Source organism: Phocoena sinus, chromosome 11, assembly GCF_008692025.1.
Source record: "Phocoena sinus isolate mPhoSin1 chromosome 11, mPhoSin1.pri, whole genome shotgun sequence".
Taxonomy (NCBI): domain Eukaryota; kingdom Metazoa; phylum Chordata; class Mammalia; order Artiodactyla; family Phocoenidae; genus Phocoena; species Phocoena sinus.
The window spans coordinates 72371221-72504177 of record NC_045773.1 but is presented as its reverse complement, the minus strand read 5'-3'; the positions used below and the strand labels follow the sequence as shown (position 1 = coordinate 72504177).

At 52.0% G+C, this 132957-nt stretch overlaps 1 protein-coding gene across 1 annotated transcript; it reads right to left on the bottom strand.

Moving 5' to 3' along the window:
• Positions 1 to 67483: 67483 nt before the first annotated feature.
• VEGFA (vascular endothelial growth factor A) lies at positions 67484 to 131637 on the bottom strand. The gene is made up of 9 exons (XM_032648915.1): positions 131443 to 131637; positions 84893 to 86035; positions 81810 to 81858; positions 78423 to 78619; positions 77528 to 77604; positions 77130 to 77159; positions 75219 to 75272; positions 73944 to 74075; positions 67484 to 71783 (listed from the first exon to the last, which is right to left on the bottom strand). The coding sequence occupies exons 1-9, from the start codon at positions 131635 to 131637 to the stop codon at positions 71762 to 71764; spliced, it is 1899 nt and encodes a 632-aa protein (XP_032504806.1). The 3' UTR covers positions 67484 to 71761.
• Between the last annotated feature and the right edge of the window lie 1320 nt (positions 131638 to 132957).

Below are 132957 nucleotides of genomic sequence, written 5' to 3'. Positions count from 1 at the left end.
CCAGGTTCCTCCCAGCATCGGGGTCTATGACCGTCGCCTTCCACCTTCCATCCCAGGACTGCTCCAGGCAACCCAAGAGATGCAATACAAAGTTCCCCAGAAACACACGAAGACTAATTCATTTTATGTTTGGAGGGGAAGCCCCACAAATAAATGAAGGAGAACGTGTGAGTGATTCACAGAGAAGTGGCTTAAAAGATCCAAGTCTCAGCCTCATGACTGAGCCTCAAGTCCCCAGTCACGTGACTATGAGCAAACCTCTCCTCTCAGCCTCAGTTGCCACATTAGTGAAATGGGGATAACTGTACCTGCCCTGCAACCCTCACAGGACTCTTCCAAGCCTCAGGTGAATCAAGATGTGAAAGACACCTCTGAAAGCAGGCAAGAGGTGTGCAGAGGTTATTTGCATTTATTGCCTTAAATGATTATAGTTTCTCATTTATTATCATGATTTGGGCATTAGCCCAAAAGGCTTGGGAGCCATTTCTCTGACTGAGGAGTTCATGGGAAGCCCACACTCACTCGTGCTTAGAGAAGGTTTTTCATTGAGGTGACTGTGGGAAGTTGAGCTGCTTCAAACCGTGTCTCCTAGTCAATAAACACTGATTCAGAGACTGAATGGAGGAAGGAAGCAATGACCTCTGTGCACGGTTACTCCCGCATCCTGTGCTAGGGTGGGAACGTACGGGCAGGGCTCCTTTTCTGCCCCCTGGGTCAGCAAGTGAAAGTTCCTGAAATGAAAAGTTGAATTTGACTTTGATACAAGGTTCGTGGTGGGGAGGACAAGGCCCCAGAGACACAAACCTTTAAGGAATTCTGAACCCTTTCAGGAAACAATTCCAGCTCCAGGCAAAGAGGATGTCTGCTGAAGGGGGAGGGAGAACACCTCCCACCATTTTCTCCTGCTCTCTTCTTCCCCTCCCCCTTCCCTAGTCTAGCTCCCTGCCCCCAACACCCTCTGGTGCAGCCAGACCTGGCCTTGCGTTGGGGACAGTGGGGGGAGCCGTGGGAAAAACAATCAAACCTTGGTCAGCCGGATAATTAGCTGTTCCCCTGTGACCATGGCCTCCGTGTCCTCTCCCCCTGGCCATCACCCCCCCACCCTCGCCCTGGCAAGACAAGGGTTTCCAAACACCCGGGAGACATCACCTCATTAATGTTAATGGGAAGTCCGGACGTGAGCCTGGCCAGTCATAAATTGCTCTGTGTGAGAAAAGGTGAAAGAGTGTGTGTCTGTGTGTCCTGCACATGCGTGTGTGCACACAAGCCTGTGATGTGTGTGCAAGTGTGTATCACTTGTGTTGCGTATGTGTGTGTACAGCAAGTGTGCTTGGCACAGAAGAGAAAGTGCACGTGTGTGAACTGAACGTGTATCCTGCACATATATGAGGGTGCTTGCGTGGGCACTTGGAAATATCTCTGCAGAAACTTGTGCCTTTGTAATAAATGTGTGTACATTTATATCAAAGCACTGCATAATATTTAGGGGCCTGCATGTGCATAGATTGTGCACATGTGAACACATGCATGATTTACACACACATGTACTGTGAGTGTGCTCTGTCAGTATTTGTGCATCTCTATTGGTCTGAACTGTTTAAAGTAAAGTCTGGCCCGTACCAAGCACCCGTTAAATGTTGGTTATTTTTATCATTAATAGATCTAATTACACATGTCAGCAAGTGCATGCAGGGGTCCACTCTGTAAGTCTAGGTCTCCAGGTAAGTGTTTGAATGTCTACATCCAAGCGGATGCTGTGAATATATCTGTGAGTCTAAGGGTACGTGTGCACACATGTGGTGTCCGCGTCCGTGAGGATCTGGGTCCCCCTGTCCACGTGGACAGGGTGACGGGCACAATGACCGCGAAGAACAGCTGGGCAGCTGCTGCCTGGCCCCACACTGCGGTCCCACAGGGCTGCTTTGAGGAGGGGAGGCTGGACCCGGCATCCCCAGCCCCGCGCCGTGGCAGACACAGGTGCACAGCACGCAGATGCTCACAGACTGCCCAGGGCCACTGACCGGCCCAAGGGGTGAGCAAGAAACCTGGAGCCTCCCTTCCTCCTCTCCATTCTCCCTACAAATCCTCCAATCTCCAAGTGCTGTCAGCTCCCATCCTAAATCTCTCAATTTGCCCATTCTCCTCTCTGTCCCCTCTCTCGACAGCAGTAGCCTCTTGTCCCTCCAAATCCACTATTCACACAGCAGTGAAAGTGATCATTTAGAAATGCAAATCTCATCACCTAGCTCCCTCGCCTGCTTAAAACCCCTTAATGGACTTGAGGATATGGGGAGGGGGAAGAGTAAGCTGTGACAGAGTGAGAGAGTGGCATATATACACTACCAAATGTAAAATAGTTAGTGGGAAGCAGCCGCATACATAGCACAGGGAGATCAGCTCGGTGGTTTGTGACCACCTAGAGGGGTGGGATAGGGAGGTGGGAGGGAGGGAGACGCAAGAGGGAAGAGATATGGGAACTTATGTATATGTATAACTGATTCACTTCGTTATAAAGCAGAAACTAACACACCATTGTAAAGCAATTATACTCCAATAAAGATGTTTACCAAAAAAAAACCTTAATAGCTTCCCTTTGCTCTTCGGATGAGGTCTAAACTCCCCTGCACAGCCTCTGAGGCCCGGCCGGACCACCCCAGCCATGTCTCCACCCTCTCCCACCCCAGCCATGTCTCCCACCCTCTCCCGCGGCCCCAGCTCCTCCCACAGCACCTTCCCCTCCCAGGGCCCCTACACCTTCTGTTCCCTCAGCCTGGAATGCTCTGCTCCTTCAGGCTTCTTCTACCCCGTCAGGCCTTGCCTCTGGAAGCTTCCACTTACAGATCCCCCCAGTTTTATGCTTTCCTGTTGCCCTGTAATCTCTCTACTGCCCTCAACACCCAGGCGATTCCATAGTTGTGTTGCTGTGTCATCCTTGTCCCCCACTGTGCGCTGTGAGGTGTCCTGGTCACCAGGTGCTGCCCACAGGCTCAGGTCCTGTGTGGCCCGGGCACCTGCTGTGTCCCAGCTCTCAAGAAGCCAGCAGTCTCTTGGGAGAAGAGACACAGACACAGAGAAGACTGTTAAATTTGTACGTGCACCGAGAGCCATGAGGAGGGGCAAGAGGGATGCTGACAGTGCTGGGCCTTGAGAAATGAAGAGTGAGCCAGGACAGAGAATTCCAGAGGATCTGAACAGCAGACACAAGCAGCATGGTGTCTGCAGCTTGCTGTCCTTGCGGCATCAATTATAACACGGGAGGTAGTGAGAAGTAAAACTAGGAAGGCCTGTGGGGACCAGATTGTGGGACCTCAAACACGTTCTTATTTTTATTTAACAATTAGACACCCACCAGCCCAAGAATCCGAAGTCCCATCTGTGTTGGGGGCACTCCTGTTCATCAGGTACCACATGACTGAGAGGTGGCTTCCCTAATGCCTGCTACAACCAGCCCAAGGACCGCTGGGATGGCCAATGAGTCCACGGTCCCAAACTCCCACTTATCAGCGGGAAGGAGAGGTCCAGAGAGGAGCAGTGATTTCCCCTCAAACCTATAGCTCAACCAAATGTCCCAGTTCAGCCCAAATTGGACCACCCAGCCTGCTCAGAGCCTGTGCCCCAGGGGACAGGGGTCAGGGGTCAGGCAGCTCCTTCCCCAGGAAGGCTCCAGTCCCCTCTAAGTGGAGGGGACCAGCCCCTCACACAGGCCCCAGGCAGGAGCTCGGGCCAGGCAGCAGATGAGAAGGCCCAGGCGGGGACCAAGGGGGTGGGACCTCGGTGACAGGGCCAGGAGCTGTAATCCCCCCCGTTTCAGTCGCTGCTGCTAATTCAGGTCCCCAGGAGCTTGCTGAGTTTGCCCTGGACCCAGCCACTTCATCTTCTAATACCTCCCAGCAAAGCCCCTTTTTTCTCCTTCTCGCGTAAGGTGGTAGGAGCCGCTGCAGCCTCTTCCCCCTCAGCACCTCCCTCATCACTCAGCCCGGAGCCTCTGCCGGTGGCCGTGGCTGTACCTCCAGTCCCTCCCAGGGTCCCCAAGTCCTTTCCAGTAGAGGAGAGTTAAGGCAGCTAACTGCTAGTAAAGACACACCTCTGACTCTGTCTCCCCTGACTTTGGGGAAGCCTGACATTTTACCCCACTGGCCCTCGTGCAGGCGGGATCCCCAAACTGGGGCTTTTACTCATCTTGGGAATAGGAAGGGCTTGGCTGGCTCAGAGACACATCCAGCTGTGAGGCACACGTCCTCCGACCTTCCAGGGGCAGTCTGGCTGGGGTCCCCACTCCTTGTGAACAGACGGACTCTGTCCTCTGTGAGTCGTGCCCTTGCACAAAGGCTCACATCTAGAAGGGTCGCACACTTGGTTTAACGCTCTGCTGTCACCATCCTGAAATCCTTAATAATTCTGAGCAAGTGGTATGGCACCTTCATTTTGCAGTGAACCCCATGAATTAGGCAGCCAGTCCCTCCTGGAGTTTTGGAGGACGTCCAGGAGGCAGCCAGACCGGGATCCTGAGGAAACCTGGGTTCTGGTCCCGGCTCAGCCTGGATGATGTATGAGCCTGGGCAAGTCCTTGTCCTCCCTCTGGAACTCAGTTTCCCCAAGAGAACCTTGACTTGGAATACTAAGCTAGTTTATCTAGCTTGAATACCAAACACGCTGTCTGGAACTATCCAAAAAGCCAAGCTCAACAGGGGCCTAAATAAATCAGAGATCGTTGGAAGATAAGAGACAGGGAGGGGACAGAAAAGAAGAAGGGGTCTGTCAGCACCCGTCTGGACAGAGCCTGGTGCGAGGAGTGTGGGGGAAGCAGAGCTAGGTGCCTGTCTTGGGCCTCTGCGTCCCTTCCCGGGGGCTGGGAAGGTCAGGCAGGGAGAGGGGGTAGTCCGGTTGGCCATGGGCATGGAGGGAGGGCAGGCATGGTCCCGGTGCCCATGACCCTAGTGGGAGGCACCCCCTGTGGGCAGAGCCCTCTCTGAGCCAATGCTCTGATACCATCCTTGCCTTTGCTAGGTGGGAGGGCGGGCTCGTGCTTAGGGAACAACAAGGGGTCAGCTGCTCAGGTGATGCTGGCCAGGGCAGCTCCTCTCCCTTCCCAGGTCTAGTAGGACCCAGAGTCTTCCCCAGGATGGTTCCCCCAGACGCAAAGCATGGCGGGGCCGTGTCCAGCTTCCATTCTCCGACCCCTTCTCACTGACCATTATATTAGCCCATATGCCAGGGAAGAGGCCCGGGAGGAAACAGTTCCACTCCCTGGGAGCTGCAGGTTGCCCTCACTCAGGACCCTCGGGGCAGGGCCTGGCTTTATGCCTGCTGACACAGGGCTTCTGTGGGCCCCTGAGGTGTTGGCTGGCTTCCCCACTGGCTCCAGAGGTAGGGGCTGGGTATCTGCCCAGCATGGGGGCTTCCCGGGGCAGGGATGGATTTGCTCTCCTCCATTTCCCCTCAGTGGTTAGGACAGGGCCCTGCACGGTGAGCGTGGATGGGGTCCCACTGGGGCGCACGGCTCTCGGGGCTTACTCTCCAGACGTGGCACGTGAGCCTGCTCTTCCCGATTTTCGGGAAAGAAAGGCCAGGCCAGCCTGTGAGCTCCAGGAAACTAGGGCCCTGCCCATCTGGTTCCCTAGTAAATCCCACGCACCTGCCCCCTAGTAGGGGCCCGTTTATATTCATGAACCAAATGAATGAATGAATTCATTTTTCAATTTCATTGAATAAAAGAACGAATTAAATAACGAATGAAGCAGCACCTGGAAGCTTCCAAGGAGATGTGCCTTGCTCTTACACAGGCCCTGGCTAACCAAACAGAGTCCTTCTCTTCCCTGTGGTTTGCTCTTTGGATTTGGAGCTAAAACTGAATGAATGGAGAGGGGTGGGCATGGCCCTCGTCCAGGGTCTGGGGAGGCGCTGCCCAATCTCTCGGGGTCTCTAGGTCCCAGGAACTCAGACTCCCAGCACACCAGGATAGCAGGGACCCTGGATCATCATCACCAAACTCCTCAGGCTCAGCTGAAGCCACTAAGGCCCAGAGAAGGGAAGGCGCTTGCCCTAGGTCACACAGTGAGTTGGTGGGGAAATTAGTACTAGGACCTAGAAGCCCTGACTCCCAGCCCGGAGCTCCTTCCATCTCACCAGCAACCCAGCTGTGCCAGGCCTGGACACCATGAGTCTAGGCTCACCCCTGGTCAGGCAGGCTTGGCCTGCGACCTGAGCCCTGGCTGTCCCCAGAAGTGGCAGCCTGGCCACCTACTGGCCAGAATGCTTGGAATTGCCTGGGAAGCGGCAGGTTTACAGTTTGTTTGGAATCAGACAGCCTTGCACGACCACGAGGCCTGCAGGAAGCTGGGCAGACCCCTTTCTTTTCTACCGCTGCTCTGGAGCCAGAGGGCCAGCGGGCCACAGGGCACACAGGGCTGAGCCACCAGATCAGGAAAAACTCAGGGCCCCACTGTTTATGGTGGGGAAAGCTCCCCAGGCTCTGTTATCAGACCTCATGCAGGGAGGGACATCACAGACAGCTGCTCAGGCAGCAGTGGGAATGGTGGCCAGGACCCCAGGCTGGGAGACCAGGCTCTGCCCCCCACCCCAAATTACAGGCTTGGAATGAGCTCCAGTCACCCCCTCCCATGTGCTGCACTCCCTGACAGTTTCCAGTGTAGGTTCTGTCCCTCTCTCACCACCACTTGGCCATCAGTATCAGATGGCTCCCATTCTACAGACGTGGCAGCTGAGGCTCAGTGAAGGATCCAAACCCAAGTCACTCTGGCTTGGAAGTCTTCTCCCTTCCCCGCATTTTGCGGTTGAGTGTCTCGTGACACTGTCCAGTTCTCGTGGCAGCCTGCCTTCCCAGACCTCTCTGTCAAGAAAGACCCATGGGACCCACAACCATGGGAAAGATACATTAGGCGCTCATGTTAATGGACCGTGTCAAGTCAGCAGACCTAACCAGCTCATTCTCTTCTAGCTGAAACCTTCCATGGCTCCCCAGTACCCACAGGGTAAGGCCTTACCTCCCCATACTCTACTGTGATTTCACCCCTGCAGTCCTCTCCGGACTCAGCCCCATGCTCTCCCTGCTTCAAACCTCATGATCTAGTCCCTAGAAGGTGACTTCTAAACCAGCCCTGGCCATGCTGTTTCCAGCCTCCAGACTTACATTCAGGGAGGGTACTCTCTCTGCCTGAACACCCTCCAGCCCCCTCCTCCCTTCTCATAATTTGAGATTCAGATAAACCATTATCTCCTTGCCTTCCACATGAAGGCTGAATCAGGTCCCCCTCCTATGCCCCCCTAATCCTTTGGCATACTTACACCTCACTAGAGCGAAACGATCTGCCTCTGTGCCTGTCCACCTGTCTACACTGTGAACCAGGCCTCCACCTCTCAAACCCAGTGCCTAGCACCGTATGGGGTATCTGATGGGTATGCAATGAATGCTTATTGAATGAATGAATAAAATGGAGCGATGCCCTGGGGAGGTGAGCCCCAGAAGTTATGGGAGTGTCCAGAGGGCTGGGAAAGTCCCTCCCTGGAAACACTGGCCTGAAATCAACGAGGTGAAATTTAACTGGAATAAATGAAAAAACTTCCTGGCGGTGTCCAAGAAGGCTGTGACCAGGTGGCCTGCAGCCAGGCCAGGGGAATGGAAGGTCACCTCCTGCCCTCCCCACGGGAGGGTCTGCCATCCCAGTACCGGCCAGGGAGGGTGTGGCCTCCAGAAGCTCCGCGGACTCAGTCCAGCCCTCTCTCCCCTCTCGAGCAGCATAATACCTCCAGCTCTTGCTCCACAGGCAGGCCCAGAAGTCCATTCACTCTCAGAGGGAAGAATGGAAACTTTAAATAAAGAAAGGCTATGTAAGCTTCTAGAAACACGCCAATGGCAGTGAGCCAGGGAGCAGGGAGGCATCCCGTCCAGCCTTCCTGCCTTCCGCAAGGTCCTCAAAACGACTGAGCACTTCAGCACCAGATTCTTGACCAGGGAGCAGCTGGGGGAGAGAGAAATGCGCTGTCCGCAAAAGCATAATCAATATTGGGAACATAAAAACACACACCCTGTTGTTTCCATATACCAACTGTAGACAAGGTTCCTGGCCGGTGGAACGAGGCAGGGGACAGTGGGGCAAACCACGGGGCCACAATTTAAACAAAGTTGACCTGTGCTGCCTCAGTCGTGTTTTTCAGGACGATTGTTTATAGAAATTGGTAAGTTATTAATATTAATGGCTGTCATGCATTGTTCCCTTCCTTAGCACCGTACCAAGACAGCATTTTTTATATGCATTCTTTTACTTTGCCTCATTGAATGCATTAATTATACTTTGCTTTATACTTCTTTGCTAAAGGTAATCTTCTGTGTGTTTGTCTGAATTCTCCTACCTTGCCAAGCACATGAAAATGCTTTGGGATGGATAAACAGCTAAGTTTTATACAATTCTTGCAATAAGACCAGTACAAATTTAGCTTACTGGTGGTCAGAGATGAGGGAGAAACTCCCTGACTTGCTTGCAACGCCTTCTTCTCTTCTCTGAAAATGGTCACACACCCTTTTATCCCAGAAATCCTTGGCGCCCACTCTGCTCGCTGAACTCACCAGAAGGTGTTACAGGTGTTTTCCACAATCCTTATATTTTTTAAAAATATTTATTTGTTTATCTGGTTGCGCCAGGTCTTAGTTGCTGCGGGCGTGCTCCTTAGTTATGGGCGTGCTCCTTAGTTGCAGCTTGTGGGCTCCTCAGTTGCGGCACGCAGGATCCTTAGCTGTGGCATGCGAACTCTTAGTTGCAGCATGTGGGATCTAGCTCCCTGACCAGGGATCGAACCCGAGCCCCCTGCATTGGGAGTGCGGAGTCCTAACCACTGTGCCACCAGGGAAGAAGTCCATTCCACAATCCTGTTTTAATCCGATGAGCCTTTTGAGGACAGGTCCCAAAAGTATGATCTTAAAACCACCACACCATGCCATTCTAACTGAAAGAGTTCATGTTGCTGCCTTTTCCTTGTTTTTCTTGAAGATACTTGTTAGTATTCTGATCTTCTATTAAAAGTTTTATTAAAACTCTGGAAAAAAAAAACCAAAAACACCACAGCAGCTATTAAAAAAAAAAAAAAAGACCCACTGTAGCAGAATCGCCTGGGAACTTCACTGGAAGTACAGATCCCTGGGCAGCCCCCAGTATCTTCCTGCTCCAGAGTCCCTGGGGAGGGGCCCAGGAATCAGCCTTTTTTCATAAGCTTCCTGATTGACTCTTCTGTGCACTTACGTTTGAGAACCTCTGGCCTAAAGCATGGTAGGTATTCAGGAAATGTGTGCGGAATGAGCTACTAGTGAATGAGTTTCAAGAGGTACAGTGTAAACAGAAGCGCCATCCACGGAATCGCTTGGTATTCTTCCTGGCTGACCATGGCATTGGGCAATGTTGCCTCTGAGCCACTCACTGGACCTTGCCTGGACACCGTGCTCCATCCCCATGGGGCTTAGGTCGGTGTTCCTGGTGAAGGTTTCTCTGAGAGCGATGAGGTTCCTCCCTCTGTCCCTAGTACCTCCTGCTGGTGGGTACCCAGAGGGGATGGCCAAGGGATCAGTGAATCCCGCCCCTCCACACTGCAAACTCTATTCTCTGCTTTCTATGACCAACTGGGCCAGGGTCACCTTTTGTGGCCAAGTTGTAGGTTCAGCTCTAGTGCAAAACAAACGCTTGCCCTTTGGTGCCCATCGCCCCCTACTTCTGGGTATAGACCACTCTGTTTTTGAGTAAGCCATGTCTTTGATCCTGTGTACAGACTGACTCCTAATCCTAGGTGTAGACTGACCCTTCATCTTGGCTACAGCCTGACCCTTAATCCTAGCTAGCCAGAATCGAATCCCCCTACCCAGAAAACAGGCTGACTCCTAACCCTGGTCAGAGCCTGATCCTAAACCCTGATCTCCATCCCTGTAACTCTAACCACAGAGTGGCCCAACTCTACACAGATTCTCCATAACCCTGACCACAGACTGACCTGGGGCTGGTCTACGAGAGGGGGTGGGGGGAGCAGATGGGAAAGGGATGCGCTGTCAATGGAGGCCAGAAAGTCATGGCCAGAAAAAAAGGGACGGGGTCTGATCAGCCAGAGTTTTGACAGCTTGTATCTTCCCTGCCACAGCCTGGCGGGGCCTGAGGGCACTGGCACCTTGTGACCTTGGCCGGGCACCAGCCTCCCCTATTGCTGCCTGGCTGCCCCAGGGCCCCTGCCCAGCCCCACCGCATCCACCGCAGGGCCAGACGGGAAAGGGAAGATGACTGGCCCCGATGCAGGGCTCAGGAATGTGCAGGTATCATTAGTGGACAGAGGCCTGGCACGCGTTGGCCTGTCTGCTCCCACCCCCTCCACGGGGGCAGACCCCAGGGCACAAGTAGAGGGGGTGAGCCTGGAGTGTGGTGTGGGAAGGCCAAGTAGACTGTCCAGATGGGCAACTGGGTCTGACTTCTCCCTGCCTCACCTAGGTAGGGACCTCAGATGTCCCATGAATAGGGTGGGAGCAAAGGCTGTCAGGAGGCTGGTGTCTGGTCCACAAGACTCAGCTTACCCTTAAAGGTTTCCCACTTTCCAGCCAGATTTGAAGAAGATTCAGTCTTGGATCTAAAGGAACAGGGGTGAAGAAGACTCACCTGTGGTTCCGGTTTCAGTGGTCACCCCATCCCGGCCGTAGGAAACATTTGGGTGCAGGGGTGACACAGCCCTCCCCTCAGCATCGTAACCTCAGGTCTTAAGGAAATCCCCCAATCTGAAGGGAAAACAGAAACCCTGACTTCAGAAAGCTCCCCGTGTGAAGGAAGACACAGAGGCCCTACTTCAAGCCAAAATACAGCCCCCTCCCCCGCCAGTAGTGACGTTGTGTGTCCATGGTACTGCTGGCCAAGTCGGGGGGCGGGGGGGGGTGGGAAGACTAAAGGGGGTGAGACAGGTTTATCCAGGCAGCCTCCTTGGAGATGATCCCCACATCAAAAGGAAGACTAGCTCGCCCCTCACACACACACCCTCTGCTGGGCCCTGAGAGCACCCCAGCCCCAGGAATGTTCAGGGCCCAAACCATTTCCTTCTGTGCAACCCAGTGCCCAGCCGGCTGGAAGCCTTGCTGCTTCCCCCTGGGGAGTTTAGGAGGGATGGGGGGCAGAAACAAGCCTCCCAGGCATTCCTCCCGCATTCCTGGGGCCATGCCCTCCTTCCTCCCTGCCTCAGCCCAGCCATAAACTATTTCAGGCTTGCAAAATCTGGGCTGTAGCTCTCCTACTCACAGCCCCCAGCGAGGCTGAGGCCTGGACCCCTGCCAGGAAACCCGCAGCACCTACAGAGCCCAGATGGTTCTGGTCAAGTGGGATGGAGGAAACCGGGTATCCTCTTGGGCCACCTACCATAGGGGTAGGGGAACAGAGAGGGTGGGTTAGAGCCCCAGAACCACACTCCCCAGAGACTGTGTCCGGGGAAAAGGGAGAAGTGGTTAGAAGGACGATCCAGCATGTGTTTGGGGGTCCAACAGGGGCTGGGGGCATTCAGAGGGATGGTCTCATATAAGGCCCACCGCCCCTTCCCCCATCCCCAGGGTCAGGTCATCATTCCCATTTTATAGATGAGAAAACTGAGCCTTCAATCAAGTTTTTCTCTGGGTTTGTGTAATGTCTCCCCATCTGACCATATGCATTGCAGGAGCCTGGTCTTCTGTCTCTCCATGCTAGCCCCTACTCTCCAACCCACCCAGATGTCAATAAATGTCATTGTCCTTTCTCCTCCACCCCAACTCCCACATACCCCTGCCCTAGCTACCTCTGCAGCACCCCATTTGCCCTCCTTTCCCAGAACCCTCCTCCATGCTCCCTCCCCTCACCCCCTGTGGGTTGTTACTTCCTTTCCCCCTCCCTCTCTGGCCACGGGCTATCTGTGTTAACACCTCTGGTCCCCTCTGTGCCTTGGAGGCTGCTCTGGGACCTGACCTGCTTCTCAAGAAGAATTCTTTCCCCCAAGCCCCAGCTTTCCCCTCTCTCCCCAAGGGGACCTTCCAGAGTCCCAGCCAGCGTACCCAGGCAACATGCTCCCATCTTCAGGCATCTGGGGCCTGAAAAAAAGGGTCTGAGACCACCTGCTCCATGGGACAGAGACCGGGTCTGACACCTCTCCGTATCATCAGGGTCTAGAATAGAGAAGGCCCGCGAGAGAGGTAGCCAACAGATGAATAAATCAACAAACGAATGAATGAATGAATCCCACGATTCCACACTGAGCGACTACGTGTTCTAGATGCTGAAGATATGGCGATAAATAAAATGGGGGGGAAATTCTTGTCCCCAGGGAGCTTCATTCTAGCGGGGCAAGGGGACAGAGGACAAAGAGAATCCATATATAATGTCAGGTACTTCCAGAAGCAAAATAAAGCTGGAGGCACCGCGGGAGGGATCGGCTGGGTGTGTCTGAAGGGTGTTCACCAAAAGGGTGCTTTATGCATATTAAGTCAAAGGATGAATATGGAGGATGCTGGGTGAGGTTCTGACCCTACACTGCCACTAACCGTGGCAAGTCAGGCCTCCTCCCTGAGCCTCAGTTTCCTTCTGTGTAAAGTGAGGCAGTTGGACTGGAAGGCCACCAAGGACTGGCCTCGGCTTTGACCTTCCAGGACTCCAACACATTATGCCTCTGTGAATGCGATGGGAACATTACAGGCAGCTTAGAAGAGGTTCTGAAGGAGACCGTCCCCTGCCCCAGCTATTCCCCAGGCTCCAGTTCTTCTGTTGATGTCACAAAATCTGCATGTTGAAGAGTAGATTTGCATTCTAGGTCCCCAAGCTCCTGGGGTGGCATGTCGTGCAAATGTCAACAATTAGCACAAATAACTAGACTCATATTCAGGGAGTGGGGGCAGGATCACCTTGGGCTGCAAGGAAGGTAGAATTCGCTGGAGGCCTGGGAGCCAGCCCTGCTTCTTCTCGCCTCTTCTGGTGCCCTCATTCTCTAATCCCTAGTCAGACAGCCCCGGCTGGGCTGCCCTACAAATGCCCACAGGGACCTCCTCACAACTGACTCCTGACAGCTGGTCCAATCTTTCATCCAGGGTTGGGGGATAACCTCACGTAAGCCCCTAAGAGGAGCTGCGCAAACCTGAGACCAGCCCTGCCCCGCCCCATGAGCCTCCAGGGTTCGCAGCAGCCTGGGGGGTCCCGAGCACCTCCTCCTTCAGACACCACCCCCCATGCCAGGCCAATCCTAGAGGCTCCAACCTCTAAAGCCTCCCCAGACCAGTGAACACTGTGGCTTCCGCTCACGGTGGCTGCCTGGCCAGGATTTGCGAATCTCACACACGTACACACACGTGCTCTGACCCAGAGTCTTGTGCGTGCTCTCACACACAAGCCCACGCTGAAGTACATAGAGAGCTCCCGCTGGGACTGATGATTTGTGGACGGAAGAAAACTGACATTCGTGGGGAGCTTGACTTTTGCCCGTCACATTTAACCCTTCTCCCACTGGTGGAGTAATATTTGAGCATTCCTGTTTTACAGAAGAAGAGACAGAGGCTCCAAGTCACACCCTCCCCCAAGGGAACAGCAGATCCAGGAGTGAGCCCTGCTCTGTCCGATGCCTGCCCCTGTGAGCTCACTGCCCCACACAGGATCCCAAATGTGCACACATGGAGGGGCTGTTGCAGAAGGAGTCCAGAGCCTGAGGTGCTGAGCCTGGCTCTGCAGCTGCCTCTCCAAGGGGACCTGGGTGCAACTCTTCCCCTCCCAAGGCCTCAGTGTCCTCACCTGGGAAATGGGAATCAGAACACCTCTCTTTTCTCTGCATGGGATTAAACCAGATGGCCCTTAAAGGACCCTTCCGATTCCCACATCCAGGGTTTTCTGAGGCTAAGCTTGAGCCTCGGGCCACACAAGGCTGTGCGTGAACCTGGCAGGGCCTCCCCGGATGGCCTCTTGCCTTGCCTCCCCATTGGGGTGGTGGTTAGAGGAGGCCATGCCAGGCAGGGCCTTTTCTTCCCTTGGCTCCTGAGCACAAGCCCCTCTGGTGCTGACTTACAGTTTCGCCTGTTGCTGACATCAGCACCCATCTGTTTGTGGTGGGAAAAGAGGCCTCCTAGGGAAAGAGGTTTGCTAAATCTCAGCCAGGAAGGACCTCCCAGCTGGGCTCCTCTGGAACCAGGATTGCGTGACCAGAAAGCAATGCTTCCCTCAGGTGACCTGCCCCTTCCCCAGGCACCCGAAACCATGATCAAATTTTCATCCCCGGCTTTGGATCTTCCAGCTAGTTCCCTGAACTACTCAGCCCATCATCCCAACAACCATTCTTCCTCAGCCCAGCCCATCTCCTGCACCACTGTCCCCCACCAGTGCTGTTTCCTCTCTCTATCTGTCATCTCCAACCACCAAAAACCCATCAACCCTCCTCCATCTTCATCCTCACCCCTACCTCCAGCAGCGCTCCCCCACCCCAACCCAAAGGTCACTATCTAATCCATAATCGATCTCACCCCCTGTCTAAATTCTTTACTGAGCGATAAACTTTGGCCGGAATGATATCCAGAACAACTGCTCCAGGAGACAACAGCGTTCTGTCTGCTACTTGACTGGTGTCCCTTCCAGTGGGGTCTATTCATATGGCCATCTACAAATCCTCAGAAGATGTGGACACTTCCCTTACTTAATAACCAGCTGTCCCAGGGTGAGCTGAGGGGGACCCAGCTGGATGCAGCAGCATCTCTAATTCCTCTGAGCAAGCAGTAAGCAATGTACCTGGCTTGTTTAAACACAGATAGTCCAGGTGCCGAAGAACAATTAAAAGTGATCACAGTGGATCAGCCTCCCTGATCAGTCTTCCCTGTCTTAAGCTCAGATAAGCCTATAGAGGAATCTGTTTCCAAATCTATCATTTCTGACAGCAGATACGCTGGATTTCCCCTTGCAGAGCCAGCTGGGGTCGATGGAGCTCACACTCCAAGTAATAGCAGAAGAGTTGCCTGAGCCTTCATCCAGCCTGATGTGTCTGCCACTTAAGGGCTAGAAATTATTCCAGAGAATCTTAACTAACATTCAGTTGTGGTGTAGGAAAAAAAAACAAACAGACTCACTTCGGGGTTCAAAGTCTAAGTTGGAGTCAAAAAAAGACTTGCGTTGGAATCCTAAATCTGCCATTTAACTAATGTGCCTCTGTTTCCTCATCTGTAAAATGAGGATGAGAACATCCTCATATTCGCCTCATAGGACTAGTCTGAGGGTTGAGTGTGTTGAAGAACTCTTAAGGACCTTCTTTCAAGTTCAGCTTGACTGCAAGATTGAACAAGAGCTGAATCTGAGTAGCCATTCTAGAACACTGCCAGAAAAGCTGCACTGACTATCTTGTCTGACCCATGTAATTTTAAGAGTTCTTTTTACATGGGTCACTTCCAAAATCAAAATTAAGCCTATTACCGACAGTGCAGTTAAAACAGGACAGTGAGTTCCGATAATTTCTTTTATGAAACCACTTACTTATTTTTATACGCAGACACTCTCTCCAGCTTTGATCTGTTTTTATCTTTATGATACGTTGGAGACAAGACGTTGTATCTGCTCTTCCCTGTGTAAGTCTGGCCACGCCCTTTGGCCAAAGGCAGCTGGAGTGTGAACTTCTGTCACTGTCATGGTCACTAGGATCTGAATGTTTCTTGGGACTTGTGCAGAAAAGGAAGCAGACATCTCTCCCCCTGCCCTCCCCAACCTCCCACCAGGCAGGAAGAGGGTTCAAGCTGAGCCTGCAGAGGACAGACCAAAGCTTTAGGCCACACTTCTCAAAGAGTGATCCCGGGCCCGGCCCAGCAGCATAAGCCTCACTGAGGAACTTCATAGTTGTGCAAAATTCTCGGGCCCCGGCCCACGTGTGCTGAATCAAAAACTCTGATTTATGCACTTGAGGATGCATCACCCGGGTTTGAAAACCAGCACATTCGAGAACAGAAACCCTCAACCACAACATGCATGGACAGTAGGAAACGTTAAGGCACATCCAGGTCCGAGGAAGTCATTTTAGCGTGGAAAAGAAAGGAGCGAGGGCATGATGGGCGCAGGCCTGGGAGCCCAGCCCTTCAGCACTCCTGTCAGCATGCGGGGAGGGCAGCCTGGATCCAGAGAGACATCAGAAATCTTGGGAATTACGGGGCCGAGAGGGAAGTGGTAAAGGAGCAGCATGCCTGGTGGCCTCTCACTGGCTGGGGGTCCCAGCAGCTTCCCACAGTTGCCTCTGTTGGCAGGAAACTCCTCCTTCCCCAGGCTCACCCTGAACTCATTAGTGATGCTGGCATTTCCAGCTGTGGTTTGGCACCAAGGTCTGGCACCCTCCCAGACCCGGCCCAGGGCTGTTTCCCCGATAGGGACCTCAACCAGAGGACCTGAGTTCGGGGTGCTCAGGCCTTGACTGTATAAGGCCCCCTGGCCCACTGCACTGTCACAGTCCCCCCTCCTCCCTCCCTGTGTGCCTGGCACTGCACCCGGCCTTGGAGCTAGGGTGAAGGGACACAAAAGCCATGACTTCTGCCCTCAAAGAGCCCAACAAGTAGGCCACTGTTCCCCAAGTTGTAAACCGTGTACACATTGTGCTGAGCTCTTTGTAAACATGATAGGACTTAATGAGACCGTCACCCATGAAACAGATACGAACCCAGGGCAGCGAGCTATGAGCACCAGAACAGTGTGGTTGGCCACGTGTGCAGAGTCCAGAGAGGGGTGTGGCTGAGAACAGGGTAGTGGGGAAGGTTCCCCAAAGGGAGGAGACCCAGTGCTGATTTGGAGAAAAAGGATGTGGAGGAAACAAAATATTGTCTCTCTGTCTCTGACTCTCTCTGTCTCTGTCTCTACCTCTCTCTACCTTTTCTTCTTCCCATACATAGACCCCTCTATAAATAAGCAAGCTCTTTTTATGACAGACTGTGATCCTGTCATTAAAACCCTATTGGGACAATTAACTGGAGACTGGGTAAAGCGACTGTGGAGTAGCCATACACTGGAATACTACTCAGTGAGAAAAAGGAGCTACTGCTGTAGCCTGCCCTGTTGTACACGCTACAACACGGATGGATCTCAGAGGCGTGATGCTCCGTGAAAGAAGCTGGATAGAAAAAAATACACACTAACGAGATGATCCCATTTAATATGAAATTTCTGGAAAAAGTAAAACTACAGAAAGAGAAAACAGATCAGCAGTTGCCTGAGGTCGAGAGGCGGAGTAGGGACTGAAACAAACAGCACAGACAACTTTGCCGGGTGACAGAAGTTTTCTAAAACTGGATTGCGCTGATGGTTGCACAACCATGTAAATGTACTCAAATCACCGAATGTATGCTTCAAATGAGTCAATGTGGTGATAGAAGAGTTTCACCTTCTTAAAGGAACATGACAATTAAAGAAAGAAGATAGTTGATGGATGGTTAGACATGTGAAAAACACGACTGTTATAACATGTTGATTGTGTGATTAGCTCATGTGATTGTATTGCTATGGGTGCCCCCTGTATAATTTTTTCAGCTCTTCTGTATGTTTGAAAGTTTTCACTGTAAAATGTTGGGGGATCTTATAAAAGGATCTATGATTTAAAAAGGTCACTCTGACCACCAGAATGGTAACGTGAACACCACGGATGGTGGTGGTGGAGAGGATGTGGAGAAACTGAAACTCTGGCTCACTGCTGCCGGGAGCAGAAATTGATAGTCACTTTGGACAACAGGTAGTGTCTACCCTATGATAGTAATTCCTCTCCTAGGTATATGAGAGAAATGTGTACACTTGTACGCCACAAGCCACAGATAAGAACGTTTATAGCAGCTTTATTCACCATCGTCCTAAACTGGAAACAACACAGTAATTACCAGCGGAACAGATGAAAAGTTGTATATTTATATTATGGGACACCACGCAGCAACGGGAAGGAATGAACCACGCACACACAACATGGTGAATTCACATGTGATCACGGTGTTGAGCGAAAAAAGATCACACACAACCAAGTACATGTGATGTGATTCCACTTATATAACATTCCAAAGTCAGGCAATACTAACTGTCAGGAACAGAAGACGGAAGAGTGTCTGCCTTTGGATGGGGCAGCGACTGGGAGGGGCATCGAGCAAGGGTTGTGGGAAGCTGGCAGTGTTGTTTATTAGATGATTAATTGCATGTAAAACTCATAAGCTACGTGTAAAAAATGATCAAGCTAGGAACGGGATTTGTGTACTCTTTGGCATGAGTGTTTTAATTAGATAAAAATTAAGTTTATTAAACAGTTAAAAAAAAAAAAAGAAACCAATTTGACCTTCACTTAAGGAAGCTCTCACCTTGAACCTGACCCCTGAGGGGCTCCCAGAGACGTAGCCAGTTTGCTTCCGGCTACTCTGAGCAGCCTGGGATGGTCCCCACACCATGTCTAGCGGAGGCACAGACCTTGGCATTTGTTAGATCTGCAAGGTCATCGGAGGGGAAAGAGGCATCAGACGCTTTGATGCCAGGCTAGCCCAGGGAACCCACAAAGTCCTAGAAAGTTTGGCACTCCACCCTAAATCAGAGCGAATCATAAAGGAGCATTCCAGCCCGGGCTTGTGTGAGATCAGGGTACGTGCAAACTGTGGGTGAGAAGAACGTGAAGAATTGGGGAGAGACGTAGCAGGTCCACTCTCCCGCGCAAAGTCGCCATCCTCAAATAATGGTCTGCCTTTGCCAAAATCGTCTCAAAGGGCTTTAACAAAAATCTACTAACACGCACTCGGTCGGAGCTCCTTTTGTAAAAGGAATACTCACCCTTCAGATGTATTTGTGAGGTTTCAGTATTCAGATGACAGGTCTCTCAGTGCAAGATCTGCCTTTCTTTTTCTTTATAGCCAACTCCAATTTTCCGTGAAGGGAAAGGTGAGAGGTCGGTTTATAGGTTATCTATAACAGGAAATCTAATTCCAGGTAGAACAGTCAGGCTTCCCCATTATCACAGCTAACTTTGGACTGGCATTGTCCATATGCCTCCGTATGTGTGATAAAACGCTAAAAATGTGACTGGAAATCCCAAGTCCCTGACACAGGAGTGAAACAGTGACAACACGCACAATCTAAAATATTATCAGATTTCACCGACAGTTTTGCTGTGTTAACAGACCCAGAAAAAAACAACCATCAGCAATGTATGAACTCATTGTGAGCACCGTAATATCTAAGAACAATGTGGAGAACGAACGAACGCGCAGGGGCCTTGGCAGAGCGAAAGATTGGAGACTTTTGCTGGCCGATGACCTTTCTAGCCCTCATCGTGAGCTGGCTTCTCCCAGCAAATACCCTGATAGAGTTGCTGGGTATTGGGGGAGGGGCTCTAAGGCCAGGTGATCCGCTACAAGCACCATAACAGGCTTCTGTGCCCAAACAAGTTTGAGAAATGCTGTGTTCAAGCGAAACAAACTGTTGGCAAGGCTATGGGGTAACAGGCTCAAATACAGCTGGCAGCAATGCAACCAAGAGCATTCTTATGGAGGGCAACCTGGCAGTATCTTTTGAAATTAAAAATGCACATGGCCTTTGACCCAACAATTCTGCTCCCTTGGCATTTTTCCTACACTCCCACAAGTAGCAAATGACGTGTGGGCAAGGATATTTGTTTTGCAACATTGTTTATGATAATAAAAGCCTGGAAGCAGCCCCACTCTCTGGAAGGGGGTCTGGCACAATCATCTTGGAAGCAGTGGCTCACATTTATGGAGCGCTTACTGCACATCAGGCAGGATCCTAAGCCCTTTACAAGCATTATCTCGTTTAATCCACACAAAACGCTCAGGGGTAGACGCCCCTCTTCATCCTGGTCGACAAATGAGGAAACTGAGTCCCTAAGAGATTAAGTAACTGGCTTGACTTGAAACAACTGGTTTGTAGTAGAGCAGCAATCTACACGCGAACATTCTGCTTCCAAAGTCAATGCTCTTCACCTCTCCATCACACTTTCCAAATGAAAATTTGAATCACCTCTTCGATGGAATGCACTGGAGCCATAAAAAAAGCCCAAGACAGCCCTACGTGTGCTGATACCAAATGGTTTCCAGATACATTGTTAAATGAAAGAGGCAAAGTGCAGAGCAGTGTGGGGCAATGGGAGAAAAAGTTTATAAGTACATATATTTCAGACTATCTTTAGAAGGGTGTACAGGAAACTGGTAACTCGGGTGCCTCCAAGAAAGGGAACTAAGAAGTGGCTGGAGGAAAAGATGGAAGAGACTTAACATTTCTGTTTGAATTTGTTTTCAGCTTTTTATCTTATTTTGAAGTGATTTCAAAATTATGGAAAAGTTGCAAGAAGAATTGTCTATACCCTAGATTCATTCATTTTTACTGTGCTTGAATTTTTTTTTACCATGTCCATACAGTACCTCTTTGAAATAAAAATTAACAAGACAAAGTTAAAAAAGCATTTTCCACCACAGAAATTCTGGAGACTCTAAGATGCTGGGTGTTCAAATCTCTCAGAAGCGAGTCGACTGCATAAGCTTTTTTTAGGAAGTTGATCTTGAAACACTCTGCCCTCTGGAACAGATGCTTCCTCACCAATAAGGATGTGACTGAGCCTAGAGTTTTGGAGAAGGGGGCTAAGGACGCTTCCAGAACCATCAAGCTGAGGCCAGGAGCAGCTGAGCCTGACACAGACGGTGATGCAGGGCTGACACGGACCACAGGGCTGCTGCCCTCGGGAGGTTCTCTCCACGTGGTAAGGACCACAGCAGTCAGGGACAAAACAGAGGGGTGCCAGGTGTCCAGGCAATGCCAGCCAGCCCTCCCAGTCCTGCCTGGTCCCTTTTATTACCTGCTCAGGCCCTGGTGCCTGTGGACTCGATGCCTGAGATGGGCTGAGGGCCCCTACCCTGTAAGCCAGACACTGGGGGGAAAATCTCATGTCCAAACACATGGTCTAAATAGACAGAGAGCAGAGGGCAGGCTCCCTCTGCCACCTTCAAGGGCACTGCCTCCTCTGAGCACTTGCTACTTAATCTCAGAGCCTGTCACTTGCCCCCTTCCTGGCCCAGCCCCTGGGGCTCTGCTGCCCTATAATCGTCTGCCCTAATTTTTCTAGAGCTTTGCAAGGGTCATCAGTCTGTTTCATGTGTGCGTCATTCTCTCCTGCCCCCACTATCACCTGGGATTTTTGTGATAACAGGGCTGTGTCTCCTCAGACTGGGGCTCCCTGAGGGCAATTCTGCATCTCCCCCTTCAAACTGGGGCTCCTCAAGTTGGGGACCTTGGAGAGCAATAGATTGGGCCCTGTCCCTCTCCTCCCACTGTCCCTTTTGGTTCCAAGGCCGAGGCTCTTTGCAGGCACGCATTTCACACACCCCCAGTCTGGGTGCATGCACTCCCTGAGGCCCTTTGCCTGCCTGAAAGGGAGGCTGAAGGCCTGTAGCTGACACCAGCGGCCGGTGGTGGGGCCATTGCCTAACAGAGGCCCGGCCGCAGGTTTCCGATGATTCAGCACTATGGCCTGCACAGGACTTCTGTGGGGCTAGACCCAGGACAAGGCTTCTCAGAATCAAGAAGCAGGAGGCCCAAGGAGCCCAGCTCACCTGGGGACCCTACACTGTAGCCCAGACACACTGGGAAGGAGACACACTTCCTGGGCCCCTCCTGGCGGCCCCAGGCCTGGCCTCTCATAGCACCTGGGCCTGAGTGCCAATGCCTGGGCCTGGCTAGAGGTTCCAGGCCAGTGTTGGGCCAGGAGAGCCCACTGGTGGGGCTGTAGATCCCTCAAGCAAGGTTGTGGCCCTGGGGGAGAGGGGCCTGGTGGCCAGTGAAGGGGACCCAAGGGCCAGCCCAGGCCTGGGGGGGCTGGCTTGGCAGTTCTTTTTCAAACCACTAGATGTCACTTCCATTTCAAAGGAACCCACTGGTTGGCATTTTCCCCAGTCAGGTTCCCCCCCCCACCCCCCACCCCCCCATCCTTCTCCAAGTCTTAAAGACATAGGCCACAAAGGAAAACTCCACTTTCCCCTGTGGACCAAGACATTGGAAACCCAGCCAGGAGCTGCCTCCAAGCCTGAGTTGAAACTTCCAGGAGCTCCATCATACCCCACCCCACCCCTGCGAAGGGGTAGAACCCCCATCTCCCCGTCTCCCACCACCCTACAGCTTCTTATGGGGATGGTATTTTCCGAAACCAAAAATGAAACACATGGTCAAACTAATGTTGAATGTATTTAGGGGGACAATACTTAAAACAGGGGGAGGGCTTCCCTGGTGGTGCAGTGGTTGAGCGTCCGCCTGCCGATGCAGGGGACGCGGGTTCGTGCCCCGGTCCGGGAGGATCCCACATGCCGTGGAGTGGCTGGGCCCGTGAGCCATGGCCGCTAAGCCTGCGCGTCCGGAGCCTGTGCTCCGCAACGGGAGAGGCCACAGCAGTGAGGCCCACGAACCGCAAAAAAACAAAAAAAAACAGGGGGACACATACGCCCAAAGATCCTACGCGGGACCAAAAGGTTCCAGATTCAGCAGAGGCCATGTGGTCCAACCCCTGGCTTCAGACCAACGTCAGGAATTTCGGGGGGAGATCTGAAGGGAGTTTCCAGAGCTCTGCTCTTCTTAACCCACATCCCCAATACTCAGTCAACACCTCTAGGTTGACTGGTGCCAATATTACAATTTACAATATGATTTATTCCGCTTGAGTGCTCCAATAATCTCCATGAGATAAGTATAACTTAACCCCATTTTACAGATGAAGAAACAGAGGTGTGGAGAAGATCAAGTGAGAAAGTTCCTTGAGTCTCTTGCTGCTGTCACTTCATCTCCCTTAGCCAGGCCCTCACAGAGAGGGAGGCTGGAGCCAGCTGGTTGGTTCTATTTGCAGCTCAAGTGGCTGCTTAAAGACTTCCTCTTTTGAGCTCATTAATTAGTACTGTGGTTTCCAAACTTGGTTTGCCCATTAGAATCACCTGGGGAGCTTTTCAAACTCCTGCTGCCCAGGTCACCCCCCTACCAATTAACTCAGAATGTGGGCGGGCTGGAGTGAGAGCTGGATGTCTATGTTTTCCAAATGTCCAGGTGGTTCCAATAAGTCGTCAAGTTTGAGGACCACTGCTTCCATCACCCCACTCCCAGCCAACCACCAACCACTGAGGGTTTACTTATAAGCTTGTCCGGGGAGGCATGTAGGCTGTGTGCTATTATGTAGCTCATGTTTCATAATAGCATACTTAGAAACAAAGGCCTCACATGCTAGGTACACATGTATTGTTACTTTTCTACAGAGAAGTGAGGCAACTTGCCCGGTCACCCAGCACCTAAATTTGCAGAACCAGAACTAAAACCTAGTCTTGGGCGTTCTCAAACAAATGGTCTGGCCTCTGACAAGGTCAGCTTCTTCAAGAGCTGTTAGCTTAACACAAAGAAAACAGTTCCCAGTCAGTATCTGACCCCTCGCCCTGGCCACTGACTGACGGCCGTCATAACCACGACTGACCCTTAATCTCCACCACAAGCTCACTCCAACCTGACCACAGCTTGACCCCTAACCCTGACCATGACTGACCCCTAATTGAGATCCCCATTTTACAGATGAAGTAATGGGTGGAGAAGGTTGAGAAAGTTCTTCCTTGAATCCTACCTGAGGGCCCAGGCTGTCCCTAATGCTGGCCGCTGTCACACACACATTCGTCACTGGTCAGAATGTGGAGGGCTCGGGCAGCCCGGTCATGACACTGGTAAATAACTCTGTGTCGTATCATAATTACTAACAATAATAAAATAAACACGTGGGGCCTGTGTGCCAGCCAGGAGGTTGCTGGTTTCATATCCATGATCTCTTCAAAGGACCTCCTGTACTACTCTATTAACCATCAGATCAGGTGTAAAGCCTTCCCAAAAGCTAGAAAACCTCCGGCCAATCCTGTCACCTCTCACCTCCTCTCCTCCGTGTACCCAAGGCTCGCCCTTCCCCACTGTATGATCAAACACACACACACACACCTCATACACACACACACACACACACACCCCTCCTTGGTTGGAATGCCCTTGCTCCACCTCCCCAACACCCATGACCCAGGATACCCCCAAGACCTTGCCTCCGCAGGAAGTCTACGGGGCACCGAGGGTCCCACGTTCTTCCTGATACTGACCCCCTCCAGGACGTGTCACCAGGCCCAAGAGAGCGAACAGCCCCCCTGCTGAAGCATCTTCACCAGGTGCGGGAGGTCAGGGCCAGCATATCCTTGGGGGTGAAGGTCACATGGCAGAGGTCACTTGTCTACACAGGCACTCACATATGCACACATTCACTAAGTGTGTTTATGGAGTTCTGAGCAACTGTAAACGTGGCTCCCTCCGGCTGCCCCCAGGAGAGGGAAAACCATAAACACCTCCAGCTCTGGCCAGCTCCCCCAACAAGGCAGGTCACCTCCCAGGACTCGGGGACCTCATCATCACAGGGACTGGCTGTACTCATCTACCTTCTCTTTGGCGAACAACACCTAACCTCCTGTCCCCAACACAGGGGGAAGGCTCCGTCACAGGATCCTGCTTGTGCTTCTCCTGAGCCTTTGCCCAGCTGTACCTGCCCCTGGGAATGCCTCACCTCTCTTATTCCTTCCAAACTCACCACCCTGAAAGGCCCACATTAAGTCCCACCTCCTCTAAGACACTTCCACTGATCTCTGTCACATACAGGGTGTACCTTCTGGAAGAGGATTTAGAACCAAAAAAGCATCTGTGGAATAAGACCTACTATTTCACTGTTAGAAATTCATTCCTTTGGCTTGGATATTACTCTCTCCTCAGGAAGGGTCCTTGGGTATTTATGCAGATGTGCCCCACCAGAGGCAATCGGTACATAGGGGGCACTACACTGGAACATGCATTCTGGCTCTAACTCTGTCACTACCTGCTTGAGAGGATCATGGCCCTCTGAATGCACAGTGAGGAGGATGGGCCTGAAGATCTCTCGGGCCCCTCAGCTCCAGGAGACAGTGGTTTCTCCTTCCAATCAAGGCTTTTTATTGGGAAATCACACACTTGACCTTCCCACTTTGAAATGTCGCCATAACTTTAAAGGGGGAGAGAAATCCTACTGGGTCAGGCCTAAAGTGGGACAAAATTAAGTTAGCTATAAGGAAGACTGTGCATCACAAAGCTTAGGGAATGGTCAAAGCAAAACCACAGAATGTTTCAAAATGCAAGAAAGATGCCCCTCAAAGTCTGAATCTGAATTTACTAGAGGTTAGGGCCCTTTTATTATTTTATTTTATTTTTTTAAAAGGAGAGAGAGGGTGACCTCTCCTTGAGCAAGGGGGTGGGGGGCAGGCCTTGATAGAGTTTCCAGTGCCAAATGATAGAGTGCTGAATGGCCCAGGGCCTCACCCCCGCCTCCTCCATTGTCCCCCATTCTGCTTAATGAAGGCTCAAACCAGAACAGCCAATGAGGCTTGGAAAATCCGCCTGTTGTGAGAGAGGATTTTCCATAAATCTCCCTCATTCAGGCGGCGACAGCCCCGTGCCTACGGAGGGAGGGCTGCCTGGCTCCTGGGGACCCTGCTGAAGAACAGGTGCTTTCTGGCCAGCTCCTTGCTTCTCCGGGCCCCTTGGCTCCCTTGGGGGAGGGGGTTCGGGGGTAGGAAACCCACCCAGCTTCCCCAGAGCCATCTCCAAGGAAAATGACCTTGGGTCCCTTCCGGCCTACCAGGGCGAGGACATGGGCTCTGACTCACCAATGGCATGGCAGTATGGAGGGTCGCTTGGCATAAATTTGCTTGCCACCCGTTCAAGTCCCACCTTGTGAAACTTTATAGACCTGCGTTATGAAGTATGGTAGCCACTAGCCACATGTGGCTATTTAATTTTAAATGAATGAAAATTAGGTTTTACAAATCCAGTAACTCAGAATTTAGTTTAAGTGCATAGATTAAGTGCTCTGAAGCCACATGTGCCCATCTAGAACCTTTTCACCATCTATTCTATTGGACAGCTCTGCCTATAACCACTACTAGGCAGAGTAACCTTGCAGAGGTGAAGATGGACCCATTCAGGGCAAAATTCTGGCATCAACAACAGGAACAGAAATCTGGTACTGACAATGGAGAAGGCCTCAAGGACTCAGGGAGCCCCATCTGGGGGGCAGACAGCCCCTGTCCTCAGGGAGCTCTCAGCCCAAAGAGGGTTAACTAATTCCTTGGCCAGATCTTGTTTTCCCCAAGCAGGTGAGGAGGAAAGGGTCCAGCTGTCACTTAGCAGGCTCATTAGTGATGTCTTCTGGGGCCTTGCCCTCCCCATGGGTAATTATTAACAGGCCTCAGGTGTGAGAGAGCATGCAGCCCTGTCCCCCACCCGCCCATCCAGCTGACTGGGCCAGCTGGGCATCTTGGGGGGGCCCAGAGCTGAGAGTCCCACCTGGAGACAGCCCCATGCTGAGTAAATCGCCCCCCTGCCCCCCACTCTGAGCCAAGCCTTGCTTCATGTTGGGTAAGATGAACCTCCATCCAGGGACGGGGCACTGACCAGGAAAGCTGCCGACCACTTCCTGATTAAACAATAGACACTGTTCAGCAGAACTGTTCCACATTTGCTGAGATTTCTGTTTCTCCATTAGCTTAACAAGCATGGATGGAAAGATGACTAAGGTTATTAGTGACTGAGTGTAGCTGGGACAGAAGGGCCAGGAGAGGATGGGGTGGCAGGGGCTGGAGTGTGGCTGAAGAAGCTGTGAGTCAGACAGAAATTTTGAGTACACGGGGCCTGCGCCAGGCTTGGGAGCCTCAGGCCTGAGGGGAGGGCGCCCAGGATCAGAGATGGCAAGTGATAGCTTTAGCCTTGTTACCGTGGAAACAGCGTGAGAGAGGGTGCAAGCCCCTGGGTGGGTCAGTGGGCCTGGGAAGGAAGAGGCCTATCCTGCAGCCACAAACGGTGGCCCAGCCCAAGCCCGGCCCTCAAAGGACACATGTTCACACATATTGACAAGGGCCTGGGGATGCCACCAAGGAGCCCCACCTGGACCTCTTGCTGGTGGGTGGAAAGGGTGGCAGGAGGAGTGAGTTCTTAGAACCTTCTTCCTGTGGCAGATCCCAAGTAGGGCCCCCGGCCATTATCCATTTCAGTAGGTTTCTGATTCTTTCAATCATACACCTCTATCGATAAAAAATCTGTGACGTGTGCCCCAACAAATGTATATTTCTTTATAATTTACATGTACTCGCATACTAATAAATTAGGTACATGATTGAAAAATACACAAAAACTAGGCATTTTAAAAGGATGAAAGAAAAAATAAAGTCAGTTTCCAATTCCTTCCCAAACGTTGATGGATCAGTCCTGTTGCACCCTGTTTTGGAGACCACTGATCTACTTAAAGAGTGTGGGTGACACATTGCTAACTAAGCTCCTTAAACAAGCAAATCTTGTGTTTGCAAATTTGACATCAGCCATGCCCCCCAGGTGAATGTTAAGATTAGTTGCTATCTTGAAATTAGTTTGAACGTGAGTGAACCCTTGTGCGAGGGTAGAGATGGTGGCAGAGCCGGTGTTGACAGCTGACAACAGGCTGAGAGGTTCTCCCACACACACCCCGTCATCACTTTGCCTGTGTTCTTCCTTCTGTGTGGAAGGCCCTTCCACCTTTCTCCACCTTGACAATCACTCATCCTTCCAAACTCCAAATCTCTGCTCTCTTCCAGGATATCTTCCCTGAATCTCAGACTGGACAAGGGTCCCACCTCTAAGATCCCACAGACCAGTATGGATACCTCCATCCTGGTATTTACTACATTCCCTCTGCTCTCCCTAGACTGTGAACTCCTACAGGGCACTGGGTTGCTATATTCATCTTTGTATCCCTAGCCACCAGCATACACAGACATGGACATACCCACCTCTATGCACCCCTTGACTGGTGTTTCATGGGATCACCTCCCACATCAGCTACTAGTGCTCAAATCCTTCTCTCGGGGGGAACCAGACCAAGACACTGACATATATTAGGTGCTTAAGAAATTCTGATTAATGAGGGTCTATTGAGCAACGTCTATGTCCAAGACACGGAGGGTTCAAAGGGGGGTGGGGGGAAATCTCACTGGGCTGGAGCAGTAGCGGAAGGTTCCTGAGGACCCTGTGGATAGAGTTGGGCCATCCAGGATGGGCAGGGTGGAACAGGCAGACAGCAGTGGAGATGGAATTCCCAGGAGAAGGAAGAGCACGAGCAAAGGCGGGGATGCTGGAAAGAAGGCAACCAATCCAGACAGCAATGAGGAAGCGTTGAGTGACACACCTCACCCTTGCCCCAAGGGGTTTCCCTGTTCCATGCCTAGGCCCTGGGTTCCTCCTTCTCTGAGTCCGGAGTCTCGGCAGCTAGACTTGGGGCTTGGCATCTCAGGGGAGGAGCTTCTCAGGAATTCCATGCACTGGCAAGGAGCAAGCCCCCTCCCTGCCCCCACCCTTCGGAGCACTGCTCCCAAGAGCTTTCCCAAAACAGGCAAAGGGATTAAGCCGACTACTGGGAAGGCTGATGCCTCCACCTGCCCCCTCTCCCCACGTCTGCAGAAGGGAGGGAGGCAGAAGGAGGGAGCTCTCCGTTTCTCTGTTGATCATTAAATGCAATTAAAAGTAGGCAGGAAACAAATCTGGGCACGCCAAGAGTGCCCTGTAAATCCCCTCGTCCACCTTGGCCTCTGGGGTTCCTGCCTGAGCTGGCAGCCATCCAGGCAGTGGTGGCCACAGCAGCAGCAGTGACGTCCATCCTGGGCAGCCACACTCAGCCAGAAAAGGGGCGTCCAGGTTTGCTCTGAGGCTAAGCCCCCACCCCTTAGAATGAAACTCAGAGAGGGCTGGCCGAGGAGTCCAGATACCTCATGCCCAGGCTGGCTCTGCCATTTGCTAGTTGGGGGACCTTGGATAAGTTCCTTAACCTACCTGTGACTCAGTTTCCCCAGCTGTACAATAAAGGAACTGAATACAGAGTCCCTTCAGCTCTGATGTGTTATGTTCTAAGTCTGAGCTGCATTCTGCCCAAGGTTCTTTAGCCCAGATATATGAGGGACTGACCCACAAATCTCAAACTAAACTGCTCTGGGGTCCCAGGCTGGGGCCAGAGTGCTATTGTAAAGACCATGACAATTCGGAAGGAGGGAAGACCAGCCATTTGAACACTCAGGCAGGTTCCAGGGGCTGAGGATCCTCACTGGCTCCTCTCTGAGCCAACCAGGCCCCAGCAATACCAGGCCCACATATTTTAGGGTCAGGTTGCCTCTGGTTTCTCTCCTCTCTTCTCTTTTCTGAGGAGAGAGTGGTCACCTGGAGCAAGAATATGGGGTCACAGAGAACAAATCATGAAGTTAACCTTCTTTTATCCTTCAACAGGGTCTTGGGTCCTGAGAGACACCATGGATACCATGGTTCCAGGGAAACCAGAAGGGGCTTAGCACCCAGTCATTCATTGGCGCCTCCCATCTTGTGATTCTCGCATGCCACAGAGGGCCAACATGGAAGCACAGCATGGTCTTTGGTGGAGGAGGTTGAACCTCAGGGAAACTTCCCCACCGATGTGAGGTCCCAGGGACCTGGCCACGTCCCGGGAAAGAGTTCTAAATTAATACACACAAGGCCCCATTCCATCCATCCACAGGCAAGCCGACGTGGCTTTTCCAGGCACGTGGCTTTTCCAGGCACCTTCGGATATGAAGATGACTTGGGTGGGTCCTGCCATGGTTAGAGTCTCTCCCTGGAGAGCCAGTTGTCCACAGGTTAAAGCAAATAAGGTCAGGGGCACGGGCCCTTCCTGGACCCCTTAGCCCTGGGAAATACTCCACTCTCCGACACTGCATCCATCTCACCCCAGCCAGACCTTGTAAATAAAAGCATGTCCAAATTAGAACTATAGTAGGATACAATTCTTCACCTATGAGATTGGCAAAAATTCCAAAAAAAAAAAAGTTGAGAGCACGCTTTGTTAGGCCAGGCTGTGGGGAAATAGTCACAGTCATCCATTGCTGCAGGAAGTTTAATTGTTACAATCTCTGGAGAACAATTTGACAATCTGTATCAAGATTACAAAAGCATATACCCTTTGACCAACAATTCCAGGTCTGGGAATTGATGCTACAGATATACCTAATAGTGTGAAATGACGCATGTAGAAGATTATTCACGGCCTCATTGTTTGTAAAAGCTAAAGATGGAAATGACCTAACTCAACAAGGGACTGGTTGAATAAATGACAGATCAGCTGTGCGATGGAATACTATACAGCTGTAAAGGGGTGGGGAGCGGCATCAAGACATTCTTTATGTACCGTGACCCAAATTCCTCGAAGATAAACTAAACTGGAGAGGTGAGGTACAGAACCATGTGTAAAGTATGCTACCTTTTGTGGAGGAAAGGGAGGAAATAAATAAGAATAGAAACTTAAAAATCCATGCCTTCCCTTGCGGAGACAGGGTAACAGCTTAAGAGCATTGGAACCAACTTGCCCTGCCCATGCCTCCACCTTGGACTGAGGAGTGAATGAGGTAACAGGAGAAAGTCAAGAGCTCTGGATCGACCAGGGGAAGGTACCCCAAGAGCCTGGCTGCAATTAGTCCTGTCCCCAGGCCTCCCCCTCATCCCCCAGGGTCTTCTCATTTACAAGCTAACCTCAGGAAGTAAGTTTGAGCACACTGCCCCTGGCCTCATTAGGGCCAATTGTCCTGGGCCAATGAGGAAAGAGCAGAGGTGGGGCTTAGTATGTAAATGAGGCATTGTATCTGGTAAAAGCAAGCCCTGCCCAGGGAACAAAACCTTAAACTATGTTGGTTGTCGCTGGCGCTCTTCACACCACAGGTGATGATTTGGCTTCAGCACTAAAGTGTATGTCCTCCATTTGAAATTGATTGCTTGTATCCTATTCTTTGTAGTTAAACTGCAAACTGATTCTGGTTTTTGAGTCGTGTGAAAGCTGCTAGTGAAAGGTGTTTTATATCTAGCTGTATGTCTGCCTATATCTAAGCGAACCTGATTGAAGTTAATACTGGGGCCCCCTAAGGATATTTTCCCCTTGAAATGAGGTTCTAGTTGGGGAGGGGGATATCCTCTTGGGAACACGGTAGGTGCTTAGAAAATGTTTGCTGAAATAATTATCTAATTTAAGTAGGAATCAGATGGAAGCCAGAAGGTCCTGACCCCCACCCCACCCTCCCCGCCCCCCCCCGCATTGATTACAGTTGGCGAGGAAGCTAGGCTTTCATCAAGGGAAAGCAGGGGCCCACACCTGGCCTGTATCCTCCACACACCTGCCTGGGGCCTCCAGTTTTCTGCCTGATCTTGTGGTGGTGGCAGACCAGGGCAGACCACTGGCGACAAGGGGCGTGGTCCCCCCAAGTCGACTGGAGCGAGTTCCTGAGATAGGGATGCAATGGCAGGAATGTAAGGGGCCAGAGGCAGTGATGGACCACGCCAGCCCAAGAGCTGAACAAATATTGACCCTAAGCAAGGCGGCCTCTTGAAAGCCCTCCACAGGATGCCTCTCGCTGTTCTCCTATCTCCAGCCACACTCACCTAGTGCCTCCAGCAGCGGGGGAGGGGAGTAAAGGGCTGCTGCTCTCCCTTTGGGACCCAAGGCCCAGAAACCCTGGGCGGGGGACACTGTGTCAGCCTCGCTGGTCCTGGTATGAGGTTCTGGGAGCTTCCAGGCCCGGGTCTCACCATCCTCTAGGCTCTCCAGCCTGGATGTGGGTGGCACCTGGAATAGGATGTGGGCTTCCCTGGAGCCAGGCTGCCCTTAAAATGCCCCAAGGAGGCCCTTGTCCCAGTGCATTCGTTTAAAAAAGAAACTCACTACAGGCCATGGACAACTGTGTAGCAGTCAACTGCCTTCCCAGTTACTAATAATAAGTAACATTTATTAAGGATCTTCTGCATACCAGGCACTAAATGCTTTACATGTATTAACTCATTTAATCCTCACCATAACTTTAAGAAATGGGTATTATTTTTTTATCCCCATTTCACTGAAGCAGACACCAAGGCACAGGCAGAGTGACAAATGCCAAGTAGAGAAAAGTCTCTCAGAGATATCATTCGGCCGTTCAGGGTGTGGATGTAGAAATGTGGAGATGGGAGGTACTTTGAGAAGGTTGGGTACCTGCCACCTTTTACAGATGTGGAGACTGAGGCCCTGAGGGGGGAATGACTTGCACATAATAACTCGGGGCCACAGAGCAAAGGCGCTGAATCAAAGGTGCTGCTGACTGGTTGACATTCCTAGGAAGCTGACCGCTGAGCCCTAGGGTTACCTGAGGTCTTGTCTTCCAAGAATCCCAAATGCTTTGTTTTCTTTTCCTGCAGGCCTGATACTCTGGGTAAACACCCCCAGCCCCTGTCCCCGTTGGATCTCTTTCTCCTCTCCCACCTCACTCATCCTCACCCTGACATTTTCTCACATCACCCCAGCAAATTGCTTTCCGGGTCCCAGTCTCAGGGCCCTGTCTTCTGTGGCTTCTCCAGTATGTTTTGGAAAAACCTCTATGGGTCCCCCTGAGGGCATTGGGATGGCTGATCCCCAAGAGCATGGCCTCTATACTTCTGAGGTTCTAGGAATCTCAGACTCTATTTCTGTATTCCACAGAGTGGCCTCTGTCTCCACCTGGACACTGCTTAGACCCTGCAGGGAGCTGGGGTCTGCTCTCAGTTTCACAGCCAGGTTGGGAGAAAGTCAAGAATGGGGACAGGAAGACAGGAAGGGTGGGGAGCTCGGAGAGGTGTATTCAAGAAGGGGTTCACTCATCACCACCCCCTAGTCTCCTAACGAGATTTCATCACTCCATCCCCACACGGCCTGCCAGCCTCCAAGGCCTGGGCTGGAACCCTAGGACCCCTCTGCTGGTGGGGGAAGAATTCTAAGAGAATGTAAGCTAGGATGGGGTGAGTTGGGGTCTGCAGCTCACTGACCTCAGAGGCTGGCCTCCCCTCAAGGATGCTGAGGAGCCCTGGCTGGGGATGCGGATGCGCCCCTCTAGCTCTGCCAAGGGCAGCGCCTTCTGCTCAGGAGGAAACACAGCCTGTGTGTGTGTGCCCTGGCCTGCCCCTCCCCAGGCTCGCCCTTGCCTCCCAGGTCAGTGACCTCTGGAACTCGGAGAATACTCAGGAAATCTCCCATCCTTCTGCTTGTCTTCAGGTCAGAATCACTGAACGAGATCCCCAAGCAGGGAGAAGCCTCCTGGGTGCTCACCTCAGCTCTCACTGCCCACACACCTCTTGGGAAAAGGGCAGGGCAGCCCCCCAGAGCCCCACACAAACCTGCAGGTGGCCCACGCTCACCCCAGCCCAGCTGGGGCCTCAGTCTGTGTGGTGGTGTAGTGTCCACATCTTGCAGGGGAGGCTCTCAAAGAGGCACCAGGCTCCCCATGTCCCCAGGACATGCATTCCCAGGCTCCAGGAGAGACTGGAGGCAAGAAATCTTGATGCACAGATACCTTCCCGGGACCAGGGACAAACAGTCAGAGGAAAACAATCTAGTGTTGACACGCTGAGCAGGCTGGGAACTAAGGAGGTATCTTGGGATGGGAAGGGGAAGCCAGGCCCAGAGCATAAGTGGGTGCTTCAGAACACAGAGGAATCCCTCCATTTCTTTTACCTGATGCAGATGAGCTGAGCTTGAGAACTCCCTAGGGCAAAGCTGTGCCTCCCCTCAGACTGGGGGTCCCTGAGGACGGGGCTGTGTCTCCCCTCAGACCGGGTGTTGTCTGAGTTTTTTTCCTCATCAGACTAGAAGTTTCTAGAACAGGGACTAGGAACCAAGAATTGAAGTTAAAGAAGACCAATTCCAAGCCATGACCAGAAAGAACTCACTTTTTTTTCTTTATCCTTTAAATTATCTTTATGGAAAATAAAGCCCACACACATGCTGGATATCAAAAATTTTTCAGTTTGGTCATCAAGCTCACCTACTCTGAGAAACACATCTTCATCTACCAGAAGGAAAAGATGAACAGCTAAAATTTCATCTCACTTGCTTTTTAAATTGGACAATATATCCAGATGGTTCTAATATCGAAATAATACACAAGGATACACCTTGAGAATTCTTACCCCAATACCTCCATTCCTCCCCATTCCGGCCACCATATGGGATCACTCACAGCGGCCTCTATGTGTCCTTCCAGTGTCTGTTAACGTAAATACAAGTGAATATTCTTGCTTTCCCCTCCCCAGAGAGAACTTTGTGGTAGCTAGAACTAATCCAGTCAATAGCTCAGGTGTGGGCTTCCCTGGTGGCGCAGTGGTTGAGAGTCTGCCTGCCAATGCAGGGGACACAGGTTCGAGCCCCGGTCTGGGAAGATCCCACATGCCGCGGAGCAGCTGGGCCCGTGAGCCATGTCCGCTGAGCCTGCGTGTCCGGAGCCTGTGCTCCACAACGGGAGAGGCCACAACAGTGAGAGGCCCGCGTGCCACAAAAAAAAAAAAAAAAAAAAAAATAGCTCAGGTGTGATGCTCAGGTGTGATGCTGACCAGACTGACTTTCAGGCCCCTCGCCTGGGTGGGGGTAACCACCTGTAGCCCCACTTGCTGTGAGGAAGGTGACGGCCTAGGTAATGGCCCAGCATACAGCAAGTGCTCAGTGAGTGCTTATTGGTTGGGGGCGGGGGGTGGTTAAAGGAGAAATCTTCTGAAATCAATCTGTTCCCTATGCCCTTAAATTGGGCTAAGCTGGGCTTGTGGGCAAGTGGATTTGGAGAGAAGAGCTCTCCAAGTAAAGAGGACGGGGAGGGAGGGGGGACCGAGAAGTGGGGTGAGGCCAGCACAGATGTAGAGCAAATGGCACTTCTGAGGTCTGCGGGTTCTGAGAATCTCCCAGCCAGGCATCCTGGTCCTGGAACAGAAGTCATGCCCGTGTTTCCCTGGTAGCTCAGGCCCAGCAGCCTCGGAGGCCAGGTCTAAAGCCCTATCTAAGGTACACAGCGTTATCTCCATTCCCCTCGCCCGGGGAACCCAGGCCTCCCAGTGGTCCTGGCTCCCACTGCTTCGTTAATGTTTACCATCACTGGAGATCAGCAGGCACACACAGAGCGGGCGGCCCCCCCACCTGGAAACAAAGCCACATGCAGCTGATCGCCTCTGAGGGTCCCTGTGAGCCCCTCCCACAGCCAGGCGGGCACCAACGTCAAGTCCCTGCACCCCCCGCTGGCAGCCCCGGCTCCTTCAAGCACAGGGAGGGACAGTGAGACAGATCACCCAGATCTCACTGTCCAGCCCCCACGTGGCTGGTGCAAATCAAGACGTGCTGTAATAGGTGTAGAATGCATTCAGATTGTGAAGGCTTAGCCTGAAAAGCTAACATTAATTATCTCGATTAGTTTTCATCTACTGATTACCTGTTGATAATATTTGGGGATATATGAGGTTCAATCAATACATATAAGTATATAAAATCTATTATTAAAATTAATTTCACCTGTTCATTTTACTTTTTTAATGTGGCTACTAGAAAAATTCAAAACACAGACATGACTCATTACAATTCTATTAAACAGTGCTGACCAAGAGCATTACAGGAAATATATCTTGGAGGCTGTACCCTTTCCCTCCTGTCAGAACCGGGATAGGGTCACACCACCTCTTCCGGCCCCTAGAGCCTGTCCCGCCTCCTGCCATCAGATTGGGGTCCTCTGAGGTCAGGGGCCAGGTCTCTGCTCTCTCCTAATTTCACCCCAGTGCCTAGACAGCTGGGAGGAGCGCGAAGTGGCAACGTGGGAGCCGGCCATCCACACCCTCTGCCAAGTCAGTGAGGGCGTGGCCCAGGGAAGGCCCTGCCCCCAGCCCTGTGGCCTGCCATAATCACAGGTTGCTCATTTCATTCCGCTGGTCTTAAGAGGAGGCATCATTTTCCCAAGACTTGGGATGCAGTCATTCAGCAAGTTGTGGAACACACCTGGATTAGAAACGGCTTGGAATGTTCACAAGTGGCAAAATGTCATGGGGAATCCACAGATAAATGTAGGAGAGGTCATGGCACACAGTCTGTCTCCTTTCAGCCTCATTCCACCATTTTTTGACACACAAACCCTTCCTAGGAGGGCTCTTCTCGGAATGGATGATGTCCCCATGTCCACTCTCTCCCAAGCTCAACATTTTAGCTCTTTACCCTCACAAAGCCTCTTTTCCAGGTCCTCACCCTCTATGCGCACCCTGCACACACTCACCACGTCTCCCCCTCCACCCTCCCCAGCTGAACCTGATTCACTTCATGTGCTGTGCTCAGCAGGTCAGTCACCTCCCTCGCGCTGAACATGTCCATTAACCCAGCCTATAACTGCCTTGCACTTCTTCAATCACTACACGTTACTGTGGACACATCATGAGTTGTCAGCAGGTCTCCAAGTCTTTTCCACTAAGTCCCTCTGCTGCCTCCCACTTAGACAGTTGGTGTTGGGGACCCCAGTGCAGGGCCTGGAAGATGCCATCTTGTACCACTGGATGCCTCGTGGCCACCTGCTGCGGCCCTTCTGGGTCCTGATTCCCTCACTGGTGCTTCACTGCTCTGGTCAATTCTAAGGTGAATCCTCAGACTTCAGCCCGGTTGACTTCTCAGTACCATTTGGCACAGTTTGTCACCCTCTTATCAAAACCTTTTTTTCACTTGATTTTCCAGCCGTCACACTCTCCTGGTTTTCCTCCTTCTCCCCTGGCTGCACCTTCTCAGCCTCCTCCACTGGCTCTTTCTCAGTTTCCCAGCTCTGTAACAGTGGAATTCCCCACGGCTATTCTTTGAACCCCTTCTCGTCCTTATTTTCACTCACTCCCCTGGTGAACTCAACTGGATCAGAAGCTTTAAATATTATTTATAAATTAATGCCTCCCAAATTTAAATCTCCAGCCCAGACCTCTCCTCTGAATCCCAGACTCACACATCCATCTGTACATTGTCATCTCCACCCGGATGTCTAAGGGGCATCTCAGACTTAGAATTCCATACCTGACCTTCTGATCGCCCCACCCCCACCAACATGGCCACCCACAGGCCGCACCATCTCAGAATTTCGGTCCCGTCAACTCCATCCTTCCAATGGCTCAGACCAAAATCCTTGCAGTTACATTCAACTCCTCTCTTTCTCTCCCATCCCATATCCAATTTGGCAGCAAATCCTGTTGGCTCTATATTGAAAACGTATCCAAATCCAACCATTTCTCTGTCACTTCCAATCTGGTTCAACCCACTATCATTTCTCGCTCGGATTTTTGCAAGAGCCTCATGACTTTTGCCCCCGCTCTTTGGATTACTACAGTTTCCCTGCTCTGCCCTCCCCCACTACAGTCTGTTCTCAACCCAGCAGCCAGAATTATCCTATTAAAATCTAATTCAGGGCTTCCCTGGTGGCGCGGTGGTTGAGAGTCCGCCTGCCGATGCGGGAGACACGGGTTCGTGCCCCGGTCCGGGAAGATCCCACATGCCACGGAGCGGCTGGGCCTGTGAGCCATGGCCGCTGAGCCTGCGCGTCCGGAGCCTGTGCTCCGCAACGGGAGAGGCCACAACAGTGAGAGGCCCGCGTACCGCAAAAAAAAAAAAAAAAAAAAATCTAATTCAGATTCTAGCCCTCCTCTGCTCAGACACTTCAAGGGCTCCTGCCTCACTTGGAGTAGACGCTGAAGGTCTTCACAGGGGCCCCCAGATGCTACAGGACCCAGCTTCCCTTTCCGTTTCCTCCCCATCCGCTCCACACTCCCCCTCATTCTCTCTGCTCCAGCCATGCTGGCTACTTGCAGCTCCTCCAACACCTGAGCTTGCTTCAGCTTCCAGGGCTTTGCGACTACCTCCCTCTCTGGACAGCCTCACGCTCCCTCCCTCCTTCAGGTCTTCGCTCAAATGTCACCTTCTGAGGCCTCCCCTGACCACCGCATCTGGAACTGCCACCCCAGCCTCTGGCACTGTTTATCATTCCTTCTCACTTAATTTTTCTCCCTAGCACTTTTTTTTCTTTCTAATATACTATATACATTTCTTATTTTGTTACTGTCAGTCTCCTACCACTAGAATATAAACTTCAGTGGCGCAGGGGTTTTTGTCTGTTTTGTTCACAGCTGTATCCTTGACTCCTAAAAGAAAACCTGGCACGTAGTACATGTTCAATCAATATTTGTTGAATGAACAAGACAGGACTAATAACAGATCCCCTGCCCCGGTTGGCATCCACTGAAAACTGTCCTCTTCTAGACCTATGTGTGTTCATTAAGCAATACCCTTGGCATACGGCCTTCTAACACACTACATAATTCATTTAATTTTTCTGGTTTTCATTTATTGTTCATCTTTCCCTGTTGAACATAATCTCCGTGAAGGATTTTTTTTTTTTTTGGTCTATTTTCTTCATTGATGTATACCAGTGTCTTAGAGGAAAGCCCAGCAAATAGTAGGCCCTCCAAGAATGTCTGCAGAATGAATGGATGACCATTTATCCAGCTACTGATCCGTAAAACCACTTCAGGATCCAGCTCTATTTCCCCATCTTGACCCTCAAAGTACTTGAGAGACTTTATCAAGAACTCTGTGGAGTTCTCATACTTCCCACAATTCCCACATCTTCCAGTCTCCAATCTTCCTGAGAGTCAGAAAGTCCATTAGTCAGAAATCTTAATATGAGAAAAGTATATGAAAACTAGAGTTTTCTTCTCTCTGATTACCCAACAACAGTAAGACCTGAATGTTTGAAAACATACTGTTAGCCAAAACACGGGAAAATAGACCCTCTCATATGTTCAAGATGGGGACAAAAATTGGCACAACTCCTATGGAACTTGACAACTTGATGATATCTATCAAAACTAAACATGCACATATTCTTTGACCCAGCAATTCTACCTCTGAGTGTTTATTCTGTAGAAACACATACATATCACATATATCAAACATTCAGGAAGTGACATATATGCAAGGTTATTCGTTGTAGAGACGTTGATGAGAGAGAAAGCCTGGGGACTGTGGGGGGCTGACTGAATAGATGATGGGGCATTTGGACCATGGTTACCCCCAGGGCGTTAAAAAAATGAGGTAGCTCCATATGCACCGCTATGTAAAAATCTCCAAGATACATTGTTAAAGGAAGAGAAAGATTTTAAAATGACAAGTGAAATATGCTACAATTTGTCTTTTTAAAAGGTTAAGTAGGTAGGTAGGTGGATGGATGGATACATACATGGATAGATAGGTGAATAGATAGATAGATAGATAGGTGAATAGATAGATAGGTGATAGATGGATAGATAATATGTATCACCAATGGTAACACTGGTTGCCTTTGAGGATGGGAACTGGGAGGCCAGGAGTCAGGGGTAAGAGAGACTTTTCACTGTATACCCTTTGATACTTTTTGAATTTTATCCCATTTTATTCTGATCTATTTCTCAACACTCTTGTGTGTTTTTTTTAAATTAATTAATTTATTTCTGGCTGCATTGGGTCCTTGCTGCTGCGCGCGGGCTCTCTCCAGTTGTCGCGAGCGAGGGCCACTCTGTGCTGTGGTGCGCGGGCCCCTCACCACGGCCCCTCTATATATTGCTGTAGAGCTCGGGCTCCAGGCACGCGGGCCCCAGCAGTTGCGGCACGCGGGCCCAGCAGCTGTGCCTTGCGGGCTCTAGAGCGCAGGCTCAGTAGTTGTGGTGCATGGGCCCAGCCACTCCACCGCATGTGGGACCCTCCTGGACCAGGGCCCGAACCCGTGTCCCCTGCATCGACAGGCGGACTCTCAACCACTGCGCCACCAGGGAAGCCCAACACTCTTGTTTTTAATTGGCCTGACACGCTAGTCACGGTGAGCCCATGCTGGCTCCTGGAGACCCCTTCCTTTTCTATGTGCCCACAGACCATTTCTTTCCCAGTCTACAAGGATCCTGGTCCAGGACTGCCCTCCACTAGGTAGCTGCATGTTCTGACCTCCTCCTCTTTTTGAAACTCAGAACCACATTTCCTCTTTACTGCGTACCCATGCCTTAAACTTCTTCCGAAGGGGCCAAATGGACCCAGCAGTCTCGTTCACAAGCTTCCTTTGTGCCTGAAATGGCATTTTATGCGGGGAGACCTCCGGCACATCCCAGGAGAAGCTGGTAGGAAGAGCTTGTCCTGCCTCCAGGGCCCCCTGGGCTTCTCTTTCCTCTCCCAGTGTGTGATCCTGTCCTCTGGGTCTGAAGGCAGGTCTCCTGGTCTCTGGAAGAGGAGCAAACCCCAAGAGCGCCACCCTCTAGCCACACCCCGCCCACATTCTGCCACCAGGCCCAGCTGCAGCCTCTTTCTCCCTTGGTCTCCCCCAGGCTCTGGTCCTGGCCAAAAAAGCTTGAGTGGCCCCTAGTATCTTTCACAAAGTTCTTCCAGTTCTTGTCTTCCAGGCACCAGCTTTACAGGCCTGCGGTCCTGTCTCGTATGTGCCCTTCTCTTTTCTGCTCAAGCCTTCCCCAAACAGCAATGTGGCAAAGCCCGTGCTGCCCGCTGTCTCTTTGGCCACCTCTCCTCTTCCTTCATCAGTGGAACATAAACCAGCCTGTGTGTGATTGCACCGTCTGATGTACATTTTTGGGAGCTTCCAAGCCCTCTTGAGATATCTTTCCCTCCCAGAGATTCATGCCATGGGATCCTGCCTATCTTGTCGCTGAAATATTGTCAGGCTGACTTTGGAAAGTCTTACTACAGGCCCTCAGCAGCTCTCATCGGGATGTTTGCAAGAACATTCTTGTTTCAGTCTGAGCTCCTCCCAACGTCTCTCATCCATTCTCCGCACCGGCACTGGGTGACCTTTCTAATGCACAGCTAACCAAGCCCCTCCACTGCTGAAAGCCATTCAAGACCCTACAGGATAAAATCCAAGGTTGCCGCATGACTTACAAAGCCCAGCATGGCGTGGTTTCTGGTCACCTCTCCACCTGCACCTCCCACCTCTCTCTCTCTCTCTCTAACTCCATCCTTTAACTAAATATTTAATTGTGCACACTTTCCTGCACTCACTATATTATTTCACATCTTTACGCTTCTTCTCCTGCTGTTCCTGCAAAAGAGGATGACCTTCCAGCTGTTCTTGATAGGGGTACTCAAGACCTCGCTCAGGGGCCACCTTTTCCAGGGAACCTTCCCTGACCCTTCCCTCTCCAGGCAGGGCTAATTCTGCTCCTCTGGTTTCTCTTTACTTCCTGGGCTTGAACTTAGCTCTTGTTACACATGGAAGACACTGCTCATTCTCCCTAACAGCCATACCCCCTACCCCTTCCTCCTTGCCACCAGAGCCCATACCTTTTCAGGTGACGATTTATCCGGGCCCAGAGGATGAATCAAGCTTCATCTAAACTATCATGAGCATCTTGTTCCCAGCCACCTGACCTTCACTCTCCCCGCCTCCCTTGCAGCATCCCCTCTCACTCCCAGCCAATGAGTCATGAGAGGTCATTTCTAAGGGGGCTTCTGGGGAACACTTTTCTTCCCTGATAAGAATACAGCCTCATTACCTAGAGATTGTCATACCAAGTGAAGTAAGTCAGACAAAGACAAATATCATAAGATATCTCTTATATTTGGAATCTAAAAACAAAAAGGTACAAATGAACTTGTTTATAAAACAGAAAAAGAGTCACAGATGTAGAAAACAAACCTATGGTTACTGGGGGGGAAGCAGGGGGGTGGGGGGGAAGAAGGATAAATTGGGAGACTGGGATTGACATATACACACTACTATACATAAAACAGATAACTAATAAGGACCTACGGTACAGCACAGGGAACTCTTCTCAATACTCTGTAATGACCTCTATGGGAATAGAATCTAAAAAAGAGTGGATATGTGTATACACATAAATGATTCACTTTGCTGTACAGCAGAAACTAGCACAACATTGTAAATCAACTATACTCCAAAAACAAATTTTTTAAAAAAGAATAAACCCTATTTTCTCCTTGGTCTTTTTTTCTGCTTTGAATGTAAATGTAGGAGGCACCATAGCCACCAACTTGCAACCATGAAGCAACAAGCATGTGGACAAAAAGTTAACATGTTGAGGATGGCAGAGCAGAAAGAAAAAGACAGAGGTTTTTTTTTGTTTTTGTTTTATTTATTTATTTATTTTTGGCTACGTTGGGTCTTTGTTGCTGTGCGCGGGCTTTCTCTGGTTGCAGCGAGCGGGGGCTACTCTTCGTTGTGGTGTGCGGGCTTCTCATTGCGGTGGCTTCTCTTGTTGCAGGGCACGGGCTCTAGGTGCTCGGGCTTCAGTAGTTGTGGCACACAGGTTCAGTAGTTGTGGCTCGTGGTCTCTAGAGCACAGGCTCAGTCGTTGTGGCGCACGGGCTTAGTTGCTCCGTGGCACGTGGGATCTTCCCGGACCAGGGCTCAAACCCGCGTCCCCTACACTGGCAGGCGGATTCTTAACCACTGCGCGACCAGGGAAGTCCAAAGCCAGAGTTTTTTATAACATGGTTGAGTCCTTCCATCAAGCCTGAAGCCACCTGCCCCCAGACTTCCTGCTGTGTGAGACTGATAAATGTCTTTTTTGCTCAAGCCACTATCCATTGTGTATTCTATTACTTGAGATCAAATGCACTCCAAACTGCTATAACATGGTATATGAAAATGCTCTTGTTGGACTCTGTCTCCATGACTAGACGGTATGCTTTTTTTTTTTTTTTTAACATCTTTATTGGAGTATAATTGCTTTACAAGATGGTATGCTTTTGAGGGCAGGAATGGTGTCTTATTCCTCTTGGTGTTCCCAGAGCCTAACACAATGGCTCAAGAAATGATGGTTCAACTAAACTGAACCAACTTCCCTTCCCTGACTATTAGCAGTAAGGGACAGGCTCACCTTTATCCCACATTTCCCGTGTCGCTGTCACTATGCCAACCCACTCTGTCAACCAATCCTCCTGCCCCCATTCACCTCCCCTAACCCTCTGAGAGATGAAATGGTCCCCAACACCCATGAAGAGCTAGTCAGATGCCTGGCGAGTCCTGGCAGATGAGGTCCCCCCACCCCTGTGTCCCGCCCTGGGCCAGGTGGGCGCTGTGCATCAAGAAAGCACCATCGGGGCTTCCCTGGTGGCGCAGTGGTTGGGAGCCCACCTGCCGATGCAGGGGACGCAGGTTCGTGCCCCGGTCTGGGAGGATCCCACGTGCCGCGGAGCGGCTGGGCCTGTGAGCCATGGCCACTGAGCCTGCGCGTCCAAAGCCTGTGCTCTGCAATGGGAGAGGCCCGGGTACCGCCAGAAAAAAAAAAAAAGAAAGCACCATCCCATCCCTGTCCTTCTGCTGCCCCAGAAGCCCCACGGGCAGAACACACCCTGTTAGCCCAACCAGAAGGTTCCTCCTTCCCAGTGTCTGGATCCAGATTCCTACTGCTTCGGGGTATCTCACCTTCACTCTCTTTAGGAATAGACGTTCCTCAAAGGCAGAAACTTGGCCTCCAGGATGGAGCCCAGCCTAGCCAAGTATAGTAGACACCTCAGTAAAAAAGAGGGCACTGCATCAGCCACTCCCAATGGCACTACCTACTGCTGCCTTTCCCAGGGCTTGGATCGGGAAAATGAGACGTTCCAGAGTGAAGTGCCAGCCTTGCCAGCTCATTATTAACAGAGGCACAAAACATACTTTTTTTTTTTTTTTTTTTTTCAAAACATACTTTTTAAACCTAATCATGCCAAGCATTTAAACCACTGATGGCATTTCGTATTGATTTCCAAGGGCTCGAAATATGTGTACCCAATACTGAACACAGAATTTACCTTCTGGTTAAATGTAACAGAGTGTCACCCTGGGGACAGCTCTCCGCCTTGCCCACATTCTCACCTGGTGACCAACCTCACCTGGGGCCTCAGCCGATAACCCTGCACTGCCTCCGTGAAGCCTGCAGACTGATGATACCCATGGCAGGGAGGGCCCGAGACAGCCCCCCCGCCCGACCCTGGGGCAGCTCTCCAACATGCCCATCCTTTCTGCTCCCACCAGCCAAGCCACGTGTGTCCCAAGAACCGTTTTGTTAGTCCCTAAATCTGTCTGCCAGTTGTGCTTGTTATCGTAATTATGTAATTTAATCAACTATGACACAAAACAATGAAATATGACTGTGAAAAGAAAGAGTTTTCTTTTTTTATTAAAAAAATACAAGTTGAATGCTTTGGAAGTTTTGGTAATAGCAAACCACTGAAGAAATTGCCATTGAGTCAAGTGGGAAAAAGACAGACTGTAAAGAGTGGGACTGGCAGGCTGGGAGGGAGTGGGGGGGAGTATGGGGGGGTCCAAACATCTGGAAGAATCCTGCCCTTGATTGGTTCTTTTTTTTTTTAAGATGTGGACCATTTTTAAAGTCTTTATTGAATTTGTTACAATACTGCTTCTGTTGTTTATGGTTTTTTAAAGTTTATTTTTGCCACAAGGCATGTGGGATCTTAATTCCCTGACCAGGGATCGAACCCACACCCCCTGCATTGGAAGGCAAAGTCTTAAGCACTGGACCGCCAGGGAAGTCCCCTTGATTGGTTCTTAAGAGGTATGAAGTTCTCGCTGTACTTTAAATAAACCAGAACTGGAGCTCAGAGAAGACAAGAGTGTCAGGGGTAGTTTATGTAAGAAAGACCATTCAGCACTCAGGAGAGCCTGGGCCCAGGGGAGGGGGCCTCAGCCACACACCTAAACGCAGGCAAATGTTAGCGCATCCGTGAGTCTCCAGTTAAAATGACATATTTACCCTTCATACATCTAATTATTTTATGATCCCCATGCTAACCAGCCAACTGCAAGCCTTGATGCTATTAGATAGGAGGGCTTCATTGCTCCAAGTATAAGTCCTACAGCAGAGGGCTTACCACTCTGCACTTCCATTTCCTCATGGATTATCATTTGACCTGTCTCGGAGGGCTGTGAAGATTAATTGGGAGAGTGAAATAGTTAGCAAATCGCCCAACACATAGGAAGCACTCAACTCACCAGCTAACCAATTAAGCAAGTCAGAAACTTTGGAACCACTTCAAGCACCTCCCTCTCCCTCACCTCCCAACTCCTTCCACCCAGCCCATCGTCGTAACCCTGCCAAGTCCACTGCTAAAAAAGCTCCTGACTCTGTCCCAGGAGCTCCAGCCTCATGGCAACCACCCCAGGCCAAGTCACCACCTTGCTAGAGGACAGCACCAGGTCCCTACCTAGTCCTGCTGCTTGACCTCTCATCCCAACCCAGAGTCCAGCCTCCTCCAGCAATGAGGGATGTTTTAAAAACACAAATCCGGGGCTTCCCCGGTGGCACAGTGGTTGAGAGTCCGCCTGCCGATGCAGGGGACACGGGTTCATGCCCTGGTCCGGGAAGATCCCACGTGCCGCGGAGCGGCTGGGCCCGTGAGCCATGGCCGCTGAGCCTGCGCGTCCGGAGCCTGTGCTCCACAACGGGAGAGGACACGACAGTGAGAGGACCGCGTACCGCAAAAAAAAAAAAAAAATCCCACACATCCGATCATGTCACTCCTTTGCTTAAAACTCTTCAACAACTTTTCAAATTCCTTCAAATGGCAGAAAAAGCCCTACACACACACACACACACACACACACATGCATGCACTCAGAGCATTCCAACTGTGCAAGCCACCTGTCAGCTCCTCAGAATGCACTCTGCCCCGCCTGCCTCAGGACCTTTGTACATACTGTGCCTGCCACCTAGAACAGTCCTTACCCCTTCTTGGCCTGGTAAATGGCTCCTCACCCTTCAGCCCTCTTAAATGCCATTTTCTCAGTAATGCTTTCCATTTCACTTACACAAAACTTATTTATTCGGTACCTTCTACATGCCAGGCACAGTTCTAGAAACTGGGAATACAACAGCAAGCAAGACAGACAAAATCCCTGCCCTCCTCAAGATTATATTCTAATGGGAGAGAAAGATAATATACAATTAAATACTATTTTCAGTTGGTGGTAATAAAAGCATCTAATCAAAATACAATTCATTTTATTATTAGAAGAAATAAATTATTAGAAGACATGATTTACATTTTTAATTGTTTAAGAAAATTGTTTCAATAAGGTATTTATTTTGATATCTATCAAATATATGATACAAAGTATGATACATACATGTATACATATATATAACAGGGACTGTTAAAATTTAGTTCTAGAATGTTTTTTGTTTGTGTAATTTGGAAAATATATGACTCCAGCATGTTCCCTCAATCAAAAGATAAAATAAAATACAATGGCACTGCTCATGGATATACACACATGAACACACATTCCTAAAAACTGAGATACAGAGCCCATTACAGGACACAGGCTCACACATGTACATACACAAAGATACACCAGACTTGAAACAACACACACACACACAAACTGACAGTCATAAACACACAGAGACCAACCCCCAAAAGCCGGCCCTGCCTGCTGGAGGTGTGATTACCAAGGGTGACAAATCTCCCCCCCTCCTAAGTCATCATCATTCAGATGCTAATCGGCAGCTGGGGTGGCAACCGGAGGCCCTAAATTCTACCCCCGTTCCCAACAGTTACCCAGAAACCTGGCCCCCAGGCAGAGGCTGAGGTTAAATTAAAATAAAGAGAGATCAAGGCACCTTGTAATTTTGTGGTCACTCTCTACACTGACCTCTGCTCAGCCCCCAAGCCCAGCATCAATACCAGTCGCGTTCCCAACACAGACCACCCCACTCAAGGCACAGGCACCCATGAGCACACACTCTACCCACACTTCACACCATCCCCGTCCTCACGTCCCTGCACACACACTTACAAACCACACACTCCTGCACAAGCCCATCCCACTCACATGGAGATGCAGGTCAGCTACCAGGCTTCTCGGAAAATGGGAACATCTGGGGTGTGAACCCAGGCTCCACACCCTCACATACCCAGTGCCCATGACCTGCCTTCTCTCCTCACCATTGCCTGAAAGTTGTGACTCACTGCTCTTACACCCAGAGCCACCCAGGCAGGGCCCAAGCCAGTCTCCAAGCCTCCCCATCGTCCACTGGCACCTGACCCACCAGCCACACTGCTCGCGAGCATCAGAGGAAAGGTCAAAGTCTTCAGGGACAAGGTCCCTCCTGAGTGGGTCGGGGCAAGTCACAGGATCTGAGGTGACGTCAAGGGATTTGGGACATCAGGAGCCCAGGGAGGGTTGATCCCTGGGCAGAGGGCACAGCTGACTGCCCAGGTCCATGTGGGCCTGGCACCCTGGGGCTCAGCTGGCCGTGACAGCAGGGCCCAGTGAATAGACGGCAGTGGGGCAGCCCACAGAGGAGCCTGTCCGATTGCCACTGGGGAATCGTCAGGGATGTCCCTCCACCCTCGCGCTGGGGCTTGGCTCCCAGGTGCCTCTGGAAGTAACAACAGTGCCAAGGAGATGACCACAAGAGTCACCTCTTAGAGTCTCTGGAAGGAGATAAGACTAACACCCTTTCAGAACATCTTCTCTCTGATTCCCTGGTTCCAAGAGAGAACCAGGCAGCTGGGAAGCCATAAGGAGAGCAGGCACAGAATGGTTCAGGCCCTTCCATGGGAATAGAACAGCCCTGAGACTCTGATTCTAGGACTTGGGGCAGGGGATACAGAGGAGAAAGAAAATGGAGAGAAGCAGCCCTCTTCCAGCTCCCACGCTCCTGAACTGTCACCTATCCCACCCAGCCCCTGTGCCAGCCCAGCCCCAGGCTCCCCTTTAGGAAGTACTGAGAACCAGTAGTTTTCCTTCCTAGAGGTCCTTTCCAGAGTGACAGGAGACCAAGACCCAGCTGTACAGCAGGACAATGGAGAACAGGACCAAAAGTGTCAGGAAGATGCAGCAGGAGAAACTAAGGTCGGAGTAAGGAAGGACTGCCTGGTTGACAAAAGACAATTTAATTCAGTTAATAAATACTATACGAGCAACAGCTCTGCATCTGGCACTGTGCGAGGTGCTGGGGCCACAGTGATATAGGGAGTGTGTTCTCTGCCCTCAAAGAACTGAGACTATAATGAAGTAATAAGAACATCCAGCACCCATATAATGTGTATGATATGCTAAGCGCTATTCTCAGGATTTTTACACATCATATGACTCTCATAACCAGTCTTCTAAACTAGATACTATTTTTACTCCCATTTCAAAGATGGCAAAGAGGGGCTTCCCTGGTGGCGCAGTGGTTGAGAGTCCCCCTGCCGATGCAGGGGGCACGGGTTCGTGCCCCGGTCCGGGAGGATCCCACATGCCGCGGAGCGGCTGGGCCCGTGAGCCATGGCCGCTGAGCCTGCGCGTCCGGAGCCTGTGCTCCGCAACGGGAGAGGCCACAGCAGTGAGAGGCCCGCGTACCGCGCAAAAAAAAAAAAAAAAAAAAAAAAAAAGCAAAGAAACTGAAGCATAGAAGGGTTAAGTAACTTGCCCAAGGCTGCACAGCCAACAAGAGAGGATTCGAGCTGGGCACCCTGGCTCCAAAGTCTGTGCTCCTCGCCATCTTGCTCTCCTCCTCCTGTTGGCAGTAGCAGGCTGTCTTGTACCCATTTCTCCATAGTACTGGGGCCCCTCATCTTTCCCAAACCCCAACCCCAGCCTGAATCATCTGTCATCTTCACCCAATCACCAAACACACACTGAGCACCTGCTATGTGCCAGGCCTTGTGCTGGTGCTGGGAATGCAGCCCTCAACCAGGCTGGAGTCTGGCCCCAGGGAGCTCTCTGTCCCTGGTTGAGGTCAGCCAGGTAAACAGAGCATCAGTGTGGGAAGACAGGTCTAGAGGCACCGTAGATATGGGCCAGTCTGGAATCCCATGTGAAGGAACCACAATGACAGCAGCAAGAATTAACGGCATTCGTGGAAGTTTAAAATCCTTTGTGTATCAAAAGATACTATCGGGCTTCCCTGGTGGCGCAGTGGCAGAGAGTCCGCCTGCCGATGCAGGGGACGCGGGTTCATGCCCCAGTCCGGGAAGATCCCACATGCCGCAGAGCGGCTGGGCCCGTGAGCCATGGCTGCTGAGCCTGTGTGTCCGGAGCCTGTGCTCCGCGACGGGAGAGGCCACAGCAGTGAGAGGCCCGCGTACTGCAAAAAAAAAAAAAAAAAAAAAAGATACTATCAACAGAGTAAAAAGGTGACCCATAGAATGGGAGAAAATATCTGCAAGTCATATATCTGAGAAGGGATTAATACCCAGAATATATATACAGAACTCCCAAAACTCAAAAACAAACAACGCAATTAAAAAATGAGCAAAGGACATGAACAGATGTTTCTTCAAAGAAGATATACAAATGGCCAATAAGCACATGAAAAAGTGCTCAACATCACAGATCGTTAGAGAAACACAGATCAAAACTACAATAAGATACCACCTCATACCCATTAGGATGGCTGCTATCCAAAAACCCCAGATCAAAAGTGTTGGGGAGGATGTGGGGAAACTGGAAATTTCGTGCACCGTTGGTGAGAATGTAAAATGGTGTAGCTGCTGTGGAAAGCAGTTTGGCGGTTCCTCAAAACGTTTTAAAAAAAGAATTACCATACGATCCAGCAATCACACTTCTGTGTATATACCCAAAAGAATTGAAAGCAGGGTCTTCAAGAGATATTTGTACACCCATGTTCATAGCAAGATTATTCATAAGAGCTAAATCATGGAGGCAACCCAAGTGTACACGGATGGATGAATAGATAAGCAAAATGTGGTCTATACATACAATGGAATATTATTCAGCCTTAAAACGAAAGGAAGTTCTAACATATGCTACAACAGGGATACACCTTGAGGACATTTTATTAAGTGAAATAAGCTAGTCACAAAAAGACAAACGTTGTATGATTCTACTTACTTGAGGTATTCAGCATAGTAAAAATCATAGAGATAGAAAGTAGAATGGTAGTTGCCAGGGGCTGGGGGAGGGGTAATGGAGAGTCGTTCATAGGGTCCTGAGTTTCAGTTGCAACAGATGAAAAAGTTCTATAGATAGATGGGGGTGAGAGTTGCGCAGCAATATGAATGTTCTTCATACCACTGAACTGTACACTTTAAAATGGTTAAGACAGTAAACTTTCTGTACGTGGATCTTACCACAATAAAAATAATTAAGTAAAAGAACTGGAGGCAAACCATGACTGCAATGCCAGCCAGTCCGAGGTAAGAAAGTTTGCCCGAGGCATGGACAGGAGAGAGGCCACGGAAAAAGCAGCAAGAGGGAAACCCGGGTGTGGGTGAGGGCAGAGCTGGCCTCTGCCACCAAACCTCATTATGTCCTGTCACTTACTCGCTCGAGGGCTGTTTCCTCATCTGTCTAATGGGATTGAAAAAACCTGCTCTGCTGAACCCATAGGAGATCGCATGTGCAAAGGGCTTGGGAAAGGATAAACAGGCAGCTTGCTGTATTTGAGACAGGTGACAACCGTTGAAAGCCACAGCCGGGGATCTAGTGGAAGGCATTAGATTTATACACCTGGAGAAAGCATTCCTGAAGAACTCTGTGAATAAAAGTAGGACAGGAGCGCGAGCTTTAGACGGAGCCTTCCCAGAGGCAGGGGCAGGCCTTTCCACAGAGGGCTTTCCTGTGAGGGTCTTCTTGTCCATTCCTCTGCCTCCTCCAGGCCTGTCCTACTCTACAAGCCCCTCAGAGCCCCTGCCCCTGCCCCTGGGGAGCCCCCGGGGCTGCAAGGAGGCCACAGTCACTTGCAGCCATGGAGCCCAAGGCAGTGACAGGAGGATCCAGCCAGGCTGAGCGCAGGGTTCACCACCCCCCCTCCCCCCCGGGGAGGACAAGAAGGAGAGACATGAGCTGGATGGGTAAATCTCGAAAGCTTTCCGGAAGCCTGGCTGAGCCAGCCTGGCGAGGAAATAGCAGGGCCACAGCCCATCACCCACAGTGGCAAAAAGCATGGAACGTTGACACAACCCAGGCCAGGGGTCAAGCCCCACTCTGCTCCTTGCTCTCTGTGCTATCTTAAGCTTTCTAGTTTTCATTTTCTAGTCTGGTAAAAACGGGGGTGATATTTGTACCCTTCTCACGGGATTGTTGTAAGGAATACAGGTGAATCTATATACTGTCCCCAGGGCCCCGTGAAGTTATCATTATTATTACTTGTATTCTGCTTCCCAAGGCTGGCGGGTAGGGTAGAACAGAGATGAGAACGGAAGGACTTAGGGTGTTGCTGGGTCAGGACGGGGCGATGCTGGGGCACCTTCAAGTGTCTGCGGGTGAGGGTGAGGGGACCAGGGGCCTGCTCAGCTAAGGCCTGACCTCCTAAGTCCCAGACGTGCCCCTCCCTTCGGTTTGGCTAGGAGCCCCCTCCCACCTATGGGAATCCCAAGCCCGGCATGGTTTTTCCTCTCCCAAAAAACTGCTCTCCTGTCAGTGCCGAGGGGCAGCACCCTGGACTTTACCCTCCCTTTGGGGCTCACAAGTTCCCTGGGCTGTTTGCCCTTAAAGACCCAGGTCCCTCCTCATGGTCCATGGCCAGCCAGGAAAGGAAGCAGCCCCAAGAGGAGGGATTCAAAGGAGCCATCATCTTCCTCTTTGGGTCTCTTCTTAGCCCTGCCCTGGGCCACCCCTCGGTCCCCACCTCCTACTCAACCCCACACACATTGACATCTGGGTCTGTTGGTGACCCAACAGGTAATCATTAACCTCAGGGAGAAGTGCTGGCCCTTTAAGGCTGCCCTGGGAAGAGATGACAAAATCACCCCACTGGACTTTGTGCCCTGAGGCAGCTGTAGAAAACAAGGCCTGGGAGCTACGTTGCAGCCTGCCCAGCCAGGCCCACAGCCGGGCAGTCCAGCCTGGAGAGAGGCTTTTCCTGGCCCCTTTCCCTTTCCCTCTCTCTCCCCCTGATAAGCTTGCCCTGCCAGTGAATAATGGAGCCAGGCTGTGCACTCGGGTCTCCAGGACTCATACTCTTGAAGATGGGCATCCCTCTGCCCGAATTGTGAGGCTTGGTTCATACCCCACCTTCTTCCAATAGGTGTCTCAGCCTGGATCATCCTTTCGATGTCCACCTGTCACTGTGCGAGAAGGGGAGCCCTGGTAGGGGCCACCCATCTGTGCCCAGCACCCAGCCCAGAGCCCAAGGTGCCGACCCAGCAAAGGCACCGGCCTAGAGAAGACAAGGGCAGGTGGTGATCTATGGGGGAGGAGCCAGGACACTTGGGTTCTGGACCCAGCTCTGCCCTGAGCCATCAGGGGCCTCGTGAGTGTCTCTGCCCATCTCTGAGCCCAGTGTGTCTGCCTGCAGGCGTTGGGCCTTCTCATTGCCAGCCAGTGGCCGTGGCTCTGCAGCCCTTGGATGGCGATGATGGAGCAGGTGGTGCTGATGTAGGGGATGGCCTCCACCCTCCTCTTCCTTGTGAACCAGGACCACAGGTGGGTCACAGGCATATCTTGGGCTAAACAAGATGGGCAAAAGTTCTCTTAAATGGCTTACACCAGAAGTATGGCTGTGTAAGAATCTTTCAGACTTCTTCAGGGAAACTTTCTCTGACAGCCCCAGCATTCGGCCCCAACGCTGAGGCACTGCTCTGGTAAACATCTCACCTCCGTGAATGCTTTGTACCTCCTTGAGGCCGGGAACTGTATCACCTCTGACTCTAAGAGCCAGAGTAAGCCCAGCGCCTGGCACATCAAAGGGCCCTGGGCAAATATCTTTTGAGTGAATAAATGAATAAGTGTCAATGGTTTTAAAATATAAGCACTGCATGCAGGGGGAGCCCCAGATCGGAGTGAGGATGTGCAGGTTGGGCCAGGCTGGGCCCAAGCTCTTTCATCAAAAAGCTAGGTGAGCTTGAGAAATAATCTGAGCTTCCTGGCCCAACTTTGGCCCAGATTCTACAGGCCAGTTAGTTGGTGAGCATCCATTAGGGGCCACATGGGAGAATCCGAAGACATGGTCTCTGCCTTTGCAGAGCTCACTTGTGGTCGAATGCACCCCTCTGAAATAATCTGAGAGCAACAGCAAGGAGAAGGCAGGATGGGATAGATAGACCAAAGGTAGGAATGGGAGGGTGATAGAACAGGGTGGAAGCAATCCCAGGAGGCTTCTCAGAGGAAGTGAGTTTGGAAATACAGTACAGACCCAGGACATGAGTCTCATTCACCCATTCATCCAACCATTGAAACAGACGTAGTTAATAGCCAGGCCCTGATGATATAATAGCAAATGAGCATAGCCCTTACCTCAAGGAACTTACAGCCTCACTGGGAAGCTGGCATCTACACTCAGATGACCACACAGTCCGAGATGTGACCTGAGATATATAGACCATGTACCCGAAACTGGAGGAAGGGGGAGCCTCTTGGGAAGGTCAACTGTGAAGAAATCCCCACCAAAATCTGCCCAGTGGATCTGAGCTTCAAAGGAAGCAGGAGACGCAGGTAATGAGAAGGGGCAGGAGCAACCTCGTAAGGCAACAGGTACCTGGCAGGTAAATGAGGTTAATGAGGACCTCCTGTTTCTCCAGGTTCTTGGTGACCCCACCTTTGACCAACAATTTCCTGGCACTGGCTCAGGCTGCCAAGGGGGACAGAGGGGGAGGAAGAGGATGGTAAACAGCAGGTGAGGTCAAAGGTGGCTCTGGAAGGCAAGGGGCACATTCCGAAAAGTCTCCCCAGCCTCAGGCCTGCAGCAGAGCCCAAAGTCCGATAGCAAACCCACACCTGCATTCCAGACATCCAAAGAGGCCATAAATACCTGAGAACCCACCAGAAAGGATGCTTTTGGCTGCCCGGGCATTCCTCCCTTTCCCCACTCCACAGCTCAGTTCCCCTAAGCCCCACTTTCTCCAGGAGGCCCTCTGGACTCACTGGAAGGAGCTGAGGATTCCCCCCTTCCCCGGGCATGACCACCGCCTCCTCTCCTCCCCTCTCTTCACTCCCCTTGGCCCAGACTGGCCGGTGGGAACCCTAGAGAGCTTACTGTATGCAACCCTCCTGGGCAGTGCGAGAAAGCCCTGACAATTCCTCAGCCAGCAGGCAGATCTGGGGCCCACTCTGACCCTCAACAGGCTGTGTGACCTTGGGCAAGTTACCAAACCTCACCAAACCTTGGTTTTATCATCCGGAAAGTGGGGATGCTGACAGGAAACCCCTTCCCAGGGCTTTTGGAAAGAGTACATGAGAGAAAGTATGTGAAATAAAATTGGGCATTATTGTTCTAAAGGCTGGATGTAACCAGAGTTCACCCAAACTTCTAATGTGACTGAGGAAGAAACTGAGGTCCAGAAAAGACCTGAAAAAATGGAAGGACTGGGTATTCTCCCCTTCCCCTCTTTTTCCTATGATTCATCTTAGTTCAGCCTGGCCTTCTAAACATGGGTTCCTAAACTTTAGGGGCACAAGTTCCTTAGAGAAAGCAATGAAAGCAAGGACTTTCTCTCCCCAAAAGGCATTCATCGACATACCCCCAACTCTGTGCAGGTAGTTACAGGGGATTCATTGCCCCAGATTGGAGATCCTTGCTCTATTACAGAGCAGAAAAAGAGAGGCTGTCACAGTCCCCAGGGAAGCAGGAAATGACAAGGGGCAAATCCTGAACTTTGGGGAGCAAAACTCACCCAAGGGTCCCCCAAAGCTGATCCTCAAGACCCTGGGAAGAAAGTCCTGCCTGAGCCCCCCTCCAAATCGCTCATCACCATGTCCCTTACCCCAACCCATTCATTCCCTCTCAATCCACTAAAACCTCCTGAACTGGTCAATTCTGGTCCTTGAAATTCAAGCCGAATCTTAGAGACCATCTGTGCAAACCTCTTTATCTCTCCAGTGAGGACTACAGACAACAGGATGTATACCCACTTGCTTGAAGTCACCCAGATAATCGGTACAGGGGCCAGGCTGCCTTAACCAACTCAGTCCCACAAGCAGGCGCCAAGGACCTACTTTGGGTTCTGTGCCCTGCTGGCAGGGGTGGGGCAGCCAAGAATTGATGAGTTGTAACTTGATTGGCCAAGCAAGCCTAAAATCCTTGGAATGAGAGTGCAAACAGGTTACCAGGCTCCTGATTGTGTAAGAGAGCTTGCAAAATCTCTAGAAGTTCAGCAAAGGCAGAGTTGGAGCATTCATCCATTCGACAAATATGTATTGGACCCCAAGCACTAGACATGAACATACAGTGGTAAATCACCTGGACAAGGTTCCTGCTTTCCTGGAATCCTAGAGAGGGACAAAGATGATAAACAAGTAAACACATCAACTTAATTCAACTAGAGATAAATGCTATAGAGAAAGTAAATACAGTGAGAGGTGAACAGCTCCGTGATGTAATTTACATTGTGGGGGGAGAGGTATTCAAGGAAGGCATCTCGGAGGAGGTGACATTGATCTGAGTCCCGAAAGGTGAGGAGAAGGCATCCACACAAAGGTGTGGAACCAGAATGTTCCAGAATGAAGGAACAGCAAGAACAAAGTCCCTAAGGCGGACATGAATCTGATATGTTCAGGAACAGAGAGGTCAGTGTGTGCAGGGGGTGAGGGGCCCTCTCGGGGAGGTTGTCAGGAGGTAGATGAGGAGGATAGACTTTATGGTGCACAGGGAGAGTTTAAGCAGAGACAGCATGATGCCATGTGTGTGGTGTCAAAGCTCATCCTGGCTGCTGGGAGGGACAAGAATTGGAGGGGCTGGAGGGGGACCAAGAAAGCCATGGAGCCCAGGCCAGATGGTGGGAAAGGGGGAGCAAGGGATGGAAATAGTTTTGAAGTAGAACAGGCCCCAGGGCTGCTAATGGATTTGGATGTGGGAGATAAAGCAAAAGCGCTGATCAAATATGAATGCCAGGCTTCAGGCCTGGGCAATGGTGGAGATGGAGGCACCATTTACAGGTACAGAAAGACATTCCAAGGGAACCAAGAGTTATGAGTTGTAGACCTGGGGAAAAGCTCAATGTCCTTTGCTCACAAAACCTGTCGTGTTTGCAGACGTAGAGAACAAACGTATGGACACCAAGGAGGGAAAGTGGCAGGTGGGGGTGGCGGTGGTGGGTGAACTGGGAGATTGGGATTAACCTATATACACTAGTATGTATAAAATAGCTAATAAGGACCTGCTGTATAAAAAATCAATAAAATTCAAAAATTCAGAAAAAAACCTGTCCCGTTTGAATGTGCTTTATAACAGCGTGTCCACATGACAACAAAAGATAGAGCCTTTTAAAGAATTCAAAGGAGGTTGTGACAGATGGGGAAGCAGAGGCCGGGCTCTGACAATGGCCCAAATGTCCAGAAATGTATCAATCATGAGTAGAATTTCAAAATTCCTTTCCTTCTGGGTTTTCCACACAGTGAGGCAGACGGCCGGGCTTCTCCCCTGGGCCAAAGGAGAGTGGTCAGGGACAGCAGGGCTGGCAGGGAGGCCTCGTGCCCAGCGTTTGTGGTCCTTTAAACTCTTGCTCACTCTCTCATCCCATCTTCATATCATGGGAACAGTGACGTTGGATTGCGACTTTTTTTTTTAAATAAGAGTTCCCTTTTATTGGAAAAAAAAGTATCAGCTGGAATCATATACAAAACCACACTCTGTGTACCACGTTCTGAGGGAAACGTGGGCATGGACCCTGCAGCCAGAGCTCCCACTGGAAGCCTCCCGGGACTACAGGGTTCCACTGACCACTGCCCCTTGTGCCTATCACTGCAAACCCCAGAGAAAGACCCGGCCAAATTCCTTCCTCCAGGGATTCTAGTTGGGACACTCAGCCTCTTCCAACTGTGTATCCGCAAGGCCCCACTGAACCCCAAACCCACAGTCTTACCCAGCCACAGTCTCAGGCCCAGGCTCATCCCGGCCTCTCTCCTGGGCCTCTGCTGACCTCGGCCACATCCTTCCTCTTTCTCCCCCATCCCAGTCCCTCCTCCATGTGGTCCTTCTTTCCTTCCGATGAAGCTGTCAGAATGTCTTCCCTCCTGGCCGGTCTAGCACCAGGCCACCTCCTCTAGAAAGCCCCCAGGGGTTAAGCCACCACCATCCACCTAGATGTAGGGTTTCCAGCCCTCCTTTCCTTTCTGCTCTGTACGCTGGTGTGTGATGACCCTGGAGAGTGTGTGTGTGAGAGACAAGCCTGGAAGAACACATCCCTACTCAGGATGGGGGATCTTAAGGGGTCTTGAAGCGACCAGTGAACCCCCTACCACTCTCTTCCTCCAGAATCCCCCCTTTATGAGCCTGCTCCTGGCCACGCCTCTCACTCTCCCTAGGCTTCTGCCTCAGGTTCCCTTCCATCTAGCTGACAAATATTTAACACTAGTGCCTATTCTTTGCCAAGCACGTGCTGGGAGGGCACCAATGCGTGGGGGCATGGGGAGTAGGTAAGTGGTAGAGATGGAGAAAGACAAAATCTCTCCAACAGGGATGGGTGCTGTCCACACCTATGCTGTTTTGGGTGCTGTTCCAGAAACTTAAGATACAGCAGCGATCAAAACAAAGATAACTGTCCTTGTGGAACTTAAACCCTAGCGGGGGAGAGAGACAATAAACAAGGCACGTAACGAATAAATGCCATTTTATAATGTGAGAAAATTAGAAAGTGGTTGTGCTTAGAAGAAAGAGAGTAGGGTAAGAGAGATGAGGGTGTGGGAAGCATGTTGCCCTTTTCAATAAGACACTCAGGGTAGGCCTCCGTGAGAAGGTGAGGTCTGAGCAAAAACTTGAAGAAGGTGAGGTAGGGAGTCCTGCAGATACCTGGAGAAAGACTATTCCAGGCAGAGGAGAAAAGCTGTGCAAAGTCCTGGGCCAGGAGCGGGCCTGATATGTTTGAAGAACAGCAAGGAGGCCAGTGGGGCTAAAGCAGTGAGGAGGAGAGGAGCTGAAGGTGGGGCCAGGGAGGAAACCAGACTGGGAAGGGATCATGTAGCACCTTGAAGGCCATGGTGAGGAATTTGGTTTTTACTCTGAGGAAAATGAAGAGCCATTGCAGGGGTTTGACTCACACTTTCCACATTAAATGGTGTGATTGACGGACAGTGACAGGGCGGGTGTGTGTGTGCTGTTTATTTATTTATTTATCACCTAATGAGGTCAGGGAGGTCCCTCTGAGGAGCAGCATCTAAGCTGGGGGCTGAAGGGTAGAGCGTGGACACGCCCACCCTTCCATCCCCTCCTCTTCCTCAGTCTGTCAACCAGGGAAAAGCCTTCTGTGGCCCAACTACCCCTCCCTCATCCTCTTTCCCTCCCTCCCTCTCCTCTCCCATCCCATTGCTGACCCTCCTTCCCCTCACCTCTTTTTGTTTTCAGCTTCACCCCAAGGAGATAAGGGCCTCTTCCTTCCCACAGTTCTTAGAAGACAGTTGTAAAAAGCAGAAGGAAAGCCTGCAGCAGGCCCTTGGCAGAAGGGAGGGGAGGAGATTACAGTGTCTGGTGCTGGCCACTCACCCTGTAATCATCAGGGTGTCTCGGGTGCACAGGGACCCTGGGGCATGCGCCTGCCAGGCCAGGACTTCCCAGCCTCAGCCAGCCCCTCCCCAGGCCCCCACCTCAAGCATGGGGTGGGGGGCATCTTTTGGGCCCTGGCCTCAGTCCAGCCTTCAAGCCCTGACAGAGCAGAAGCTAAGAGGAACCACCAAGCTTTCAAACACAACCCCTCATGGTACAGAGGGTGAGACGGAGGCCCTGAGAAAAAATTGTGCAGCTCTAGGTCACAAAGTAAGAGTCAAACCCAGGACACTGTCCACACCCCAGACTGTCTCATCCTGCAGCCCAGGCCTTGGGCTCAAGAAGCCAGTCTTTGGCACTCCCTGTCTCAGACAAAGAAGGGAGGGCTGTCATGGGCAGACATCGTGCTCTAAGGGCAGGGCAGGGAGGCGCACTGCTGGACACCAGCTCCAAGTGGCTGGGAAAACTCTTTCCCACTGAGAGTGACACTAACCCCACAGTTCTGGGAGAACAGGGATGGCTCTGCCCCCACCCCACTGGAGGGAACATGGCCAACCAGTTGTTAAGGCTCAGGAGGAAAAGAAAGCCAATTGGCCCCTTTGTCATCCCCAGCAAAGGGGCCTGGGTTCGAGGCCTGAATGAGAGCCTCCTGTCGTCTAGGAAAGGAGACTCGCAGTGTCAGCCTCCTGGGTCATCTGTCTGGTCTGAGAACAGGCCCGGCTCTTCTTGGTTGTCACGTGCCACGCGTGGCTGTGGCCTCCAGCAACTGAGTCATCTGTAACTCATTGCCCTCTGCTCTTGGTCTCAAGAGGTCTGGGCCAAGTGGACTTAGCATGGGGATGGTAAGAACCTGTCTGGTATCCCTGGTCCAGGCCTGTCACTCCCCTCCTCCTCCACCCTGTTTCGGAGATACAGGAGGGCCAGACCACAGTGCAGAGACACAGCGTGAAAGACACCTCTGCTCACAGAGGACCCAGAGTGGCTCGTACCAGATCCCTCCCCATTTCACACACACACACACAACACACACAAGCACACACACACAAAGCACACACACACGCACACACACGCACTCATGTTGGGTGCCCCGCCATGCCCCAGAGTCTCCATCTGGCTCAGAGCCTGGGCCTGGGACTTGGGCTCTGCTGTTACTCCCTAGTGAACTCAGGAAGGATTCCTCCCCTTTCTAGCCTCAGTTGCCTCCTCTGATTCTGGAACTCCCCGATCTCCAGATCTCTTCCAGTCTGTAATCTAAGAAGGGACTTCATGAAGTGATTTCAGACCTGTTGTCAGCCAGCAAAGGGAGAGCTGGGAGGGGTGAGTGGTGGCCACTGCTAAGGGGTGTGGGGGGACTCCTTCCTGGTACCTTCCAGATCCCACCACACCTAAGGCTACAGGCAAGCAAGGAAGGGATGTAATGCCCTGGCAGGACTCTTCCCGAACAAGCGTGGCTGACGGCCTCCAGGGCCCCTCTGCAGCCGCCATCCCCAGGCCTGGGAAGGAGCCTTCCACAGGGCTCCCCCTCAGACGGGGCTCCCTGAGGGCGGGGCCGCGCCTCCCCTCAGACCGGAGGCTCCCCCGAGGGCGGGGCCGCGCCTCCCCTCAGACCCAGACCGGGGCTCCCTGAAGAAAGTAAGCCTGTGTCTCCCCCTCAGTTGAAGCCCCACACGTCAAGAGCTTTTGGTTCCACTTTTTTTTTTCCAAACCAAATCTTCCCCTTCTTGCGTGATCCTGACCCAACACCAGAGCCAGTTCCCCTTTCTGCCGGTTTAACGATACGTGACCTGGATCCCAGGGTGACAGCTCCCACAGGAACAGAGATTGAGCAGTGATGTAGCAAATCTGAATAGCCTCTACCAGGTCTTTTGCATCTTCCACCTGTTTTACTCAATCATCCCAGGAATGCGGGTCACACCTAGATCGCATTCCCCAGAGGAAAGACAGGGCAGAGTTTCAGAAAGCCAGGGATTTCCAGGTCACACAGCATGGGGTCCCTAGCTCCTCACCCTCTATCTGTGGTGTCCACTCACCCAGACCCTGCAACTCCTGCTGACGGCCACCTCTCCCACCCCCAGGAAGGGGTTAATGAGCACTAGGCCTCGCAGGGTGGAGGGCAGTTGGGAAAGTTAGGGAGGGAGCAGTGTTTCTCCATTTGGCCAGGAGCTTCAGTTTCCCAACCCAGTGTTACTGTGGGGCAGAGACAGGAGCCAGGCAGGCGGGGCACCACAAGGCTGCAGATCCCAGCACTGTCTCCTGTCTGAGTGGCAGAGGAACCAGACTAGCCCCTGAGGGCTCTTGGCCCGGAGAGGCCTGGCCTCTGGGGATAGGACCCAGGCCCAGCTGAGGCGTCTACTTAAAGAGAGCAAAAAAGGAGCCCAGAGAGGAGGCTGCTGGCAGGGCTGGTGTCCATGAGGTGGAGAAGTAGCAGACACCCTCTTCTGGGTCTCCAGTTGCCCATCCCACAGCCATCTAAGATATTGCCTTCCCGACATTTTTGTTTTACATAACCCATGTGAAAAAAATACATCTTTCATGGGACTCCCTGAACACCTATGCACACACACATACCCAAGAGTTTCAAGAAACAGTACTTAGCCTTATTACGTGCAAGCTTCTCTGAATATTTTCTACCCTGTTCTCTTTCATATTTTAGAAAAAGCATCCTGCTGGTTGCAAACCATCCCGTTGACCTCATGACCCATTGATAGATGACAATTTGCAGTTTGGAAAACACTTCTGTAAGCTCACCAAGCTAGATCCATCGCCATTGCACAGATGGGGACACTGAGGCCCAGAGGGGAACCAAAGCCTTCCCAAGGTCACCGGGCTGGTCAATGACGGAGCCCCAGCCGGAGTTCCAGTGGCTCCCAGGGAAAATTTTCCTCTGTAAGTTTCCAGAGCCTGGGGGACTTCTTGAGATAGCTGCCTGCAGAAACAAGGCCGGGGGCAGGCAGGATTCCCGCTGGCAGACCATCAGAAAAGATGAGATAGATGTTTGCTAACCAGCAGGCTCCCCTAGACCTCCCCCAGGTCACAGCGCTCAAGGCCATATTGAGCCTATGTAAAGGTCAGGCTTGCCGGGTTGAGGGGTGGGTGGTGGTGGTCAGAATTCAGTGCCTCCAGAAAGGTCCCAGCGATGAGGGAGAGGTGAAAGGGAGGCTCCCAGTCTGAGGAGGGAGACACAAAGCCCCTCCCTCCGGGAGCCCCCATCTGAGCGGGGAGACCCTATCTCTGCTGCGGGCAGAGACGGAGGACGTATCCAGAATGAGGGCCCGAATTCCATGTCTACACTGGGAACCTCTCTGGCAAAGCAGCGAGAAGGGTGAGGAGGAAGAAGGGAAGCATCGAGGCACCTGAAGGAACCACCTGAATGCAAAGGCCAGCCACTCCCTCCAGGCAGCGTTGCCAGATTAAGTATAGGATGCCCAGTTACATTTAAATTTCAGATAAACAATGAAAGTGAAAATTTAACCTGTATTTTCATTTGCTGTATCTGGCAACCCGCCTCCAGGACTGTCCCTCCTCAGACCCAATGGATCAGGTTGACCAGGGGCCATGAGGCCCACCTGGGACTAACGGCAGGAGAAACTCAGGGCTCTAGGTACCCGGCACTGATCAGGGGATCCCGTCAGCCTCCAGCAGGCAGTCCTCGAAACCCACAGACACTCCCTGGCCTGAGCAGCTGCCTCCTCCAGCACCCGCTCCCGGAAGTGTGGCTGGGATGGGGAAGGCCCTGGACAGCCTCTGGGGTGGGCATGTGGTGGTGGCCAAGCGAGAGCCAGCAGCTCCCTTTGCCCCTTCTCTGCAGCCCCACCAGGCCAGTCGAGATAAGACGGTCTTCAGGGAAAACAGGTCTTCCTGTTAGGCAAACGCCAACTGCCGGGCCTGGCACACCACCAGCATCTGGAGGCCGTTTCTCTGAAGTCATGGGCCCTGGGGTGGGGGGAGGGTTTTACCAGCCCTGAGTCAAGTTCTCTCTCCCACCCTCACGTCTCTTCTGCCCTCCTTCCTCCCTGCACCCCCCAACACGCCACCCACACTTGTGGCTGTCAGTGTGGCCACCGGGGGCAGGCAGTGCCAAGGGTATGGCTGGGGTGGTCCCACTGGCCTCACCGGGAGGGCTTTCCCTGAGCTCCCATAGCCTTTGTGGCCAAAAACGTCCCTTTCCCCAGACCTAGGAGGGGAGCTAAGTGCTGGGTCCCAGGCCCTGCCTGCACCTTATTACTGCGAGGAAAGGAAAAGTTGTTTCTACTTCCCTGTGGGTTTTTACACAGGCTGTTTCCACATTCCACACCAACCAAGGGAATAAACTACCTAAACTGCCGAGCCTTCTTTGGGTACTATAGATCAACCTCAAGAAAGCAAGCCCAGAGTGGCACCCCAGTCCTCAGGGAGCACCCAGGCTGAAAAGAGAGAATCCATCCCTGCCCTTGGGGACACTGACAGAGTGACGTGACTAATAGCCCCTCATTCATTCATTAAACAAGTACTCTATTGATTGAGCCCCTCTGAAGTAGAAATTACTTTATATTCATTACCTAATTTAATCCACAGTAACACCTGGGAGATAGATTTTACCACGCCCACGTGACAGACCACGACAATGAGGCCCAGAGAGGTCAAGCAACTTGCACAGGGTCACAGAGCCAGAAAACACTATCGATGTCAAAAGTACAGCCCAGCTCTGTCTGATCCCAAATCCTCTTCTCCTACACCCTGCGGCCAGTCACAACAGCAACAATAGCTGACCCTCTGGGAGAACTCGCTACATGCCAGTCACCGCCCTCAGTCCGTCCACGTTTCTCCGGGCCTCAGGTATCATGGTACCTGTTTAATAGACAACAACTGAGTCTCAAAAAAGTAATTTTGCCCCAAAACACGTCTAGAAGTTGTCAGGGTTGGGCGTGTGTTTTAGGGTTTGGGTTTTGGACATCAGGGACCCAGAATTACCCGTCGGGATTTGAACCCAGGCACTCAGGCCAGGCTAGGCCAGAAGTGACCAGTGTTATCATTTCTGTGGCTGCCAGATAGCAGGTTATTAATAGCTGCGAGGTGCTTATTATTGCTGAACAGTCAGCAGCTCCCGGAGGGGAGCGCAGGGTCATGGGACTCCAGCCAGGTCAGCCCCCCTCCCACCAGCCCCATGGGGGCTCATCCTGAGAAGCCGGATCGCTCAGCTGGGTCCCACAGCCCCGGGAAACCTTACCCAACCAGGCGGCCACCCCGTGACTGGGAGTGGTGACCCCTGTCACACTTGTGAGTGTGCGAGCTGTGTGGATGGTTCGTGCGGAAGGAGACCTGTGACCTGGCGTCTTGCTCCGCGTGAGAGGAGGCGGCGAGGGTGTCTGCCAGGGGCTGGCCTCCCCACGGTTCCCAGCCTCAGGGGCCCAGCAGGCCCTGAATCCAAGCCCAGCATCCTCTCTCTTTCTCGAGCTGGACAGAGAGGAGCATGGATGGAGCAGCTGGGAGGGAAACCATGGGGAAGGAAGCAGAGACACCTGGGGTGGGGGTGGAGATTCTTCTGGAAGCCAAAAGCAAACAGGTATGCAAACACCCTCTCTGAATTACTTCCCTGGAAGCCATCTTCCTGCTGCCTCCCCAGGAGATGGCAGCTCCCAGCTCTCAAAGTCCCAGGGAAAGCATTCTTCTCCCTGCCCCATCCCAGAGCCCGCTCCCACACCCACCTGTACCGCAAACCTTTCCCCCAGAGATCCCGGAGCCCTCCTGGGAGGGCTTCTGCGATGGACACTCCTCTGAGGGCATGGCTTGCCTGAGTCCTCAGCAGGGGGAGCAAGGATGTACACTTGCAAAGATGGGTATAAAACCCCAGTCATGGTATTTTGGTTTAAAAATTAAAAGTGAGGAGGGAGAAAAACAACCAAATTATACTAAAGTAAGAGAAGAAAAAGGCATTGACGTGGGCACTAGAAATAACAACATAATTATAGTGACCATTGTGAGCACACCCTACATACCAGCCACGGTACTAGGTACCTTCACACGTCAACATCACTTCCTCCCCTCAAGCTCAAGGGCAGGTATGACTGTCCCCATTTTGGAGGTGAGAAAGTCGAGGCCCAGAGAAGTAATCTGGCCAGCGGCAGACCCAGGATTCCAACCTAGATCTGTCAGAAGTCCTGGTGGGGCTTAGGGCAGCCCAGATCAGGCTCTGCAGAGGCAGCAGGCAGCGTGTTTGAGGAGAGGTCCCTAAGGGCTGGCCTCGAAGGCCATCACCCCACCTCCTGGGGACTTCTGGCCTCCGGATGGCTGCACTAGCTGCAAATGGGGTGGGAAGTGGGGACACAGTCTCCCCACAGGGAGCCCAAGGAGGTGATAGAATGGGGTTCTCAGAGGAGACAGGCAGAGCCCCAGGAGGGAGGTACGTGCTGGCATCTGCCCCACTTGGAGCCAGACCTAGGGAGCATCAGGGGATGCGTGGGAAACATCACGGCCCAGCCACCCTTGGCTCATAACAAATAGAGAGAAAAGTCGGGCAGGGACTGCAAACGTGCACTGGTGAGGTGAGGGAGGGTTGCAGGCCCCCAAAGGGCTCATCAGGCACCAATATTCCATGATTCCAAACATCTACAGCAGCCGTATGAAGGCGAGGGTGTGCCTTCCTGAGAATGGTGTCCATCTTAATCAACAAAGAAATGTCTGATGCAGGGATTCTGTCTCCTCCCTCAAACGAGAGACTCTGGGAGGGCAGGAAGCACCCTGAAAGCAAGGACCATGTCAGTCCCCTCAGACTGGGAGCTCCCTGAGGGTAGTACTTATACTTTCTTCACTAACAGACTAACCACCCAAAGGCAAATGCAACCTTTGAAAATCTGTTTCAGCTCTCGGTCCTCTGGTCCTGGGGGGACCCAGGCCCGGCCTTCCTCCTATAGGCCCCTAGGCCTGACGGGTCCTTTTCCTTTGAATCCCTGTTCCCCTCGGTTCTAGCTCATCCACCTTTGGAGTCACTCCCATCTCCTCCTCTGCAGACGCTCAGCCAGGCCCTATCTTTGCCTTGCAATTTCCCTTTCCAGGCAGATTATGAATATTCACTGATTCCTCCCCTGCCCTCCCCCGTTCCCCATGTCCTGATGGATAATGTCCTGTGGATGCAGCTGAATTAGTTTCCTCCCAAGAACTCTGAGGCCAACCTGGTGGGGCCTCCCAGAGGTCATCTCGTCTGGCCCCCAACTTTAGGCTAAAGCCAGCCCCGGTAAGTGAGAGCCCATTCTGCACCAGGGCACAGCCCATATGGCTGCTATTCCGTAAATTCTGGAGGTTGCGAGGGAGGAAGGAAGGAAGGGAAGGACAAGATTCCACAGCCTTTTCCTCCAAATCCCTTGTGCTTCTCTCTCTGCCAGTTCTTCTCAGCCTCTGGCCTCTCTCCCTCATGCTATATAGATGAGGCCCACTTTCTTTTGGTGAGACTTCAATAAAACTGACTGGCTCTCCTCAATCTAGATATTTGGACAATACTTTGTCCTGCCTGGGTCGGCCCTTGCCCTGAGTCTTCCCACCAAGGCACACTGCTGCTGGTCTCTGAGTGCTTTATAAATATCCTTCCTTCCTGGAACCTCCCTCCACTCCCTGAGACCATGATGCATCCAGCTAAGACTTATGGATGGGAAGGGACAAAGGTCCTAGCCCCAAGAAATGACCATTTAGTTAGATGGTTCAGATATGACTGGTGAGTAACAACTACCCCAAAAACATCATAGTCTGAAACAACAACAGCCATAGATTTACTCACAACCCTGTACATCTGGGCAGGAGATTGCTTCCCTCCTTTATGTGTTGTGCAAGAGTGGCTCACCTGGGGCTAGAGAATCCAAAATGACTTCACTCACACGTCTGGGGCCTCAGCTTGGGGTGGGTTGGAACAGTTGGGGGCAGCCTGGGCCCCTCTCTTTCTTCTCTACGTGGCCTCTCTCTCCAGCAGGGTAGTTGAACTTCCTTACAGCATGGCAGCTGCCGGCTAAGAGGGAAAAAATGGAAACTGCAATCTCCCTCAAGGCCGAGGCCCGAAAGTCCCAGAACATCTGTTCTGCCACATCCTCTTAGTCAAAGCAAGTCATAAGGCCAGCCCAGATTCAAGAGAGGAAAAGTAGACTCTTTTTCTTGCAGCATGCAGGCGTAGGGGTGGGAAAGCGCTGCTGGCAGCCATATTTGGACCCAGGCCACCACAACGGCACTAACACGTGAAACTGATCCAGAATCACCAAGTTCTGTACGGATCCACCCAGCCTCCTTACAGGAGGAAAGAGTAGGCTGTCAGCTTCCTTGGAGAAGAAGTACACAAAGGCCTTTGGGGCTGTGGCCAGGGTAGGTTGCCCCTTAGGAAAAGGGGAAAGGGGCTCAGGCTGGGCAGAGCAGAGGTGAGAAGGGAGCGCTATGTCTCCAGGGAAAACAGTGGCCAGACCAGAGGGGAGGGTGTGAGTCCCACAGAGGGGAGAAAGGCTGGGACATCTTGGCACTGAGCCTTGAGAGGTCCTTTGGGAAGGCTGCAGGGGGTGTATGAGCAGGTCTTATACAACTGGGGGATGCAGCGTGTTCCTTTTATCCTTCTTTTTCTCCAGAGTCTATTTAAAGACTGTTTCTGTCTTCCAAGGCTGCGTGTTGCAATCTCTTCCATCTTAGGTTTCAGATCTTCTACTGACGAGCCCAGGCCCTGGAGACATCTCTTGCCTTGCCACGCTTGGGGAAATATGGATTTCAGCCCTGGGTTTGGCCACCACCACATCCTCCCCCGTCCCACTTTTCTTCTGCCTGTTTGTATCAGTCTAGACGATTCATTTTTATTTTGTTGTTGTTCTGCCCTAGCCTGGGGCAACTGTGGTGAGGTGGGAAGAGCACTGGAATCGGAGTCAGGAAAGCTGGTTTAAATTCTGGCTTGGCCATTTACTGGCTGTGAGTCGATTCGGGCAAGTTATTTACCCTCTCTGACCCTCATCTACCAAGTAGAAATGACGAGCCCCGTCTCCAGGGTGGCTAAAAGGAGGAGACAGGGCCTGGCACAGGGGAAGAGGCCTCTCTGTCCCTCACCCCCACCACCGACTCTGAGTTCCCCTCTCCTCACCCAGCCCTGCTCAAGTCCCCACCTGTCAAAAAGCCTGTCTACCCACCACTCCCGCCAGTGCCAGCCATCACCTACCTCCATAGTCTTGGGATAAAACAAACCCTCAGTCACCAGGCTTCAGTTTCAACAATGTCAGTCAGATAACAAATGTTTATTGAGCATGTCCCAGGCACGTTCTAGGAGCTGGAGATACAATGTACAACATTGAACAAAACAGATAAAAATCTCTGCCCTCACATTGCTTGCATTCTAGTAGTGGGGGAAATAAGAGGAGGGGTAAATTTTAAAGCAACACTGTCCAGAACGGTAGGCACCAGCCTCATATGCACACTTGACATGTTGCTACTCCCAATTGAGAAGTTTGATAAAAGCAAAATACACATCAGATTCGAAGACTTAATACCGAAAAACATGAAATCTCTCACTAATCATTTTTAGATTGATTCGATGATATTTTAGATATGTTGGGGTTAAGTAAAATATATGATTAAATTAAACATCACCTGTTTCTTTTACCTTTCAACATCTGGCTCAGAGAACACTTTAAACTACAATACATGGTTCATTCACATCATAGTTCTATTGGACAGACCTGTTTCTAGAGTATGTTAGACGGTGGCATGTGCTATGGGAAAAAAAGAAGGATGGTGAAAAGAGGACCCGAGTGCAGAGGAGCCCGAGTGCAGGGTGTTGATTGTAAATGCAATATAGTCAAGCAGCCTTGCTGAGACGGTAACAAAACTTAAAGGTGAGAGAGCCACGCATGCCACATCTGGGGGAAGAGGACTCTAGGAAGAGAGGACCGTACGTGCAAAGGCCCTGAGGTGGGAGCGCACCCGCGAGGAACAGAGAAGCCAGTGTGGCTGGAGCTGAGTGGTCAAGGTGGGGTCAGAGGTCATTGAGTTAGGGAGATCAGGCAACACAGATGGTGCAGGGCCTTTTAAGGCCATTGTATGGACTTTGGCTTCTTTCGCCGAATAAAACGGAGTCTGCAGGGTTTTGAGCCAAAAGGTAATAAGATTCAGCTCACATTTTAACAGGCTCACTCTGGCTGATGAGAATGCAGGAGAGAGAAGAATCTGGAAGGCCAGTTGGAGGCTCAGGCAAATATCCACTTGGGATGACAAGAGCCCCGACCTCACAGGTCTTGTGGATTGTGTTAACCAGCGGAAGAGCCACAGGTGGAAAGCGCTTGGAAAATGAGCACTTAACTAGAACCAAAGCTGCAGGAGGGCAGGAACCTCGCCTCCCTAGTCCCCCCCCCACCCAGTGTGGCCAGGAGAGGCAGGGGGTGCCCTCCCTGATCAGCCACCGAAGTCACCTCTACCCTCCTCAGGGTGTCTCCCACGGGAGGATTACAACCACCTCCCTGCAGAGGTGCTCCCTGTTTAAAACCCCTCATGTGCTGCTCATCCCCAGGTCATAGGCTCTTGGCACCATGGGTGCGGCAGGCAAGGGCTATTCCTGCCTCTCTCTCCCACCTTCATCCCCTCACCCACTCCCTGCCTGAGTCCTCCCTCCATGCCTTTGCTCACACTGCCCCTTCTGCCTGGGATGTTGGCTTCAACCCTTCCACCCGCCCCTCCATGTTCTGTCTTCTCCTTCACACTCTTTAAGGGGCAGCCTAAAGGTAATATAATGAGCAGACCTCCCAGACTCCACCACCCGCAATCCGTCCCCACTCCCAAGCTGGATCGAATGCCCCCATCATAATTTATGTATTTTTCTATTTGTGGATTTATAGTTCTGTGTCTCCTCACCCACCCTCACCAGATCCTTGAGGGGTGGAGTTGTATCTTATTCATAACGGCATCCCTTGCCCTGGCACGATGGCTGGTGGCCCAGTAAATATGGTTTGAAGGAATAAAAGAGGCTAGAGAAGTGGATTTGGAAGCACTGTTCATAAACGCCAAAGACCCAGACAGCTTCCACCTTCCCCGGGCCTGCGGGAGAGCTGGGCCTACGCAGCAAGGCAGGGCAGGGAGTCCCCTCAGGGGCAAGTGGAACCGTGGGCCCACCTTCCAGAGGCTCAAGGAACTCCAGGACTACTACGTAAAACTAATTTATACCCTGGGGGTACAGGCCCCACACAAGCACCCCCTTCCCATTCCCAGCCCCCTCCTGTCCTCTGGGAAACAAGCTCAGAGACATGGCCAGTTCCTTCCCTGACAAGGGACATTGCCTGGATCACATGACTCCTGAAGGCAGCTCTACTCATCGCAGGGCCCTTGGCTCCTATCTAAGGAGCTGTCTCTCCCTCCCCCACTTCCACAGATGGCAGAAGATGAACGAGCTCCCCCAGGACGGGCCCAGCCAGAATGGAAAGACTCTGGCCCCCGGCACAATGAGGTGGGTCACCCCGTATCCTACACGCTTGGAACCCCTTTCCCAGACCTCAGGCAAATGCCATGTTTCCCATGGGAGGAGGGAAAGGGGGCAGGAGGAAGTCTGGAACAAAGATTCAATGGAGAAGGAGAAACCAGGAGGAGCTTTGAGATCAGAATTAAATTCTTTAATACAAAATGCTTTTTTTTAAGATATATCTGTATTTCTTTGTTGTTGTTTAAAAATAAATATGTACTACGGAATATCTCGAAAAACTGCACTAGAGACAAAGATGTGATGTTAATATCTTTTTCCCCACAATTATTACGGATAAACAGTAGCACCAATAAATAAATGATAACAAATATTAAAATTAAAAAAGGAGAGAGATTTAGTATGTAGAATTCTCTATTTTTTCTTGTTTTGTTTTTACATATAAAAAAACAGAATAGCAATGTCTATCAGAATCATATATACATAAACATATATATATATATTATATATATATACACAAACACAAGTTGCCAAATATATATATAGTATGTAGATGTATATTGAAACCTTATTTCAAAGGAATGTGTGGTGGGGAGCCAAGGGAAAGGGAAGGGCAGAACTGAGTGTTAGCAAAATTAAATATCTGCTCAGGACAAGCTGGTGACTGTCACCGATCAGAGCAAGAGAGATTGGAAACAGGAATTTTATACACAAAGACCAGTACAAATAAGAGAGAGCGAGACAGCAAGAGATGGATCTCATAAATAGTTGAAATTAAATATTAACCAAGAATACTGAAAAAAACCCTACTCTTTAATTAAATTAACTGTTTTAATTTCTAATTAAAAGGGCATATTAAATAACTACCATATATAAAACACTTCTCTTTTCTCTGCCTCCAGGGTGGGCACCGGGACCCTGCCCTGTCTCTCTATGCCGCAGGAAGGGTCGGGTTGGGGGATGGAGGTGGGTTAACCACTCACACACACACAGCCAGGTCTCCTGGGGGGACAGAACTAGTGGTTTCAATGGTCTGAGGACATCGGGCCCTCCTGCGCTGCGCCCGGGAAGCGAAGCTGGGAGAGGGCCAAGGCAGGAGGCCCTTCCCTCGGAGGATGAGCTGCCACTGGGCGGCCCTTCCTCCACCAACGTCTCTCTTCTCTTCGCCAAGGCATGTCAGTGGCCTCCTGGGCATCTCGGAAGCGGGTGAGAGGAGGTGAAGGCTGCCCAGACTCCTGAATCTTCCAGGCAAGTGCCCCTGGGGGCAAGATGCCCGTGCAGCACGTGGAGGGGTTCTCCAAAGCACAGCAGTGTCCCGAGGCTCCCCCAAACTCCTGGTCAGAGCCAGCGTCCTCGTGCCCTGTACCTGTTGCCTGTCTTTCTGTCCGTTTGACTCGGGATAGAGGCTCGGGGCCAGGGCTGGGTTTGTCGGTGTTTCCAAAAGCAGGCCAAATTTGCCCCCGTGCCCTGGCCTTGCGCGTCCCCAGGCAGGTGAGGGGACCCCGGCTTCCCTAAGAGGGATAAAAGATGATGCCAGAGTCTCTCCTTCCATCCTCTTCCCTGTCAGGATCTGGGTGGGGGTATTCTCCTCCCAACTCAAGTCCACAGCAGTCAAATACATCCAGTGAAGACACCAATAACATTAGCAATGTTAATTTAAAAAAAAAAAGAATATATATATTTTATATATATATATAAAATATATATATTTATTTTTATATATTTTATATATATATATAAACGTATGTATGTGGGTGGGTGTGTCTACAGGAATCCCAGAAATAAAACTCTCTAATCTTCCGGGCTCGGTGATTTAGCAGCAAGAGAAATAAAATGGCGATCCAATTCCAAGAGGGACCGTGCTGGGTCACCCGCCCGGGAATGCTTCTGCCGGAGTCTTGTGCTCCGGACCCAAAGTGCTCTGCGCACAGCCTCTTCTTCCTTCATGTCAGGTTTCTGGATTCAGGACTGTTCTGTTGATGGTGGTGGTGGTGCGGGGGCAGCGGCTATGGGTCATTCTGTGTCAGTCTTTCCTGGTGAGACGTCTCGTTCCCGAAACCCTGAGGGAGGCTCCTTCCTCCCACCCAGCTCACCGCCTTGGCTTGTCACATCTGCAGAGAACGGGAAACAGAGGCTGGGGGTTAGGGCCAGGGGAGGAGCCCCGGTGGGGAGGCTGCAGCCTCCCCTTCCTGCAGCCCGAGGCCAGCAGGGGAGAGGACAGAGAAAGCGCAGTCCTGCCTCTGGGAGAGTGGCAGCTACGTCCGGGGCTCCCAGTCTGCCCTCTGGAGTTTACAGTCTAGCTGAGACAAGACAAAGACAGAATGACATCTCATCACAAGCAACAAATGAACACGTCCCAAAGAACAGTCCCTAGTTGACATTTAAGAGCTGATAGGTGAGCAAAGTTGGACCAAGTTAATCACCAAAGCCTCCCTGCAGAAGGAGATGTTTCAGTGCAGTCCCTATGGTGCTGGTTTGGGGGAGTGAGTTGAGAGAGCAAAGGATAGGGCCTGAGCAGAGGCCAAGCAGGCCAGGAAGCTGGGGAAGTGAGGCTCCCAAGAGAGGCGGAGCCAGCAGGGCTTGGGGCCCTGGGAAGGTGAGAGACACACCTCCCCTCGCCATGCCCACCGTCCTGGCCTCAGCTGCAGGCCCCAGGTACCAGGCTGCCTTACCTTTCCAATATGCTATTTAACTTAGGGTCAGGGAGGCAGAGGGGACTCCTAGAACTTTCCCATCATGGCCCTGCACCTGGGCTGCTCGCCTTTTACCCTCCCCACTCGAAGAGAGGTCAGAGCAGGCCCTGCCCTTCTGAGAGCTTAGGAATGGGGATCCTAAGCCTCCTATTTGAGGACTGAAATTCCCCCATACAGCCAGGTGAGAGGATGGGTTCGGGTAACTTCAGTTAGCCCCCAGGTCACCGCAGACATCCCCCTATCCCATCACTGCAGAATGATCACCGTGGTAACCCTAAAATGGCAAATCCCTTATCTTCTCGGAGGTCCCTGGGAGATGTGAAGACCCCTCAGCCAGCCCTGGGGTGAGGCAGAGCCCCCACCCCAGCACTAGTGTACACTTCCTGCCTTCACGTACCGCCAAGATAGACAGAACCCACAGTAACACCCCCAGGGCCCGGTCCCCAGCCTCCCTGACACTCACAAGCCACAGGGACACGGGAGACGGGGGAGAGAGCTACACTCCAAGGACCCTGTTAACCAATGAGGCATCTGGATTAGCTGGGGGCACCCTGGCTCTGCCCGGGAATCCCCACAAAAGCCTCTCCTTCCTGGGTGAAGCTTACGCTGGCCCAGAGGGCTCCCTGCCTTTGAGCACAGGCCAGACGAGTATAAACACCAGTGAGGCACCAAAAGATTGCCAGCCACCTGTCACGGCCCCGTGCTCTTGCCCTCACCCCTGAACTCGGTCATGTATTCACTCACGCACTTGACACTTCCTTGGTCCCTGGTGTGAACAAGGGACAGAGGCACAGATGCCTGGGGTGGGAGTGGGGGGTCACGCAGATGAATAAAACCTAGGCCCAGGTGTGAGGAGCTCACAGCCTAATACTAGGAGAATGGGTGCGGCTCCCTCCCTCCACCCATCCTAGGGGCATTTGGAAATAGGTGGGCCGTTTGGGGTTGTCGCCGTGATGACTGGAGTATTAAGGTATCTAGCGTCCCCTGATGTTAAATCTCCTATCTGCCCTAAACCAACAGGCAGAGCCCACGCCCTCCAGGACCCCAGTCTGAGGATGAACTCAAGCCCTGTCCCCAAGGAGAGACACTGAGGGGATGAGAAACCCAGCGGTGCAGACCTCAGAGGCGGTGGCGAGGCCCCCAAGTGTTTGCGCTTTGTAGAGGCGCATCCCCCCACGCCGGGAAGGGCCCTCCCTATTAGCAGCAGAGGTGGGAATCACAACGTCAGAACCAACAGCCTCTACGAGCAGGACCACAGGACACAACACTCAGCCTGCGTCCACACCACCACAGGAAGCCACACTGGCCTGCCCACTCACGCAACGAGGGCAAGCTCTGAACTGGCCCTGGCGGGCCGGCCAGCACCCGCTGCCCAGCGCAGGGGCCCCGCGAGCAGAGAAGGCGGCAGTCACCAGGCAAGCAGCTAGAAGCTGAGCAAGCAGCTGGCCCCTTTCAGGTGCGCGTTCGCTCGCTCTCGCTCGCTCGCTCGCGCTCTCTCTCTCTCTCTCTCTCTCTCTCTCTCTCTCCCCATCTCTGTGCAAAGCCCCTCTCTGACTTGCTCGCCCTCTGGGAACCAACCTGCAAGTACGTTCGTTTAACTCAAGCTGCCTCGCCTTGCAACGCGAGTCTGTGTTTTTGCAGGAACATTTACACGTCTGCGGATCTTGTACAAACAAATGCTTTCTCCGCTCTGAGCAAGGCCCACAGGGACTGCAAAAGGCAAAAGGAAAGACATCTAAGCTAGAGCGTCAGCAGAGAGAGAGAAAAAAAATCCATGCAACACCCCCGACCACGTCAGCAGCTGCACCCCACCCAGCTCACGGGCCCCACACCCTTCCACGCCCTGGAAGGGTCCGACGCCACAGCGGAAGACAAGAGAGAGCGGCGGAAAGAGGCAGCGCTGGCTAGGAAGCCTGCCCGCAGGAAGAGGCGGACGCACACGGGCAGAATGCAAGGACAGGGGTGCTGTAAGGGGCAGCGCTGTCCCACGGGCACAAGTGCAAGTCTCGGGCCACAGGGCCCCAACGGCTACCACCCCCGAAAAAGCACACCTTCACTCTCCACCTGCTGGGGACGGCAATCGGGGCCACCTCCTCCCTGTGTGAAGGCTCATGCCCAGGCCCCTCCACCAAAGTGGGGGCTGAAGCAGGGAGTGATGGCAGGCTAGGCCCAGAGGCAGGGTCCACAGGCCAGGCCACTGGTGGCCAAAGGGTCCCCCACAGCCTCAAACCCAGAGGAAGAGGCCACCCTACGGGAAGGCTTCTGTGGGTGCCATGGGTTGGGCTGGAATAGGGGGCTCTCCTCCTGAGGCCCCAAGTCCACAAGGAGGGGCCGCAGTGGTGTTTGACGCCACCTCCTCCTTCAGCCAACAACGAGCTGCCTCACCTCATCCACGCCCCTTCCTCACGCCACGTCTGCCCTCCGCACCCCCACCCCCCAGCTTCCAGAGAAGTGCGGAAGCCTAGAGCAGCGGAAACCAGCTGGGTGAGCAGGCATCAGCGCCCGGCACCCGTGCCAACATGGGCCCGCCACCAGTGCCCAGTGGGTGAGGGAAAGGCGGTGGGTGCCCAGCCAAGCCAGAGGCCCCTCCCTGAATCCTCCAGGCCCACTCTGCCCACCCGCCCACCCCCAACCCTGGACCAGCAATGCCACCACCACATCTACCCATCGGTGCCAATTAGTGGAGTGAGAGTGAGAGAGAGTCACTAGGGAAGAGGGAGGATAGGAGCCAGGGAAGGGGAGCAGGAGGGAGGCAAGGTTCCAGGGTCCTGCAGGCGGGAGTTTGATTGGGGGCTGGGAGGCTCCAGGAAACGAGACAGCGGTGGCACCACGTACGCGCTCCAGGATTTATACCGGGATTTCTTGCGCTTTCTTTTTTGCCCCTTTCCCTTTCCTCGAACTGATTTTCTGGAAAATAAAAAAACAGAGACAGACAGAGAGAAAGCAAGGGGGTAGGGGAGAGGAAAGGAAGCAGTGAGGAGAGCAGGACACAGGACACGCTCCGAGGCACGAGGGAGAGCTTGCACACGTGCACGCACACGGGATGGGCCGGGGCGGCAGGCACTCAATGGCGCCTTCTTCTCACTTTACCCTTGGGCGGAGCGGGGGGTAGGGGGGCGACAAACCCAGCTCCTAGCAAGGCTGTGTGTGTGGTGCGGGGAGCAGAGGCTGGGTGGAGGGCACTGGACCCACAGGCCTCCACGCTCATGGTGTCTCCTGGTCCCAGGCAGGGGGCAAAGCCTAGGGGGCAGGCTCTCTGCCCAGCATCCCTGAACAAGTCTGACCCTGAAGGTCAGGGGCCATAAGAGGCAGGCCAGAGTTTGGGGAGAAGGTCAGAGACCTGACTCGATGGGGGGGCAAGGGAAGGGGGTGCAGGCTGTACTCCAGGCACCTTCTGCCTTCATTTCCAAGTACCAGAGCGAGGGGTCCCTCCAGGGGCCCTGCCTCTGTGGATCCCAGTGTAGGGGAGCAGCTATCTTGGGAGCTGGCGCAAAACCAAGGGTGGCACATGAAAGGCGCCAGCCAGCCCGGCCATAACCTGGGCTGAGAGGCGGGGCCCCAGGCAGGCGGCAGGGTGGGGTGGGATTTAGGGAAGCGTGGGGAGGGGGGCCTGGGCGGCGTTTGGCGAAGCGTCCTCTCCCCAGCCTGTCAAAGCCTGCTACACCATCTCACCAGACTCTCTTTGGAGACGAGGCGAAACCCCACTCTCCCTGTGGGCAAGGCAGGCGTTTGGGGAACAGGCAAGGGCGGCAAGCTGAAGCCTGTCCCCCTCAAGGGAACCAGCCCTCTCCACACCTGCCCGGCCCCAGAGAATGCCCCTCAGGATGGCTGCCACATGGGACAAATGAAGGGGAAGGGATGGAGGAGAGGGGCAAGTCTGTTCCCTCTCGGGAGAAAGTTCTGGAGGAAGGAAGGTCTTCATTCGCACGCGCACAGACACACTCTCTCTCTCTGAGCCTCCTGTCCCCAATCACTGCTCAGCAATCCTGAAGTTGGGGACTTAGGGAAGAGGCAAGGGATTGAGGTCTAGGGGGCTTCAATGTCACCAGAGCGTTGGGGGCAGACAGGACGATGGGTGGGGGAAGGGCAGAGGTGCTCTCTCTCAGTCTCTTCCCCTGCAGGCTCTCTCCCGTGCCAGCCGCTCGCCCTGTCTTGAAGGATCACCGCTGCCAGACCTCACCCCCTGCTCCATCCTGACCTGACCCTCCACACTGAGCAACTGAAAGCCTCAGGAAATGGCCAACATTCACCTCTTTCTCCCCGGCCAAGGGGGCTGAGCATCTCTGGCCTGCCTCACTCCCGCAGGAGGGCATGCACCAACAAAACACCCCAGCTGGCCCCAAATCCAACCGCACCACCACTGCAGCCACCAACGAGGCCATTTCCTCTAACACACAAAAGCTGGCCTCTCTGCCACCCACTCCCTCTCCCTGCCATGGGTGACAGGAGGCTAGAGCAGGCCCGGGAGCCAGCATCCACAACAGGCCCCGACACGCCAAGACCGCAAGTCCTGGCCGGGAATGGCCCGGAGATGCATCGTCTCTTCCAAAGGAAGTTCCAGCACCAGGCTGGGTTTTGTCAGTTGTTCTAGAGCCATAATCCTGGAGTTTGCTCCATCCCATTGCTGCCACCACAAGTCCCCATGAAACCAACTCTCAGACCCAGTGAAGCCATCAGACCCCCCCTAAGAGAGGAAGCCAAGAGCCCCCAAACCAAGACAACCAGCCAAGTAGAGGGAGAAGAGGGAAAGTCATGGCCACTTACTTTTCTTGCCTTGCTCTATCTTTCTTTGGTCTGCAGTGGGTAGAGAAAGAGAAAAGAACAAAACAGAGAGGAGTTCAGATGGTGATGCTAACGAGAATAATAATAATAAAAACTTAACATAGTATTTATGATACATCAGTACAGTTTTAAACTCCTGACATATAACGACTCACTTAATCCTTATAACAATGCTAAGCAGTACATAATATTACTGTGCCCATTTTACAGAGGTGGAAACCGAGGCACATTGAAGTAATATCGAAATGCCCACAGTTACACAGCTGGAAGGTGGAAATGGGCTAACAAGTGGAACGTACTTAACCCTGGCCTAGAGCGGGACCCCTGATTTCGTTCAGCAGCCATTCACTGAACCAATGACTCCGTGACTCCATCCTTACCTGCATTCACATTTGTTGTGCTGTAGGAAGCTCATCTCTCCTATGTGCTGGCCTTGGTGAGGTCTGATCCGCATAATCTGGAGGAAGAGGAAGCAGATCACAGCGGTTAGTGACCCAGCCAGCCATACCCAGGTGGGAGACCCCATGGCTCCTGCCACTCAGCACCCAGGGGTTCTACAGAGCAGGGAAGGGTGGTGGAAGTACGGGGGGACCAGGGGCTCTACCAGAAAGAGCCTCAGGCCCCCCCCAACTCCCCCCACCCCGCTGACCTCAAGGAGCCCCTGCTTCTCTTGAGGGCAGACATGGCTGCAGGGTTGGCCAGGCTGGGAATTTGGGTCCTGGGTTCTTGCCACTCCCCATCCCTCCCCTCCTCTTACCCCTCCAGGCCTCACCCTACCCCCAGTAACTACCCAAGAGCCACCCACCCCTCCCTGGGGTCTCAGAGTTCCCTCCAGCCCCATCCAGGCTGAGATGTGCCCCATCACCAGGCAGTACCAAACGACTGGCTTTTTAAACTCTCCACAGACCAGGCTCATCCAGCTTCCCAAACAGAGCCCCCAGGGAGGGAGGGCTCTCTCCCTCCTAGAGAGGAAGGGAGGGGCTCCTGTCACAGGTGTCAGCCCCCTCCTGAGCTCAGGGGACAGAGGTCAGGGAGGAGGAGGAGGTGGTCGGGGCTTGCTGGAAACCTGGGCTCAGAAATGCAAGCATCTTTTTCTCCAAAGAGGGTAAGACCTCCACATCTCCCCTTGACTGACTCAGGGGAGAGAGGTGGGCAAGGCAAGCCTGGCTCCTCCCTTCGAGAGCTGCCCAGGAGAGGGCCGGGGACCACCTGTTGGCAAAGCCTAATGCCCCACCCACCCACGCAGCCCCTCCCCCGCTCCCCGCAGGTGCCCACCTGCATGGTGATGTTGAACTCTTCGGTGGGCACACACTCCAGACCCTCGTCATTGCAGCAGCCCCCACACCGCATCAGGGGCACACAGGACGGCTTGAAGATGTACTCGATCTCATCGGGGTACTCCTGGAAGATGTCCACCAGGGTCTCAATTGGACGGCAGTAGCTGCGCTGGTAGACGTCCATGAACTTCACCACTGCATGGCAAGGGGTGACACATGAGCCCAGCAGGTCACGTTAGAGGTGGCCAGCCCTTCTCTCCACCCAGCTCTGTAAGGCCGCTCCTTTCTGTGAGAGGTACCCACTACAGTCCTTCTGAAAATCTAACTTAAGTCTCTTGGCTGTGGCTGAAGTCCTCTCCTAGCTTTCCACCACCAACACTGATAAACGCCTGTTTTTATTACAAAGATCACATAGCACTGTCAGGTTCTAAGGGAGTCAGCCTGCACATCTGATCCCCTAGCCTCGCCATGACAGCCAAGCCAATCCCTAGGTCAACCTTGATGCCAGAGGACAGTCTGAGTATGAGTATACCTGTTGGGGGTCTCTAAGCTTCCCGTGAAAGGAGGAGCAGCCAGCGTTGCAAACCTGCTCTCCATTTCCCTCCAACTCCCCACAGCAACTGCCCTACCATTAACCGACAACCACTTACTGAACACTTCTTATGTGCTGGGCACTGTGTACAGGAGTCCACAGATGTCACCCCAAACAATTCTCCCCCCCATGGTACTCTGAGGTTCTAGTAGGACCCCCCATTTTACAAATGGGGAACTAGAGGCTTACAGAGGCTGAGTAACTGGCCCCAAGGCCACACTGCCAGTAAGTAACAGAGTTAAAGTCAACTCTGACATCAAAGCCTTCCCAGGCCAACATCCTGTGAAACAGAGGGGAAGCATCAGGGGGCACTTTACCACCTGCCAGACCCCCTCCCCAGACTCGGGCTGAGGAGGTGGTGGGCACTGGCACAGGGGTTGGGTCTGCCTGGAAACAGCAGGTGGCTATGGGCGGGAACACTGCTGGCCCTGCCAGCCACCGATAACCCCACCCAGGAGGGCAAACTGCTTGCATCATGGAAAAAACGGTGCCGCCACTGCAGTCACGGAGCATTTCTAGAAGCTGATCTGGAGGGAGACCAGGGTAAAGACAACTTCCCAGGCTGGCCGTGGAGCCTGGGGTGCACCGGAGCATGAAGGGGTAATTCTGGGCCACAGAGGTAGGGCCCCTGAGAATAAATAAAGTCAGGACTCTGAATGGCTACTCCAAATTGTGGCTTGGCCTGCCACTCCCCATCAGCCCTCCACCACCACCACAGAGCAATCCTGTCCCTGAAATGAGTTTCCCCTGAATAGAAGGGAAGAAGCAGCATCCAGCCAGCGAGGAAGCCTGGGCTCTGGCCAGGACTTGGTGTGACCTTGGGACAGTTCCTCCCTCTCTAGGCCTCAGACTCTGCACATCTGTGTAAGTGGGTTGGGCTGATCTCTAAAGACACTGAAACAGAGGTTGAAGTATAGGGTTCTGCCTTCCATCTCCAGCCCTAAGAACAAGCGCCCTCTTCTCAGCCCAGGAGACACAAGGTTAGAGCCCCACCAAGACATCTGAAGGGCATACCCCCAGCTGCCTCTTCCCAGAGGCCACAGCTGAGCCTCTCCTCACTCCTCCCTCCAGAGGGGTGAAGGAAGATGAGCCTGGGTGCTGGGGAGGGGGGTATATATAGTGGATTAGGGAGAATGTGAGGAGCTGAGGGCAAGTGGGGAGGCTGTACGTGTGAAAACAGGAAGGAAAACACTGGGGGCTCCCAAGCCAGTCCTTGGCCTTGCCTGAGGTCTCTGCTTCCCCATCCAGACAATGGGCACAGAATTCCCCACCGCTACAAGGGTTAGGATCAATCATCACCAAAAAGAGTATAAACAAGACCAGGGATCTGAAGAAGTCCTTTTGTAAGCCAGGTCTATATTGAAGAAGATGACTAATCAAGCATTCTTGCCCTGACACTGCATCCTGGCTGGGGCTAGAGGTGGCCAAGCCTTCAGGGCCACAAGGACAGGACAGCAGAACAGTCTGGACTGGGTCATGGCAGTTGGTAGCCGATGGTAAAAAGATCCAGGGTGGGAATTCCTTGGAAAAGCTCCCTGACATCCTCAGGGCCCACAGGAGGTAGAGGGGGGTGACTTCACCGCACCCTTCGCACCCCAGCCAATACCTCCAAGGAAAGCTGTCCTGCTTCTGCTCAGGCGTGGGCGCACATACACTCCAACTTCAGGCTCTGTGGTTTTCCTTATTTCTCTAAGACAACCTTCACCCCAGCAAACAAAGACCATTTGTCTTGCCTCTCCCAGACCTCAGAGACAGACCAGTGGAGGCTGAGGCAGGGTGGGTGCACCCTGGGAGCGGAGGCCTGTCAGTGGCACAGGTGGGGAAGCCAGGCCCTGGGTCAAGGAAAGGGCTCCTGAGTGAGGAAGGAGGCAGAACTGGCCAGGCGTCACCACCAGCCTGGGGAGTAGAAACACTGCCCCTGGCCACCGTCCGGGCCACTGGATTTGGGTCAGGGAAACTCGCCTGGAGGAAGACCCCAGGGCCTTCCCTTCTCAGAGGTGGGGAGCTGGGGGAGTGGCACATCGGGCTGGAGCAGAGGCCACATTCAGTAGTGGGGAGAGCCAGGGCATCCCTAGAGAAATGGGAGGATCTGTACTCCAAACCGCCGCAAACAAAAGGCAGGCAGACTCAGGCTGGGCAGAGGGGCGGGGCTCCTGGGAGCTACAGCCAGCCCTCTGCTGGACCAAGAGGGAAGTTCACAAGCACCCAAACCTACTCCCCAGGAGGGCAGGGGGAGGCTGTAGGGCTTTCTCTCTCCACCCCCAAAGGAATGCCAAGTGGGGGGGAGGGAGTTCCATGAGCCTGGGCCCTCTGCACCTCCAGCTCGTACACAGCCAGCAATCTAGACAGCAGGGGTCACAGCCTCTGCCACACAGACCCCACAGGTGGAATCTGGCTGGGTTGGAAGTGACATGGAGTATCCATCCTCCCCTGGGAGCAGGGGCGACAAGGGACACCTCCCCTGACACCTGGGATCCTTGAACGCTATTTGTCTTCCTGGTCTGTGCTCGCAACTCCCTCTCCAAATAAAATTTTACTGGAAAGAGCAGAAGAAAAAGACCACAAGTCCTATTTCTAGCCGTGGTCTGAGTAGTACAGACAGAGTGCTCCAGAATGGAAGGGTTAATCTCCCGGAGCTCACCTTTTCCTTTCTAGATCCCCAGATTCCTGTGCCCCTTCCCCACCCAAACCCCAACAGACCTGAGAAGGAACTGGGCCTTCCCACCCATCCCCTGGGGGATCAAGGGACCCCCCCCATCCGTGTGCAGGGGTGGGCGTGGGGGGGGGACTTACCTTCGTGAGGTTTCTGCTCTCCTTCTGCCATGGGTGCAGCCTGGGACCACTGAAGACAAAACAAAGAACGAAGAATGGGCATGGGCAGAAGCAGGGATGCACAGACCCAGCCACCCCGCCCCTGCTCCCTCTTTAAGTCCCTCCCAGCCCGCTGCCTCTGGCTTCCCCGGGGCTTCTCAATGGAGCAGGGCACCTCCGGGGGCTCTCCACAGCACAAAGCACCACCCCTGGACTGCTCCAGTTCTGAAGCCAAGGAAGATAAAGACTGACCAGATATTGGTGGGGGTGGGGGGGGCTCAAAACACAGGAGGAAAACACCAGAATTGCTGTGCTGCCCAGGCCCCTGCCCCTCCCCCACATTTCCCTTTCCCAGCCCTCACTGGCCCCTTGCTGAGCTAAAAGAAGTGAAGTCTCTCAGCCCCCCTGACTCCCTGGTCCAAAGCCACGGGTAAGTATTAAGGTCAAACAGGAGGACAAATTTGGACTGGGGCAGGAAGGAAGGACTGGGGGCGAGAAAAACAACATGGTGACCTTCTCCTGCTGACATAACAAATACCAGGGTGCGCTGTTGCTGTGGGGGGGGCGGCACAGAGGACCGAAGGGCACCAGGCACCCTCCCCCATCCAAACTCTTCTATCCTCAGGAATATTTAGCAAAGCCACAGGTTGCCTAGAGGGTAAAACATGGGAGGAAACCCTGGGGGAGGGGAGGGCCCCATTTTTCCCTGCGCACCCATCTCCCTAGAGCCTGAATTTATCTCCAAAGCCCCGAGCCTCGGGCTCCCACCTTGTTCCCTGGTTTCTTCTCCCTCCCAGACTGAGGGGGTTCCCAAGTCCCTCTCACCTGCTGGACACCTTCCTCAAAGGCAACCAGGGAAGCCTTTTATGCCTTAGCACTGCCCAACCCCTAGGGGGCCCCCTGCACTACCTAGGCCTGAGGCCTCTCATCCCTCCCCACCCCCACCAGATCATTCCTCCCCTCCCCAGAAGCTGTGAAGGTCAACTAGCCCAACCATGTGGACCTGACAGCACCCCGCAGGCAAAGGCTTCTCCCAGCCCTTCCAGAGGGTCTCCAGTTGTCACCAACTGCCCACCCCACCTGCCCCTCTTTTGGGGCAGATCCCGAGCAGCAGAGCTGCGCTCTAGCCCACAGAACTGCAGACTCCGCAGAGACTCTGTCTGTCTGTCTGTCTCTCTCTTTCCCACCCCCCCCCCCCCACAATACACCCCAGACCCCCAGCCTTGCCTCCAGGGCCAAGGTCAGATAACAGTTTCCAGGATCCCAGCTGGAGCCTCCCCCTACAGTTCCCTCAGGGACTCCCCTGGAGTCTCTGCCTCAGCCCCTCACCCATCTCCATGGCACCCCCTGGCTTCCCTCTGCCAACATTCTGCCTATGCCCTCCACTCCTCCTGGGCCCCAAAGAGCAAAGGGATCAGAAACTTCATACCCCCTCCAAGTCCAGGGGGCACTGGGAGGGGCAGTTCTGGGCGGGGAGGGGCCAGGTGCCCTTCTCTGGGGGCCTCTGAAGGTCACACTGTGGCCAGGCGGCCTCTCCTCCCCCTCCCCCCCCCCTTGGAGGCCTGGAGCCAAGGCCTTTGTGCCAGGGTCTGAGGAACTCCGGGTGGCAGCAGGGACCCCAGCCCATTTTCTTCCTTCTGTCACTCTCTAAGGGAATCTGTAGCTAAAGGAAGAGCGGAAAAGGATCCCTTAGGTGGTTTTGGGAAGCAAGGTGGGTGGGCAAGTTTGGAGTTCCGAAAAAACCACCTGCTCCTGCTCCAACGCCCATTTCACCAGAACAAAGTGTGTTTGCACGGCTGGCAGGAGCTCCCTCCAAAGGTTCGGGGAGGGCTAGTCCCACACGGCCCATGTCACAGCAAATTTCAAACCATTTTTCCAAAAAGTGTAAAGTGGTCTGAGGACCCTCTTTAAACCCTCCCTTAGGCCACCCCCATAAAAGCTAAAGCACAGCTCACTCGGAAGTGTGGGGGAGGGGAGGGAAGCAGACTGTCACGAAGTCGGGACTTTAGGTTGAGTCTCGACAAAGCACCCGGCTGGGCCCAGGCAGCCCGACTCCTGACAGCGATCATTCTTTTCCCGGACTCTGGGGCCGGAGAGAGGTTAGATGGGTCTTCTCAGCAGAGGGGAATAAAAAATAAAGAGGTGGCAGGGGCTTCTCTTCGAGCAGAGAGGAAATGGGGAAGGGACGTTAGGAAATTCCTCCTAGGAGGGGATTAAGGGCTGGGGACAGCGGGAAGGAATAGGGGTGGTTCTCGGGTCCTCTGCAAGGGACTACCTCGAGAGGTCACCTTCCCGCGGAGGGCAGGCGGGGGGAGGGGCGCCGCTCGCCACCCCGGGTTCCCCGCTCGGGCCGCCGCGGCTCCGGGAACACGCGGCCGGCCAGGCCCGGGCTGATGTAATCGGCTCCGCGCCGCGCGCGCCCGGTCGGGCGGGGGAGGGCGGGCACCGAGCGGGACGCGAGCTGGGACGGGCGGGGGTGGTGCGGCGCAGGTGGCCCGGCGGAGAGGGGGGGTCCCAGCAGCAATCCACCCCAAAACTTTTCCCCAACTCGAGGCGAGGGCCGCAGAGATCGAGCGGCAGTGACAGCAAGCCCCTCTCCCGCCTGCACCCTGCCTCCTCCACGCTCTCTGCCCTCCCCCGGTCCAAGGTCCGAGCACCCCCACCACCGCCCGCTGGGCTCAGGCTCCCGCCCCCGCTGCCCGGACTTCCAGTTCGTCGGGGACCAGCGGCCGGGAGCAAACTTCAGCCGCCAGCGGCAGCGCAAGCCCAGCCCCCTCAGCTGCCTCCTCCGGCTCCCGCCCTCCGCTGGTCGGCCCAGATCCTACGTGCGGTAACTCTGGTGGGTGGGCAGGGCCCGCGTGGGCGGTGAGACTCTGTCCCGGTGTCCTCCCACCTAGCGCGCGCCCCCTCCCCCTACACGTATGAAGATAGAGGCGAAGCCGCGCGTCTGGTGCCCAAGGACCCGCGTGGGGCACTGAGCCCCCACGCGCGCACTCGCATGCACGTCCCCAGCCGGGAGAGGCGCTCGCAGCGGCCCGCGGCGCCAGGCGGGCACGGCGGCTTACCTTGGCATGGTGGAGGTACAGCAGCAAGGCAAGGCTCCAATGCACCCAAGAGAGCAGAAAGTTCATGGTTTCGGAGGCCCGGCCGGGGCCGGCGCGGCTCGCGCTCCCTCTCCGGCTCGGGCTGCGGGGCGGCCCGCTCTCCTCGGCGCCCAGGCGGGCGCCTCTTCCTCCCGGAGCCGAGGCCCGGGCCAGGGCCTGAGGCGCGCGCGCGGCTGGAGCACTGTCTGTGCACACAGCCGCGTCACCCGTCCATGAGCCCGGCTTCCGAGAGCCGAGTCGCCACCGCGGCCCCCTCTCCTCTTCCTTCTCTTCTTCCTCCTCCCCCTCCTCGGACTGCGGCTCCTCCCGGCCCGAGCTAGCACTTCTCCCGGTTCCGCTCGGCTCGGCTGCCCCGGCGCGGACCACGGCTCCTCCGGAGCGAGAACAGCCCAGAAGTTGGACGAAAAGTTTCAGTGCAACGCCGCGAGCCCCGACCCCCTCCACCCCGCCTCCGGGCGCGGGCTCCGGCTCCTGCCCGCGGCTAGCCGCCGCGTCCACCGTCGGCCGCCGGCCGGGGAGGAGGTGGGCGCTGGGGCAGGGGGCGGTGTCTGTCTGTCTGTCCGTCAGCGCGGCTGTTCCGACGTGGGATCCTGAGGGGGAGGGCTCGCGCCGCGCTCTGGCGGTCACCCCCAAAATCAGGTCACTCACTTTGCCCCTGTCCCTCTCGTTTCTCGCTCGCCAGCGCGCGCTCTCTGCCCCGGTCTCTCTATCTTCCTCCACTTCTCTTCGGAGCTCTTGCTCCCTCTTGCTTCTCTGCTGGTTTCCAAAATCCGAAGTGATTTGGGGGAGTAAAGGAGCAATCTCCCCAAACGGTCGGCCCGATTTAGCGGGGAATGGGAAGCAAAAATAAATTAAAAGGGGGAAAGAATACGGTTTTTTCCCAAAAAAATGTTTCAGAATAAAAGGAGGAGGGTAAACCCTGGATAAATGAATATCAAATTCCAGTGCGGAGACTCCTGGCTGGTGACCCCGCTGGTTCGTCCGCCTCGCCGATGCGTCTCCTGACCGAGCGCCGCTGCCGCCGGCTCCACTCGCCCCCCGCGCCCCGGCCTCCTTGCAGCCCGGCTGCCCCAAGCCTCTGCGCTCCTCGCCGCTATGAGCAGACTAAAAAGAAGGCCTGGCCCCGCCCCGACACGCCCAGGGGCGGGAACAGGCCCAGGCTCGGCTCCTTGAGTCCGTCCCCTCCGCGCGTCTTCGGCCCCTGGCGCTGCCTTCGCCTGGGGACCCCAAGCCAAGCCTGGACCCCCACCCACACCAGGGAAGCGAAACCTCGACCCCCACCCAAGGTTCACAGCCTGAAAATTACCTATGCGCCCCCCTTTGCCCGGAGACACACACGCCCGCGCGGTATTTGGGGGGAGGGTACAGGAAAGTGAGGTTATGTGCGGACAGGACTCGAGAGCTATTCCCTCTATGCTGGGAATATTGGAGGGGGCAAGGGTTTGGGGGAGTCGGAAGGGGACTGGTGGAAAGAGGGACACACAGATCTACTGGAATCCTGGGGTGACCCCTGGCCTTCTCCCCCGCTCCAACACTCTCAGCTACCCCCCCAACACACTCACACGCGTCCTCACTCTCACGCAGATGCTGCTCTCCCTCTCCCAAGTTCACCCAGCTTCCCTGTGGTGGCTGAGCGCCCCCTAGTGACTACCGTCTGCACACCCCAGCTCCGGTTCAAGAGGCCTCAGGAAGAGGGTTGAGGGAGATTACCCCTGGTATCCCCATTTCTGACCTCTCAAACAGTGGCATGTTTGGGACTCAAATGGCCCCATGTGCACAGAGCCCAGTGCTAGGCACAGAGGGCATGATGTATCCATCTGGACACTGTGCCCTTCTGGAGCCTTCATCTGGCCTGCTGCAGCCCACAGGCTGGGGTGACTGGGGTCCTTTGGGAAGTGTTCAGGGAGTCTTCCCAGGGGAGAAGTATTTGGCACCGTGTTCGTGGGGCTGAGAACAGGAAGCCGTGTGGTTCTGGGGTTAGTCAGTGGCCCAGAGGGAAGAGGACCTGTTGGAGCCCACGTATGCACTGTGGAGTCTGGCAGAGCCCAAAGGGAGAGGCAGCTGGGCAGACAGAGGCCCTTGTTCCTGCTTCCCGCCCCCCCCCACCCGGGTTGCTGCCAGGGAACTGAGGCCAGGGGGCTGGTGGGGGCGGATGGAGGCCAGGGCCTGAGTGATGATTCAAACCTACTCACCAGCACTAAGGAACGTCTGTAGGCCAGCTGCCCAGAGCTCCCACCAGGCCGGAGGCCAAGGCTTCTATCAGCCCCAGAGTCCAGGCTCACAGCTCATCTTCCGAACAGAACTGGGGAGTCCTCCTCAGCAGCCCCCAGACCTCCGGGACCCCTTGCCCACTTCTCGTAGCTGGCAGTCTCTTCTCCCTTTACCTCAGTCACCCCCGTTCCTTCAAAGCTTCCCTCTCCCCCAACTCCTCATGTCTTCCCTAAGTGCTCCCCAAGGCCCCCCAACTCACCCTTGCATAGAGGAACCAGCCTGGAAAAATTTCTGGTTGGGCTTTGACCCAGCAGCTCCCAGGCTCCCCCAGGGAACAAGGAGTGGGGGTGATACCTGTGGGAAGAGAGGGACTAACCGGTCTTATTATTCATCCAGATCTGGCCAGGACCTGGCCTGGGGCTGATGTAGCCTCTGTGAAGGCCTGGGCTGAGAATGGGAGCTAGGCTGAGAACAGAACACAGCAACTCCTCAGCTCATGGCTCTGTGGTTTGGTGGGGGTGGTAGGTTACCCCTTTAGTACCCCGGTTCCACTGGAGTGGTGTCCTGAGGCCCTTGCGAGCAGAGGGGCTGGCTCAGCCGCCACCCTATCACACCCTGTCCATCGTTCATGCGTCCAGTCCCGTCTCCACCGCCTGGCAGGCTCCCCAGCAGCAGGGACAAGGTCTTTTTACGTTAGTCGCCACCTCCCAGGCAGGCCTCCTCACCAAGGCTCCACCCTCCAAGATGCCACGTGGGACACGGAAGCGAAGCCACTAGACTTCCTCCTTGCCCAACCTGGTCCTCGTCTAGCACCCCCAGAACACAAGATGTGGGCACCTTGGCAGGGATCCCCTGCCTTATCCCTACCCTGGGGCCGGCAGAGCCCAGGACAGAGGCTCCCCGCTTCACCACCGGGGGTCACTCTGGCCCCCTCCTCTGCATCCCTTCTCATCCCAGCCTTCCTTGGCCCCCCGGAGAGGCCTGAAGAGGTCTTAATAAAGGACCCTGAAGTTGGGAGGAAGACGGAGGGGTTCCAAGGAGGGATGGCCATCAGTTGTCACTTAATAGCCACAAGTCTCTCCCCCACCTGAGCCAACCATTCCCCGTTCAGCAAAGTGTGTTACAGCAACCTCTGTGAGCTCTGCTCAGGAAACCAGGGGAATGAGGGAGCAGAACTGCCGCCTCGCCTGAAGGGTCCTGAGCACCCTTCACTAGGGTGAGGAGGGGTCTCCCATCTCCTCCCTTCATTTCACAGCCACAACCTGGTGGTGACTTGGGGGTGGGGGGTTGACTCTGGGTCCCATCCCCCAATATGATGTCACCAGCTTTCACATTAATACACTGTCATGGATCCAACCCCATGGGTTATCCTCAAACTGAGAGCCCCACGCTCCTGGGTCTTCAAAAATGGGGGCCAGAAACACACAGAACAAGAACACAAGTCAACAGCCATAAGACCACATCACATCTCTATAGCATCTTCTCCTTCCATGGACTGAATCCCCTCCAACAAACTTGATTCCACTTATCCTCCCTCTGCAGGCTGCTTCAGGACAGGGACTATCAGGGCAGACTTTCCCCCAGAGAATTCCAAGGGTACAGAGGGACCCAAGGTCACCCAGCAACATGGCAAGGAGGGGTGGGGGCGTGTGGAGCAGCGAGCAGCCCGGACAGAGGTCACGCTGGGCCCCCTCAGTGGCAACCTCAGCCCCACTCGGAGGGCCCCACCTCACGGCCAGGGCAGCCTCGGCCTGCGGCTCTGTAGTAGTTCAGAAGGAGCCAAAGAGGAAGGGGATGGTGTTCCAGGTGAGGGCGAAGGGGAGAGAAGGGCAGAGGCGGGTGGAGAAGAGCATGAAAGGTGTCCAGAAGCCAGCAGTGGCCCCAGACAAAGGGAGTAGTGATCGGGCCCAAGGCACAATAGCTGTACTTTGTCCTGATGTCCTGACACCTCTGATGTTCAGGGTCGCTCTCCCCGTGTGGATGGAGGCTGTTCCCTGCGTGGGTAAAGAGGCAGAGCCTCTCTGAAGCTAGAAGGGAGATGGGGGAGAGAGGCGCTGAGTCTCACTGTTGTCTAAACATTTCTCCAAGTGGTTTCTCTGTGATGGAAGAAAGGTGTCTCACTCGCTCCATCCCCCAACCCCCAGGTGCCTAGCAGGACAAAGAGCTGATCCACAGCAAGGGTAGGAATAGAATCTGTTGAATGGAAGGAGAGAGAATTGGTTTGGTTTCCCTCAATTCTCTCTCTCTCTCTGTCTCTCTCTCTCTCTCTCACTAGGTCTTTACAATAAAGCAATGGGAAGATGAAGCGAAAGCAAGGAAGAAGGCCCTCTTTCTCCAGTGCCAGTATCATGTTCCCATCTGGTTTTGGAGGTCTGACTTGGAGTAATGATGCCAACTGGGGAACAAGATTAGAGCAGAGGAAGCCCAGGAAGAGGAGCCAGTCAGGAAAAGGGGAGGGAAGAGGGAGAGGAAGCAGAAGGGGCAGGGTAGGGTCACTGTCTGAGGGGGCACCCTACCCACAGCAGCCCCAGACCCATCAGCCACGTCTCTGCCCCTCCTTCACGGGCCTCAGTTTCATCCCCGAGCACCAGGCTGTCTCTCTGGATCGCTTCTCCCCAACAGCCCCAGGCATGTCCACTTCCTGACACCCCGACTTTGCCATCCCTCAAAGTCTGACCCCCATCCTGCCCACTGCTGCGCCTGTTCACACCCTCACCCAGTCTTGGAGGGAATCCCTCCGCTGGGAAGAAGGTGGTGGCAGAGGTGGCAGCTAAGGACCTAAAGCTGCATTCTCCCTCCCAACCTGGGCCATGCCTGGGAGCCGAGCTTTGTTCCAATTTGTGGATCTTTCCCAAAGCCTGACAGGCACCAGGCACTGTGCTGATATTATAGAAGATACAGGGACACCTAAGTAGAGCAGTGGAAAGCACAAGGACTCTGGATCCAAATGGACCCAAGTGGTACTGCCACTCCTGAACTGTGTGACCTTAGGCAAGTTAATCAACCTCTCTGACCCACAGTTCCCCTCATCTGTAAAACAAGAGTGAAAACACCCGCCTTAGGGAGTTGCTGCACACAGACAGCTGCCCACAGCTACCCAAGAAGGTAGGATGGGAAAGAGGCCCTGAGAGAGGCACAAAGTGTCAGGAAGGCACTGAGGCAGAGCAGTCAGACCGGCTGGAATGGGCATCAGGAAGGGCTTTCTGTGGGAGGTAGCTCCGGACATTTATTCCACAAGCAAAAAAAAAAAAAAATTTTGGCCACACCTTGCAGCTTGCGGGATCTCAATTCCCCAACTAGTGGTCGAACTCAGGGCCCTGGCAGTGAGAGCGCCGAGTCCTAACCAGTGGACTGCCAGAGAGCTCCCTCCACAAGCAAATATTAAACTCAGCCTATGAGCCCTGTTTTGCGCTGGGCCCTGGGGCTACAACAATGTAGAAGGGGCTTCCTGTGTGCGGGAGAACCAAAGAGTACACTGAAAATAGAAACTCTCTGAAGGGGCACATGATTGCTGGGAGTGGGAGAAGGCTTCCTGGAGGAGGTGACACTAAAGTCTTGCAGGAAGAGCAGGAGTCTAGTTCACTGAGTGGAGTGCGGATTGGGAACAGGCAGGGAAGTGAGGCCTGGGAAACGCTGCTGGCTCACCCAGCTCTCCCACTGCTCCCCTGGTGACAGAGACTTTGAGGCTAGGCAGAGTAGGGAATTAGGGCTTCTTCAGAAACATTCCCAGCCAAAGTGCAAAGGGACAATGCTGCTCCCTCAGGGGGTGAGCCCCACACTGGTTTCCCCGCCTTCTGGGACAGCATGCCTCTGCCAGAGTATTTAAACAAACAAGCAGACACTAGAGGTAGGTCCAGCTCGCCCGCTGAGCACTGCTGTTGATGGCCCCAGGGGCGAGAGGAAGAGGGCAGAGGACACCAGCCTGTGACAAGCACAGGGCCACTCAACTGGGGCAGAGCTCTAAGCACAAAGACCTTTCCTCCAGCTCTGCCCCCTTCCTATCCCCACCTGGTGCCCAGAGCTCTCCTGTCTGCCTGCCACACACATGTGGAGACTGGAAAGAGCGCTGGGCAAAAAACTCAAATGTGCTGCATGCTGTGTGACCTTGACCAAGTCAGTCCCCACTTCTGGACCTCAGGCTTCTCCTAGGTGAAAGAGTGAGGTTGCACTCCCTAAGCTTTAGGGCTCTGCAACAGCTCCATCAGACGCTCCAACTGACGTCACTGATACAAAATGTCATCTCTTCCAGGGGTCTGTGTGTTTTTAAAGGCTCCCAGGGAGGGCAATGCTTAACTCAAAGAAAGCCAGCACGAATGGTGAAATCTGGAGCGCAGCACCAAGTGGTGGAGGGGAGATGTGATTCCAAGGACCCCCTCAAATCCTAGCAGGTAGGGAACTGCTTCCTCTCTCACCTGGCAGGCCAGGACCTCTGTCCTTTTGGAGAAGGCTTGGTGAACCCTCACTGTGAAACGCCCCCACCAGCTCCCCTGCCCCACCCTCCTCCCCCGTAGCATGCAGTGGAAAAAGCCAGACAGGCTGGGCTCAATCTTCATTCACCACATCCAAGCCATGAGACTTTGGACAAGTCACTTCACCTGCCTGAGCCGCAGTTTCCTCATCTGTAAAATGAGAGTTACTGCGCTTACCTCCCAGGGTTGTAGGGAGATATATGGAGACAGTGGATAGAAGCAAAGCTTCTGGCCTAGAGTTAAGCGTCACATAATGTTACTTCCCTTCCCCTTCTCCCGTCCCTACCCCCATGTGTGAGCAAACTCTCAGAGAATGCAAACCTACTATCATTTGGCTAAAGTCAAGCAGAAAGGAATAGGGAAACGGGTTTATCCCACCCCTCTGTGGGGAGAGAGGGGGAAGGAAAGAAAGAAAGAAAGGAAAGAAAGAAACCACACAGTGCACGCCAAAGATGACTAGGGGTGGGGGATATGTTGGCTTAGTTCCTGCTCTAGCCTTTCTTTGGAGCAACTGTGTCGCCAGGTTGTCACTGAGTTGGCCACAATATAGCTTCCTTCAGGGAAATCCTAGGGAGAAAAAAAAAAAAACGAAAGTAAGGACTCAAGGTGGCCCCCACCTCTTATCAAGAAGAGTCCCTTCTCTCCTCCCCCAGTGACCCCCTGGGCCTGGGCCGGAAGTCTGGCCCATGACCCAGGCCCCCCAGGACGGTTCACAAAGATAAAGCCGGTTAATGATTGGCCCCCTGAGAGGAGTCGCCCCACCATCCTGCCTGCCTTTGCAGACCCAGAAGTGCAGGGCGGGCTGTGGGGAGCGGGGGAGACTTCCCCTCAGCTTCCAGGAGCAGCCTGCCCTAGCAACCTCGAGGTAATCAGTGAAACGCACAATTAGTCAAGGGGTATCCATGTCAGGAGAACATCGGACCGATTCCTGGAAGCCCTGGGCGTCCTTAGAGGTGCGGCAGCTGCGGGAGGGTGTGGGAGTGGGCGGTTACAGCACACCCAGTTTTATCTGCCTCGTTGATTGGAATTTCGTTTGGGATTTCGTTTGAAGAAAAGGCTTCACTGCTGAAGAAGTATGAAAATCCCTTCACTGGCCAGATGAGCAGGAGGCCAGGGCTGTCTGACGCCAGCCAGATCTCTTGACTCATAGCTCAGCCTCATGGCTGCCTCTCCAAGGGCCACTTAAGCACTTAATCAGGACCCAGCCTCGAGCCAGCCACCTTTGGGATACATAGGGCTTCAGCCCTCTGGGGAGCCAGGCAGCGCCAGGGAAGGGTGCTGGCACTAGGTGCCTTGTGCTCCTGCGGCAGGTCAGCTTCCGGGCCCAGGACTCCATCGTTTGCTCCCCCTTCCCATGTAGAGGGACTCAGCACTTCCTCATTCCATGTAGTGCCCTCCAGAGGGCACAGCTTGCGTGAACCATGCCCCACTGGGGTCCCCTGGAGAGATGGCTCTTTCCACATTTCCCCATATGCCAGCACACTCATTCAGACCCATCTCCTTCCAGAACACAGCTGGAAGCATCAGGAAAAGTGAAGTAGGGCAGCTCCAGGCTGCTGGGCCTGCCGCCAGTTTCCCCAGGTCCTAGGACCTGGCCCTGGTCTGCTCCAGCTTTGGGACACCAGCCCCCTCAGTTGAGGGTGATGGCCAAAATATTTAACACCCATTATGGCCCAGGCGCAGTTTACATGGAGCTGGGGGCATATGCTGAGCCAGACATAAACCCCTCATTTCTGGATTGTGGGGAGGGGCAGGGGACTTAGGAAGGGACTAGGGTGGCCAGAGAGGCATATGGGGGACTCAGGGGCTGGAACAGCAGCTATTTACCAGTCAGGTGACCGTGCCGGGCTGTACCAGCTGAGCGCCTGCCCTGCCCCAGTCTCCTCTCAACTCTAGGCTGGAATGTGCAGTTCCCAGCCTAGAATGAGGACTGTCTGGGGCCCTGATCTGCATGCCTCCATATCTCCTCCGCTCCTGGGAAGATCAGGGCGCGGTTCCCCCCATGTTCCATCCACAAGTGTAGCCCACACGCAACATAGCAGGGACCTCACCATTCATGGGTTCCAGCCACTATCGAAAAAAGGGCAGGTACGCAAGCCAGAATTCCCAAGTGCCCAGATCATGGACAGTTATGAGTAATCAGAGCATTTTCCTTTCCCTCCTTGTCTCTCTTTGCTTGCATATCTCATCTCTCCTCATCTCCTTCTCTCTCCACCCTTTCTGCTCCCATTGTCCCAGGGGACCTCCTGGCCAGTCCTGTTAGCTGAGTGCTCCTCTGGTCTGTCAGAAGCCTCAGCTTCTCAGAGCCACCTGGGAGGTGACCGTCCCCCACTTCCCATTCACTGTTGGGGGGCAGGCTGGGCAGTGGGGGACAAGCTAGGGGAAAGGATGGTCTTCACATCTCCCCAATTCCCACTGGCCCTCCAGGGACTATGGGAGAACTGCAGAAGAGACATCTCTGAGGAGATAGGATGTGCCCCTGCCCATCAGGCACCAGGGTTGGTGGGGTGGCAACTCTAGGGGCCAGACCCACTCTGCCAAGCCCCCGGTGTGACCTGAGTCTTTAAAGAGGACAGCTGTAGGCACGGTGAGTCTGCCCTTCACCAGCCCCCGGCCATTGCCCTGGGGGAGCCGCCCCACCCCTCCCCCACCACATGACCCTCTCCCCACCACTCATCTGCCAACCTCCTCTTCTCCATCTCCTCGGATCTCCAGGCTGAAGGCTGCAGGGACTAATAAACCGCGTGCAGGCGCGCGCCTGCGCGCACGCACACACACACACACGCACACGCACACGCACACACACACACCACCGCCCATGACAGAGCCCCACAGAGAAGAGAGGAGTATTCCCAGAAATCCAGCTGTTCCAGGCAAGCCAACCTGGGTCACGGCGCCCTTACTACAGGGGCTGTGGGGAGAGACTGGGTGTCCCCTGAGCAGCCCCTCTCAATACCACAGCAGGAATTACCTTGAAAGCCCCTCACACAGACAGTGTCTCTGAGGCCCTGCCAATAAATACCGCTGCTTTTCCAGAGCAGTTCCTCAGAGACCAGGTGTGGGGCTGCGACTGGAGGTCAGGACACCTGAGTTGAAAACCAGGAACTGTTGCTGCCTGGCTGGGTGTCCTGGAGCAAGGCCCTGCCCACCTGTGACCTCAGTGTGTTCTCTGTAGAGTGAAGGCAAAGACTGATCTCTAAAGCCCTGTTAGGGATCCCATGTCATGGCTGTGGGGAATGGGGAGGAAGCAGTAAGGATGAGAGCTGTGTACACACTGGCGTGCGGCCTGGCAGACTGAAAGAGGGGGAGGGAGGGCCGGGGGCACCACGCCAGCACCACCTCTTTGAGATGCCGTGAAGATCACAGGAGCATAGGTGGACGGGAGGCAGAGAAGGGCTTACTCTCTTCAGTCCGCTGTCTGACCAGCAGCTGGGTTTGCCTGTTGCCATCAACCAGAGCAGCTGGTACTGCAGCCAGAAGGATTTGAGTTAGATACGCAGAAGCCTAGCAAACTCATCTTCTCTGCAGGGACTTATGGGATGATGGCAGCGGGATGTTTATCTAGAGACTTCTAGGCCCATTCGTGGCCTGGATGAAATGTCAGGGAGTGGGAGAGAAGGGGAGAGAAAGGAGAGGGAAAGACAAGGTGTTAGCTCCCCCCCACCCCCTTTTAGGCGAGGAGGTGGGTGGGGTGCCCGTGCCTCCAGTCTGGGAGCTGAAGTGGAGGAAGGAATTTGTCAGGGGTGTGGTGGGCCCGAGAGCGGGGCAGCAGGGGAATGGAATGAGAAGGCTGTCGAGTGGCAGAGCAAGTGTTTGCGGAAATGGAGAGAAAGACCCTTCCCGGGTTGGAGGGGGTGAGACGGAGCCTCAGCCCAGGGCTCCCTGCCCTGGGCACCCCAGCCTCACTCCAGGCTCGACAGAACCTCACTGGGGCAGGGTCTGCGCCTCTGCTGTGACTTCAGCTTGGGCACGGGAGCCCAGAGCCACTGTCTGAGCGGTAGAGTGACACCTACCCAGCCTGGGCCCAGGCACTGGGGAGGGTAAGACTGGCAGTGCCCACAGGGCAGACTGAGGACAAGGGGCCTTCCCTCCCCCAAGACTGCAGGACACTCAGGCCAGTTCTGCTTTTCCTCTGGGTATCACCCCCACCTCTCAGCTGGGGCCAGCTGGTAAGGCTCTAGGAGAGGGTCGGCCCTTGCTCTACTCCTGGCCTAGCCCTTGGGCAGGTGGGAAAATTCTGAGACTCATTCCATAGTCCCTCCTCCTCCTCTGTCCCAAACCCAGGAATCTCTGGCCTCCTGAGTGAACTGAGGCTGAAAAACCACCCAGGAAGTCCTTCTTTCCCTCTGCCCACCTTCCTTTTTGCCGCAGTGAGGACCAGGTAAGGAGGAGTTTGAGCAAGAGAATGGGCCAAGCCCTGCAAATCCCTCAGCCAAATAATGAGCGATCTGAGGTGAGGCCCGGGTACCTGGATGGGGGCCAGGCGAGCAGATGTGCTGCTATGCGTGTGTGTTACAAGGAAGCTGGTCGGCCACCCAGTTCCCTCTAGAAGCCCAGGTCCCCAGCTCCCAATCTTCCAGCCTGGAAAGATTTATTAAGCGATTCCACACCTCTGTCCGCTCTGCCCCCGGCCTCCCAGGCTCTCTCCGCATCACCATCCTCCTTCTTCTCTGTCTGTCCTACCTAAGCAGGAGTTGAAGGTTTCTCGCACCACCTTCCCAGGTCTGTCCTCACAAAGCCACCTGGGGACACACCCCTCACCTCTCCTCCTCTCCCAGCCTAAAGCTCTTCCAGAGATTCCTGGCTGTCAGAGGACAGGGCCGCAGTTGTCCCCACCCCAGGGCTGGCAGGCGCAGCCTCCAGCCTCCTTGAAGCCGCCCAAGGGGAAGGTGAGGAGCGGAGAGGAGCTGTCCTGCTGCGCTGGCTGGGTGCAGGCTAGGGAGCCTCATCGCTGACTGGCTGTAACCCAGACAGAGGTGAAGGGCCTGGAACCCCCTTCTACCTGAAACTACAGCACAGCCTCACCGGGCACTTCCAGCAGCAGGGTTCAGATGAAGCTGTTGTCTGACTATGGACACCTTCTGGACATTCTTGGAAGCCCAAGGCCCCCTCCTCAATCAGGACCCCTCCTGGGTGTCTCACCCAGTGCCACCCCAAGCCTCTAGAGGGCGCGGGAGAGCAGTGCTTGACTTCCCTGCCCCTGGGGCATACCCTGGTGGCCCTCAGCACAGGCCCGTGCGACCAACCAGCTGCCCTACACCCTGCCCGTGGGGGAAGGGGCCCCATGCCGAAGGCTGCGCAGCCAGACACACTGTCTAGGGGCAGGAGTGTATGGGCCAGGCCTGGGAAGGGGACTGCTCAGAGGATGCAGGGACAAGTGGGCTACGGGGGATGCTAACAACTGGCGAGTGTGAACAGTGGAAAGATGATCTGAGACCAATCTGAGATTATTCTCCTGTTCATCTGGGAACAAAAAGGAGGGCTGTGGCCTGGGCCCTTGGAATTTCTGGCTGACCTGGGAGTAACGAGGGGCTTCTTGGCCCACAGAGCAAAGCTGCAAAGCTCCCCACCCCCATGCAGGATCAGAACTAGGGTGAGGCAAGTGAAGCAGTTAGGGTACACAGTTTAAGGAGGTGCTCACGCTCAAGGGCAGGGTTGGCCCTGTCAGTGAGCGCCTCCATAAATACTGTACCCTGTCACCTCGTTCCCCTCCTCTTAGTCCCAGCCCTGCGCTCTGGGCTGCCTGTCCTGGGGACTAAAGCCAAAGGCATATGGGAGGCAGAGGTGGGGTGGGGGAGCAGAACGGTCGCTTTTTCACACTGGACCCCTCAAAGGGAAGGACTAACCCCTAACTCAGCGAGAGGGGAGGGAATGAGGAGGGACACAGCTGTCTGTTGCCTAAGCCTAAGCCCCTGTGTCTGTCTGTCTGTGTCAGTGTCTGCATGTGTATTTGTGCATCCAGATTGTGGGTCTGCCAGTTTCTAGCTCTAAGTCCTTGGGCAAGTTACCCAACCTCTCTGAGCCTCAGTTTCCTTGAAAACTTGTAATAATAATCCCTACACCACAGGGTTGTAGTGAGATAATATATGGAAAGGATATAGCGTAAGCACCTGGCCTGCACACGGTAGAAGCTAAATTAACACTGATCACTATTCCCATCGTTAATAATATAATTATTGTGTGTGGCTTCAGCTTACTTTGCAGCCTTATTTCCCACTGCCTCCCTACATATACATCCCACTCCAGCCTGACAGGCCTTCTGATAGCCCCAGACACACATATTACTTGTTTCTTCCTCCTGGTTTATGCCCCATCAGCCATGAAGGTACACCTCTTAAAACAAGACTCCCTGAACCGCTTCTGCTCAGTGGTCTCCCCCAAACTCCTACAGCATGAGCTGTCTATATCTCTCATGCCAGCCTCAGCTTGCTATTCAATGCACTTAGCTTTCTGAGGGTGTGTGTGTATGTGTGTTCTCTCTTCAAGCACACTTACATAGGAAGGACTGTATTTTTCCGTGGTCTGTATCCCTCCACCCCAGCCTAAGAACTAATACAAGCCTGCAGGTGTAGAGAACCACATGTAGACTCTTTGTGAATGATGATGATAATAATGGTAAATACTGCCTTTGACTGCATTCCTCCTGTGTGCCTTTCATTATCTCATTAATCCCTTAGTATCTAATTGTAAAACTACAGTTGGGAGAGTTTAAGTAACTTGCCCAAGGTCATACCACAAGTAAACAGAGCTGGGATTTCAACTGTCTGGCCCCCAAACCTGTACTCTTAACCACTATGATTTGAATAAAAGAATAAACTGAAAACCAGAATTTCCTTTTCGTACTCTAAGAAGGAAATAACAAGAAAGCAAAGTGAACTTCAGTCAAATGCTTTCAGGGCTTCAAATCAGAGTCCATTGCTGGGGGCGGGGTGGGGAGGGCGGGGGGTGGGGGGGGTGGTTCGCGATCCCACACGGTTCAGAGTGAGGCCAGAAACCTCAGTCGCTACAGAAACAGGCACCCAGGTAGTCTTTCCTTACTCATTAGGGTTCTAGAAAAAAATTAGTAAATGAAGTTGAAAAAATACTCATCCCAGAGTCAGAAAAATCACTTACCTTGATTGTTCCGTCACCAGAGTGTTCCAGTTGCTCCTAGCTGTCTCTTAACTGTCTGTAGGAGAAACTTACTTTCCCTTTGCTGATCACCAATTTCGCCACTTTTTGATCATTAAATGGGCAACATTGGTCAGTCAGCAAATATTACATGGAGTGATCACCAGCAAACCACTCGCTGACTGATTTTCACACGTACCCCCATCAATCCCCAGCTGTTATAGTAAAATTTGGCCATTGGGAATGTATCCCCTTCATGCCTCTGTCCTCCTTTGCTATCGTCCTTTTGTCATTCCAGGGCTGAACCACCTTGGAATGTCTACGCTACATTCCTCTCCCTGTGACTCAGTTTTCTTATCTGGAAAATGGGGATAATAACGGTACTGACTCCACAGAGCTATGGCAAAAAGCACCTAATGAGGTGACCTGTGTAAATAAAGCACAGGGGTTGGCATGGAGTGAGTGTGTTATCAACATTTGAGGCTGTGGTGTTGTCATTTCGAGCTGGGTAGATGTGCCCAGATGCTGACCCCACTCTGGCCGCAGAGAAACAGCTTCTCCCAGCGCCCCTCCCCTCCTGCCTACTAGGATGGGTGTCCCTGGAAATCAGCCTTCTGCACTCTCTTGCCGCTCCAGTCACACCTCAGCCCCCAAGAGACTTAGACTCATCATCGAGCTCCGTGGCTAAGAGGTAGTGGGAGCTTATCCAGTTTAACTTTATTTTTCCTGACGCGGAAGGCAAAACCTTCTGCAACCTACATGGCTTTCCCCAAATCATATACCATTTTCTTCCAGACTACCTGCAAAATCCTATATATTCAAAAAATGGAGCTTTACACACCTTGGCCAACAAATCCAAGTTTGCTCAAAACACTTTGGGACTTTATTTCTCTCTGTGAACTGACCTCAGATTTCATTGTACACCAAACAAGGAAATCAATCTCATAATTTGGTGCCACACCTTGTTTTGGACCAAAAACAAAAACAAAAAAAGAGGTGTTGTTATTACCTGCTCAGTTTGCTTACTCTTCTGGGTCACACATCTTGGCATTAAATAACTTTTGGCTATTTCCACATACTATTCAGTTCCCAAGGATGAAATCTTGATATCGCTGAGGAAAAATTTGAATGTAATAAAGGTTCTGAAGGTAGTTCATTTGTTCATTTGTTGGTTCATAAAGTTAGTAAGTATTTCTTGATACTTTCTTATATACCAGCCCTTGTGCAGGAGGATGAAATACCATTGTAAACCAGACACACAATTTCTGCCCTTTTGGAATGGTCATGTTAGTTCCTGAGCAAAGCATACATGGTCTATGATTATGTGGAAGTGGTAATAAGAAAAGCCTGTAATAATGGATTAAGGGACTTCCAGGAAAAGATGGCAGCCTGAACACCTGCATCCACTTTTGCTCTTTCCTGAAGCCACTAAAACAAAGTGAAAGGCTTTCTAAATTTTTCTTTCCTTTTGATTTTGTTTCTTAAGATATATACCCACGAGGACAGGGAGGATGGGAGAGGAGATAAAAGCAACAAAATTTTGGAAGCTGGAAAGCAGGTGGAAGAACAGTAAAGAACACGGAACAGCTGGTGGTGAAAGTCATTACCACCTAATCTATACCCCAGAATCCCCAAAAGGCTCAGGAATTGGTGACACCAGTTACCTCAGCAACTGAGGGTGAAGGGAATTGAATAAGTAAAGAGGACTGGGAAAGTGTTTTTAAAAAGCAGCCAGATCTGGACTTCCCTGGTGGCGCAGTGGTTAAGAATCTTCCTGCCAATGCAGGGGACATGGGTTCGAGCCTTGGTCTGGGAAGATCCCACGTGCCGCGAAGCAACTAAGTCCGTGCGCCACAACTACTGACTGAGCCTGCGCTCTAGAGCCTGCGAGCCACAACTACTGAGCCCGCGTGCCACAACTACTGAAGCTCGTGAGCCTAGAGCCCATGCTCCACAACAAGAGAAGCCACCACAATGAGAAGCCCGCGCACCGCAACGAAGAGTAGCTCCCGCTCACCGCAACTAGAGAAAGCCTGCGTGCAGCAATGAAGACCCAACACAGCCATAAATAAATAAATAAATTTTATTTTTTTAAAAAGCCATCAGATCCTCAGATTCTTCCCCTACCCCATACAGCCAGGCAAAAGCTAGAGGCTATTCCCTGGTGAGGGGAAAGCAGAGGGTCTCTGACAAGGAAACCCCAGGACACTTAAGGAAGGAGTATCTCGGGGCTTCCCTGGTGGCGCAGTGGTTGAGAGTCCGCCTGCCGATGCAGGGGACACGGGTTCGTGCCCCGGTCCGGGAAGATCCCACATGCCGCGGAGCCTGCGCGTCCGGAGCCTGTGCTCCGCAACGGGAGAGGCCACAACAGTGAGAGGCCCGCGTACCGCAAAAAAAAAAAAGGAAGGAGTATCTCATTGAAAATGTTCACATAGTGGATGCTGAGACCTGGGTCCTCTTACCCCCTGAAATCTCATAACACTGGCCATTGTCCTCCAGGCTAGAACCTAGAGGGTGCATCTCTGAGGAATCTGACCAACCTGAAAGGAAGAAAAGACCAAAGATACTAATACTGGGGACTTGACAATGAAATATTCCAGCCAGATCACCCTGACATGAGGCTCACAGACAAGGCACACACACTTGTGCGCGCACGCACACACACACAGCTTCCCACCAGCTTTTCAGATCCCCACGTTTAAAAATAAGCAAACAACCAAGGCTTATGAGACATCTGAGGCTTCTAACACAAAAGGCAGAGCAAAACAAAACAAAACAAAAATTGACTTGGGGGACTTCCCTGGTGGTGCTGTGGTTAAGAATCCGCCTGCCAATGCAGGGGACACAGGTTCAATCCCTGGTCTGGGAAGATCCCACATGCCACAAAGCAACTAAGCCCATGCACCACAACTACTGAGCCTGCGCTCTAGAGCCCGTGCTCTGCAACAAGAGAAGCCACCGCAATGAGAAGCCCGCACACCATAACGAAGAGTAGCCCCCGCTCGCCACACTAGAGAAAGTCTGCGTGCAGCAAAGAAGACCCAATGCCACCAAAAATAAACAAATAAATAAAATTGATTCTTTAAAAAAAAAAAAAAAGTGACTTGGAGGAAGCCAAGATCACGTACCAAGAAGAAAGCTTAAAAATGACAACATATTATTATATCCTGAGCATGATAAGGAAAAATATTGCAAAAATGCAACAAAAGGGCTTCCCTGGTGGCGCAGTGGTTGAGAGTCCGCCTGCCGGTGCAGGGGACACGGGTTCGTGCCCCGGTCCGGGAAGATCCCACATACCGCGGAGCAGCTGGGTCCGTGAGCCATGGCCGCTGAGCCTGCGTGTCTGGAGCCTGTGCTCCGCAAAGGGAGAGGCCACAACAGTGAGAGGCCCGCGTACCGCACAAAAAAAAAAAAAAAAAAGCAACAAAAGTCTAATAGTATTTTCTAAAAAGGGAACAAGAGAGAGAGCTTAAAAATCAAACATGTCAGCAGAAATAAAAACAACTCAGTAGAAGTTTGGAAGATAACGCTGAGGAAATGATCATAAAGTGGAGGGAAGATAACAAAAGGATGGAAATTTTTGAACGACTGTACAATAAAACTGGAAGACCAGTTCAGGCAATAGTAACCAAGTAACAGGAGAACATCCAAATAGTTGGAGAAACAGAGAAACTAAGGGAAAGACACCATCAATGACATAATCTAAAAAAGAACTGAAGAACGTCTGAGATCCCAGTGCAGTGGATAATTTTTTTTAATTTATTTATTTTTGGCTGCATTGGGTCTTCTTTGCTGCGCGGGGCCTTTCTCTAGTTGCAGTGAGCAGGGGCTACTCTTCATTGTGGTGCACAGGCTTCTCATACCGGTGGCTTCTCTTGTTGCAGAGCATGGGCTCTAGGCACACGGGCTCAGTAGTTGTGGCTCACAGGCTCAGCAGTTGTGGCGCATGGGCTTAGTTGCTCTGGGGCATGTGGGATCTTCCCAGACCAGGGCTCGAACCCGTGTCCCCTGCATTGGCAGGCAGATTCTTAACCACAGCGACACCAGGGAAGTCCCTGGATAATCATTTTTAAAAGTATTGTTTTTTCAATTTCTAATTGTTCATTACGAATATATAGGAATACAATTGATTTTTGAATATCTACCTTGCATCTTGCAACCTTACTAAATCCATTTATTAGTTCTAGTAGCTTCTTTGTATATTCCATCAGATTTTCTACATGGATAATCACGGTGTCAGCAAATAATGATAATTTTACTTCTTTCTTTCCCGTCTGAATGCTTTGTATTTATTTTTCTTGCCTTGTTGCACTGTTAGAACCTCTGGTACAATGTTGAATAGAAACAGTAAGAATAAACGTCCTTGTCTTGTTCCTGATCTTAGAGGGAGAACATTCAATCTTTCACCATCACCGGTTTTTTGTAGAGGTTCTTTATCAGGTTGTGGAAGTTCCTTTCTACTCCTGATTTGTGGAAATTCTTTTATCAGGAATGGATATTGAATCTTGTCAAATGCTTCTTCTACATCTATAAAGATGAACATTTTTTTCTTTTTTAATTAGGTAGTATGATGAATTATGTTGATTGATTTTTTTTTTTAATGTTACCAACCTTCATTCCTAGGATAAATCCCACTTGGGCATGATGTGTCATCATAGAGATAGAGATAAAGATAGAGTTAGATTTGATTTACAAAAATTTTGTTGAGAATTTCTGCATCAACGCCCATGAGGGATATTGATCTATAGTTTTTCATTCTTGTAATATCTTTATCTGGTTTTGGTATCAGAGTAATGTTGGCCTCATACAATGAGTTGAGATTTCCCTCCTTTATAATTTTCTAGAAAATTTGTATAGAATCGATATTTTTTTCTTCCTTAAATGTTTGGCAAAGTTCATTAGTAAAGCCATCCAGGCCTGGAGTTTTCTTTGTGGGCAGGCTTTTAACTACAAATCCAATTTTTAAAAAATTGATATAGGTCTATTCAGGTTATCTATTTCTTTTCGAGTAAATTTCTACAGTTTGTGTCTTTCAAGGAATTTGTTTATTTCATCTAAGTTATGGGAATCATTAGAGTAAAATTATTTATAATAGTTTCTTATTATCTTTTAAGCATCTGTATAATCTATAGTGAAGTCACCACTTTCATTCTTTTTTTAAAAATAAATTTATTTATTTATGGCTGCGTTGGGTCTTTGTTGCTGCGTGTGGGCTTTCTCTAATTGCGTTGAGCCGGCGGGGGGGAGCTACTCTTCACTGCAATGTGCGGGCTTCTTATTGCAGTGGCTTCTCTTGTTGTGGAGCATGGGTTCTAGGCGCACAGGCTTCAGTAGTTGTGGCACGTGGTCTCAGTAGTTGTGGCTCGTGGGCTCTAGAGCGCACAGACTCAGTAGTTGTGGCACACGGGCTTAGTTGCTCTGCGGCATGTGGGATCTTCCTGAACCAGGGCTCGAACCCATGTCCCCTGCATTGGCAGGCGGATTCTTAACCACTTCACCACCCAGGAAGTCCCACCACTTTCATTCTTGATACTGGTAATTTGTGTCTTCTTTTTTTCCTGATCAATCTGGCTAGATGTTTATTAATTTTATTGATCTTAAAAGACAGTTTTTGGTTTCATTGATCTTCTCTAATATTTTTCTGTTTCTACTTCATTAATTTTTCTCTGATCTTTATTATTTCCTTTCTTCTGCTTACTTTGTGTTTAATTTGCTCTAGTTAAAAGTTTTTAGATTCGGGAATTCCCTGGCTGTCCAGTGGTTAGGACTCAGTGCTTTCACTGCCGTGGCCCGGATTCCGTCCCTGGAGGTTCAATCCCTGGTCTGGGAACTAAGATCCCACAAGCTGTGAGTCACAGCCAAAAATAAAAATAAAAGTTTTTAAATTCATTAAAAAATTTTAAACTGTAAAACAAAAATAACACAGGAACAATTTTTCATCTATTTTGTGCTCTGGAATAAACTTTCCATTGCAAAAGCTCTCAGTAGGTATGAAAACACATCCAATCATTCATTCAGCAAATATTGAGCACCTGTAAGTGTTGGACACTATTCTAGGCACTGGAGGTAGAACAGCAAATAAAACAAAGTTAACGCCCTCACTGAGCTCACTTCTAGTTGAAGGACATAAGGCGATAAATAAGTAGGCAGATACATGTATAAGACGTCAGGTAGTAATAAACGCTATACAGAAAAATAAAGCAAGGTAAGAGGGGATAGAAACTGAGCAGGCTGGGTGAGACTATTTCTATTTCAAACGGGCTCAGCAAAGGGCTGGCTCTGAACAGAGACCTTGAGGAAATATGGGAGAAGGCCAAAAAATGTCTGAGAGAGCAGCAAGCACAAAGTACCTAAAGTTGGAACATGCTTGTTTATCTGAGGAAAAGTGAGAATGTCTAAATGGCAGGCGAGAGAGGAAGCTAGGGGTCAGAACATGTAAAGTCTAATAGGTGCTGTAGAAACTTCGAAGGGCAGGCACCTTCTTTCCAGGCACCTTTTCTGAGTACGGTAGGGAGAATTCTGAGATGGCCTCCCAGGATTCCTCACCCGCTGTGTACACTCCCAAGACTGTGAATATGACAACTTTCACTCCTGTGATTAGTTTATATTATATGGCACAGTTGATTCTAGAAATGAGAGACTGTCCCAATGGGTCAGACCTAGTCACGTGAACCTTATTTTATTTTTTATTGGAGTACAGTTGATTTAAAATGTTGTGTTAGTTTCTGCTGTACAGCAAAGTGAATCAGTTATACATATACATATATCCACTCTTTTTTATTCTTTTCCCATAGAGGTCATTACAGAGTATTGAGTAGAGTTCCCTGTGCTATACAGTAGGTTCTTATTAGTTATCTATTTTATATATAGTAGTGTGTATATGTCAGTCCAATTCTCCCAATTTATCCCTCCTCTCCCTTTCCCCCTTGGTAACCATACGTATGATTTCTACATCTGTGATTCTGTTTCTGTTTTGTAAATAGGATCATTTGTAGCATTTTTTTTAGATTCCACATGTAAGCGATATCCTATGATATTTGTCTTTCTCCGTCTGACTTACTTCACTCAGCTTGAACATGAACCTTTTAAAAGTAGAGTTTTCTCAACAATGAAAAACAAACAGCCAATTCAAAAATGGGCAAAAGACCTGAAGAGACATTTCTCCAAAGATATACAAATGACCTATAAGCATATGAAAAGATGCTTAACACCACTATTCATTAGGGAAATGTAAATCAAAACTACAGTGAGATACAACTATACATCCATTAGGATGGCTATTCCAAAAAAAAAACCCAGAAAATAAAAAGTGTTTGTGAGGGATGTAGAGAAATTGGAACACTTGTGCACTGTTGGGGGGAATGTAAAATGCTACAGCCACTGTGGAACACTGTATGGAGGTCTTCAAAAATTTTAAGAGAATTATTATATGATCCAGCAATTCTACTTCTGGGCATACACCCAAAAGAATTGAAAGCAGGATCTCAAAGAGATATTTGTACATCCATGGTTACAGCAGCATTATTCCCAAGAGCTAAAACATGGAAGTAACCAAAGTGTCCATCAAGAGATGAGTAAATAAGCAAAATGTGGTCTATACATACAACGCAATATCACTCAGCATATCAAAATTCTTTAATATGCTACAACATGGTTGCATCTTGAGGACATTATGCTAAGTGAAGTAAGCATCACGAAAAGACAAGTACTATGTGATTCCGCTTACATGAAGCACTCAGTGTAGTCAAAATCACAGAGACGAAAAGTAGAATGGTAGCGGCCAAGGGGCCAGGGTGAGGGGAGGATGGGGAGTTATTGTTTAATGGGGATACAGTTTCAGTTTTACAAGATGAAAGAATTCTGCAAACGTATGGTGATGATGTTTGCACAACATTATGACTGTATGTAATACAGCTGAACTGTGCACTTAAAAATGGTTAAGATGGTAAATTTTATGTTATGTGTCTTTTACCACAATAAAAAAAAATTGGAGGGCTTCCCTGGTGGCGCAGTGGTTGAGAGTCCGCCTGCCGATGCAGGGGACACGGGTTCGTGCCCCGGTCTGGGAGGATCCCACATGCCGCGGAGCGGCTGGGCCCGTGAGCCATGGCCGCTGAGCCTGCACGTCCGGAGCCTGTGCTCCGCAGCGGGAGAGGCCACAGCAGTGAGAGGCCCGCGTACCGCAAAAAAAAAAAAAAAAAGGGAAAAAAAACAGCAGAGTTTTCTTTGGCTGGTCAAAGAAGAAGTCAGAGATTTAAAGCATGATGTGTTGATGTTCCACTGCTGGCTTCAGTATGGAGGGGACTGTGTGGCAAGGTATACAGGCAGCCTTTAGGAGCTGCAAGCAGCCAGCCCTGGCTGACAGCCAGCAAGGAAATGGAATCTCAATCCTACAGTCACAAAGAACCAAATTCTGCCAACAATAAGAATGAGCTTGGAAGTGGATTTTTTCCCCCCAGAGCCTCCAGATAAAATCTCAGTCCGGCCAACACCTTGATTTCGAACTTGCGATACCCTAAGCAGAGAACCCAGCCATCCATGCCAGACTTCTGACTTACAGAACTGTGAGCTAATAAATGGATGTTGCTTTGAGGTGCTAAATTGGGGGTCATTTATTATACCACAACAGACAACTAATACACTCAGTATGATGGGAAGCCATAGGTACACGTAGCCTTTTTTATGAGTCTTACTTTGTCATCCCAATTAGATAATAAGCTCCCTGAAGGCATAAACCCAACAGTCTCTGTGTGTCTCTGTGTCCTTCCACAAGACTGGACCAGTTGCCACATGAACACCCAGGAACTATTCCACAAATGGGGAAAACATTTTGATCAAAGGCAAGCTATTTGGGAAAACTGCCTAGCCTCTTGTACTAACCAGTTTGGAGGACTGCTGATATATGTGTAAGCTCTTTAAGAAAAAGTTGCACATTGTATACGTATGTCTTGCCCTCTTCTGGGGGGAATGACATCTTCAAATGCAACATGCTGAAATAGAACTCACCTACCGTCCAAACACAGCTCCACCAGACCTTCCCTTCCACTGCCAGTAACACCACCATCGCCCAGGTACCCAAGCTCTGAACCTTAAACTCACACTCAATTCCTGCCTCTCCCATCCACCCCATAGTTGGAGTCCTAGAAACTCATTTTCCAAAATGCCTCTCCATAAGTCCCAGCCATCATGTTCCCACCACTGTCAGCCTAACTGAGGCTTCTTCTGCTCTCACCTGCATGAGGGCAAGGGCTCCCAAAGAGCTTCGCCATTGCCTCTTCCCTGCCTCAAATCCTCCTTGGTCCACCACCTGGCTAACCCCCTAAGATAACACTTGGCAATGTAAGCTCTTTCTCTAAGACGTCCATAGGCTCCTCACTGGTCACTTAGGTGAGCTGGTTGCCCCACACCAGGCTGTGAGCATCTTGAGGGCAAGGGCCATGTGTTGAGCTTCTTTGTAGCATCATTGATATCCCATGCCTGTATGAAGCTATTGACGATAATGGTCATGACCATGGGAATTTGGAGGCTTCCTTTTCTTCTAGGTCGGAGAAGACCAGCCTGGGCTGTCATTCTCCCACGCTCTAAAGACTTAACCAGAAGCAGGAGAAAGCTGTGAAGCGTGTCTATTCTTCTCTATAAACCTACTACCCCCAACCCCTCCCAGCCCCTTGGAATCCTGGCCAGCATGCACCTCCCACCCCAGTTACTCCTTTATCTATATCAGCTGTCAGATCTTTTGTTCACAATAAAGGGGTTCCCTTCCCGAGGGTATATGCAATTTAACATGGAGATAGTCTTAAAGGAAGCAAATGTTAATGGTAGAGGTTCAAGTATCAACTGGTGGGTGGATTGAGATGTTTGGACCGGGACATAGAGTTTTACTCCAGCATCCAAAAACACACCCCCACCCGTGCAGCAGGACTGATGTCAATAAAAGAATAGCATTGAACACGCATACCCTCCCCCCACAGCTGGGAACAGAACAAGAATCCAGGAAATGGGCAGGATCCAGAGCAGGCTGCTGTTAAGAATCCCCAGTGAGGAGATGCAGAGAAAATTTGTGAGATGTCGAATGCCCAAAATAAAAAAAAAGTTCCTCCCATCGACCCCACCTGAGACCCTTTTCCTACACCCCCAAAGGTCAGGCTGGGTTGGAGGGTTGGTCACTCAGTCAAGAAGTGCAGGGAAGGCTGCTGTGACTTTGGTCATTTCCATGCCCCCAACCTTATTACCAACTCCAAAGAGAATGGACCCCCTTTCCACAAGTCCAACCCACCCCAGGAGTGAATGATGGAGAAGGCATCTTCTAGATCCATCACACTCTCCCTATTCCATCTGTCCCGTTCCCCTGATTGAAGCCCAGAGAAGGGGACCCCTTTGCAATCCTTGCTCCCCTGTGATTGTAGTCCACAGCTCAGGGCCTAGAGAGGGGCAGGCTCTATGTGTGTGCGCAGGCGCGGGGCGGGGTGGGCGGAGGGGAGACCCGGGAAGATGAGAGGCGCAACGCAAGAGGAGGAAGGGAGGAAGATGTGCACAGCTTTGGGGGGGGTGCTGGCCCTCTGGCATCCTGGAGGAGTCTTCCTCCTTAATTGCTTGAGTTCTACAGCTGTCATGTCTAACGAGAAATTAAAAAGCACCCTGACCCCTGACCCCGCCCCTGCCCCCGCCCTCACAAGTGCTTTCTCAGCACGTTGCCCTGGGAGAAGCACCCAGCGGAGGATGCTACTGAGACCTGACCCGGGGATGCCTTGGGCTGACGGCTCTCCACTCCCGAGGCGGGAGGCAGGAGGCCACAGCAGGGAGGGGAGGTGGGAGTGGGTCCCCAGCTTCTCTGCTCAGGCTCTGGTTTCCTGGACGGCCCTGATTATATCTCCTGCTTCATAATCCCCACAGCTCTTCTGGGACTTGTCAGACCTCAGGCCCAGATTTGGGGTTTGGGAAATAGGGTCCCTGGAACTGCAGTTTGAAGATCTAGACTCAGCTGGCCTGGGCACAGTGAGCAATTCTATGAAATGGAGGGAAATGAAGAAAAGATGGGTCAGAAACCACAGCAAGAAGGATCTCAGCTAGCACAGGGAAGAACTTCCCAGCTGTCTCTCACGCCGCACCCAGAGAAACAGTCTCCTCTCTAAAGATAAGAAGCCTCTGCTTAGCATCGCCCATGGGAGTCTGCATGATCTGGTGGGTGCCTGCCTCCTCTCCCCACCCCCATCCAGAACTAAAGGCCGGACACTAACTTATTTGCTCTCAGAATGGAATCCCAACACCTACGGATTTGAGACCATCAACGTAGCTCCTGGCACCCACCCTTCCCCCTCCTCCCCCCAAGGAACACTGAATTTTCACAAGCCAAATGCTATGTTCTAATGTCTTCCCTTCCCATTTTTCACCTGCACTGCCCCCCACAGTTCTGCACAGTACAGTTAAATAGTGGCATCGTGTACCCAGATTACCCGTCGTGTACCCAGTGGATCCTAGTTCTTTCACTTTAAATAGTAACACTGCAATCTGCAATGAACATCTCCGCAGCTCACTTAATCACGTGAATAGATTTCCGAATACATTTTTTTTGAATCAATGGGGTGGCATTTTGCACTATTTTATTTTATTTTTTGACAAAGAGTTCTTTTTTCTTCTTTTAAAAAAATTTTTTTTATTTGGGTATAGTTGTCTTACAATGTTGTGTTAGTTTCTACTGTACAGCAAAGTGGAGTTCCCTGTGCTATACAGCAGGTTCTTACTAGTTATCGATTTTACACATAGTAGTGTATATATGTCAATCCCAGTCTCCCAATTCATCTCACCCCCCCATACACTGATTCCCGAATACATCTGCTATTGTTCTTTCAAACTTGTGTAGACACTGTGGAGATTAATGACAGGCGATGTCATTTCAAATTGCTCCTAACTTCATCATAGATTGTTGCCTTCACAGATTTTCTCAAATGATGGATACCTTTCATACAGCAACTGTCCTTTGGAGTTCCGGGATGTTCTGAAGGGGTTTTTTGGTGTTAAAATCGGGTTTTCCAGCTCAAGATGGTTGGGGATCTGCACACGAAGTCAACCAATGATTGCTGCACATGTGCGATCCCCAGTCACATTAGTATTCCATTCTGGCAAATGTTACATAAGTCCGTTTTTACATAAGTCAGAATCCTTTCAAATCAGGAGATAAATGAAGCAGGTATCTGCTTGGCAGCAATGTAAACACGGGAAAAGACGGAAACCTGCCTAGTGAGGGTGTCACAGCTCACCTTGCCCGTGAACAAGGGTTACTTCAGAGCGAAGGAGCAGAGAGCGTGACACACGTGTTTACACCCTGTCAGCCAGGGCTCTCTCCTGCCAAGGCTGCTGGAAAAGCTTGACTCAGGCTGAGTTTACATAAGTCAGCCTTACGTAAGTGTATACCTATAAAGACACTGGAAGGTACAAGGAGAAATGTAAATAGCCGGGATTATGGGTGTGAGTTTAGTTTGGGGGACCTGATATTACGAGACCACTTTAAAAATAATGTAAGCACGCTCAAGATGAAGCTTGGGCAGAATGCCTACTATGCGCCCAGCCCTGTGGAGGGGTTGTCAGGTAATTAAGAGATGTTATGAGACGGTCCCTGCCTTAATGAAGCCTATAATCAAGTTATGGAAAGCTCTAGAATCCACTAAAGCTGGCTTCCATCTCCCTCCCACTTGGCTGGCCCCGGGGCTCTGGCCACTGTCTGCTCACTCTTAATACCCCTTCCCCTCCCCCACATTACTCCCTAGCCAAGCTCTCCCCTCATCCTGTCCCCCAGCTTGTCCCCACAGAGGAGGAAACCTCTCCATGTACGGGACATTCCTTGGCATGTCACTGATATTCACAGCTATGACAGTGTCAAAAGGCACGCCCCCCCCCCCCACGCCCGCCTCCCTCAGCTGCCTTTCTTGCCTCCCCAGTATCGTTGGGGGGACTCCAGTGTTCCTGCCTTCTCTCTGTCCCCAGCCTCCTCCCTAAACGCAGCTCAGGGGGACTCAGGATGGGGATGAGGGAGGGAGGGGCAGATAGGCCTCCACCATCTGCATGTTCTCAGCAATCAAATCGTCCTCCCCCGACGCCTGTCCCGGGGCTGGAGTCGGGGGGGTGGGCGAGTGCTGAGTCAGGATATTCCTCACATTCCCTCCCTTCTCCTGTGGCCCGAATGCCGCAAACCCTGCCTCCGAGTGACCAGCCTCAGCTGAGTGTCTGCTCCTGGGCACTGACCCCAGCCTCAGACCAGCCCTCGTCCCTCACACCCCGAGGGGGAGGCCACAGGAGGGAGATCATGCTGCCTACTCTCCTCTGGCCCCCTGCTGGGAAGAGGTCGGGGCCCACGCTGCTGCCTCCTGCTGCTCCCATTTCCCTCCCTCACCCCTGGCTCTGTCTCCCTCACCTGGCCCTACTCACAAAATCTGCTGCCACCGATCAGGAAAGGACAGCGAAGGTGGTGGAGAATGAGAAGCGAGATCCTCCACAAGGCACACAGCCAGTGGGGCACCACACGGGGCATGGTCCCCTCTTGAGTGCAATGTCTGGAGAGCCTCTGGTGTGCAGAAGCAAACCTGAGGGAAGCCCTGGGAAAGGCTTCCAACTCCAGGGAGCCCCCAGTCTGAAGGGAGGCCCTGCTTGTCCTCAGGGAGCCCAGAGTCTGATGAGGGAGACTCCCCACAAAGAGTGGGCAAGGGAGGAAGGAGGCTGTGCTCTCTAGCTAACTTATACTAACATATAAAGACTCAGAAGAAGTTCAAGGGCAAAGCTATGTGAGTGAGCCTGGAAGGTGCACAGGAACCATGAGCAGGTGAAAGTGGTCTAGGCAGGAAAGGAAGGCTTCCTGGAGGAAGAGACTGCATGGGACAGAGAACATTTCTGGAGGCTCAGAAATGAGCAAGGAGGACAAGGGGAGTGGGAGGGCCCAGCACAGAGAGAAGGCCTCCCTAGGGCAGCAGAGCCTGGGAATGGGCACTGGACAGGGATCAGGATCCCAGGCTCCTTTTCAGGTGGCAGCGGCCAAGGCCCTGCCCCTCTCAGGCCACAGAGGCCTCCTCAGCACAAGGTGGAGCTCGGCCACAGGACTTCGAGGGCACCTCCAACAGGATGTGCGTCAGGCCCTCCTGCTCAGCTCAGTGCTCCGCTGTCAAACAAAGGACCTGCATTTTCATTTTCACTGGACCCACAGATTATATTCCCAGTCTTGCCCCCCAGCCCAGAAGGTCTATTTTCTTCCCTGTGTCTTCTCCTCTGGAGAAGCCCTGGTGGGGAGGAGAGCAGGAGGGCGGTCTGAGGGGCTTGGCTTCCTGGCTCCTAAAGGCTACGTGCAGGGAGGAGGTAGGCCCTGCTGAGGCTCCTGGCACATGCAGGCCCCAGGCCTGACCCTTGGTAGCCGGCAGCAGCCCATTCAGCCCACAAATGGCCTCATCCCTCGGAGGGCCCAGCAGGATCATTTCACAACGTGTGTGCTCGATGGAGCCTGTTCTTGGAAAGCTGGGGACGGGACAGCTCAGTCCTGGGTGTGGGAAAGGCCTAGGCCCCTAGGGTCTGTGCTTGAACAATAAACAACCGAGGGCCCACTTGTGTAGGAGGGGGAGTGGGGACAGGGTTTAGCCAGAGCTCTGTGGCTGAGGGGAGACAAGGGTCCCTCCAAGAGCTTACCACACAGCCTTCCCCGCTCAAGGGGAATACTCCAATCAGAGGAGGGGCACGGGAGGAGGCTGGGATTCGAGGGTGTGAGGCAGAGGCATGCAGGGTGGCAGGGGAGGATGTCATAGCCCAGCAGGCTGAGAGGGCTCAGGGCAGGGCCCGTCACAGTGCCCGGTTCCCATGGACACGCCATATGGGTTTGGGAGGTGAGGATTCAGAATTACAGTCAGAGGCAGTAGGTGCCCTGTCCTTGCACAGCTGGCATCTGGCCACCTGAGCTGGGACAGAGAAGCAAGAGAAAAGCCCAGACCATAGGAGGGTTCAATTTGCAGGGTACAGACTATGTTCTGAGTCCACTAAGAAATAGGGCACGGGGGCTTCCCTGGTGGCGCAGTGGTTAAGAATCCGCCTGCCAATGCAGGGGACACGGGTTCGAGCCATGGTCCGGGAAGATCCCACACACCGCAGAGCAACTAAGCCCGTGCGCCACAACTACTGAGCCTGCGCTCTAGAGCCCACGAGCCACAACTACTGAAGCCCGTGCGCCTAGAGCCCGTGCTCTGCAGCAAGAGAAGCCACCGCAATGAGAAGCTCGTGTACCACAACGAAGAGTAGCCCCCACCCGCCACAACCAGAGAAAGCCCGCGCGCAGCAACAAAGACCCAACGCAGCCGTAAATAAATAAATAAATTTATCTTAAAAAGAAAAGAAAGAAAAAAGAAATAGGGCACAGAAGCTGAGCAGGACGGGGTGGGGGGCAGGGGCAGGCCTTTTCAGAGAAGGCTTCCCAGAGAGGGGACTTGAAACAAACCTCTTTATGACAAAGGAGAAAGAGTGAGGCTTTGCATGGAACAGGGCTGAGGGTGTCCTGATGGAGAGAACAGCCTCTACAAAGGCCTAGAAGTGCCTGGGAAATGAAGATTACCCCACCTCACCCCCTTTGGGTGAAAGAGGGGGAGGAGCTGTGCTGATCCATGGGAAAAATCCCCAGATGACGGGTCAGGGCCAATCCGCCTTTGATGTGCCAGTTCAAATAACTGAGGCCTGGATGCTTCTAATAGGCAGGGGCCAGGCCAGCCGTGTGGGGGGGCTGCTGGAGGAGGGGACTTAGCACTGTGACTGTCATAGCTCAATAAATGTCTTAATGAATGCATTGATTGAATGATTGATTGAGTGATAGGGCGGTGCTTTTCTGAGAGACTGGCAAATGCAGCCTCTGGGCTCAGCCCCCCCCCCCCCCATGCCTCCATGGGGTTTATAAATAACACCGTAGATTTCACCCATGGACTAGTGCCCCCTCCAGGCTGCCTCCTCGGCTCTCCTGGCTCCTCTGCCTCTACTCAAAGACCTTAGCCTCTAAAACAATACAAAATTATCAAGAAGGATTTTCATGTACGTATAAAATTCAAGTACGTATAATAGCAGCTGCAATAATAGTTAACGTTTAGTGATCATTTACTGCATGCCAGGCTCTGTGCCAGTTGCTTTATATGTCTAATCTCATAAATCTCAGAACAGCCCTTCTAAGTAAACACCACTAGACGCACAAAAATTGTGTGTTCAAGAGAAATGTTTTTAGCTTTATTTTGGTTCTCTGACACACATTTTAACATCTCTGAAATCAGGATGCGCCTTGCAATCAATAACAAGAAGTCACTGTGTCAGAGTTTAATTAGCAGTCTTCTTTCTTCTTAATAGTACGTCATTTGTTTGTTTTGCTTTTGATGAAATATAGTTGACTACGTCCATGGCCTACATAACTGACCACCTGCCCCTTTTAATCAATAGTGGATGAGAGACAGTTCTTGTTTCTCTGTTTCCAAGTCTGTTCCTGGGGGTGGAGGTTGTGTCTCAACCCATCAGCCTGGGGGCTGCCTGAAAACAGGCTGTCTTCTCTCCCCAGAGCTCCCAGCAGCCCCCAGCCCAGCACCCCCAGCTAGGGAGGCCCACTAGACATGGGGGGATGAGGGGGCACGGAGTACCCTGGACCTTCCAAACAAACCCTTTTTAGGCAGCACAGAAAGAAGAGTGCTGGGAAGCTGATCTCAGCAGATCCCCGGAGGAATGGAGGTCAAAGGGAAGGAACAGGATTGCCCCACACTTCTCCAGGAAGCTCTAGGCCATTGGAAACAGCGTAGGCCAGCACTAGGCCACCCAGACCAGGAGCCACTTGCAAACGCTGGGCCTGGCCTCCTCCAGCACTTGCTATGCTTACCTGCCAAAATGTGTTCCCCTTGGCCTGCCCCTCTGCCCTCAGGCCGGGCCCAGGAGACAGGCAAGAGCAAGTGAGGGAGGAACCAGCCTCATCGGAGAGCCGAGGAAACTGAGACCCGAGGGCCCCCGACCTGGCTCTGCCCCAGCAGAGGTGCTGAGCTGGGTGCCCATGCCCACCCTCCAGGCTCCCCTCAGTGGGGGATCTCCGAGAGTCAAGGGGCGAGGGGAAGGGAGAAGTGTCTCTTGCCAGGGACTCTCCCACTTGGTCAGAACATTGCCACCACCTCCTCCTCCTTCCCTCTTTTCCCAGGACTCCTCCCCTCAGAGGCCCATTCCTCTCCGTCCTCCACTTCCCGGAAGCGCCATCCTGGGATGCTGGTGGCCCCCAGAGGCCCACTGACCACTCAGTCAGGTGCCCAAGCCCCGCCTGGTTGGTGGCGGAGGGGGAAAGGGATAGAGAAACCATTACTTGTTCCCTCCCCTCCAGACCTGGGGGCGGAGGCCTCTGAATCTGCAGCAGGGCTGGAGGATTAGGTCTTTAATGAGGACCAGGGACTTACGGGGTTAGGGAGGGGGCTTTCATCCTGGCCTGGGTCAGGGAGGGAGCCCAGTGTCCCGTGCTGGGCTTCCCAAGCCCTCTCTTTTAGCACTGCCTCCCTACTCCCCTGTCTTTGGAGGCTCACGGTTGGGTCCTGCTGGGGTGCATGTGGGGGGCCAAATAATGGCTGCCCCTCCTGTCCATGGCCCACCAGGACTCTGCAGTCAGAGCTTACCAGAGCCACACATGCTCAGAATCCCCACTCACAGCTGTGGGCCTTAAGGACAGAGCCCATGCCTCCTGCCTGTCTTCTACCACGCACCCCTGCAGGTGGATTTCAGAGGTTCCTTCCCTTCTCTCTGCGTCTCCTGGCCGTGGGCCATAGACCCAGTAAATGACCTCTGGAAAAGGGGTGGGGGTGGGAGGTGCATAGACACCGAGACCCACTGTGATTACTGCCTGGGGTGACACTGAGCTGAGCCCCACATGCAAGTGGAGGTGGTAAAAGGGGAGCAGGTTGGGGGTTAGGGCAGGGACTGAGCAGTCAGGTCCCAAGACTAAAGCTTGGGGAACTGGGGCTGGGATCCCCCGGACTGAGTGCATAGTGACCCCATTTCTCAGGGAGAAAATGGCCTCCGGGGATGGAGAGGGCAAGGCCTGCTTACCGGGGCTGGACCCCAGGGAGAGAATCTCAAGGCCCTTAGGGATGCGAGGAGCCTCGGAGCTCAGTACACACCCCTGCTTTCTTTTTGTTTTTACAATTTGAAAACTTTTTATTTATTTTTATTTTTATTTTTTTTACATCTTTATTGGAGTATAATTGCTTTACAATGGTGTGTTAGTTTCTGCTTTATAACAAAGTGAATCAGTTATACATATGTTCCCATATCTCTTCCCTCTTGCATTTCCCTCCCTCCCACCCTCCCTATCCCACCCCTCTAGGTGGTCACAAAGCACCAAGCTGATCTCCCTGTGCTATGCGTCTGCTTCCCACTAGCTATCTATTTTACGTTTGGAAGTGTATATATGTCCATGCCACTGAGCCGGGAGCCTCAGACCCAGAAAGGGCAAAGGGCTAGTCCAAGGTCCCACAGGGAGTTAGGAGTGAGCCTGGAATCAACCCAGTGCTCCCACCAACCAGCCTAGAGCAACCAACCCACACTAGTGCTGAGACCTAGAAAGGTATTAACTCACCTAATTCCTCTTATGAAGAAACTGAGACTCAGAGAAGCCAAGTAACTTGCTGAAAGTCACACGAGGAGTCTGGCTCTAAGGCTGGTAAATGTCTGGTTCACAGTGATCTCTCCAGATCGCTTCTTGGGCATGAGGCCTGAATTCTGAAGCTGAAGCAGAGTGTCTCTGGGGATGCAGGGGTGCAGGAGCTGGGGGCTGACCCAGGAGGTGGGGGCTCTCTACTTGGCTGGGGCACAGAGCTCGTCCCTACCCTTCTAGGACCATCCCAGTCCCCGCCTGGAGGACCCAGGGCAGGCAGGGAGACCAGGTGCCCCCATGCCCAGGCTGCTCACTGTGTCTTTAGTGCCAGCTCAGCCCTGCCCTCCCAGCACACCGTGGGGAGAGCTGCCCCTCAGTGGTCAGCTGAGCCTGGGCTCTGCTGGGCCCCCACCCTTCCACCCCATTCCAGACCACCCCACAGTGATGCCAGGAGACACTGGGTAGCAAGAAGAAGGGGGCCTCTGCAAACACGAACACTAACCTAGGCATGGCGCCAAGTGTTATACGGGACGTATCTTTTCACCAGCATATTTCCAGCCCCTTAGCACGGCGCCTGGCTTTTGAAAACACTCCGTAACTGCTGCATGAATGACTGACAAACACAAAGATCAGTGAGGCGTGGACCTGCCCTCCAAGAGGCGACAAGCTGATGGGGGAATCAGTTATGTAGACTACTAATTATAACATGAGGCAAACAAAATACAGCAGGAGCTCAGTGCAGGGAGAGGTTAATTCCAACTGCAGGACTGGAGGAGGCAGCATTTGAGCTGTGTAATAATAACAACAATAGTGACGATGATGATGATGGCTTAGATTTATTGGATTTGTCTGGCACACTTCTCAGTACTTTTTATGCATTAACTTATTTATTCTTCATACTACCACCAGATGTAGATACTATTAATATGCCCATTTTACAGATGGTGAAACCAAGGCTCAAAGTAAGTTGCAGTAAGTCACACAGCTATAATAAATGAGCAGAGCCATGACTTGAGCCCAATTTTCACTGAAAAGGATGTTTGGGTTTTTACATTTGTCCATTTGACATTCATTCAGCAATTATTTATTAACTACTGCTCTGTACCAGACAGTCAGAGGCTAACTGACCACAGAACTGACCTCTATGGGTGATCCAGCAAGACTATAAATAACCTTAACATAAAACAGGAAGTAATTTGGTTCAAAAAGATGTACAGAGGACGGAGAAAGTACAAGGCAATGGTGACAGAGGCTTCATGGGGGAGGTGGCCTGTGAGCTGGACTTAGAAGGCTGGATAGAGTTTGGACACCTGGAGGTGGCAGGGGGCATTCTAGCCCAAGGGAACAGCTTAAGCAAAGGCACAGGGGCAGGAATGGGAGGGACCTATATAAGAAACAGTGAAAGGTGCAATTTGACCAGATAGGGAGGTTGCAAACGAGCGCCCATGGGCCACGTCTGGGCCTCAGACGTGTTCTGTCTGGCCCACCCGCACTGGCCTGCACAGTGTCCTTGAAAAAGGCGCAGTCCATCGCCAGAGCCAGAAGGTAAACAATGAGGTTGGGGGTGGAGGAAGGCGGGCTTTGTAGTCTTAAATTCCAGAAATGCAACAACCATTGAGAAGCGGAGTAGTACACCTCCCCCCTCAGTCCAGTCCACTTCCTTTGTCCCCAGTTACCTGTCTGGCCCCTGTAGGCATTTGAGTTTGAGGACCTGGATGAGAGCCCACAGCACCGAAGAGAGCAACAGTGGATAACCATGGGAAGATACCTTGAGGTCTAGACACAAAGGGCCTTGAACACTGGGCTAAAGAATATGGGCTTTATGTTGGCAATAGCTGTGTAATTATAGCCCCTCCACCACCCGCAGCTGGGTGAGAAGGACATGCACGCACACGGGGGCGCGCGCGCGCACACACACACACGCACACACACACACACACACACACACACACACACACACACACAGGGTCTGGGGACAGTCTAAATTGATGTCAACCGAACCTGGGAAGCCCCAAGAGAAATCTTTCCACACATTGTCCTGTCCTCAGCCTCAGATTTCACAGCCCTCCTGTCCCCACGCCCAGCCCCGAAGTTGTCCCAGCTGTGCCCTCAGCAAGCTTCTCTCTTCTTTATGCAGAAGGGATTCCCAGAGGTGTCTCCTGACCCCAGAAGCTCCCAGCCCCCAGTGTGGAGTTTGCTGGCCAGACTGAGAATTCCGGACAGGATTTAAAACTGGAAATTTCCCTCTGGGTGGGTGGGGCTGATCAGGTGAGCTGTGTTACAGGGCTGGGGGCTGAGTGGAAAAATTTGGCCTGTCCCAGCCCCTTCTCCCAGTGACTCAGGCCCTGGGTGGTGGTGAGTCTGGGGAGGTGATGAGACAGGAACCCATAGAAAAAAGTTCTCTTGTCTCTGGCTCTGCCACTGCCCAGTTCCCCCTCCCCCATTCCACACACACCCAGCCTCGCTGCTCACCCACAGCCACTGGCTGTATCTGCGGCCACAGACACAGCCAGCTCATCCCAGGGCCTTGCCAGCCTGGTTGGGAGCAGGGTGACCAGCCCACCGGAACTTGGGCCTAGCCCACTTCCGGGCAGCCTTGGGGAGACAGGTGTCCCCATGGTGGATATGGAGGCAGGCTCGCCAGGTTTAGCAAATAAAAATACAGGACATTCATTGTCCCATGCAATATACAGAAAATTATTTGTTATATTTTCTCTCTTCTTTATGCAAAAGGGAGTCCTGGAGCCAAGCACTCTGAAATTCAAATTTAACTGGGAATCTTCCATTTTATCTGGTGACTTTCTGTGAGGCACAGGGGTGAGGATAGCGAATAGAATACCCAAGGCACCTCCACCGCTCAGGCCCACCGACGGTCCGAGATCTCTGCCCCACCCCCCCTACCATGTGCCCCTGCTAGACCCTTTGGTCCCCTGCTAGACCTCAGGGAGCCCCGCTTTGGCCTCAAGGTCTCTCTCAGATCTCCTAAGTCCCCAAGCACCAGGGCTTTTCTCCCAGAGAGTCCCAGGACCTCAACCCTCATGCCAGACGGGGAGCCTGCGAGGATGTAGGGGGTAGTTTTCTGGACATGACTGTGTCTGAGGACACCCCATCTCCACAGCATTTTCTTCAAGTTAGGAGGATTGGAGGGAGGAGGGGGTCTGCAGCTCCAGGGGACCTCAGACACCCTGCCTTCCTCCCTCTTCTGACTTTCTCCCCTTCACCCAGGGTCTGGTTGAAACAGGGTTTCTTGTCCCCTCTCTTCTTCCGGGCCCCACACCCCTCCCAAAACACACTTGCCCATGAACCTGTAATAGTCCCCATCACTGTAGTATTCAAGCCCAGGCCAGGGGTCTTGTACAGAGAACGGGGCAGCAGGTGGGGATTGGATTCCACCAGCATCCCTGCCTGCGTGGAATAAGCACCTCCGATGTGTGGGCACTGCACTAGGCCCCAGGACAGCAGTGGCCGAGGGCCTCAAGCCACTGCCAGCCCACCGGGAGACAGAGGACACTCATCAGACAGTGAGGGAGGGGCAGAGAGAGGTAAGGACAGAGGACATGGCTGCCTTGAGAACATCAGGAAGACCTTTTAGGTTTCATAAGGCAGACACACCTGGGCAGCCACTGCATCTAGGCTGTGGCTGTGGAGACTCCTCCTCCTACTCCTCCTCAGGTTTAAATTGGGCTTCTCTCTGCCCCCGCCTCTACGGGCTGACTGGCTCTGACAGTAAGCTCCCTGAGGGCAGGGCCATGTTGCCGTGTCAGATGTTCTCTGGAGATGGCGGTGTTTTGACTCAGGATTGGTTGACAGTTGTTTTTTTGGCAGCAGCTGCCTCAGGCCATGGGGTGAGGGATGCTGTAGATGCTGAAGGACTATCTTGTCCCAGAGACGCACCCTCTCTTTCCTGGAGATTCCCACACCCACCTGCGGTACAGAGAGGGTAGGGCAGGGACCCATTGTCCAGATGGAGAAGCCAAGTCCCAGTGACTCACCTAAAGTCACACAGCCCATGGGAGGAGGGTGGAGCCGGGAGAAGAGCCCCAGGGGTCCCAGAGCATACCCCAGGACTCCCACCACCTCCCTCCCCCCATCCACCCACGACTTTGGTGATGCTGGCCAAAAGGGAAGACACTGGCTGTTATCATAGTGAAGCCCTCTCACTCCTTCACGCAGAGCCATCAGAAGTCAGAGGGGGAAGAGAAGCATTTCCCTCACCTTTGGGACCCCTGCACAATCGGCCTAGGTCCCGACCCTCAGAGGGGCTGGGGCAGGCCAGCACCAAATTCTGGATCCCCAGATGCCTGGTTCAGAATTAGGCTGAGCCAGCCTTCCCCTACGCACTCCGTTGGGGATCCTGACTCCCGACCCCCAGGGGTCCTGCCCCCGGTCGTTGCCTCCATATCCATCCACACCCTCCCCACATCTTGGGCTTGCCTTGAATAATCACATCCTGGCAGAAATCAACCATCAGGCATCTGTCAGTCTCCAGGCTAGATAGCACAGTGGGCAGAGCTCTGACTGAGCTGTGAACCCAGCAGAGCCAATCTGGCCACCACCCAAACCAGACACTCCCCATACAATAGCCTCTGATCTCTTAGTTGGCAGAGACGTTATGTTGTTGAAAACAGAGACTGAGTAGATCTTACAAGTTCTCATCACAAGAAAAAACATTGTAACTATGCATAGTGAGGAATATTAATTACACTTATTGTGGTGATCATTTCACAATATAGACAAATATCAGATCGTTGTGTTGTATATATGACTAATATAATGTTATGTGTCAATTATACATCGATAAAAATGATTTTCTGTTTAAAAAAAAAGAAAGAAAAAAGAAGACAGAGGCTGAATCTGCTGGAAGGGCCCCCTTCCCCCACCCCACCCCACCCCGTCCACCTCCACTAACAAACCTCGGCACCTCAACAGGGAGAAACAAGGAGGGGAAGAGGAAGGACCCTGAGAGGCCCACAGTGTCGGAGCCAGAAGGGAGTCAGGAGACCCACCAGGCAGTCCCTCAATACATAGATAGGGAAACTGAGGCTGTGGGATAAAGGAAAGAAAAATGGGCTTCCAAAGCTCTGGGTTCTGGTATTGGCTCAGCCACTGTGTGACCCTGGGCGAGTGTCTTCCCCACTCTGTGCTCTGGGACCCCCCCCACCCCCACCTTGCTGTTCCAGGGTTCTGGTTAAAGCATCTTGCCCAAGGAACTCAGGTCCAACCATGGTCAGCCTCCTGTGGACTCCTCTCCTGACTAGCCCTCCAGCCCCTACCCCAGCCAGGTCCTAGAGACTTAGGGCAGATAGGGTGGAGGGAGCGGGGGAGGTGGGTATCACCTCAGGGAGGGGCAGCAGGGAAGGGAAACTAAGTGTGTCCCTGGCTTGCCCCAGCCTGTCCCCTGCATCCGGGGAAGGGTGAGAGTGACTGTCAGCTGGGGAAGGGGGGCAAGAGCGGCAGGCTGGGGAAGGGCAGGGAACCCCCGTCTGGACTTGTTGGGGCAGCCGGGTGCAGCTGTTTCCGGCTAATGAAAGGGCCCTGATTGATATGGCAGCAGGGACTGACTCTAACCCTCACATTGGAGCCCTTCCCATCCTCCCCAACCTGGGCACACCCAGGGGCCCTCTTTAAGGATAGGCAAAAGCCAGGGAGAAGAGAAGAGAGGGGCTCCTGCTGCCACTGGGGACAATACCCCAAGGACCAGGAGAGGGAAGCTTGTCTAATCTTCTTGCCCTAGCCCAGCAGGGAGGGGAGTCTAGGGCTGGGCCGTGGGAGGTGGACCAAGCCAGAGCCCAGGAGGACAGGCGAGGGAAGAGGGGCAAGGGGTTTGCTCCCTCCTCTCCGCATCCTGGGGTGCATACGCACATGTTTGAACATTCAAATATATACACACAGAAATAGATTTTATCTATCTAGCCTCCAGGGATGGCAGAGAGGAGAGCAGGGATTGTTGCTGAGCATTCATTTTACAAAGTGTATAGCCATCTACCTTTTGCCAGGCCCACATAATAATAGCTAACATTCATTGAGCATGTCCTGTGTGCTGGGCATCCTTCTAAGACCTCTAGGGGTATGAGCTCATTGACTCCTCACCACAGCCCTATGAGGTAGGTGCTATCATCACCCTTATTTTATAGATGAGGACATAGAAGCCCAGAGTGGTTAAGAACTTTCCAGTGGCCACACAGTGGTCACAGGCAGAGTCAAGATGTGAACTCAGTCCCCAGGGCTTGAGGCCTTAAACACTGTGCTACTGCCTGCAGGGAACTCATGGTGGGGTCAGGAAGACATGCCAAATTGTAAGCAATCTGTAAATAAATAATGACCTTATAAATGGGAAATAGAGATGTACAAGGTACAATGAGGGGCACTGTGGATGGGGGTAGGGGGGAAAGGGAGAACCATACAGTAAATTTTTGAATTGAAATTGAAGGGGTTTTTTCTACCTTAGGTGGTTTTTTTTTTTAACTTTTTGTTTTTATGGTAAAATATACATAACATAAAATTTACCATTTTAACCATTTGAAGTGTACAATTTAGTGACAGTTTTTAGTTTTAATGAAGTTCAATTAATCTTTTCTTTTGTTCCCTGTGTTTTGGTGTCATACTAAAGAAATCATTGCCAAATCCAAGGTCTTGAAGATTTTCCCCTATTTTCTTCTAAGAGTTTTAAAGTTTTAGCTGTTAAATTTAGATCACTAATCCATTTTGAAGCAATTTTTATATGTAGTGTAAGGTAAGGTAACATTATGAAATCTGCACATGGATCATTTTGGTTCTTCCATTCCAGCTGGATGCCTTTTCTTTTTCTTGCCTGGTTGCTCCAGCTAGAACTTCTGTTACTGTGTTGAATAGAAGTGACAAAAAGCAGGCCTCCTTGTCTCGTTTCTGACTGTAGGGGAAAAGCTTTCTGTCTTTCACCATTAAAAATGAGGTTAGCTGTGGACTTTTCATGTATGGCCTCTGTCATGTTGAGGAAGTTCCCTTCTATGCCAGTTTTTTGAGAGATTTAATTATGAAATTTTTTGTATTTTGTCAGATGCTTTTTCCACATCAATTGTGATGATTTTCTATCTTTTTTTCCTTTGTTCTATTAGTGTATATTACATTGACTGATTTTCATATATTGAACCATCATTGAACCATCCCTCACATAGTAGACCATCCTTAGTCATGGTGTATAATTCTTTCTAAACACTGCTGAATTTGGTTTGCTAGTATTTTGTTGAGGATTTTTGCATCTATATGTATAAGGGATTTTGGCCTGTAATTTTCTTTCCTTGTAGTGTTTTTTTTGTCTGGTTTTGGTATCAGGGTAATTCTCACCTCATAGAATGAGTTGGAAATGTTCCCTCCTCTTCAACGTTTTGGAAGATTTTGAGAAGGATTGGTGTTAATTCTATACATGTTTGGTAGAATTCACCAGTGAAAAGTCCTTGGCTTTTCTTTGCCCTGTTGAGAAAATTCCCTTCTGTGGGGGTTTCGTTACTGATTCAACCTTTTCCATTGTTATAGGTCTATTCAGAGCTTCCATTTCTGTTTCAGCCAGTTTTGGAATTCTGTGTGTTTCTAGGAATTGATTCATTTTATCTAAGCTATCCAATTTGTTGGCATATTATTGGTTGTAATATTCTCTTTTAATCTATTTTATTTCTGTAAAATCAGTAGCCATGTACACACTTTCATTTCTGATTTTAGCATTCTCTCTTTTTTCTTAGTCAGTCTAGTTAAAGATTGTGAATTTTGTTGATCTTTGCAAAGAATTTTTGGTTTTGTTTATTTTTCATGTTGCTTCTCTATTCTCTGTTTATCTCTACTCGCATTTATTTGCCTTCTTCTGTTAGCTTTGGGGTTACTTTGCTCCTCTTTCTAGTTCTTTAAGGTGCACACTTAGGTTATTGATTAGAGATCTTTCCTTTTTTTAATGTAGGAATTTACAGCTATAAAATTCTCTCTGAGCACTGCTTTCTCTGCATCTCATAAGTTTTGGCATGTTGTGTTTTTATTTTCATTCATCTCTATGTATTTTCTAATTTTCCTTATGATTTCTTCTTTGACTCAATGGTTGTTTAAGAGTATATTATTTGATTTCCACATTTTTGTGAATTTTTCAGTTTTCCTTCTGTTACTGATTTCTAGTTACATCTCACTGTGATCAGAAAAGACACTTTGTATGATTTCAATATTTTAAAATGTATTAAGACTTACTTTGTAGCTAAGATACAGTTGATCCTAGAGAATGTTTCCTGTGAACTTGCGAAGAATGTGTATTCTGTATATGTCTGTTATGTCTAATTGGTTCATAGTGTTGTTCAGTTACCCTATTTCTTTATTGATCTTCTGTCTAATTGTCCTATCCATTATTGGATGTGGTGTATTGAAGTGTCCAACTATTATTGTAGACTTGTCTATTTCTCCTTTCAGTCATGTCAATTTTTGCTTCAGATATTTTGGGCCTCTGTTTTTAGTTATTTATAGATTTATAATTGTTATATCTTCTTGCTGAACTGAATCTTTCATTAATATATAATGGCCTTCTTTGTCTCTTTTTTTTTTTTTTTTTTTTTTTTTTTGCGGTACGCAGGCCTCTCACTGCTGTGGCCTCTCCCATTGCGGCGCACAGGCTCCGGACGCGCAGGCTCAGCGGCCATGGCTCACGGGCCCAGCCGCTCCGCGGCATGTGGGATCCTCCCGGACCGGGGCACGAACCCGTCTCCCCTGCATCGGCAGGTGGACTCTCAACCTCTGTGCCACCAGGGAAGCCCCTTTGTCTCTTTTAATATTTTTTGACTTACAGTCTATTTTGTATGACAATAATTTAACCACTCCAGCTCTCTTTTGACTACTATTTGCATTGGATATCTTTTTCCATCCTTTTACTTTCAATCTCTTTATGCCATTATATCTAAAGTAAGCCTCTTGTAGACAGCAGATTGTGTGTTTTTTTAATCCAATCTTTGCCTTTTAATAGGAGAGTTTAATCCATTTACATTTACTGTGATTACTAATTAAAAATGATTTATTTCTGCCATTTAGCTGTTTTCTGTATGTCTTATCTGTTTGTTTGTTTTTTCCCAATGCCTTCATTACTGCCTATTTTGGTATTTAGTTGACTTTTTGTAATGTATCATTTGACACCCTTCCTTTTTCCTTTTTTGTATATTTTTTATAATTTTCTTAATTATTATCTTGGGATTATAATTAACATCTTAAACTTATAAGAACCTAGTTTTAATAATACCACCTTAGTTTCAATATATAAACATTCTGCTCCTTTACATCTCCATCTCTCCCCCTTTATATTATCATCACAGAAGATATCTTTATACATCATGTGCCCATTAACATAGATTTAGGGCTTCCCTGGAGGTACAGTGGTTAAGAAACCACCTGCCAATGCAGGGGACATGGGTTCAAGCCCTGGTCCAGGAAGATCCCACATGCCGCGGAGCAACTGAGCTCATGTGCCACAACTACTGAGCCTGTGACCTAGAGCCCATGAGCCACAACTACTGAGCCTGCGTGCTGCAACTACTGAAGCCCACACGCCTAGAACCTGTGCTCCACAATGAGAGAAGCCACCACAATGAGAAGCCCACGCACTGCAGCAAAGAGTAGCCCCCACTCGCCGCAACTAGAGAAACCCCGCGCACAGCAATGAAGATCCAACACAGCCAAAAATAAATAAATAAATGTTTTACAAAATTAAAATAAAATAAACAAAACCCCCCATAGATTTATAATTATTGTTTTATGCATTTGCTTTTTAAATCAAATAATGATCTTACAAGAGGGAAATGTTTCAAAGAAAGAAGTACAAGGTATGATGAGCCCTCAAAGGATGGGCACTGTGTATGGGGACTGGAGGAAAAGTAAAGAACCAGCAGAGCCTTCCAGGACAGTACACATTTGAATTAAAACTGAGTTTTAAAGAATAATAAAAAAAAATTACTATGTAAAGCTGCTCACTCACAGGAAAAGATGTCCAAAATATTTCACTTAGTGCAAAAAGTTGGTTATCAAACAGCATGAATGATTTCATTTTTGTCAGTATGTGTGTATTTATACATATTTCAAGATATATGTGTACATATGCATAGAAAAAATTCATGATTATACTCATAGTACTTTAACAGTGGTTATCTCCAATTGTTGGAACTATGGGAAGAGGAAACATTTCCTTTTTTTTTTCTAGTGCATTCTATATTGTTTGAATTATTTATAATGAGCATGCATCACTTTTATAACCAGGAAAAGCAACAATGTCTTTTTTGTTCTGAAGGGTAAAAAGAATAAGTAGGCATTCACTGTGGAGACAAAGTGGGGAAGGACCTGTTAGGCAGAAGGAACAGCAAAGAGGCATGAAAACCATGCTCTATTACAGGAACTGCCAGCCATAGGCATGGCTGTAGGGCATTGGAGATGGCTGGAAAAGAAGTATTTCCAGGGACCATATTACCAAGGCCCTTTCATTTCATTTAAAAAAAAAAAAAAAAAGAGGGCTTCCCTGGTGGCGCAGTGGTTGAGGGTCCGCCTGCCGATGCAGGGGACACGGGTTCGTGCCCCGGTCCAGGAAGATCCCACACGCCACGGAGCGGCTGGGCCCGTGAGCCATAGCCGCTGAGCCTGCACGTCCGGAGCCTGTGCTCCGCAACGGGAGAGGCCACAGCAGTGAGAGGCCCGCATACCGCAAAAAAAGAAAGAGGACTTCCCAGGACTTCCCAGGTGGCGCAGTGGTTAAGAATCCACCTGTCAATGCAGGGGATATGGGTTCGAGCCCTGGTCCGGGAAGATCCCACATGCCGCAGAGCAACTAAACCCGTGTGCCACAACTACTGAGCCCACGTGCTGCAACTACTGAAGCCCACGCGCCTGGAGCCTGAGCTCCGCAGCAAGAGAAGCCACTGCAATGAGAAGCCCACGCACCGCAACGAAGAGTAGCCCCCGCTCACTGCAACTAGGGAAAGCCTGTGCACAGCAATGAAGACCCAACGCAGCCAAAGATAAATAAATAAATAAAATATATATTTTTAAAAAAAGAGTATGGAATTTGTTCTTGGCATGAGGGCAGGAGATAACAGGTTTTGATTTACATGTTAACCAAATTAGTGAATGGGGTTGGGGAAGAACCCAGAGGCTGGAAGGCCAGTGTGAAAGCTGTTGCACTAATTAAAGGAAAAGAAGATGGGACTGGAGGTAAGTCACGGCTTAGAGGGTAGAGAATAAAAATGGAAATACAAGATAAGTGGAGGCCAAATCAGACAACAATTACCCATGAATGGGAAGTGGATTAGTCTGTCTCACCAGACTCTCCAGTGCTGTAGCCTAGCCTGGCATACTAATGGCAGGAGGCCAGGTCTAGAGGTGATCATGAAGGAGGGGGAGGAAAATTCCCATTAAAAGAATCCTGTAGCCCCTTTACAGCTGGCAAAGTCCTCTGACTTCCATCTCTTAGCACATCAGAATGTTGTTCCCATTCCACAGATGAAGAAACGGAGGCCTGGAGAGGTGATGCAACCAGAGCAAGATGCAGAGAACATCATTTATTAGCCACACGGGCGGGAGCACAGCTATCCCCAGCAGAGCCTGAGCAATGACTGTGTGTTCACCTTCTAGTTGTGTGATGTTCACATTCACATAACCTCTCTGTGCCTCAGTCTCCTGCTCTATGAAATAGGGGAAATAGTACACTACCTCATATGGTTGCTGAAAGAATTCAATTACTTAGAGCTTAGAGCCTGGCACATAGTCAGTGCTCAGTAAATATGTGCTCTGATTTTTTTTTTTTTTTTTTTTTTTGCGGTACGTGGGCCTCTCACTGTTGTGGCCTCTCCCGTCGCGGAGCACAGGCTCCGGACGCGCAGGCTCAGCGGCCATGGCTCACAGGCCCAGCCGCTCCACGGCATGTGGGATCTTCCCAGATCGGGGCACGAACCCGCGTCCCCTGCATTGGCAGGCGGACTTTCAACTACGGCGCCACCAGGGAAGCCCTCTGATTATTTTTTATAATTATTATTAGTATCTACATAGTATCCCAGGCAGATCACCTGAAAAGAATGAATCGGTGGGAGCCAGGCTCCTAGCATTCACCAGACCCCCTCCTTACTTCTCAGACCCTGACTCCTATGAAAAAGGCCCAGAGGTTGGAATCGGCATCTGTGGTCTGGTCCACTAGGGCTCTGGGGCTCTCTGCAGCACCAACCCTTTCTGTTCATTCCCATGCTCCTTGGTACTAACGTTCATTCATTCATTTAGCAACTGTACCAAACTCTGGGCCTGTACTGGAGGCTGGGGCTACAAAGAAAATTATGGCCTGGGCCTGCCTTCAGGGAGTTCACTGTTTAGTCAGCTCAGCTTACCCACTCACTCACTCACCCACTCACTCATTTATTTATCACTTACTAGGAGCCTCCTCTGGGCCACACACATACACTCTGTTTTTATCTCCTCCTGCCTTTGGACATTAAGCAATTATCCCAGGAGTCATTTCCCAGGGATTGTTTAGTTTCCAGTCTTTTTCTTATACTTTTCCCCCTGTGTACCCAGTCTGTGCCCATAAACAAAATCACACAGAAAACCAAAACAGAGATCCAGGAAGAATACATTCTTCCCCCACATTTCCTGTGGCTGAAGATCTTCCACTAGTTCTTGGAGTCTGGAGGGGACAGCAGCAACAACTGAATCGTCTGGATTTTCTTCCTTTCATTCATTCATTCATTTATTCATTTAACAAACTGCTTACTGAGCACTGTGTCTGGGCCAAGCCCCGTACTGGGCAGAGCAGGGAAAACAGAAATGAACAACCACAGAGCACACCCTCAAGGTGTCTCCACTGAGGTGGGTCAGTGGCTCCTTCTTTCCAGGAATATTTATTGAGCATCTTCCATGCGTCAGGCACCAGTCAAGGCTTTGGGATTGTGAATAAGAAAGATGAAATCCCTGCCCTCATGGAGCTTACCTTCTAGACAGAAAGACAGACAATGGGCAAACCAATGCATAAACAGATGGGCAACTATCCATGATCAAGGCTCTAAAGAAAATAAAACAGATTGATATGGTAGTGACTGAGGTTGGACAGCGCAATCTATTCGAATCTCAGCAGGGCCTTCTCTGAGATAGCAATTACACCTACCTCTGCTGTGAGGAGGAAGTGAATTAACACATGTGAAGCCTAGCACATAGTAAGCACTATAAGTTATCTTTTTTTAAAAAAATAAATGCACAAACAGATCATCAAAACACCAGGCAGTCAGTGTAGGATAAAGTGATATAGACGTGAGGCATTCTGAGAGCACTGGGGAGGAGCTCCAGGGGGCCAGGTGTGGCCCAAACAGCGATGGAGGTGAGGGCGCTGAACACAGATGCTCCTCTTCCCCACCCCGCCCACAGCCCTGCAGCCCACTGGCCACCCCCAAGGATGTTGCTTCTCTAAGGGACTGGAGCGGGTGGGGTGGGGCAGAAGAAACACACATGCCTCACCTCCCTCTAGGACAAGAGAGGAGGGAGGGTTCACAGGTGTCCAGTGAGACCCTCGCCAGGCCCAGGGCAAGTGGGAGAGTGCCTGCTTTCACGGCCATCCCCTTCCAGGGCCCCTGGCTCTCCAAAGTGCCCATTGCCCCATTTGGTGATGGAGATGCAGGGTGTGAGGGCCCCCAGATGCTCAATCCATGTGAGATTGAATGAAAGAGCAACTTCCATTCCTGGAGTCCCGCCCTAGATCCTAGGATCCCTTCCAACAGCTCTGTGGTAGAAGTATCACTGCCCCCATCTTTCAGATGAGCACACAGAGGCTAAGCGAGAATACAGATCATTCTCGGTCACTCAGTTCAGAAATGGCAGAGGAATTTAAAATCTGGCCTGGCCACGAAGCGGCTGTTCTTTTGATCCTCCCCCACTCTGCTTCCCCTCAACAGCAGCAGGGAGTGTGCAGGAAAGACCATGGGGGTGGGTGGGGAGGGCTGGGAGACTCAGGAGGGTGGAGGGAGTGAGGCAGATGTTGCTGTGCAGAATGACCTGAAGCTGAAGTGAGGGCTCCAGGATTGGGGGGTCGCAGGGGGTTTACAACCAGGAAGACATGGAAGAGATGGAACCACAGGGAGAAAGCCCACCCGCCCCACCCCCAGCACAATAGGCATTCCGACAAACAGGATGAGGATGGAGCAAGGCCCTCCGCTCCGCACCGACACCCCCTTGAGCATCAGCTGACCAGGCAGCCCCATTTCAAGCCTCATGCCCACAGGGACCAGGATGTGGGCACCCAGGGACAGACAAGCCCTGACGTAGACAAGTCTGCGACTCCCCATGCGCGGCCTCCGCAGCCAAAAGCCAAATACTCCTTGTGGTTTGGGTCCCAGCCAAGCGCCCACACCCCAGCTCACACGGGACCACAACTTCCCTGTTGCATCAGGTTACCAAGCGCGTGCACACAGCCCAGAGCTGGTTACACAACTGTGGTGCGCGCATACGGCACCCACACACCCCGGGTGGCCGGGGTCCACAGAGGAAACCGCAGCCTTGCACGGAGGGCACAGGGCCCTCTACAAGCTCCTGGCATGGAGAGCCGGGCGAGCAGTGGGGAGGACGCCTGGCCAGGAGCCAGGATTCTGCGGGCTCCACCACCAGCTCACTTTGAAACCCCAGTAAGTCATGTCCCCAGAGGCTGTTTCCCCACCTATAAAGGAAGATCTCCTTCTACCTTCATGATCCAGATACCCCTTTCCCTCCATGCCACTCAGCACCCTCTGAACCACCACCAACATCCTCCTTTCCCCTAGGAAAGTCTACGAGAAAGGGAGGCGGGAATTATGCAGCGTGGAGACAGAGGGTTGGATGAGATGACCTCTAAAAGGGCCCTTCTCAGATGGGGCTTCTGCTCCAACAGAAGTGGGTGTGCCTTAAGCGGAATGCCATGGTCACCTCCTCCCTAGAAGAGGCAGGGCTGTGGCCAGAGCTTTTTGAGGTGGCTCTAAAGGAGCAGGAGATAGGGGAGGTAACTTTCTTCTCTGCACTTGTTTTTTTCCATTGCTCTACAACAAACATGTGTTACATATTACTTTGCAATAGAAGGCGGGGATGAGCTCGACACATTAACCTTCCCCGGGGGCATTTGCCCTCCGCCCAGGATGATGCCTTAAGCCAGTGTTTCCTTAAGTGCCTTGTGGTGAAAGGAATCAGCACAGGAAACCTGGGCTAAACAAAGTCTGACAGGTTTTCTTGCTCGAAGGACTGCTCTGAGCCTCCTACGTCTCTGGGCCGAGACCTTCTGCGAGGAAGAGTGAGACGAGGAAACACATTTGTTCTCAGAGCTCTTTATAGGGAAGCACCTCGAAAGACACTTTCTAGGTACTGTGGGAACTCAGGGTCCAGTGAGGCGGAGAGCCAGGCACACACCCAACCATGAAGGGCCGCCATGGGAGAAGAGATGGCAGGCCTCGGAGGGCAGCGAGGGCAGACGCCCTCGGCGGCCTCCTGGGACTGCATGAGTCAAACGCCAACCCCTCTGCGCAGAGCTGGCCAGAGCTCCGCATCCCGGTGAAGGCAGGTGGTAATGTGAGAGGGACCTTGGGTGGCCCGGCCACCTGCCTGAGGTTACTTAGATCTGCAGTGACCCCTGCTGGCTCTGC

Bases quoted from the DNA above. Each gene is read 5' to 3' on its own strand.
- VEGFA (XM_032648915.1), bottom strand. From the start codon at position 131,637: ATGGGGAGTCGCAGACTTGTCTACGTCAGGGCTTGTCTGTCCCTGGGT. The intron at 78,620-81,809 runs GTAAGTCCCCCC...CTTGCCATGCAG, and splicing joins AGAGCAGAAACCTCACGAAG to TGGTGAAGTTCATGGACGTC. The intron at 71,784-73,943 runs GTTGGTTCCCAG...CGTTCTCTGCAG, and splicing joins TTAAACGAACGTACTTGCAG to ATGTGACAAGCCAAGGCGGT.